The sequence below is a fragment of the Leucopleurus acutus genome (assembly GCF_964270905.1).
Source record: "Leucopleurus acutus genome assembly, chromosome: 5".
Classification (NCBI taxonomy): domain Eukaryota; kingdom Metazoa; phylum Chordata; class Mammalia; order Artiodactyla; family Delphinidae; genus Leucopleurus; species Leucopleurus acutus.
Genome location: NC_139147.1, coordinates 86,277,947 through 86,422,125, shown reverse-complemented (window position 1 = coordinate 86,422,125; position 144,179 = coordinate 86,277,947). Strand labels below are relative to the sequence as shown.

The window sequence follows — 144,179 nt, the reverse complement described above, 5'->3', positions numbered from 1 at the left end:
CAGGAAGTCTGCAAGGCCTAAAATACTTTAATAATAAAACTAAGATGTTATTAGGAATTCCCTGGTGGTCCAGTGGTTAGGATTCTGGGTTTTCACTACTTGGGGCCCAGGTTCAATCCCTGGTCGGGGAACTAAGATCTCTCAAGTGGTGTGGCTAAATAAATAAAAAAAACTAAGATGTTATTTTTCTTCTTCATTAGGTTAATATTTACTAGTGGTGCAAAAGCAATGGTGGGTAAAACCGTTGGTCTCTTAGGAAGAATCAAAACAATGACACAAAACTACACTGGTAGTTACATCCTTCATCATCATGCACTCTCAATAAAAATAAAATGCCAGGTTCACTTAAGAATGTCCTTTACAGGGCTTCCCTGGTGGCGCAGTGGTTGAGAGTCCACCTGTCGATGCAGGGTACACGGGTTCGTGCCCCGGTCCGGGAAGATCCCACATGCCACGGAGCGGCTGGGCCTGTGAGCCATGGCCGCTGAGCCTGCGCGTCCAGAGCTTTTGCTCTGCAACGGGAGAGGCCACAACAGTGAGAGGGCCGCATACCACAAAAAATAAAAACGAATGTCCTTTACAGAGAATTCCCTGGTGGTCCAGTGGTTAGGACTCTGCACTTTCACGGCCCAGGTTCAATTCCTGGTCGGGGAACTAAGATTCCACAAACTAAGTTCCATGGCCAAAACCAAAACAGAACAAAAAATTGTTTGAAACCTGAAAAGAATGTCCTTTATAAATCAATAAAATGATTACTTTATTAAATCTATACATCTTATTAATGTTCTGTATAATGAAATGGGAAGTACACATAAAGCCCTTCGGCTGCATTCTGAAATAAGAAGTTGTCTCTAGGAAAAGAAATTCATGCAATTGAGTAACAAATAGAACCAGCTTATGTTTTCATGGAACATCATTTTTACTTGAAAAAAAGACTGGCAGACAAATGATGGATTATCAGATTGGGTATTTGGTACACTTTTCAATTTTTTTAATTAACAGGTAAGCCTGTCACTTAAAGGAAAACAACAGATGGTATTTTTGCCTCATAAAATTTGAGAGAAAATTAAAATTGGAAAACTTGAGTCCACCATGGTGAACTTTACAACTTCTCAACAGTTAAAATCTTTTCTAATGAGATTCATGATGGTATTACCAGAAAATTTTTTTGGTATTGTATAATGAAATGGGTCAACATTCATAAGATCTGAATAAGCCAGGGAACAAATATTTTCCCAATGACCAATGAATAATGTTACAAAATCATGCATTAGTGAAAGATCCATTCCAAGTTTGAGATAGATCTGTAGATTTTAACACAACCAAGTACACAAAGTTAATTTATATGGTTTCAGATTCCACATTGCTACTAACCTTTAAGAAACTACTACTCATAACGGTTTGGTATAGTATAAAAGATAAAACAGGGACAGATAGAACAAGTAAATTGCCCAATATCAGAAATAAATTGCTGAAGGCCTGAGATTAGAAACTTGGCTCCTAAATCCATACCTCCCAAGTAAAAGCTTCTAATAATATTATCCTTGTCTTAGTGGTAGTTAGATCCTCAGTGGTAGTTATTAAGATCCTGAAGAAAGACATGGTTCCAACTTGATCTTTAATCAGAACATAAAAATTTAGAAAGAATTGTCCTACAAAATAATTTCCAACTTTTTAACGCTAAAATATGTTGAGGACTTCTACATTTAGTTCTTGTGTTTTGAGCATCCATTGACAAAACACTATAAAGAATTATATTCAGCCTATGGGCAATGTGCCTATACATTTTGATTCAAGAAAACCGCTTTCAATGATCTAAATCCCACAAATTGGAACTCAAAGATCTTTATCTAAACCTTTGAAAGAGCTAATAACAGGGGTAGCCCTCAGATAAAGGCTAACACAGCAGGCAATAATTTGTCCCGTCAGCTGTGGAGAAATCTGAATTATGTGTGTGTGTGTGTGTACTTTATATTTTCTAACTCCTTGTTTAAAACTTCTTGTAACTTCTTGCTCTATGCCTCCATTCTTTTCCTGAGTTCTTGGATCATCTTTACAGTCATTACTCTGAACTCTTTCTTGGGTAGATTGCCTATATCCACGTCACTTAGTTGTTCTTCTGGAGTTTTATTTTGTTCCTTTGTCTGGAATATATTCCTCTGTCATCTCATTTTATCTAAGTTTCTGGCTGTATTTTTATGTATGTGGAAGGTTAGTTATGTTTCTTGACCTTGGAGAAGTGGCCCTCTGTAGCGGATGTCCTATGTGTCCCAACAGTACACCCCCCCCTCGTCACCCAAGGACCAGGGACCAGCTGGTTCCAAGAGTAGGTTCTGACCTGTATTTGCAGACTTGGTTACCCAGGCGACCAGATCATAGTTTTTTTGCTTCTGGTGTCTGCCTCCCTGGTGGGTGAGGTTGGTGTAGAGGTTTACGCAGGCTTCCCGGTGGGAGGGGCCAGTGCCTGCTCGCTGGTGAGTGGGCAGGGCCAAGTCAAGGGGCGTGTCTAGAGGTGGCTGTGGGCTTAGGAAGTCTTTAGACAGCTTGTCTGCTGAGGGTGGTGTTGTGTTCACACCTGTTGGTTGTTTGGCCTGAGGTTTCCCAGCACTGGAGCCTACAAGCTGTTGGGTGGGGCTAGGTCTTGGAGCTAATTATCCAAGCAAGATGTCTGCCTCCAGCAGGAGTTCAGGTCGATGAACACTCCCCGATATTTCCACCACCATCTTTTATGACCCCAGAGAGAGCCACAGCAGCCCCCTGCCTTTTCAGGAGACCCTAGACCCTCTAAGACCAGCAGGTAGGTCTGGCTCAGGCTCCTATGAAGTCTGTCACTACTTTTGCCCTGGATCCTGGTGTGCAGGAGACTTTGTGTGCACCCTCCAAGAGTGGAGTCTCTGTTTCCCTCATTCCTGTGGAGCTCCTGCATTCAAACCCCACTGGCCTTCAAAGCCAAACGCTCTGGGGGCTCCTCCTCCCGATGCCAGATCCCAAGCTGAGGAGCCTGATGTGGGGCTCAGAACTCTCACTCCTGTGGAAGAACCTCTGCGATATAAGTATTTTCGTTTGTGGGTCGCCCACCCAGCAGGTATGAGATTCGATTATATCGCGAGTGCGCCCCTCCTACCATCTCTTTGGGCTTCTTCTTTATGTCTTTGGATGTAGAATATCTTTTTTGGTAGGTTCCAGTCTTTTTTATGGATGGCTGTTCAGCAGTTAGTTGTGATTTGGGCATTTTCGTGAGAGGAGGTGAGCTGGAGGTCCTTCTACTCTGCCATCTGTCTCAAAACTTTGGCCAAAATGCATGATGCATGCACAAAAGATGAGTGCAGGCTATCTTTCTCTGCCATCAGCTCAGGCAAGTATTTCTCCTCTTCCATAGTGCAGACTTCGGACCGTCCCCGGGAAGGCACAGGGTTCCCCACGGTCGGATACAGGTTGCTGGGCAGCCCTCTCCCGCCCTGCACTGTGCACCTGCTGCAACCTCACGCCACCTGGCTGTCTAGCCGCTGTCCTTCCTGTATGTGTGTGTAGAAGAAGCAATTTTCCCAAGAGGAGTCTGTGTGATGACTTTCCAAAGTTATAGCTGCTTGGGATTGGTGGGAGAAATGGGACTCAATCTAATCTCCTTTGTGAAGACAGTATGACTCCAGCTTTAACCTGTGTTCCAGATACATCTCATTTCAACTTGAAAGATAAAAATGTACTGCATTATTCCATTGCCAAACCAAACCTGAAATCAAAACAAACAGAGATGCAGAATACAAATGGCTGTGCACAAATATGAGTTGTCAGTGTCTGGTCACATCCTGCCCAACATTTAGATTCAGAGAATTTCAGATTCAGCAGAAATCTTACACATCATCTTGCCAATCCTGTTTTGAAAGATGAGGAAACTGTGGCCCAGAAAATCTAAGTGTCTTGCTCAAGTTTTTACAGGGAGTTAAGGCCAGAGACAGGACTGAAAATCACAGGCTTTTTTCTGTACCACAACTTAATCATCTAATTGCTTTTTTTCCTTGATTGTCAGTTCCCTATCTCTAAACCTAGACTGAGGGTTTCCTAACCACAACAAAAGGGACACAGTGTGCTAAAGAATTATTTAAGTAGAATCAAGGAATGCTATTTACTTAAGAAAAAAAAAAGATTTGTTAAATGCTACAAAGTTCATAATAGTCTAGTCATTTGTCACAGGTTCTTAGGTTTCAATTACAGGAGAACATTATTGCCACAGTCCACAAGTGCTATCCTAATTTTTCAGATTACTTCCTTAGAAAGTGTGCTTTTGATCTGCTCTTCCATAGAAGAATAAATGTGCAGACTTCAATGCTTAATAAAGTTGAAAGCTTCTCCCTGGGGTAACTGAAATTCTTATCAAAGGGGCGATAGACCTGGTTGCAGCTGCAACAAAGAAGTGCCATATAAAGCCAAGTGCAAAGCAGTTAAACATTATTGGTGGTATAGGGCCATTGAACACGGTCGTATTAATTGGAATCTATTGCACAGGACATTCCACTACATGCTGGGCAAATGACCCTGAAAGTTTTGAGTTTCTCTGGTGTATAAAAAAAGTTCAGATGTAAAAATAATCATACAGATGGTGGATTCTCTATCCTTGAATGGGCATAGATACCCTGAGATCTAGGTGGCTGAAAATTTTCTTTTTTAAATAATGTCCTTTGAATGAGTCACCATATATGCATCTTCTTTTACAACCATTTGAAAACTTGTCCTCTAATAATTTCACACAGAGCTTTCAGCATAGCAACATTCAAAAGAATGAAACACAGCAACTTTTACATTTTTACTTTTGTGCTTTGGGAAAATTCCAATTAAAAGATACAAGGCAGTTCAAGTGGGAATTTCTTTATTGCTTCCAAAATGAATAATCTCTAATCTAATAGAAAAATTAGAGAGATTTAAAACCAAGGTAGTATGGAACATGTTTCAGGTACACCAGTATGCAACCCTCTGCACTTATGATTTAAATTTTTGTATCCTTAGATGCTCCTATAGTTCCTGATTGCAGGTTGTATGTAAAGAACAATCACTGTATTTGTCTTTTAGGCAGAAGCCATACCTGAGCTTCATTACAGGCTCTTTATCTTACTCTTTAAACTAAGTATTAAAAGAAAACACCACAAGATATAATACTATCAATGGGTAATCTTGAAATGTCAGAATTCTCATTAAGATATAGCTACCTGATAAGAATAATCCCTTACTCAGCTTCCCAAAGTTTGCCCAATTTTATAAATAAATGGTCTATAATACAAATCAGTGGAAACATAAGCCCTAGCTAGATGATGACCAGAGGGTGAATGTCCTTTAAAAGTATTGTGCTTTGGGCTTCCCTGGTGGCGCAGTGGTTGAGAGTCCGCCTGCTGATGCAGGGGACGTGGGTTCTGTGCCCCGGTGTGGGAAGATCCCACATGCCGCGGAGCGGCTGGGCCTGTGAGCCATGGCCATGAAGCCTGCGTGTCCAGAGCCTGTGCTCCGCAGCGGTAGAGGCCACGACAGTGAGGGGCCCACGTACCGCAAAAAAAAAAAAAAAAAAAAGTATTGTGCTTCAAGCCAACTTTCATTTAGTCAAAACTGGAAGCCCCAAATTCTTATGAACATCAATCTTTTTATCAAGCTATATAACACATACTAAAAAGATGCTGAGTTTATAATACATCCAAGTTCTTGCCTCTCCCAGGGATCAACACATAATGTTGACTGGATTTTTGATTAACATATTTATCTAAAACATAACATTCACGAGAAGTCCAAGCACAGAAATCAACTCATTTGCAAGAATCTTTTCTTAAACTAATTAAAGCAAACAGAATAACTGTGCCTTTTTTTCTTCCATAACCATGACTAGTATCTTCTTTACATTTACCTTTCTACAAACAGGTAAAATTTCGATGATTTCTACCTTTCACAAGATGATTACTTCAGAATCAGTTGGAGCCCCCAACAGGTGGTCATTATTATTGCCAAGGAGATATTTACAACAAGAGCTCATTAGAGAAGAGTATCTATGGAAAACCTACCTCTTTGCCAAGTGTCAAATATCAATGAATATAGTATTTAGGTAGCAGCAACATGACCTCTTGAGTCACACTCCATTGGGTAGAATGGAACTGATAAAGGATAAATGACATACGAAAGAGTATGAAATTCTACTCTGGGCCTTGCTTCCCCCTGGGTAATGTCTTGTATTGAGTGAGAGCCAGAACAAGATTTAAAGGAGATTACAAGATAGACATATTAGACCCTGCCAAATTCTCTCCTGATAATGAATAACTCTGGCTGTCACTGGTTTCACTAATGATTACAGTAATAATCCAATGTGACTATCACTGAAAAAATGGTTAGCAGGACATTAAATGAATCATTTTCCTACCGAGTCATTATATTGTTCATAAAGCTTTCTCTCACAGCCCTCTACTAAAATTGCTGTGGCCATAATATTCTGTGAGAGATGTGAACAAGCACTATTCTATAAGCGGTCTCACCATAAAACACAACAGTAGATAGAAATCTGTAATAGAAATAAGCTTTTCCTAGATTATCTTTCATAAATGTATATCACCTATTATTACCCCAACACTTTATCTGTATGCATATTGGGTAATCAAAGTAGAGAATTTTCATCCCCAGAGTACAAAGGTTTTCAAACAATCATGTTATTGTTGTATTATTTTTTTTAGTTACTGGTAAACTGTGATAATTTTACCTGCCTAAAAGACCTACCAGAAACCTTTGAGGAACGTTTGATGGTCCACTTAACTAAAAATCAATCATTGCCAATATAACATAGTAGGTTTGGAACCAGACAAATCTAATTTGAATTCAAACTACAATACATACAAATTCTGCAACTTAGATCACATATATAAATTCTCTACTCCTCAGTTTTTTCATTTCTAAAATGAAAATGACAACACTTTCAATACAAGGTTGTTATGAGGACTAAATGTGATAATAAATTAAAAACCCTTAGCACAGTGTCAGACACATAGTAATTACAGGGATAAGCTATCAGGGCCACCAACAGACTTTACAGGCCTTTTGAATTAGAAAAAGCCCTGTGGAGACTCATTTTGGAAAGCAGAGCATGAAATGGATTTTAGCCTCCCCTGGCCACCCCAGCCAGGTGCTTCTGTACAGTGTACAAACTGCACAGCTGTACTTAGAGGATTTGGGTGGTACTATCAACTACAGCACATGAAAGTTCTATCACTTAAATAATTCCTTGTGAATAAGTTTTCTCCTCTCTCTAGGAAGCCCCTGCTATTTTGATATGCAATGAAAATCAGAAGATGATGAGACAGATAATTTCACACACCACTGGTGGGAGTATAAATGGTGTAATATTTCTGGAGGAAAAAATAGTAAGAGTCTTAAAGAGGCTTATATCTTTTGGTTTAGTAATTCCATTTTGAGACCTTATTCTAGAAATAATCAAAGATACAGAAAAATATTTATATAGTGTTTATATAATAGTGAACATTGTAAACTATCTAAACATCTGATTATAATTTAATGGAACACTCTGCATCATGTAAATTGCTTCTCAGAGAAGCTTTGATAAAATAGAGCAAAAAGCTTACTAAAATGTTGAGTGGAAAAAGCAGGATGCAGAATTGCATATTTATATGATTCCATTAAAAAATATATTGAAAAAATCCTGGGATAAATGACAACAAAATATTCATGTCATTTCTCTCTGAAGAGCAATCACAGGTGATTTGTGTGTGTGTGTGTGCCGCATGTCACGCGGGATCGTAGTTCCCTGACCAGGGATCAAACCCATGCCCCCTGCAGTGGAAGCGGAGTCTTACCACTGGACTGCCAGGGAAGTCCCTTCAAGTTCTTCTTGACACATTCTCCTTAGATTGAGCATTTTTATTATTATAAGCAGAAAAGGAGTTATTTTTTTAATTTTTGAAAAATTAAATTGCTTAGAATAGGAGCTACATTAGCTCATTAGCATGGTCCGTTAATGGGTTAACTAATATAAAGCACAATAAAGGTTTAATGTGGTGGGAAGGAAGATAACAGGAATTCCTAGAACTGAGACTATTTTGAGTACTCTGAATTACAAAGGAGAGGATAGCTGAGGCTTTAACTTGGTTGGGCAAATGGACAGTTAAACAGTATGAAGGATGTCTGCTTCTGGTCAAGGTGGAATAACTAGGACCAGATATACCCTCCTGAAATAACTAAAAGCCTGACAAAATATATCAAATGATAGTTTTAAAGACATTGAGCCTTACGCAGGAAAGGATAGTGACCTCTGAGTCAGAAAACAATAAAATGAGTTTTACAATTGTGCAGCTTACTGCCTTGAGAAAGTTTCCAGGCTGTGACACAGGGAGAAATACCCAAGTGGTCCTTCCTGACTTGGAGAATTAAAACTGGACTTTTGAGGGACCCAAAGAGCTAGAATTCACAAAGTAGAGTCCTAGAGAGGAGAAATCTGCATTGAGAGAGAATTTCAGAGGTCTGCACAGATTCCCCCTAGAGTACTTAGCTGAGTACTGATCAGTACATACATTAAGGAAACTACTGGAGACCAGGGAAAAACATTCAAAAGATTAGAGGTATAATCCTCAGACCTCACACAAGGCTGGAGAGAAAAAACAATTAATATAAACTGATCTAGAAATGACATAGATGATAGAATTAGTAGATAAGGACATTAAAATATGTATTACACACATTGTAATGTTCAACATTCCATATATTCAACAAATTAGAGGAAAGGTTGAACATGTAGAGATATGAAAGATATATATATATATATATTTTTTTTTTTTTTGCGGTACACAGGCCTCTCACTGTTGTGGCCTCTCACATTGCAGAGCACAGGCTCTGGACGCACAGGCTCAGCAGCCATGGCTCACGGGCCTAGCCACTCCGCAGCATGCGGGATCCTCCCGGACCGGGGCATGAACCCATGTTCCCTACATCGGCAGGTGGACTCTCAACCACTGCGCCACCAGGGAAGCCCTGAAAGATATTTTTTGAAAGACACAACTTGAATTTCTATAGATGAAAACTACAATATCTGAGATGAAAAATACACTGGATGGAATTAACTAGAGGAATACATTGCAGAAAAAAAAGTTAGTGAATGAAATAATGTGGAAATAGAAACTATCCAAAAGAAAAATGCCAAGGGGAATGGGGGAGACTAAAAAAAGTAGAAGAACATCTATAAGCCGCAGAAGAATTTCAAGCAGCCTAATATAAGTGTAACTGAGGTCCCCAAAGGAAAGGCTAGATTGGAGGACAGAAAAAAATTAGAAGAAATATGGTGAAAAATTTCCCTATTTTGATAAATACTGTAAACCCATGAATCCAAGATTCTCAGTAAACCACAAGAACAAGACACACAAGAAAACTAGAGTGAGGCACACCATAAACAAATTGCTTAAAATTATTGGTAAAGAGAAAATCTTAAAAGCAGCCAGAGGAAAAAAGACACATTATGTACAGGGGAACAAACACTACAGATTTCTCACTGGAAACAATGCTGTAACACTTTTAAAATACTGAAAGGAATAAACTGTTTACCTAGGTTTCTATACTCAGCAAAAATATCTGCCAAAAACGAAGGTAAAATAAAAACTATTTCAGATATACAAAAGCTGAAAGAATTCATCACCAGCAAGCAGAACTGCACTATAAAAAACGTTTAACGAAGTCCTTCAATCAAAAGGAAAATGATAACAGACCGAAATGTAGAACTACACAAAGGAACGAAGGACACCAGAAATGGTGACTATGTAGGTAATTATAAAGATATTTTCTCTTATTATTTAAATCTCTTTGAAAGATAATTGACTGTTTAAAGCAAAATAATAATATGTTTCAGGGCTTATAAACTATGCAGAAGTAAAATGTATTACAATCATAGTTCAAACCCTGGGGGGAAACAAATGTAAGTGTACTGTTATTAAGTTATTATACTATATAAGAAGTGATTTAATATCACTTGAAGACAGATTACGTTCACTTAAAGATGTATACTGTAAACTGTAAAGCAAACACTATATAACCATCAAAGAGTTACAGCTAATAAACCAACAAAAGAAATAAAATGGAATTATAAAAATGTTCAATTAATCTAAAATAAGGCAGAAAAAAAGTAAACAAAGAACAGTCGGCACTAATAGAAAACAAATAACAAGGTGACAGATTTAAACACAAACATTTCAATACTCACATTTAATGTAGATGGTTTAAACACTCCAACTAAAAGACAGAGATTGTCAGATTGGATAAAATAACAAGACTCACCAATATTCTAAACCTACTTAAAAAGAAAGTTGAATAGGTTCAATATTAAAGAACAGGAAAGATACACAATGTTAACACTAATGAAAATAAAATAAAATATTAATATCAGACAAAGTAAATTTCAGAGCAAAGAATGTTTCCAGGGATAAAGAGGGTCATTTTGTAAGGATAAAAGGATCAATTAATCAAGATGACATAGTAATTCTAAATATTTATGTACCTAGTACCAGAGCTTTAAAATACATGAAGCAAAAATTGATGAACTTCAAGGTGAAAAAACTTACCATTAGAGTCAGAGATTTCAATTTCCCTCTCTCAAAAATTGACACGTAGACAAGAAATCAGTAAGCGTATAGAAGAGTTGAACAACACTATTAACCAACTTGACCTATTTGACATTTATAGATCAAACCACATAACGACAGCAGAATACACATTCTCTTTAACAAATCTGGAACATTAACAAAGCTAGACCATATATCCTGGGTCATAAAACAAAACTTAAAATGTTGAATTAATTAAAATCATTTTAAGTATGTTATCTGAATATTCATATAATAACAGAAAGATATCTGGAAAACGATGTAAAATTTGGAAACTAAAAAACACACTTCTAAGTAACTAATGGGTCAAGGAAATCAATAGGGAAACTATAAAGTCTTTGCAACTGACATAATATGAGTATAGTATTGTGAAATTTATGAAATACACCTTAAGCAGTATTTAGAGGGGAATTTATAGCATTAAACACCTACTGTAGAAGAGAGGTTTCAAATAAATGATCTTAGCTTCAATCATTAGGAACTAGGAAAACAAGATCAAATGAAATCCAAAGTAAGCAGAATAAAGGAAATAATAAGACCATAGCAGAAATCAATAAAATAGGAAACAGAAAAACATTAGAGAACAAGCAATAAAAAAAAGCTGGTTATGTGAGAAAAATCAATAAAATTGACAAACCTATAGTAAGACTGATCAGGAAAAATGAGAAAGACACAAATGAAAGATCAAGAATGAGAGATGCGAATTAACTTCAGATTCCACTAAAAGGAGATACTAAAAGTATAATAATGAAGTATTATGAACAACTTTATGCCATTAAATTCAACAATTTAGATGAATATTAAACTCCTTGAAAGACACAAACTACCAATTTCCTTTGGAAATTCCAACTCTGCTCAGTTAGGCAAAAGCAGGTTAGTATATAATTGAAAGAGAACAGAAGCAAGCATGGAAAATTACAGGGCATAGTTATAATGATAGTTTTTAACACCCAGAAATTTTTAGTTCCTTTATGATAAGTTCTTTAGCAAAAAGACATCAGTAGAATCTGAGAATATAATTTTAAATGTGTCAAAGATATCATGGAAAGCATTTGTCTTTCTTAAGGCATAAAAAAAAGGAGTCACTGTTTTACATACTTTTAATATAAGATCTTATGCAAAAAGTAATGTTAATGCAGTGATTAAGGCAAAATTAATGATTCTTGTATTCACCAGAATTATCTTTTTATGAACTTGGATAAAATATCTATAATATTCATAAATGACATGAAATGAGTATCTATAACATATAAGGGGCTTCCACAAATTAACAAGAAAAATAAATGAGGCTATATAAAAATGATCAAAGGATATTGATACTGTGACAATTCACAAGAAAAAATTACAAACACCCATAAATTTAAAAATATTAGGGAGGGTGGGAGGGAGACGCAAGAGGGAGGAGATATGGAGATATGTGTATATGTATAGCTGATTCACTTTGTTATAAAGCAGAAATTAACACACCATTGTAAAGCAATTATACTACAATAAAGATGTTAAAAACAATATTAAAGCATCTTCAACTTTACGAGTTATCAGAAACACGCAAATTAAAATGATGAGATAGAATTTTTCACCCACTAGATTGACAAAAAATAGAAGACCACAATAATAATCATTGCTGACAATGAAGAAATGGGAAGTTTCATAATTTCTTTTGGGAATATAAATTGCTATAGCTTGAGAAGAGCAGTTTAGCATTATCTATCAAAGTCTAAAATGCACATATGATGAAGAAAGGATGTACCTCAATGATGCAGAAAAAAGCATTTGACAAAATCAAACACGCTTTTGTGTCAAAAATACTCAACAAACTAGAAACAGAAGGGAACTTCCTCAACCAGATAAAGGACCTCTACAGAAACACCTGCAGCTAATATCAGCTTGATGGTGAAAGGCTGGATGCTTTTCCCTAAGATCAGGAATAAGCAATATATCTGCTCTCACACTTCTATTCAACATCGTACGTACTGGAGTTCTAAGCATGGCAATTAGGCAAGAAAAAGAATAAAAGATGTCCAGATTAGAAAGGAAGAGCAAAACTCTCTCTATTTGAAAATGATATACTCTTGTATGTAAAAAATTTTAAGAAATATACCAAAAAACTACAAGAATTAATAAAGTTCTGCAAGTTTGCAAGGATCAAGATCAATATACAAAACTCAATTACATGCACTAGCAATGAACAATCCAAAGCAAAATTAATAAAACAATTCCATTTATAGTAGCATCAAAAATAATAAAATACTGGGAATTCCCGAGCAGTCCAGTGGTTAGGACTCTATGCTTCCACTGCAGGGGGCACAGGTTCAATCCCTGGTTGGGAAACTAAGATCCCACATGCCATGGTGCAGCCCCCCCCAAAAAAATTAAAAATTAAAATAATAATAAATATGAATAATAAATTTAACCCCCAAAAAAGTCAAAGATTTGTATGCTGAAATTGCAAAACATTATTGAAAGAGATTAAAGAAGATATAAATTAATGGAGACACATCCCATGTTCATGGATTAGAAAACTTAATATAATTAAGATGGCAATATTCCCCAAATTGATCTATAGATTCAACACGATCCATATCAAAATACCAACTGGAGTTTTTATAGAAATTGACAAGCTGATCTTAAAATTAATGTGGAAATTCAAGTGACCCAGTATAACCAAAACAACCTTGGAAAAAAAGAACAAAGTTGAAGGACTCACTCTTTCTGATTTTGAAATTTACTACAAAGCTACAGTAATAAAAATGGTGTGATACTGGAACAAGGATAGACATATAGATTAATGGAATATAAGTGAGAGTACAGAAATAAACCATTACATGTACAGTTAGTTGATTTTTTACTAGGTTGCCAAGATCATTCAATGAATGAAACAATAGTCTATTCTTAGATAAATCACTGTTTTCATAGAGATGGACCACTATGATTTTTGGGGGTCAGAATCAAGTGCCCACTGTTGAGGTCAGGAATTCAGGGGCCCTGGGACTGACACCTCTGACATAGTGTGGGTGAAGAGCAATTCCCATACACACACATCCCCAATGCTAGGCAGATGCAAATAACAGATGTCAACTATACCAAACACAAATTTTTTTTTCTGACAGTTTGAACTTGAAAGGAAGTAGAGAGGTCAGTATAGCTAAAGTGGAATGTGGAGATGAGGAAGCTTATTAGAACAGAAGAGACAAGTACATTTAAGTGCGTGTGCATAGTAACAAATAGTGAGCATTTAAAGATACAAAAGAAGTGGAAGCTAATCAATGAATCTAAAGAGTAATTATTCCCAACTCTCCCTTAGAAAGTGTATTCAATAAAAAAATTCCTTCCTTAATCCTTGGAAGATGACCCAGGCTCTTCCTGAACTTTCTTTTTTTTCTCATAGATTGATTCTATATTTTACAGGTATTACAGAGAGATTAAATATACAAATATTGTTCATGCCTTTACCACCTTTACATACATATGAACATTTCAAACATATTTTGCTCTAGGGAAATTAACTTCTTCTTCTTGCTAAAGTAATACAATGTTGAATCACCACTTTAAATCACGTTGTACAGTCTATAGAGTCATTGGAACCTGAAATTCCAGTACCCAGGATTATATTAATCAGCACTTCAATCTTCATTAATGATAGGATTCTCTCCACTCACCCTTTTACCCAGAAAGAGCAAAATTGCAGGCAAGCCGCAGGTGGCCTTGGCAAAAGGGAACGTGGTAGGCTTCTTTCTCTTGTTTGTTCACCTCCTCCCACATTCTCGGCTGCTACTGCTGACCCCTCTAAGTGGGAGTACTAGGGGGAAGGAGAGGAAAGGGAGGCAGAAAATTTCTTCCAGGATTGGTACTATTTTAAGATGTCGGGACTTCCCTGGTGGTCCAGTGGTTCTGACTCCCCGCTTTCACTACTGAGGGTGCGGGTTCAGTCCCTGGTCAGGGAACTAAGATCCCCGGTCAAAAAAAAACAATCTGCATTCTCTGGCTTGGCAGATATTTAAAGCCGAGTCCTCTCTCTCTCTCTCTCTCTCTTTTTTTAATGTGAGCCTTGCAGGATCTCAGTTCCCTGACCAGGGATTGAACCCAGACCACTTCAGTGACAGCACTGAATCCCAACCGCTAGGCCACCAGGGAACTCCTTAGAGCTTGAGTTATTCTTCAATATGGCTTCACGGATCCTTTGGCGACTAACCTGATAAACCCTTCCAACTGCAACGCCCATGACATAGTCTTTATTTCTGTACTTACAGCTACTGATCCACCCTTAGGTGCTACTAGAAACAACAGCCCATTTATCAGATTCTCTGCTGAAGACCAATCACCTTCCCAGGCAATCTTCTGGGATAAATTTCTTGCTTTGTGAAATTATAAATTTTCCTTATTGTTTAAGTTAATTGAGTCATAGTTTTAGGTTATCTGCAACCAAAGGCACTTTTACTGATAATAGTGTTACATTAACTTTTATTTTTCTCTTCCTGGTATTGTTTATTTTATGGGAAGGGAGTTGCTGATTGTGTGTTTGATTTCTCTTTAGGGAATTTCAGTGGTCCTGTTTTGGAAGCTTGAAACTTATGGCCTTCAAGGCCTCAGAGAATATTGAGAAAGCTAATAAATTGATTATGATTATGAATAAAAATTATAATAACGAATTATTTTAAAAAGTCTTTAGAATCTTATCCCCAAATAAACTAAGGGCAGGGTTCCCAGATTTTTCTTCTTAAACCTCCCTAAGTGAGTTTTTTCCGAGATTGACAGATTTTATTTTCACTGTATTTTGAAAATTAGATGCAATGCCCATGTGTTTTAAGCAGTAACTGTAGTATATTTGCCTTAAAAACTGACAAGAAACCAAAAGAACTAGAACAAAGAGCACTAATTTTGTACCCAGCTGCATGCTAAACACACAATGAACCAATTTGAACACAAATATAACTGCTATTTTCAGATGTTTGTTTAATTTCATAAGTAACACATGAATATATTCTATTATGAAAGATTCAATCTCCAAGTTCCTTTCCTTTTTATAAGTATTTGCATACATACACGCATATAACTTTAAATATTTTATATAAATGTAGTCATCATAAATATACTGTTCTGTGGTTTGCATTTTTACTTAATAATTTATTTTGAAAAATTTTCCAAGTCAGTATACAGAGCTCATTTTAACAACAACATAATATTCAATAATGGAGTGCATATAATTTATTTAACCATATCTAGTAACTGATATTTAGGTTCCTTCCAATTTTCAGTTATTACAATGTTGCAATAAACTACAGACATTTCTTTATTCATATTTTTCTGTAGTATTTTAAAAAATTGAGACAATATATACCTGGAACAATAAAATATCCTTTAAATCACTCCCAGATGCTTGCTTAAAGTTCTTGCTTCAACTATATGTAGAGAATTATCTAAAGCAGGTTATAATAATATATCATTGGAACAAATAGATTACTGCCTGCATGGACATTACCTAAAGTAGTATACCTAAAAAATGTCTCATGTCTCAAAATGGAACTGCAACAGACAAGTTCATGACTAATGAACTTGACTAATCTAATTGAGAATGCAAGCTGACTTTAGTCATGGCCTATTAAACCAAATTTCCTTTTTCTCCTTTTCTTCCCTCCCTTCCTTCTTCTCACACTTATAGATATCACCAACAATTTATTAAATATATTCGAATACACCTTTCAAGTCTTGGTACTTCCATTACCAACTGAGGTTCATTTGTGTAATAATTATGACATGTGGACAGCTACTAAGAGGTGTTTCTAATTTTCACAATCAGTTAGAAGACTAAAAGATCAGCTTTTGAAAAGTGGTCCTCTTTTAAGCAGTTACAGAATTAACACTTGTCAAGCTGTTTGTTTTTCATTATAAGGGAAGACTTGCATTATATTTTTATTGCCTGAAACAAACCTTGGCCATGCTTTTCATGTTATCATGTAGTCTATAAATAGATTTTCTCATTCAGCAGAAAGGAAGCAGAAATTTGATAAGTTCTACATAAGGTATCAGATATTCCTGTGGTTCATGGGTCAACAAACCGAACGATGACACCTCACATATTACAGTCTGCATTAGCAGTAATTCTTAGTTTGGAAACCTAAGAAGAATATTGTAACAGAATCAAGGTCAGAAGGCATCAGAGGGTATTTTTAGACTTCTGTGGGGTCATGATCCGCTCTTTTCAGGTGTGGATTTCATGTATTAAAATTCAATAACTAGTTTTCCCAACTTCATAAAGCCCTTAAGGCAAAATGCATAATGAAAAATTCCTTGGGGTCCTAAACAGTAACAAAGGATACATTTTCATTTTAATCCCAATATTGTTTTCAGCAGTTCTTCAACTTGTTTACTGTTGTGTCCTAGGTCTTCCCAGGCAGCAGGTTGTAAAAGGCTTCTGTGATTTGACAGTACAAGAGCCCATAATGGAATGAACAAGTTATTCCAGTTAGCACAAAGGCCAGGTTAGATATCAGTCTAGGGCAGATGTAGGTAACATTCCTTGTACACGTAAGGAACTTTTGTTAAACAAAACTTCCAGTCAGGTTGAATTAAATTTAACCATACTAGAGAAAGAAAACGTTCAGAGACTTTGTAAATAGCTTTCTTAGAAGGCTATAAATCTGGCTTAAGTCTCTCAGTTGAGTCTTTTTGAAAATCTTAATTATACTCTCTCAGCATTTTTGTGCTAACATCCAGAGCAGTCTCTTCAAACTCTGACCAAAGATTGTTTTGAAATGTAATGAGTTAGAATCAAGTTTGCATTTCTATCTGCAAAGTTAATTAAAAAAAAAACCAGAGGCGATTTTCATTCTAATTCTGATTCTACTCTCAATAATCTTAGGTAATTGTCACAAGTATTTCATATCATTTGTGATTTATAAATCATAAATGCTTTCTCAAATTTTGATTGTATGCTGACAGTGTTCCAATATTATTCAAATTTTTGAAGTGCGAATTTAACATGGTTTTATTAATCACATAGGAAAAGAATAAGTGACTACCATTGGCTCTTAATTTTGCAGCATATCCAGTTTATTTGATTCCTGGTCAGTGGTGGCATGAGATTGGACTGTGAGAAGTGGAAGTTCCATTCATTATTCATTTTCCATGACCAAGGTTTGCCAAATTTCACCACGAACCCCTTGGCCACTGCCATTTTATAGAAAAAAAGCAAAAGGCATAGAGATGTTGAATAACTTTCCCAAGCTCACATAGCATTTTAGTAACAAATCAAAATTAGCTTTCTGGAAATTTCAAGATGTGACTTAACCTACCAAATGATCTTAAAATACCAATGTAGTGACTGAAAATAGGAATGCATTGTAGCTGATGCAATAGAGCAGTAGTGTAGAAGCTTGTCATTTTTATCATTTTTCCTAAGAGGGAAAAAAAAGAACAATGCATATAAACAGAATAAGAAATATAAATAGCCAATTAACATATAAAAATAGGTACCATTACTAAGAACTAAAAACAAGTAGATATACATGGAAAAAAGTCTGCCAAAACACACACCACTTAATAGTAGTTACCTTTGGGAATCAGGATTGTGGAAGGAAAGACTTTTTTTAATTTAAACATTTTTGTATTGTTTATATTTGTTACAACCAAAATATATGATAGTCAACAAATATTTATTGAACTTCTATAGCACTGTATTTGGAATATATCAGTGAACAAAATAAAATTTCCTGTCTCCATGAAGCTTATATTCAGCTTCTGTTACACTGTAGTTCAAAAAACAGCTGAGGCATCTTTAATTTAAATTTAATTCAAATAACTGCAGCAGAAAAAAACAGAGGGAACTGCTTTCTCAAGCAGCATAAGTTACACTGAGCCGGATTTGTTTGTTTTTAAAGACTATGAGGACAAAAGACCCATGTGAAGGTGGAAAAAGGAATAAAACAAAAAAATTAAAACAGACTTTGGAGATAGATAATATTGCAATATGTAAACTATATTTATTTCCAATATAGCCATGTTTTATGATTTCAAGAAAATATCTAAAGCATGAATCACAAAACTTAAAAGTAAAGCAAGAATAGGGGTTAGTGTTTTTTTTGTGTGTGTGTGGTACGTGGGCCTCTCACTGTTGTGGCCTCTCCCATTGCGAAGCACAGGCTCCGGACACGCAGGCTCAGCGGCCATGGCTCACGGGCCCAGCCGCTCTGCGGCATGCGGGATCCTCCCGGACCGGGGCAGAAACCCGCGTCCCCTGCAGTGGCAGGCGGACTCTCAACCATTGCGCCACCAGGGAAGCCCGGGTTAGTGTTTTTATTTGTACTAGAACATGGTTTCTGTAGCACATTTGAGAGACTTTTTATTTTTATAACTTGAGTGTCAGATGACAGAAGGAGGAAGAAACCTATGAAGGAAATGAGAGTATAACAAAATACAATCTGAATCGGGGCTTTGAATCTTAGGCCAAACGGTTCAGCTAATGTTGAACAAAGTATTGTACATATTCCAGAGCAGGGGCATTTACTGCACTGCAGCTGAATAAACCAGGTGGCCAAGTGATTGCTTCAAAATCTCCCTTTAATTAAAAATTGATTTGCTTCTTACAAGGCTGACTCATATTTCTGACTTTTTTATTAATGAATACATATAAATGTTTCAAATGTTTCCAGGCATATACATGAACACTACACTATTCATGGTGTGGTTTCAATCAGGTTTAATTTTTAGATGTTTGTAAGTTTATACTTGAAGATTTTCTTTGCTACATGATACATTTTTTCTGAATTTGATTTTGGATGCTGCAACAAAGTTTTCAAAATGCTATGTATACATTGTACTTGTTCAGTCATACTGAAGAGAACACTAGTTTCCAAGTACTCACCCAAAACAATTATAGCTACATTCCTATTGAATACAATAAATTATGCTATAAAGAGCTACTGTACTTATGAAGGTAAATTCTGTATCATATAGTCATTCAACTTTCATTCTGTTAATCTTAGATTCTGAAATATATACATATATATATTATATTCATATATAATATATTACATATACTAGATATCACATATGTTCTTTATATATTGTATGTATATGCTTTTTCTTCATTTATTTAACTAGTGAATAAGAAACAACCAAAATAACACCAGTGGAGAAGGATTTCTTAATAATATGCTTAGTGTATTTAATATTGCTATTTTTCAAATGTTAATACTTACCAGTTAAGCTTTCCACATTTTTCAAATCACATTTTCCTGGGAATGAGGTGAATTTTGTATTATAAAATGAATCAAAATACTCTTGATTCTTTTATACATGATTCTTCTAAAAGTTTCTTGGTGAAATCAAATAGTCATCCAAGAATCGGTAGACTTTTTAAAAAAAATTCTCTACGATCTTTTGTTGTTAAGTTATATTTTTGTTTTTACCTCCTCAAAGCAGAAGCTCTATTTTATGGAATATGAACTAAATTGATATTGAAAATCCTGAACCCATTCCTAAAACTCTGAATTTATGAAACTCAAATTAATTGGACAAGTTGGAATGATTAATTTTGCTGAGGTGTTAGGAATCAGAAAGAGTAGGTGTTGATTCTCTTTCAATACTAAATTAATTCCATGTCAATGAAAAGACACACAAAATAGTTGCCTGTTGTTTAGTAGCCTTCAATAAAGGCTACCACGGGAAAGGAAAAGAGAAATAAGTAACAATTACTGAAGACCTAAATTTTCCAAGAATTGATACAAATGTTTTTCCTTAATTCTTACAGCAGTATTATGACAAAGGAAATGTTATTTAACCATTTAGAGGTGAGGGAAAGTAACTTTTTCAATGTCACACGATTAGTAAGTGGCTGTGTGGTTCAGCCAGGATTCGTGACTTCAGAACTCAGTTCTTAATGACTGTACTCTGCTGCCCATTTGATTGGTCTTAACTTCCTTTTGTCTCCTTGATTACTGTTAATTTCCTATTTTCATGTTTCTTTTTCTTTTCCCCCCATTTCCCTTCTTTCTTTCCTTTTCCAATACGAATGGAGAAAGGCAAGTAAACAACAAATATTCCTTCACTGCATTGGGAAAAAATACATCAAGGATATCCTAGATATTTTGCCTTATTTATTTTCAAATTCCTTACGGTAAGGGAGGAATCCTAAAACAGCAATCCTAAAAGGTTTTATCATTTAGGTACTTGCAGGAAATAGATGGCATACTCAAATTGGATAATTTGAGGAGATTTTTTTCAAAAGAGACTATTTTAGAAGTATCATCAGGATATAGGGAAACTACATGAGATAGTGCAGTAAGAGTTGGGCTCCCTTGCCAGTGCTAGGCCTGCAAGGGGTGGAAGGCTATGGGGGTGAGGCTGGGTTTGTGGCTTCCTGAACCTAGGGACTCAGAAAGCTTTGTGAAGAGGGCCATCTGACAGGTACTCTGATCTTCAGTCAATGGATGCAAATAGATGCAGGATGGTGGAACCAGTTCCCATAGCCCTCTACCTTCTTACCATTTCCTACTAGGGCTCTCTTGGCAGCCTCCACCCAAAGCTGACAGGGAAAGAAGCCTGTGATGCAGTCAGTGCAGATCAGACTCCTAAGGCATAGAGCTGGCTGAAGAAGAGTGGAGAGAGAGCCTAGAGAGGCAAACAGAAGGCATCCAGCACAAGGTCCAAATTGTGATGAGAAGAAGCAGTGCAGCTACTTAAGCTAAGGGGTATTTCCTTGTTTTCCAAAAGCTTTCATTTTTGCTAATATTAGAAATAGCTTTCCCTGATTAATCCCATCAGTATCATGTAATTTCTTTGTACAAATTGCAATGACATTAAATATTTTAATGTGTTCCTGATTAATTTATCATTTCTTTCATGCGTATCATTATTTCTAAGTTTTTGCAGTGTGTATATGTTATGTATGCTACTACTGAATCAGAAATGGGCAGCCTGGGGCCTCTTAGGTCAGATGGCTAGGCCCTGGTACTACAAAACACAATGTTTAGAGTAGCTATGGCCCCGAGACCATACTAGCCTCAGGCAGCCTGTATCACACAAAGCTTACGAATAAGGGCACTGGGGCTCCCCTGGTGGCGCAGTGGTTGAGCGTCCGCCTGCCGATGCAGGCGACGAGGGTTCGTGCCCCAGTTCGGGAGGATCCCACCTGCCGCGGAGCGGCTGGGCCCGTGAGCCATGGCCTCTGAGCCTGCGTGTCCGGAGCCTGTGCTCCGCAACGGGAGAGGCCACAACAGTGAGAGGCCCGTGTACCGCAAAAAAAAAAAAAAAAAAAAAAAAAGAATATGAGATTCAAGGAAACTGACCATGTCTTTTCTTGCTCTTTACATACTTAGCACTTAGTAAATGCTTGTCATGTTGTATATATTCCAGAAATGTTTAATTGATAAATGAATGAAAAATTGTTTTTATAAGAATCAGTTATACTTAATATTACACTAGAATTTTCAAAAATCCTGTCTTAGACTCCATGCAAATGTATATTTGGTTACATTGATTATGTTAACCAATATATCTAATAATGCCTGGCAGAGGAAAAAGAAAACCTTATTTATGGATAAAAACTAGCTTTATTCAGTGGACTGAATCCAATACACCCTCTACATCTGCTGTTCTTTTTTTTTTTTTTTTTTAATTTATTTATTTTATTTTTGGCTGCTTTGGGTCTTCATTGCTGCACGTGGGCTTTCTTTAGTTGTGACGAGCAGGGGCCACTCTTCCTTGTGGTGCATGGGTTTCTCATTGCGGTGGCCTTTCCTGTTGCAGAGCATGGGCTCTAGGCACACGGGCTTCAGTAGTTGTGACTCGTGGGCTCTAGAGCGCACGCTCAGCAGTCGTGGCTCACGGGCCTAGTTGCTCTGCAGCATGTAGGATCTTCCCGAACCAGAGCTCGAACCTGTGTCCCCTGCATTGGCAGGTGGATTCTTAACCACTGTGCCACCAGGGAAGCCCCATCCCCTGTTCTTAAGACTTCTTAATAGCAGTGTGTCATTAGTATTACTGCAACTCCTTTTTAAAAATCATTAACTTATTCACAGGGAACACAATGAAAAACTCACAGAAGAAAAAAAAAAAACGAAACAGTTAAACCAGGTTAAAAGATTCATCAAACCTAAGAAAACCAAAAATGTTTCTACCTATCCTCAACTAAAGCAGATATCTTCTTTCCCATTTTTGCCCACTGCATCTACCTGATTTAATGTTTATTTAGGAGTATCTTCCTCTTAACATTACCAAGGATAGATTTAAAGCAAAACAATTTTAATCAAATTCACGTACAGATTATATGGGCTCCAGTCAATTCCTCTTATCATAATTGACCAGAACTGTGGTACTGCCGTGCTTTATAGAATTTTAGAATAATTTTCTCTGATGCACATTTCATATCATTATGAAATAATATGGCCTATTTAAAAATATGTTTTATAAAACCAATACCCTCTCCTGTCTTATTAACTCTTGAGAGACTGGACAGTAAAAATTTTTAAAAGATATGTATTTCCATCTTTTGGGCTTTGAAATTTCCTTCATATTGGAAATTGGAGAAAATGTTATTAAATTTCACATGTGTTTGAATGTAGTTTTACTTATCCAAAATCTTTTTAAAGTAATGCAAATCATATATATCATCTGCAGTTATCTTTCAAAATGCCTCATTAGAAAAGTTATAGTCAAAATTAGCAAAAGTGGTTAAGTTCAAACTACAAGGAATTTTATAGCAAAACTGAAAATGTCTATCATGTTTTAAGTTTGCAAATCATCTTTAAAAATTTTAGATGTATCATACATCATAAAAGCATGTAAAATCAGTCCAGAGAATAAAAATAACAATAGAATGAATGTTGATAAAGCCATTAGCCTAAAATATAAAACATTGCTAGTATTTTAGAAGGTCTTTTCATGTCCCTCCCAGATTGAAAATCTTTCTTTCACCCATCCGAAGAGGTAACTGCTATCCTGACCTCTCGGCTAAATATTCTCTAACTTTTCTTTATAGTTTGTATCACCCATCCCTGAGCAATTTCATGCTTCTTGTTTAGTTTTGAAAACCTGAGTAACAAACCTGAACCTAGATGTATACAAAAAGGGCTATATTGCCACTGTTACATATACCTTCCAAGGAGAATAGCAACTGAACTGCGTTTGTATGTTATAATCTTGCTTCAGCTTCCCTGAGAGTGTAAATGAGTCCTTTTTTAAGAAGTCGGTGACCAAGGCCATAAGTGAATAGGCAAAACATCTGTCAGGACAGTAATGTAGGTCAACTTGGAAGATACAGACAATGCAAGGCAGACAAACTTACAAAAGATCATTACTTAATAATATCATCAATATAGCCAAAACATAACAGGAATATTTATATGTTTAAATATATATATGTATATTTCTCTGAAGTATATAAAAATATATACACACTATATTGCATCATTGCATACATGCAATGGGAAGTGATTAGGTCCTGAGAATTAAACCCTTATGAATGGGACTAGTGCCCTTATAACAGAGGCCCCAGAGAGATTCCATGCCCCTCCCACCACGTGAGGTTATAGTGAAAAACAGTTATCTATGAGGAGGTGGGCTCTCACCAGACACCGAATTCACCAGCACCATGATTTTGGACATCCTAGCCTCCAGAACAGTGAGAAATAAATTTCTGTTGCTTATAAACCACACAGCCTGTGGTATTTTGTTATAGCAGCTCAAATGGACTAAGACAAATATATATTTATTTGTTTTAGAAAATTAGAAAGAGCCTCTGGAATTTAAAAATATGACAGCAAAAATGAAAAACTCGATAGAGGAGTTAAGGAAATCTTCCGGAAAATAGAGCAAAAACATTAAGAAATGAACCCTAGGAGAGAAAAGATTAAAAAATTAGAATATCAGTTTAGGAAATACTGCATCCAAATAGTAGGCATTCTAAAAAGCAAAAACAGAGAAAAAGGAGAAAGAGAAAGTGTAAATGAAATAATTCAGGAACATAACCCAAAAAGAAAGACATGAGGTATCTTGTGTCCAACACATATATATATATAAATACAGTCACACCAAGGCACATTATCATGAAATTCCAGAATACCTGAGACAAAAATAAGATATTATAAACTTCCATAAATAAAAGAATGATCATACAAAAAGATAGGGGATTAAGGTTTCTTCAGATTTTTCAGTAGCAACATTGGAAACAAAAAGACACTTGAGCAACGCACTTCAAATGTCTGAAGGAATATGATTTCCAATTTAGAATTTCAGAGCCAGCCAAACTATCATCGGCTATGAAGTAGAATAAAAATACTTTAAGACACAGAAAAATGCAAAAATTTTCTTCCCCACATTCTTTCTGAGGAAGCAACTGAAGTAAACAAGGGCCACTAACACAGAAGAGAGGTGAACTGAATCCCCAGGATGTTGGTGAAGCGAGATCTCAAGATGATATCTGTGTATCTGGTGAAGAGTATAACAAGTCCAATTTAAAGAAGGTAAAAACATCTCTGGGAGAGACTTTGGAATTGAATTGTTGATAAGTAGTTAGAACATTAAGTTAAAAAAAAGTTTAAACTCTAGGAAAATATAAAGTCATCCCTGAAAAGTAATCCTCATTTATCTTATGGCTCAGATATGAATATATGAATATATATATATATAAAATTGATATAACCTAAATTTCTATAAGACTAAATTGGAGGAAAACAATAGAAAGTGTACATGTTGTAGGGGAGGCAGGAGAAAGAAGAGACCTAAGGTCTCCTCTTCCATAGCAAGAAGTCAATAGATAATGTCCACATATGATTTAGAAATATAAAAGATAGCAAAATAGTAAGCTAAAAAATTAAAAGTGTTGTCTCTGGGAAAGGGGAAATAATTATAGATGGGAGTGGGGCACAACAGTTTCTAAAATTCATTGAGAACTAATTGATTCTTTAAATTACGTATAATTTTGGCAAAAAGAAAAGCTCAAGAGGAGATATATAATTTTTAAAAAGAAAGAAAGTGTATCCTGTGTGCTCTACAGAGAATCCAGGACTGAAAGTCTGAGGTCTGGTAGCACCAGAGGTGACTGAGAGAAGTGGAAGGATGTTCAGAAGGTCAATATACAATATATCTATCGTTCTCAAGTTTAGATTCCTATTTTAACCTCAAGTTATCAAATCATTTTTTCCGCTCTTAAGCTGACTTCCTTCACCATCTTCTTTAGGCAACTCTTATCATCTAATTCTTATGCCCATTCCACCTTAATTAGGTTGCTAATGGTATTAAGATGTAATATAGCAGTTAAGGGCATAAACTTTAGAATCAGAAAAACTGACTTTAAATTCTAACTTGATCCTTTATTTGTTATATGGTCTTTGGTGAGTTAATTAACATCTCTGAGCTTTAGTTTTCTCTTTTGTGAAATGAATAATAATGGCCACCTCTAAGGGCTAATGAGAGGATTAAATGAAGCAATATATGTAAAGATGCTGAGTACACTGGCATGTAATGAGTGCTCAGTTATTATCAATAAACTCTAGAAGAGTATTACTGTTAGAATCAATATTTTAATTTAAGTATGAGACAATTATTTGAAATCATTATGGGCATTTTGTGCTTCCTTTTAAACTACTCATCACGATTCATTGTTGGATCATGGAATCAATTCAGTGGATCATCATTAACATTTTAAAAACTATAAAACAGAGTAATAAGGAATAGACCAAGGTACTTTGTAGTAAGAAGGATTTATTTAAATGTTTGAGAAAGATTGGCCTAAATGTTGATGGGAGGGAAGCATGCTATTTGAAGTTTCATAGTGTTTCTCTCCTTTTAAGTAAAAGAACAGTTATGGAAAAATAAAGATGATATAAATAATTGTATATGTTTCTCAAATTCTTTGCTACAATAATAAATTACAATGAAAGTCTAGGGTCAAGTCCATATTTACAATAGGTTAACTCCTACTTTTCAGGACTACCAAAGTCCAAAAAGGAACTTTTTGGAGTTCATTGCATCCTAGCTCATCTTTTATACCTAGGAATAAAATTCTGAAGTATTAAAAACAAGTTTAGTTTATAAAAATGTCTTTAACAAAATTTTTATATTTTAAAAGAATCAGGGAATTCCCTGGCTGTCCAGTTGTTAGGACTCCGTGCTTCCACTGCCTGGGACCTGGGTTTGATCCCTGATCGGGGAACTAAGATCCCACAAGCCCTGCAGTTGGCTAAAAATTAAAAATTAAAAAAATAATAAATGAAAGAATTAGATATATTTTTATTACCCGGACCTTGGTTTTTAAATACAATTCCCTAGTGAAAGGAACCAGGTTTCCTTGGAGAAATAGCTGGTTTTCCACAACCATCTGGGGGAATGGAAAGTATAAGAAGAACCTAGAAAAATTTGTGCAAGAAAATATAGATTGCTCAAATATTGATGAGCCACATTAAAAGAACTCACAAGCCAGTTTGAAGAGGTTCCCATTGGTTAAATCTAGGACAAATTATGAATCAAAAACATATTGGAAAAATATTATCCTTAGGCTGGGATACAGAAAATATAAAATAAGCGTGAAACATCTTATAGTAATATATTTTGATAAAACTATGTGCTCTCCAGCCTGAGTTTCTGGTCTTACGAGAGCCACATCTTTGTTTATTCTACCTTTAATGGATTCCCATTGTCCTTAATATAAAATTTACAGCTCGGTGCTCTGTGACCGCCTGGAGGGGTGGGATAGGGAGGGTGGGAGGGAGGGAGACGCAAGAGGGAAGAGATATGGGAACATATGTATATGTATAACTGATTCACTTTGTTATAAAGCAGAAACTAACACACCATTGTAAAGCAATTATACCCCAATAAAGATGTTAAAAAAAAATTTAAATCCCTTGGTTGTTTGCCAGGGATCTCTAGCCAAGTTCATCTTTTGCCACATCTCCCCTGTGCTCTGTGCTCTAGTCATTCTCCCCTTTAGAAGCCTTCACACAATCTTTTTTTCTCTGACTAGTATACTGTCCCCTTTACTACTGTCCCCCTTCTACCTAGTTAAATCTGGAAAAAACTTTTTCAGATTTCAGCACAGTGGTGCTCCCTCAGGGAGGTGAATTGACTATATAGGGTAGCCACAATAGAATTGGGCCTGCCATAGAGAGTTCGCTTGCCTTCTGGTCCAATATGCTTTCACAGTTTTCTTTCGTATTAAATTACTTTATGAATTTAACTCCAAATAAATGCAGGAAAAAAAAGCAACATTCCAATAGCCCTAACAAATTAAACTTTTTTCATTTGTTTACGCTCGTCTTATTCTTATCTATTTGTGCATGTACATTTTACATAGTTGTCATAATTGTGCAGATCAACTTTTATATTCTGCTTTAGTTTTTATTCACATATTTTAAGCATTTTCCATGATGTTTCATAGATTAGGTATTTATTTTTATTATTCTTATCTCCTGCATTCATTCATCATTAGAACCCACAATATTTTGAGTACTAGGCATGCTAATGTGCAGAAGCAGAAGTAAATCATTGCTCTAGGGGAGTTTATGTCTAGTTTACATTAGTCAGACATTTTGCTTTCTATCTTTTATTAATATTATTATTATTAGTCTATATTAATAAGATAATATATTCTCCCGTGCTTTGTGAATTAGGCTAAGTAGCCTCTTTTCCCAAATAGTCCCATTGATAAATTACACTGACTGTTACTCTAATTTCTCCTCATAAACTTTCCCTAGGAAATCTCATCTGCTTTCCTGACCTTAAATGCTAAATATTCACCAGAGTCTCCCCAAACTTAATCTCTACTCTATACTTCTACTAAAATCTTCACTGAATGTTTTGAAGACACCTCAAATGCAATTATTTCTCCAACAGAACTCCTTATCTCCCTCCACAAATCTTCCATTATGTTCTAAATTAATGGTATCATTAGGTACCCAATTGTCCAAGTAAAAACTTAAATTTATCCTTGAGTCTCTCCTCATTTCTCATCATATATCTAGCTACTAGCTCCCATTTCTTCAACATTTTAAACATCTCAATTTTATCTCTTTTTCTCCACTCTCATCACTTTAGTTCATGTTCTACTTATCTCTCCTCTATGCTTACAATAGACTTTTAAATGGTTTCTGCTTTCTCTGCTGCAGTTTTTAAATCTTTCTTCCTCTTTACTGATAAAAATTCTCTTTCTAAACCCCAAATGTGGTCAAGTGATCTCCCTACTTCTAAACTTGCAATGGTTTGTTCATTATCTGACACCATCACCATAATTTGTTGAGTACCTGGTATATCCTAGGCCTTCTTCTAAGTACTTTATATATATTATTTCATTTAATCCTCACATCAGCCTTTTTGGAGTGGTCACTATTTTCATCCCAATTTTATGAATGAGAAGACCAGGGCACAGAGAATTTAAATAATTTTCCCAAGTTTATAGCAGTAAGTGGCAAAGCCAGCAGTTTGAATCTGGAGTCATTACTCTTAATATTACATTACAGCTGCCTTTCAGAAATACAATAATCCCAAACCTCTTAATGTGGCTTACATTATTCTTCCCAGTTGGATCCAAAACCCATCCATCCATTCATTAATATTTATTAAGTACCAAATGTAATTGGAAATTAAAAAAAAAAACTTCCTTCAAAGAGTTTATGTGTTGGTGGAAAATAATATGAGAAAAATATTAAAGGGAAAATTTTGCAATTAAGTAGTATAACTCAATGAAATAGAAATAGTCTTAATTCTATGTGAACAGAGTGAAAAGCTTCAACTGGGCTGAATTTTCCTTCTTCATACTTTGGTCATTATTCTTGGTTTTGGGGTTTGGAATGAGTCCTTGGGTTTGGAATGAGTCCTTCCTTGACTATATGACAAACTATAGTTTCTTCAAGATGCCATTAAATTGGGCTTCCCTGGTGGTCCAGTGGTTGGGACTCCGTGCTTCCAATGCAGGGGGCACGGGTTCAATCCCTGGTGGGGGAAGTTCTGCATGCCGTGAGGTATGGCCAAAAAAAAAAAAAAAAAGATGCCACTAAATTGTCTCTGCCCTATTGGAACATACTGGATTCTCAGCACAGAATTGGCATTCCTCCTTCGTCCATCTTACATGGTACAGAGTAATACTAGATAGTCTGTTGAATTCTCATTGCTTATTTATGGGGCTGTCCCCCACCTCAACCCCAGACTCTAAACAAAGATCAGTCTTATTTTTCTTTGTATTCCTTTTTATTACATCTAGCACTGGGTATATACTATCAATAATTGTTTAAACCATAAAACAAAATGACAGCAGTCAATACTGTTTACTACGTGCCTGGTTTTCTTTTAACATGGCTAAATGGATAGATGAATGAATGAGTAAATGAGAGAAATAGTCTGGAGAGAGGCTGACTGGCTAAAGCCGTGCTTCACCGATTCTCAGAGTCACCGCTAGGTTCTGCTCTCTTTGCATTGTAGTAGGCAGAATTCCAAGATGGCCTTCATGATTCTTGCTCCCTGGTTATTCATGTTCTGTGTAGCTTGAACCTGTAACTTGCTGCTAACCAGTAGAATATGGCAAAGGTATAGATTTGCAGATGCAATTAAGGTTTTGTATAAATTGACTTCAATTAATCAAGAGATATTATCCTGGGTGGGCCTAACCTAATCAGGTGAGCCCTTTAAAAGAGAGTCTGAGACTATGAGGGTTAATTTTATGTGTCAACTTGGCTAACCTATGGTGCCCAGTTGTTCAGTCAAACACCAGTCTAGATGTGGCTGTGAACGTTTTTTAAAGATGTGATTAACATTTAAATGTTAGTAGATTTTGAGTAAAGCAGATTACTCTCTGAGATGTGTTTTTTCCAACACGAACAATTCTCCAGTTCTCAGTGGACAGTGACTGGGTGTCCTACGAATTTAACTCAGTTCTGACACTACCTGGAGATAGCATCGGATCCCATAGGTTAAAGGTTCAGTCCCACAAGTCTGCCCTCACTTCAGATGCCAATCTCAAAGTCCAGGTTGTCACCTGTGCTTCTGACCAACCTATAAATTGGAGAGTCCCACAACCCCCTCCTCAAGTTTGATTAATTCACTAGAGCAGCTCACAGAAACATTTACTTATGTTTACTAGTTTATTATAAAGGATATTAAAAAGGGTACAGATGAATAGTCATGTGAAGAGGTACAAAGCGTAAGGTCTGGAAAGGTCCCAATTGCAGGAGCTTCTGTCCTTAGGGAACTAGGATTCTCCACACTCCCAGTGATTTCAGACACACGCAACAGTAAGTGGCAGCTTGCAGCAAGCAGCCGTGAGCAGTAGCTGGAAGCAAGATCTTAGTTCCCAGTCTGGGAGTCCTAACTGCTAGACCACAGAGGTCAGCGGCTAGGGCCTAAACCCCCAGTTCTTGCCTGCCTTGTCGGGAAAGAATTCAGGTGAGAAGGCAGAAGCTAAAGAGAAAAGTAAAAAGTTTATTGGAAAAGCAGAGTACATGCAGAAAGAGGTACAGGCGAACTCAGAGAGAGAGTCTCGCCTTTGGAAAGTTTCAATCCTTCATAAGGGGGCAGTTTTCCAGGTCTTTGTCTTCCTTCTGGGCAATCATCTTGCTTTGTCCCCCCTGGCTAATTTGTCTCAGGACCCTCCCCTTAGGTGCACACACACCTCTCAGCCAAGATGGATCTCGATGCAAAGGAGTCTGGGGGAGTCAAGACTCATGGCCTGGTGTTGTTCCCTGACTTTTGAGCCCCAAGGAGCCTTTCTGTGCACGTGTAGTGTTTCCCTTGCCCCAAGGAGGGGAGAAGCGGAGATCCCTTGATCCTTTACTCAAACAAGGTTTTTCCCCTCTTTGTTCTTGCCATGACTGTTACCTTAAGGCATCCACAATAGATGAAGTTTGGCTATTTACCCCTGTCCCTGTGGTAGCTTCCATTTCACAGAGTAAACAGGAGGCTGATTTTAAATGTCTTAACCTGGAGCCCATCTAACTCCTGTCTCAGGAAATGTAAATAGACTAGTTTTTAAGTGTCTGGCCTGAAGCCCCCTTTTTCCTGCCCTATGAAATGTAAACAGGAGGCCAGGTGTAAATGCTTAAACTGCAGCCCATCTATCTCCTGCCTCACCAGCAGGCAGATGTGTTCACCAACCAGGATAACCATCAAATGTCTCTGTTCAAAAATTTTTACAGTTTTAATTTCCAGCCTCCCTGTTCCTCCTTTCTCCTTCCCAGAGGTCAGGGGTGGGGCTGAAAATTCCAACCCTCTGTTCAGATCCCTTGGTCTTTCTGGCAACCAGCCCCATCCTGAGGCTATCTAGGAGCCCCACCCTAAGTCAACTCATTAGCAAATACTCTGGTGTTACATCTCCTTAATGAATAACCAAAGACATTCAAACCACTCGAGTTGATGTGGCAGTCTTGAGTCTGAGGGCAGCCTGGAGACAGAATTCCTTCCTTTTGGGGAAACCTCAGTCTTTTAAGGCCTCAACTGATTGGAGGGGATCCACCCACAGGAGGGAGGGTGTGGTATAATACATATTGTGAAAGAAATTATGCTGTTTTAAGCCTCTAAATCTGTGGTAATTTGTTTTTTATGAAGCAAGAGAAAAATAATACAAATTTTAAATAACTTACCATGCCCAAGTAAGGATCCTGGTGATTGATATTTTGATTATTGTGGTTTTTTTTTTTGGAGGGACATGTCATTTCATTTCAAAAATTACAGTTTTTAAAAAATTATAAAAGGAAATACAGGTACTTGAAAAAATATATATAAAAGAAACCAATTCCCCCTCCTCTCACAAATAAACAGTTCTGCAGCTTATTTCTCTTAATGATATATGTGGAAGAGTTTTCCATCTTTGCACATATAGATGTACTACTTACTTCAAAGGTTCCCAAACATTCTTGGTTCATTGCATTCTCAGTAACTCAGTAGTCACTACACTGCCCAAATAAATACCTAATGATTCTGCTTATTAAGTAGTTAGATCTAAAAACTTAAGAAGCATTTATGTCATAACAACTCAACATATATGTGAAAAATAAATAAGTATAAGCTAGTAGAAAGAATACTTTAATCTCATTCTTAAATAATCCAATTTCTAGCTAATGGGATGTGCCTATCCATTGGTCACTACACACCTCTCTTGGAATCACAGAGAACATTACCACCCTCATTTCCTGTTTCATATTGATTTTTGCTTTATTGTTACATTAATTGCTAAAAGCCCATGCTTGCAAAGATGCGAAATCACCAAATGGAATGTAGCATGACTTAATGTTGAAACTGAAGTACCTTGAAATAGCAGTGTGCACAATGTCCAACAGGTGTCAAGCATCACTGTGTTTACCTAAAAACTATAAAATATCTTCAGGCACTCCTGTGAATTCACTGCCATGTCCTGGTGCCTTTTGTTGCTCAATTTGGGAACTCTGGCTGTATCCCATTCCTTTTAATGGGTGCATGTTAATCAATTTTATGGATTAAGTTGTTTTAATTACTGTTCTATTAAGGGTTAACTAAGGTTTTGCTGGCTTTTATTTCTTTTCCTCTTTCATTTATTTTTTTCTTAATTGTTTTTGTGAGTTCCTTCCATCTATGAAAATTCCTTTATGAACAATCCTGTAACCTTATTGAGTACATCTGTAGAATAAATTCCTATAAATTGAATTGCTGGCTTAAATGTTATGATTAATTTAAATATTAATACCATTAAAAATATGTTTCTGAAGAGGTTTAACCAATTTACATATTTGTGTATCGACATGGCATTTTCCAAATTTTTTCTAACACTTGTTTCATGAAACTTTTAAACCTTTATCATTCAAAGAGGGAAAAAGTGGTATCTAAATGACTTTTTTTCCTTTGCCCACGCTGTAGGCTTGTGGGATCTTACTTCCCCAACCAGGGATTGAACCTGGGCCCTCAGCAGTGAAAGCACAGAGCCCTAACCACTGGACCGCCAGGGAATTCCCAAATGATGTTTCAATATGTATTTCTCTGTTGGGAGTTTTAGTTGTGAGCATTTTTACTATGTTTTTATTTATATTTAGTTTTATGTCAACTGCTCATGTTCTTTGTCCATTTTTCTGTGGGATTATTTATGTTTCCTTATGACTTATAAGAGATCTTGGGAATTCGCTGGCAGTCAAGTGGTCAGGACTCCACGCTTTCACCACCGAGGGCCTGGGTTCAATCCCTGGTGGGGGAACTAAGATCCCGCAAGCGGCGTGGCCAAAAAAGAAAAAAAAAATCTTTAATAAAGAACTTAGTCATTTTTACTCCTGGCTAACTTTGACTCTGTTTTCGGTAACTTTTTTTTCCTTTGAGAAGTTTTAAGTGTTTATGTACTCAAATTTACAGTTTTTCCCCATTGGCTTCTGGGCATTTTGTAATGGCAGAAGCAATTAAACAATAGTTTAAAATTTATCTATATTTACTTGTACTATTTTCATGACTATTTTGCACTTAATTCTTTGTTTCAACTGGAATTAATTTTGATGTAAGTAGTAAAGTAGGGAACTGCATTTGTCAGATTAATTAATGCTACCTGCTATATTAAATAACCTTAAAATCTTTGTGGCATAACATTAATAAAAATTTCTTTCTTGCTCACACAGAGTCCAAACCAGAAAATGACAGTCTTCATTTGAACTTCAAATGGGCAATCCATGCTCTTATCTCTTATTAATTATTTTTCAAGTGGGTATGTAATCTAGTCTTTTTTGCTCTAAGTTCAATTTCACATTAGTTTAGGGCCTAGGGTGGAACGAGGTTCAGTTTCTGAGCAAAATAAAACCAGAATGGTCCCTTCCTTTCTTTTTCTCTTTTTCTTTCTTTTCTTAAATATTTATTTATTTATTTATTTATTTGGTTGTGCCGGGTCTTTGTTGTGGCAGGTGGGCTCCTTAGTTGTGGCTTGCTGGCTCTTTAGTTGTGGCATGGGAACTTTTACTTGCAGCATGCATGTGGGATCTAGTTCCCTGACCAGGGATTGAACCCGGGCCCCCTGCATTGGGAGCACAGAGTCTTCATCACTGTGTCACCAGAGAAGTCCCTGGTATGGTTTCCTTCTTCCTTCATCCTGGGTTGCCTATCTCATAGGGACTCTACAATATCAAGACAACTAAACTCAACAGTTTGGTTTAATGTAATTTTCTTTTATATTAATTCTTATACTCAAAGTCTGATAATATATTGTGACAGGGCGAGAGAGAGTCATGGACATGTACACACTAACACGTAAGGTAGATAGCTAGTTGGAAGCAGCCGCATGGCACAGGGATATTGGCTTGGTGCTTTGTGACAGCCTGGAGGGGTGGGATAGGGAGGGTGGGAGGGAGGGAGACGCAAGAGGGAAGAGATATGGGAACATATGTATATGTATAACTGATTCACTTTGTTATAAAGCAGAAACTAACACACCATTGTAAAGCAATTATACCCCAATAAAGATGTTAAAAAAAGAAAAAATCAAAGATACCTATAGAACAAAAGTTGAAATATTTTAAATTATGATTCCAGAGTTTTTTATCAGCTATTTATAAAACAGGGCACAATTTGTTTTGGAAACTGTTGGTTAAAATATTAAGAGTTATTTTTATGGGCTTCCTTGGTGGCGCAGTGGTTGAGAGTCCGCCTGCCGATGCAGGGGACATGGGTTCGTGCCCTGATCCGCGAAGATCCCACATGCCGCGGAGCGGCTGGGCCCGTGAGCCATGGCCGCTGAGCCTGCGCGTCCGGAGCCTGTGCTCCGCAATGGGAGAGGCCACAACAGTGAGAGGCCCGTGTACCGCAAAAAATAAAAATAAATAAATAAATAAAAATTAAAAGTTATTTTAGCCTTTCTAAATCTCCGTTTCTTGAGGAAGAAAAACTCCTATAGTCTCTATTTAGTCAAGTTAAAATTATTTTCAAGTGAACAACTTCGAGAAGATGTAAAATGATGATAGCATGTTTCCATATCACATTTCATGAAGACAACTCAAACTAAATATAGTGCCACAAAATTGATCGAAATCTTAAGTTCTTAGTGTTCCAGTAGCTGTGTGTACAAAGTTTCATTATGTGTGTATTTAATTATATTTTTAAGGAACATTTTCCTATTTAATTTATAATTTTAAAAATAAGAAATACTTTTCAACGTAGAAAATTTGTAAAACATAGAAAACATGAAGAAAAATAATCATTCATAATGCAACTGCCTGAAGATAACCACTGTTAACATTTTGGTAAACATCTTTATATTTTCATGCAATATATGTATATATTTTCTGTACAAAATTGATTCCATATACAGTATTTGACAGTCTTCCTTTTATAGTTACATTATAGACATTTACTCATATAATATTGCTCTAAAACTTTATCTCTAACAGCTGTGGAATATCCATGGTATAGTTTTTAAAAAATGAAAATACTTTTTTTTCCTGAGAATCAAGTGATATGTTCATTCCAAAAAATTTAGACAGTGCAAAAAAATAATAAAATTCATGTCAACCATAAGTCCACCTTCTAGAAATATACAACTATTAATATGAATTTCCAAGCCATATATATATGTATTGAATCTGTGCCTTCCCGCAGTGGAAGCGCAGAGTCCTAACCACTGAACCGCTAGGGAAGTCCTGCAGACACATTATTTTAAAGGTGATTACATTTGCTGTTTTGTGACTTTTCCTTTCTTTAAAAGTTTTACTTATTTCCCAGTTTTATTGAGATATAATTGACATTCTTTTCCTTTTAATAATGAATGTCTTTTCAAGATGATGAATATAGATCTATAACAAAATTTTAAAATTTGTGTAATATTCTATTATGAGTATAACATGGGGGCAGCAAACAGGGTCGGGAGGTAGGCTTTGAAAATGGAAATGTGGGGGACATAAATCTAGTTCTGCTAACTTAAAACTTATGAGGTCTTAGGTAAATGACTGGTTGTGAGACAGGCTGGGTCCTGGGCCCCTTTGCTGGGACCTGGGCCCCTTTGCTGCAGTGCTTGCACCTGGACACACTGCTCCTCGAGCAACAAAATACAAAGAAAGTCTATGGGACTAAAAATAACTGCAGGCATGCACAGTTAGGGCAAATCCTGGACAAAAGATACAGAGACCAACATCCCAACTAACACTTTTGAAGAGCTTGGAGCAAAAGCAGGGTACTGAGCATGCCCCATGCACCACCTAAGGGGTGGGCAAACCAACTAAGGCACCCCTCTGGCCTGAGCCCTGGACACACCCCTACCCTCACCCCATATAAAGAACAAGCTTGCCTCCCCCGCCCCTCAGGGAATGAGCAAAAAAGGGAACGTGTTGTTTGTTCTCTATCCCCCTTGCTGCAGCAGGGGCCCCAATAAAGCCTTGCCTGGGTTTCTTTTCTGACCTCATCAATTTCTGTTGATTAAGGAGGCCAAGAACCCTGGTCGGTAACAGTTGCTGCAAATCTCAATTGCTTAATGGAAATCATAAGGTCTACCTAGCAGGAGTAGTAAAGTGTTGGTGGGAAGGGATTTGGTGGGGGGAGAGGGGGTTGTCCAAACTCAAAATGTTTTTAGCATGCAAGACCTGAAGAGGACCAATCTTTATTCTTCAAAGTTAAGATAATTTGGCCTTGGTCCAAACGGAACTATCACAGCCCTACCCAAAGTCACTCACATTGAGAAACAAATGCGAAGGCCAAGGAAGGAAGAAGAAAGGAAGGAAGAGAAGGGAAGAAGGAAGGAAGATCTGTAAAACAAAGTAGGACACTCATACATTGCTGGTGGGAATGCAAATGGTGTGGCTGCTCTGGAAAAGAGTCTGGCAATTCTTCAAAAGCTTAAACATGGAGTTGCCATGAGTCAGCAATTCCAATTCCAAGTGTATACCCAAGAGCAGTTAAAAGATCTGTCTATACAATAACTTGTGTTGGAATCTTCATATCGGCATTATTCCTAACAGCTAAAAAAGTGGAAACGAACCAACTGGCCATCAACAGATGAATGAATAAGTAAAATGATGTGGTATATCATACAATGGTATTTTTGATAATAAAAAGGAATGAATAGTGGTATATGCTACAACATGGCTGACTCTTGAAAATACTATGTTAACTGAAAGAAGCTAGTCATAAAAGACCACATATTATATGATTCCATTTGTATGAAATGTCTAGACTAGGCAAATCTATAGAGACAAAAAGCAGACTAGCGGTTGCCTAGGGCTTTGGGAGTTGGGCTGAAATGGGGAGTGACTATCAACAGGTGAAAGGGTTTTTTGCGGGAGTGGTGAAAATGTTCTCAAATTGATTGTGGAGATGATTGCACAACTGTGTGAATATACTAAAAATCATTGAACTGTATGCCTTAAATGGATGAATTGTATGGTGCGTGAATTATATCTCAATAAAGCTGTTGGAAAAAAAGCAAACTAGGGCATTGTAGTTCTGAAGGATCATAATAAGATGGTATATAAAGTGTTGGACACGTGAAGCCCTTAGTAAATGGTGGCTATTACTCATTGATGGGTTAGTGTGTTTGCGTTTTCCTCACAGTGATGAACATTTTATAAAGAACATTCTGTACATAGCAATATGGTGCACTTTTGAAGCCTCCATTTCCTTTCCTAACCTTTGAAGATGTAGAAGTGCTGATGGAACGTTATGTACATTTTTAAAGGACACCCCCCCCCCGCCCCCTTTCCCCAGAAAGGCTAGGGCTAGGCCAGTGGGCATTTCCTTGAGGCGGTAGAGTGCCAGCAAAGCATCCTTTTCCAGAGTTTTTCTGTCAAAACGGTAAGACAACACACAGAAAAGAATACTTCCACTATTATTTCCAAATGGCTTGCTTTGGGAAAAACTTTTATTGTTAAAACAAATATTCAAAGTATCTCAATCATAACGCTTACGGTATTGCTGCAGGTTCTGGTAGAAAAGCCAAATTGGTTCTGCTCTTATCCTGTTTCTGGAAGTTCGCGTGCACTGCAGCAGGGGAAAACTTGCTCTCCCTCTCTCTCGTTTCCCTGATTACCTTCTAACAATGATATTACCCCCTACATTTTGCTGCGGCTTGGAAACACAGCTAAGTTGAACTGGACGTAATTAGTTTGACTTTTTAAACAGCTAAAGTGGTAACAGGTGAGGAGAGAGCTGGGCCGAACAGTGTGGAGTCAGGTGGAGGCCACCGATTTTTTTTTAAGACCGAGGCGAGAGAATTTAGAGCCCACTGTACACCCATTTTTAGGCTCCCTCTTTCCCCCAAAGTTTGTGCCAGTGGGCGTCTGAAGCCCCCTGAGTGGGGGCTTCTCTGGGTGGGGAAGCTACTTCAGGGTTACCAGAACCTCAAGGAAGTTTCAGGGCAGGATGCCCGAAACCGGCAGAACGCAGAAGCGTGGGATACGCGGCGCCCGCCGGGCCAGTTTAGTCCCGGCTGGCTGGAGGCCCGCACAGGCTGGGGCTGGTAAGCTGCGGGCACTGGGGGGCGGGAACGTAGGGGCGGGTCAACAAGGTCGGGCGATTGTGTCGGGAGGCCAACAGAACGTTGCGGCGGCGGGCGGAGCCGGGGGCTAGCGATGTAAGGAGCGGGGGGATCCCACTGGGAGAATCAGGACTGCGCGGTGAGACCCCAAGGGTGTGGGGCGGGGGATCCCAGTCCCCGCCCCGTTTTCCCCGTCCCTCCCCCTGCCTCCTTCACGCCCCTCCCCCTCCTCCTCTCTGGTTGGAAAGTTTCTAGAATCTCTTCCCAGCGGCCTTTGCGGTTCCAACATGGCGGAGCTGACGGTGGAGGTTCGCGGCTCCAACGGGGCTTTCTACAAGGTACCGACCCTTTTGCCGCTTTGTCGGGTCTTCTGGGGCCTGGGGCCGGTTTGAGGGAGGGTTGGTGGTCCTGGAGAGTGAGGTTTGGGGTCGAAAATGGCGGCTAGGCCAAAGCCCGAGGCCGCTAGGTTCATCGCTTCTCCCCCCTCCACCCGCGGTTTAACGGTCTCGGGGGCCCGGGCTCCGTTATGTTTTGAAACAACACGTCGGATATCTTTTGCGTATTCCTATTTATTAATCTTCTTCTTGGATGCTCGTGTGGCCCTTGGCGGGCCGGTGAGGAGAAGCCGAATGGCGGCAGGGAGCTCCCTGGGAGCAGGCCCGAGCTCCGGGAGGTTGGGGGCAGTCGTGAAAGGAGGTGGTGGGATTGTGTGGTCACAGCCGCTCCCCCGCCCCTCGGACTGGGCCGAGCGGGAGCGCCTCGGCCCGCTGCTCCGACCCCTCCCCACCCCCTTGGGGGGGGCGCCTCGCGGAATCTTAGGAATTCACCTTTGTACTAGGGTTTCGGGCTAATAAACTTCTGTGTCTGAAGGGGGAGCGGGTGCCGGATTGAGGGTTAGGATCGAAGAGAAAACTAGAAAATCTTGAAATGTGGCGGGTAGAAATATTTTTTGCGGCCTGGGAAATTGGGCGGCGCCTTAGCTCCTCTATTAGGGAAGAAAAGGCGAGAGTTCTAGGCTTTAAGATTTAAAATGTGAAATGGATTAAGGAGACACAGGTGGGGAGGTGACTAGTTTCTTTATCAGTTAGTACCCAGTGTTTGGGGAAGGTGTTGACCCCCACCTCGAGGTTTTTTGTTTCCATCGGATGGAAGGAGGTGCATTACTGTGGGATCGGATCTGGAAAACGGAAGAGGAATTCGAGAGTAGAGGAATTTAGTAGGGGCTTCCAGTGTAGGGGTGACATAGATGAAAATGAAATCCTTACAGTTTAGTTTTGCCATTATAACGGTCCTTTCTCCCGATTCTCCCTTTCTCCCAAAGTATGCCACGAGGTTACAAGATCAATACAAAATCTCCCCAGCTGTTGTCTGTCAGTCAGTGTCACTAAGCCAGCATCTCAAATGTTTGAGAGTCCTGGCTATTTTTATGAAGGGCCTTCTCCTAATACAGGAGTAGTATTGTGAGTACGCAGAATGTATTCTCACTGGGTTTCGTTTCAGCGTGCCTTTTATCCCGCACAGAATTTTTTTTACTACGTGGTCATAATTCCTAGTTTCAGCGTTGCTTTTCCTTTCCTAGTTTGCTAATTAGCTATGTGGAATTGGTTTAGTTATCACTTGGTAATAGCATGGTGGGGAATCACAGTTGGCTCTGAAGGATCTCCGTAAGTATTTACAAGTTTAAATCTTAAGGTGGTTAGCATGAAGTAAAAACTGGGACTGCTTGGTGGAAAGGAGTCCTTTAATCCTTTAATGTGTGACTGGTTACATTATCAGTCTAGGTTTACAACTAGGTGTCAGAGAAAAGACTTGAGTAAAATTTGAGTAGATACTTAATTAACTTCTGTTCTTTATTTAAGATTTTCTTTGATGTGGACCATATTTTAAAAGTCTTTATTGAATTTGTTACAACTCTTGCTTCTGTTTTATGCTTTGGTTTTTTTGGCTGAGAGGCATGTGGGATCTTAGTTCCCCTACCAGGGATCCGGCCCATACCGCCTGCATGGAAGGCGAAGTCTTAACCACTGCACTTCCACGGAAGTCCCCTTCTGTTCTTAAACCTAATGGCTGCCTTCTCTGAACGACAGCAGATACAATTGTGGCACAATGCACAAAGAATGGGCTTATACTTTTTCTTGTCAAGGGTAGATAAGGTTCATCATATTTGTATCATTTTTACTATTTGGCTATTCAGTTCTTGTGTAATGGAGGTATGCATTTTTTCCTGGCATATCGAAATACAGAAAAGATTATTTTGCCTTAAATTATTTTCAGCATGTTGATGGTAGATACAACACCATTTCTTTTTATCCAAGTATATTTTATTTATGTTGTTCACCTGCTATACATTTATTATTTTTTTTAATTCATAAGGTTGAATAAGATCGTCAGTTTGAATGTTTTAGTAAAGATTGTTTACCATCTTACTTCGGTTTCCCAAAGTTTTTTTGTTGTTTTATTTTGCTTTTGGCAATTCACGAATCAAATGCCGCCATTTTGGAACTCCAAAGTATTTTGTTGTTGATACCTATCCATACTCTACAAAATCTGCTTGATTCTTAGACTTTGATTCCATTACCCATTTTTGTCTAACAAAGTAAAGTAAGGTGGTTTTTTGGCAGAGGTTGGGAAGGACCCTAGTCACGTTGTCTCTACTGAGATAGCACTTGAACGTTTGGAATTTTATGTCCTGCCATATTCCATTTGTACATGCACTATGTGTAAACTACGGTCTTCGAACTCTGAAATAGTGAGCATGATGAAGTGGAAGGAGCCGTGCATTTGAAGTTAAACACATGGGAATTCTAGGTCTGTACATACTTAAGCTTACTTAACATTGTCTAGCAATGCACCCTTGACCAAATATCCCTGGGCTATAGTCTTTCGTATAAAATGAGGCTTTTGAAGTAGTTAAGTAGTCTACAGTATTTTTTTTTTTTTTTTTTTTTTGCGTTACGCGGGCCTCTCACTGTTGTGGCCTCTCCCGTTACGGAGCACAGGCTCTGGACGCGCAGACTCAGCGGCCATGGCTCATGGGCCCAGCCGCTCCGCGGCATGTGGGATCCTCCCGGACCGGGGCACGAACCCGCGTCCCCTGCATCGGCAGGCGGACTCTCAACCAATGCGCCACCAGAGAAGCCCTACAGTATTTTTTATCCCATGAGACTGTCCACTTGGAAAAAATATTGGGTCACCGCAGAAGCAGTTTTATTAATTTAATTACATGAATTTTTTGAGATTAATTTGCATATGGTAAAGTGCATCTTTTTTGTCATACAGTTATGTGAGCTTTGATAAATGCTAACAGTTGTGTAACCACTACCACTAGCATGGAGGGATAGAATAGTTCCACCATCCCCTTAATTTCTATCCTGCCCCTTTGCAGTCATCCTCTCTCCACACCCTCAGAACCTGGGGTGGTTTCTGTCCCCATAGTTTTGCCTTGTCCAGAATGTCCTAAACATAATCATACAGATACTGTGTACAGTTTTCAGTTTGGCTTTTGTTTAGTGTGGAAGTAATTTTATTTTAAGTAATTTTTTTTTTAATTTAAAAAATAATACATAGTCAGTGAGGGATTTTAGAAACTATCAGAAAAAACCAGAAGTTGCCTTGAGATAACAGCAGGTAACATTTTGGTGTATTCTTTTCTTTCAGTGGTGGTTTTCAATATACAGGTGATTGTGATTTTCCTCCTCATTTTCTCCCCTTTTCTCTGCCCTGCCTACCCCCAACACACTTGGCTGTAAATGCGAATTGCCATTGAAGAATTTCAAAGTCATGGGATTAGTAGCCAGTATCATCATGCTTGAGGCAGTGCGCTGTAGATATTGATTAAAGATTTTTAGTGGAACTGAAACTTAATTGCACAAAATAATTGGAACCGGTGAAGAAGATTCAACCCCAAAATAGGATAGTTTCTTTTTTCCCCCCAAATATTTACACAAATGATTGCATACTAAATACTTTGTTCTGCATCCTGCACTTTTTACTTAACAGTGGATCTATGGTAGTTAAAGACATAAAAACTTGATATACTCTTGTTTGAAGCCAGATAACTCTATAGGGGTTGGGAAGAATGGGAAATATGGTAATTAAGCACTTGATGGGGGATGTAATTTTATATAAAAATTCGCTTTTATAGCCTTTTTTATCTGGAGTGAGGCATCATAGGGTTTATACTACTGGTCATTTAAGATGCCTTTTTTCTTTTTGTTTCCTTTTTAAAGCTTTCAGATGGAATTTACATTCTCTGGTAGTGTATTTACAGAGTTGTGTAACCATTACCACAATCTTATTTTAGAACATTTTCGTTAACCCCAAAAAAGCCTTGTGCCCATTTGGGGTCATTAAAGTGCTTTTTAACTGATGTATATGATTTTAAGCTTTGTAATAGCATTGCAGATTGCATAGCCATGAGCAGAATATAATTTTAAATAGAAGTTGAAAGTAAGTCACTCAATTTCTGGCTCTTGGAGAGGAAAGTTTCCATGGTGTTCCAGGGAAATGTGTGATCTCTAAGATGGCTGAATGAATTTTCAGGCCTTCTCTGTAGAAGATAGAATTACTTTTAGAGCTCCGTGATTTCTGGTTTTGACTGTGTAATTGATCAACTATAGAACATTTTAAAGTGCTATAATATTTGCAAAATTTCCTTTTTGCTTTAGTTTAATATTTAAATGAAATTTGAGAGTAAATTATGTAATAGGTTTATTATTGCTAATGATGATGGTCTGTAGAGTTACAGTAAAGGAGTTGTGTTTTGAAAATGTACTGACTTCAGGTTAGTGTAGAATATTGTTGATTTCTTTGTGGAGATTAGTAATTGAGGAAAAGATGGTTGCTCTCTTACTGGGGACACTATTAAGTTAAGAACATACAGTTCCAGATGTTACGAAGCTGTTTTTGTACATGTTTTAAAATGCAGTTTTTTAAATATGTAAAAGAACTAGGATTTAACTAAGTGAAAAGGCCACTTAATTTTTTTTTTTTTTTTTTTTTGCGGTACGCGGGCCTCTCACTGCTGTGGCCTCTCCCGTTGCGGAGCACAGGCTCCGGACGCGCAGGCTCAGCGGCCATGGCTCATGGGCCCAGCCGCTCCACGGCATGTGGGATTTTCCCGGACCGGGGCACGAACCCGCGTCCCCTGCATCGGCAGGCAGACTCTCAACCACTGCGCCACCAGGGAAGCCCTAATTTTTAAAAATTAAATTTAAATACTTTTCCTGTGAAGTTTTGTTTCTGTATTACAAGAACAATGTGTAATTAATGAAAAATCTGAAAACACAAAAGCAAAGAAAGAAAACTGTAATCTCGGCACTTTCCTGGTGGCGCAGTGGTTAAGAATCCACCTGCCAATGCAGGGGACGCGAGTTTGAGCCCTGGTCCAGGAAGATCCCACATGCCGCGACACAACTATTGAGCCTGCACTCTAGAGCCCGTGAGCCATAACTACTGAGCCCATGTGCCACAACTACTGAAGCCCACGCCTGTGCTCCGCAACAAGAGAAGCCACTGCAATGAGAAGCCTGTGCGCTGCAACTAGAGAAAGCCCGCGTGCAGCAACGAAGACCCAACACAACCCAAAATAAATAAATTTATTTAAAAAAACAAACAAACCGTAATCTTACCTATCTAGAGAATTTGTTGTCAAGGCCTTGGCTTTACTTACAGAAAACATACTTTTTCCATATTTTTCTTTCTATGCACCTTTATATTTTTTATATCTTCAGATATTTGTGTGTATTCTGTGAGTAAAATAATAGTTTACTATTATCTGTTTACTGTGTATTCTTTGAGGCTTGTACATGTATTTCCTGATTTTGTTCTCTCAGGGACTGCATGAGGTATGTGTTTTTATCCTCATTTTACATATTAGGAAACTGACAATAATGATTAAATAACGTCCCAATTACACTGTAGCTGAAATGAGATTTAACGCCAGGGCTTCTCACTTCCAGTTGCCTAGTTCAGCATAGCATGAGAGGTTCGCCAAAGGAAGTCTCACGGCAGTAAGCTTATGTTTTAGCTAGGAAGACAAGGCAGACACTTGACAGGATAATAACAACTCAAGAACTGAATTCTCTACCACAGTGTTAAGGATGTAGCAGACTTGCTTTTTTGTAGTTGAAGAGCAGTATGCATTCTATGATTGACCCCTAATTCTCGTACTAGCTAGTTTGTGAGGGCCTAGGTTTTTCATCCGCAGTATGAGGCACTTGGATTTCTTTTGACAGTTTATCAAGTGGTGGAATCTGCTAGGTTGTTAGTTCACTAAGGTCCTATCTAGCTCTAACAACAATAACAGCTATTATCTACTGAGCACTCAGACTATCAGACTGTGTAGGTACTTTACATGAATTTATCTTACTTAGTCCTCTCAGTCACAGTGAAAGAGATAATGTTACCCCAGTTGAGGAAAGTGAGGCTAAGCGAATCTATCCATAAAATTAATAGGCTGATTCAAGATTCATAATGATGTTTTGGACTTCAGAGAGCCTGATCTCTAACCATTATGTGATTTTTTTCCCCAAGTACGAATATATGGCTTATCAAATTATTAATTATAAATTCTGATCAATACAGTGGGAGTCAAGAGGACTGAATTGGGAGGATTCCTGGAGAAATGATTTGAGCTTTGCTTCACATTACAGAAATCTGCCCTTTCCGATGGTAGCCACTCATCATGGGGCTGAAATATACTAGCCTGAATTGAGATGTGCTTTAATTGTAAAAGTTATACTAGATTTCAAAGACTTAGTATGAAAAAAGGAATGTAAGACTGCAGTTTTAAATTTTTGATTACATGTTGAAATAATATTTTGGATATATAGGGTTAAAATTATTAAAATTAACTTCACCTGTTTCTTTTTACTTATTTTAATATACTTAGAAATTTTAAAACTAGACATATGGCTCAAATTATAATTTGTGCTGGATAGTTGTGATTTATACCATCCTTAATTGCTAGCTTTATAGTGTTTGTTATATGTAAGGTATTTTGGGAAATGTTTGAAATGCTTTTTTATATGTGTATATGTATGAAACGTCCTGTTCAAATTTTAAGGTGTGACACAGTAGTTATCAAAAGGCTTGAGAATATTCTTTGGCAGATGTTTAGCTAATAGTAGTAAATTCTATTGTGACGCTGGTGTAAAATTTTCTAGGACCAAATCTAAATTTTCTAGGACCAAATATAGAATAGCTTGAGCAAAACAAAATTAAGTAATGCAAAGCATTACTTTTGTTATTTAATCTGTACGTGTAATATCTATTTACATGGACAACAATCTCTTCAATTTATTTTTCCTTACATTAAAGAGGCTGATAGCCATGGCAAAGTTGAACCAAAGTTAAATCTAAGTTAAATGTTAGTTGTTATAACTTGTCTTCCATACTCTAGCCTCAGCATTTTTTGCTTAGCTTTTTTGGGAGCATGAGTAGAGGTCTCCCCAGTAATAACTATGAAATTTATAGTTGTTGTTGGCAAAGCAACATGGCATTTCCCTGTTAGTATTTCTTCAGAATCAGGAATCTCATTTTTCGGGTTCCTATCTCCATGCCTTTCTTATTCTGGCTAATTAATAATAGTAAAACTTCTTGGGACTTCTTGGCGGTACAGCGGTTAAGACTCTGTGCTCCCAATGCAGGGGGCAGGGGTTCAGTCCGTGGTCGGGGAACTAAGATCCTGATGCTGCACAGCGTGGCCAAAAAAAAAAAAAAAAAAAGTAGAACTTTTCTTGCTTCATAGCTTTTTGCTTTAATAGTTTTCCAGGTTATTTTCAAGTCTTAAGTTTTCCAGTGACTTGATATGTATAGTTCATTAGTAGACCTTCAGTACATATTTGTTGAATGAACAAATGGATCAGTCATTCTTGGTTTCTAGACACTCTTTTGACTTGTTAATATTTGTATAAATGCATATATACAAAACTAAATTATTTGTGATTTTGATTCAAGCTGAACTTAAATTTTTTTTTGAGGGGTTATACATTGATCCTGGTCAAGCTCAGATATGTCCCAGAACTTAATGCATATATAGAATTATAGAGAACTTCAACTCAGCTCTTGGCAACAGGAAAGTCATTATAGTTTTGTGTGGCCATTTGAAACCTCTGAGTCTTTCTATTTCAGGAACTGTTGGATATTATAAACTTGTGAAATTAATAAGCCAAGAACATTACTAGTATGTAAGCATTAGTAGATATTTATGTATTCTTATGAAATCCTCACATTTTCATTGTCATTTTTTATTCAGAACAGTTAAATGTTCAGTACTAAGGGATGCTGAAGGCTTGCCTTGAGTAACTTTTTTCCTTAAAAGAACATACTCCGTAATGATGCAATAATTTCTGTAATACATAATGTAATTAGTAAATTTGTGGATTTTATTTGTAGAACATGTGTCCATTGATTGGAAATAATTTCTGGACATAGATGTAGGTCCTTTAAAATAAAAGTGTGTATTGTTTGAAGTTAAGAAAATTTTTGATTGCAGCAGTCTTTTTTGGGGTACGCAGGCCTCTCCCTGCCTCTCCTGTTGTGGAGCACAGGCTCAGGACGCGCAGGCTCAGCGGCCATGGCTCATGGGCCCAGTCGCTCTGCGGCATGTGGGATCTTCCCGGAGCGGGGCACGAACCCATGTCCGCTGCATCGGCAGGCGGACTCTCAACCACTGCGCCACCAAGGAAGCCCGATTGCAGCAGTCTTGAATGTGCTCGTTACTGGAATCAAATAACAACCCAGATCTTTTAGATGTTGTATGTAAACATCAAACAAACGAGTTTATTACTTAGAATGTGGATTTGAGGTCACTAGAGATGGAAAAATTAAAAAGATGTGGGGAGTGGTAATGTCTGTATATATGTGCGGTATGGAAATAGTGCAGATTGACAGAGTATTAAGGATAATCTCAACTCTTTAAAAATATTTATACATGCATATGCAAGTGTGTAATTTTATACATATGTATAAGCATATACAGACTTGCTTTATTGTAAATTTTTTTCTTTTTCCCTTGGTTTCCCTTTTCCACATGATCTCTCATTCACAATCCATTTAGGTAGCCTGTTTATAGCCAAGTATACATTGTGCCACATTTTTCTTCATACTCATGGAATGTACATAGATGCACATTCAGATACAAACGTAGGTGTTTTTCAGTATTGCTCTATAGAAATAAGATAATCTACATCTTGGCCATTTTCTGTTGGAGTGTAATTTATTTCTTAATGGTTACATATTTCACCATAAGAATTACTGTGAAATCCAGCCATTCCCTAGTTAATAGACATTTTGTTTTCAGTTTTTTTTCTGCTCCATGTGTGTTTCCATTGGATAGGTTTCAAAGAGCGAGATAGCTTGGTGGAAGGGAACTTTTACCTGTTAATAAATGTTAACAGATTGCATTCTGAAAGGCTTAACACTTTGTATTTTCTCAATTGATGAATGTCAGCTGTTTTTTTTATTACATCCTTGCCAGAAATAGGCATTATAATCTTTGATTTCTGTGAATCTCTTGGATGTAAAGGTTGCAACTTTGATTTGCAAATCCCCACATGGGAATTTTAATGTTTGTTGGCCATTTGGATTTGCTTTTCCATAAATTACTTGTTTATCCCCATTTTCCTTCTGGGATGTCCTTTTTTGCTTTTTGAGATTTCTTAGGACTCATTATATGAATACCCCCTCCCCATCTATAATTTAACTCTCTGGTATCCCGGGCCATAGAGAAGTTCTGTTTTTTACATACTGAAGTACTTTTTCCCTGTTAAGGGTTCAGGGTTTCCAGCCTGGTTAAGACAGCCTGTGTCCAGATTATACATACAGTTCCTTAGGTTTTCTTAAAGTGTTTTATTTGTTTATTTCATATTTACTACATCAAGTCTTATTTTGAATATCATAGGCAGTTGTGCTAGCACCATGTATTAAATAATAATTCTCTGTTTTAAAGTTTTTTTTGGTTTCGTTTTTGTTTGCACATGGGGAAATTAGATACTGTACTCATCAGCCAGATCTTCCTCACTTCTAAGATTGGGATGGGAGGAAGTCCACCATCTAGGAGAGCTGGGTCCCATTCAGGATTGATAGAACCTTCTGAGAATTGCTCCAGAAAGTCTCTGGGGTGCTCTGGGAAGACCATAAAGAGTTCCTAAAGGAGGATATTGTGACTTGCTTTTGGGCAAGTAAAGCCAGTTAAAAGAGTCTTATTTTCCTTACCTTACTGCTCTGGGCCCTCTCTTCTTTTACCTACTGCATAGTAAGTAGTGGATCTGAGACCAGTCTTAACAGTAAAACCAGTATATTGTATTGCTCAGTAAGTGTTTTTTTCCGTTTCCCTAATAAGGAGTTCTTTCTGTATCTGTTAAATGTATACACAGTCCAGAAACATAAAGTGTTTATTAAATTCTTTAAATTACTTGACATAAAAGTTCCAGGAAGATTAACCGTAGTATTTTGGGGGGAGGAGTGGCTTTAAGTATTCTTGGCACACCTTTGAGTGCCTAGGAATTACCTTAGTTTAAGAAGCTTCAACTCCTTCAGTTTGCAGACTGAGACTCGTGTAAAATTGCTTAGGTCTGGGAGTCCCTAAGTCAGTTTTCTCAACCTTATAGTTTCTCATCTGAACTATAAAGCTGAGGAACACCGTTTTCTCAATTCTTCCAAGGATTGTGCATGGCTAGTACTATTCTAGATGCATGGGGGAGAAGTTCATTACACACAATGAATGACTTAGTGATTGGGCTGTATTCTCATAGAACCCTGATTAAGAAATAGTTTGCTGTATTCACTTTTTTTTTTTAATCCTGTAAAATGGATCATACATGTGTAGAGTGCAAAAGCAGGACAGCAGATGATACTGACTATTGACATGTTGATTGATTTTAGGTATAAAAGTAAGCCATGGGTAGAGATGTGTAATTGGAAGTTGGGTTTTAGAGTCCAGGGAACAGGTTATTTTTCCATATGTAGATTTGGGAAATCAGTGGAAGAGCCATACAATTTCATTGTATTTAAAATGGCATCCAAAAAAAAATAAAAAAATAAAATGGCATCAGTTGTAAGAGGCACTAAAAAAGAAGAAATGTTGCCAATTGATTTATGAGTGGTAGTTTTATCTTTTAAAATTCTTTTCTATATCACCTGAAAGATTATTTTTAAACATTTGCATACATAAGGAAAATAGAAGCAAAATAAATTGGCTAAAACATTTTCAGGTTCAGATGATTGTGTTTCTTCTCACAATATCTTCCTCAGTGCCATGGAGAGCATTGATGTTGCAAGCATACTTTAAAAGAGCTCTCCTCTATTATCTCCAGGATTTTCTTCCAAGAATTTTCACCCACTCTGCAAGTTTTGATGCTGGTGCTTTCTTGATTTTATCAGAAGGTGTCAACAGAACAACCTTCTGGTAAGAAACCTAAATCCTTCCTAAAATGTTACTTCATTGGTTTGCTGAATGAACTATTGAGGGGTTGCAATCAAGTGCCACAGAAAATTGCAAGCAAACCAAGTTTGAGCATGCTTAACAGTGACATTTATATCCTGGCAGCCATTCAGCTATTGGCTATTCTAAGATGCCATCAATTGTAGGAAGCATCCTGATTGCAGGGATGCAAAATTGTTAGAATTGATGGGCTGGGAAAGTAGACTGGGGCCAGAGAATGAAACACTAAACAAACTGATAATTGATCAAAGGATAACAAGTCATCATCCATTTTGTCAGTTCTTGAAAAACAAAAACCTGAGGCGAATTTTGCATAAATTATGCTATTAACTTTTCTTTTCTCATGGGTTATAGTTTTGTAATTACATTTATCCACAGCAGCAAATTTTAACTGTGGAGTTTGGGAAAATGGAGAGTTTACCCAGTCAGAGGAAAGGCCCTACAGGATCTAACAAACTGATTCCAGTGCCTTTTAATGTTCTGAGAATTTATTTTAAACAGTTTATTTTTATTTATTTTTTAAAATTTTTATTTTATTGAAGTAGAGTTGATTTACAATGCGTTTCTGCTGTACAGCAGAGTGATTTGGTTATGCGTATATATATTTTTCATATTCTTTTCCATTATGGTTTATCACAGGACATTGGATGTAGTTCCCTGTGCTATACAGTAGGACCTTGTTGTTTATCCATTCTGTATAAAATAGTTTGCATCTGCTAATGTCAAACTCCCAATCCATCCCTCCCCCACCCCCCCTCCCCCTTGGCAACCACAAGTCTGTTCTCTATGTCAGTCAGTTTATTTTTAGAAATACAGCATTTTATCACAAATTTGCTTCAATAATTGATCCATCAACTGTAATGTCTTAATACATTGGAAAAGGGGACTAAAATATAGTTATTTGACTGTTGTGCCAAATAAATATAAAATTTTTAAATGTCATACCAGTGATCCTGAGAAAGACTTTAAAGAGAAAAACTGGAGTAGATCTTAAATTATATAAGAATACTTGATCAGGTTTGAAGGAGGCAGTAATGTGACTGTGAGAACTTTTTGCTTGCTTAGGAGAATAAATGTGAACTAGAGGTTTGATTCCTAATGAATCCTTGCTTTTACCACTTGAGATAAGAGTCATTGAAAACATAGCCTCCATTTAGGAAGCTTGTTCTGTGTCTTGCTGGCCTTTTTTGCTCAGTCTATTGGCAATCAGTAAACTCTTCTAACAAGAATTTTGAGGTTTAAGAGTTACAGCTTTAGGGTGTAAGTGTTGGGTTTTTGGGTATGGGCTTCCACTTTAAACCTCATTTTGAGGATTCAGGCTGTCTGACTTCTGGTAGTAGTTTGCTGAGTATTAAGGTTTTTTTTATATAAATTTATTTATTTTTGGCTGTGTTCCGTATTCGTTGCTTGCACAGGCTTTCTCTAGTTGCGGCGAGCAGGGGCTACTCTTCGTTGAGGTGTGTGGGCCTCTCATTGCGGTGGCTTCTCTTTTTGCAGAGCACAGGCTCTAGGCACATGGACTTCATTAGTTGTGGCGTGCGGGCTCAATAGCTGCGGCTCATGGGCTTAGTTGCTCCGCGGCATGTGGGATCTTCCCGGACCAGGGCTCGAACCCACGTCCCCTGCATTGGCAGGCGGATTCTTAACCACTGCGCCACCAGGGAAGTCCCAGTATTAAGTTTTTTTAAGTTTCTACTTCCCCCTTTGTAAGGTATGTGAATTTAGTGTTGTAATGAATTGTAATAATGGGAGGTCATTAGTGGATTTTTGAAAAATCTGAAGTAGCAGATGAATTTGAAATGATACTTTTCAAAGGAATTTTTTTAGACTAGGATGATATGTTCCTAATGAGTTTAGTGGGAATGTTCTCAAAGGGATTCATGGATCTCTGTAGATTGCTCAGCCATCACTTAAGCAAAGCCTCTGATAAATTGATTAGTATATTAAACAAGGTAGCTGCCTTTCCAGTTGTAAATTAGATTTTGATATTTTGTTCTGGGACTTTGCCTTAAATAGGCTTTTTAGGAATGGTGCCTTATTTCTTCGTAATAGTGTTGCTGCCAGACGTAACCTTTTAGAGTTTAAAACTGTGAATTAGCAAAAGCATTTTGTCATTTAATTGATAATGATTTAATTGAAAAGAGTTCCAGACAGAAGATGAGGTTTTATTTATTTTTTTAAAACATACATTCATTTATTTTTTGGCTGTGTCGGGTCTTCGTTGTGGTCCCTGGGCTTCTCTCTAGTTGTGGTGCTCAGTAGTTGCCTGGTGTGGGCTTAGTTGCCCCGAGGCATGTGGGCTTTTAGTTCCCAGACCAGGGATTGAACCATCATCCCCTGCATTGCAAGACCGATTCTTAACCACTGGACTACCAGGAAACTCCCAGAAGATGAGGTTTTAAATTCAGTGTTTACAACCTCCTAGGGAGTAAAACTTTGGGGCTATAATAGATGTATATAGTTTCAGCTTCTCTTTCTCTAAAATGAGGGATCTGGAAGGTCTGTAGAAGAAATAATGTTTCTCTTCGGAGTGGTTTTCCCACAGCCATCTGCTCTGACTTTTGACTGTATTTATAATCTCATTCTTTCAATTCTTGAAGTTCATTCATACCATGTGTATTATTGCTTATCAATAGGATTTTTTCTCCCTGTGACTACCCTCATCGAGTTGAAAAACATTCTTTTCAGCTGTAGTGTTCTGTAACTTCAAAAATGTGTGTTTAAGTTAGGCAGATATCTGGAATGCACCTTGTTCTTTCCACAGGCCATTGAAGCTCCCACCTCAAAATTGCCAAGCACCTTGTCTTTTTTGTCCTGATTATTGTAGCTTTAAAATAACTTTCAGTGTTTGGTACGGATAATGTTTTCTCATTATTCTCTACCCCCATTTAAAAGTTGCCTTACTGAATGCCTTCTTATTTGTTTTTAAGATAGGCTTTGATGTAATTTTATTAAGGTTAACTCCTATTCCCTCAACAGAATTACACATTCCTTTGTGTTTTAGTAGGATCCCATTTAGGGGCATGTTGAAAATTTTAAAATATCAAGAGTGCTTTACATTTCCCTAAATAGTCTATTTCTATTCATTAGTCAAGTTTCAGATGTCTGCACGTAGGTCGTGTACATTTTTTTGTTGTTGAGGGCATTTCTAGGACCTTGCTGTTAGTAGAATATTTTTTTGTCTGTTTTATTTTCCAGTGCTTATTTTTAGCTAGAAAAGCTAATTTGGTTAACTTGCCACCTTACTGAATCTTTGAGTTTTCTTTTTAAAGTTTTATTTTAGGCTAGATTGGTTTTGGAAAAAAAAAAAATTCTTCAGTTAGTGCTTCCAGGGCTCAGAGATTCCTGCTATTCCCTCTGTTCTTCCCTTACTCCTAGTTTACACATCATTTTTGGCATTCCTGGGTTTTTATTGTATGATGCTGTTTGTTATTTTGTCAGGGATAGCATTCTAAGATACTTTGATTACACTTTAAATATGTTAAAGTGCCTTGTTACTTATCTATAATTTTAAATTATAGTTAAGAGTTTCAAGTGTAAACATGTACCAGGCTTTGTGAATGAACAAATTAAGGGACCATTTTATGATGGCTTGGGCTTCCATGTTTGTAGGTGTATGGGGAGAAGAAAAAGAAATGTCAGAGTATTCTAAGAAATACGGGTTCTGGACCAGATGAGTATGAATAGGAAAAGAGACCAACTCCCCGAAGGTTGGACTAACAAGAAAGACAGAAGTTATGGAGACTTAGTGATAAAGCCACCCCCTCTCCCGCCCTCCACCCACACCATGTGCAGGAAAATGCTGCCATTGTTATTTGGTGTCTCCTGACTCAAACATTTTGGCAAAGACATAACCCTGCCGTTTGCCATCTCTTGAGTATATAGGGACCTGCCATTATTCTGGTGAATTGAAAAGTGTTGACTGTGTCCTGTATCAAATGCATCAATTTTATAGCAATCTGGCCATTAGAAACCTCTTATCCCTAGAATCTAGGGTTTGGGGATTAGAACATGTTTTCTGATTATTCACTACAGTCCAAATAATTTATTTGGGTGTCAAGTTTTTAGCTTGTTTAATCTGATGCCTGAAGATACTAGCAATAAGAGTAGGTTCCAGAGCTGTATTTTTTCTTAAAGTGTGTGAACAGTGTGTGCACCCAGACAAAGATGATGCTGATGTTTGTGGTGGATGTAAAGTGGGGGTGGGGAGCAGTATAAGCACTGATTTTTAGATAGGAAAAAACCTTTTTATTATAATGAGGAGTAGAATTTCCCAGTGATTTGGAGCTCTCATTTGCACTTACGCTGTATAAATTATACAGAAATGATAAAGATTAATGAAACATTTCAAACTATGAAAATTGTTTGTGAAGGACTAGAAAATGTTAGTGAAAGTATAAATAATGACTAATCTGTGATGGAAAGATGTTTTACTCTGATATTCATGAATTTGGTAATTCTCAGGTTATGAAAATAGTCCTTACAAATGGCAAGGGTATAATAGAGATGGATTTGCTGGTAGCATAACTATGAAAGTGCTGACCAAAATGATTGCTGAAAGTAGATGTGCGGATGAACTAGTAGAAATAGAGAAACTGGCCAGGAAGTCATTGTTGTAGCATGATCAGATAATCACAACTTGAACTAGTTGGCAGCTCTTAGTTTTTAGCTTTGGGAGGAGAAAGAAGAACAAAAAATGTCTTCAGAATTGCAAGGCAAGAGCTACTTTAAATTTTCTGGCAGCCACTATATTTCTTTCATAAGTTTATTTTCGGCTGCTTTGGGTCTTCGTTGCTGCACACGGGCTTTCCTCTAGTTGCGGTGAGCGGGGGCTGCTCTTCCTTGCGGTGCACAGGCTTCTCATTGCGGTGGCTTCTCTTGTTGTGGAGCACAGACTCTAGGCACACGGGCTCAGTAGTTGTGGTGCACAGGCTTAGCTGTTCTGGCATGTGGGATCTTGCCAGACCAGGGAACGAACCCGCATCCCCTGCATTGGCAGGCAGGTGGATTCTTAACCGCTGCGCCACCAGGGAAACCCCAACTATAGCATTCTTGAAAGTATCTTGAGTTTTAGACCTCACATGAAGATATATGCATTGAAATTTCCCATAATACACAAGTTGATCACAGGTATTTCTAGCTGGAGAGAGATCAAGGCCAAATTACAGAATCATAAAATTTAGTAGCAAATGTGGGAGGAGGGTACTGAGAGACTGGATACATGACATATACATTCTGTGATTGGTGATTGAAAATAAAATGATTTTATTTTCAGCTTCATTGGTTACCTTTTCCTCTATAAGACTTTGTATATTCAGTTCCAAAGATTTTCTGGGGTGGCAGTGCTGATCTGTTTGCTTTTTGGTTTTTCCACCGTCAGTTTGTTTCTTAGTCTTTGGTTTGTTAATTTGCTTAAAATAATATCTGACACATAGTGTTTAAATATTTGGGGAGGTAGATGAGGTAAACAGATGTACTCATTTTTGCCATGTTTTAACCAAGTACTGCAAGTATGTGTATTTAATTAGTTTATAGTGTACATTATGGAGTGTAGTATGATAAAGACGTTTCAGAAAAGTTTTTGCTGAGTACCAAGTGGTTCAGAGTGTGTAAGCATTTGGCTAAGGTTGAGAACATTGCTCTTCTGATTGACAGTAGTACAGTGTCATTTAATGTCATTTGTAATCATGAAAGAGAGAGGTTAAGTAATTGCCAAGGTCAAACAGCTCATGAATAATGGAGATGGAAATCAAACCCAGATTAGCCTATTCCAAGCTCTGGGTTATTATTAGTACTCCATGTCATTTTTGTAGCTCTAATATAGTGGTTTAGAGTTAATGTAACATTTAATTGAATATTTATTTCCTTTTAATTTCTTTATAGGGATTTATCAAAGATGTTCATGAAGACTCTCTCACAGTTGTTTTTGAGAACAAGTAAGTTATTTTTTTATTGATAGAGATCCTAATTTTGAAGATTGGTAGTGCCAAACTGTTTGCTTTTGGCTGTTTCTATTGCCAGTGGAAAATGAGTGTGCTTTTGGGTGGGGGTCTTTGGTTTGATTATCTTTTTGAGTTCAAATAATTTTAGTTTTTGGTGACTTCACCTGGTTTTCTGCTCACAATTCACTTGGCGCTTCTTCCATGACCCCTTTCTTTGTCAAATCACATGTGGACGTGAATCAGTAAGTAGTTTTTGCAAAAATAGATGGCACGAATGGGATTATAATATGCTTCTTAAAAACGCAGAATTTTGAAATTATGCTGTAGATAAGTATTAGGCTGTCTTTAATTGCTTGATTATTCATAAGGAATAATAAAAAGTTGTATAGATATTGTAAAGGTTAGGTAAGTTGTGCTAAAAACGTTAAAGACTGTGTTCTGGGCTTGGTTAGGAAGGGTTATAAAGGAGCACTATATAATTGAACGTCAGAAAAGAAAACTGGTTAACTTTCACTTTTATGCTGCTTCTGTAACTGCCTGAATAGATATCGGCCCAACAGCTGTTTCTTGTAGAAACAAGTGTTGAGATGATTTCTGTCTTTTAGCAGCTGCCATTAGACAGTAAAGATGAAAGAAAGCACTCAAATGTCTTACTTGTCTCCTTTTTTGCCCAGCGTTGGCACAGGGGAGCCATAGGAGTATTTTACGTGCTGCTCTACCTCCCAGGCATGTGAATGACCTATTAGAACTTAAAGTAGGAAAGCATTTTAGCTTTATCAACTTAGTTATAAAATACAACCCACAAAAAATTAAGCAACAGCTCAAGTAGTAGTTTTAACACATTCGTATTTGCTACAAAGATTAAAAGTAAGTTTTTTCTAGGTTTTAATTACAATGTATGTGTTCATTGTAGAAAAGAAATTCTATCTGTGTAAGAAAATTAAATCCTTTCATAATTTAGCTATTCAGAATAATTGAGTAGTTTTCTATATTTCTGTGAACATGTACACTAAGAAATTATGCAGCTTATATTTTATAATCTCTGAAATTGTGTTCCTTAATAAATCATTGAGTGGTAAAAGTGTTTGTAATAAGTTGATCCCACTATAGCAGTTCGTTACTCTGAACTTAGCCTACTTCATTTGCAGAATAATGTATGTACTGTTACCTTAGGATGAGTAATTTGGAAGCAATGTATAATTGTCAATGATGTTAACTATTTATAAACTTCACCAAGAGCCATGCAAAATCTGTTCTACCTCAGCAAACTACTTGGAAAAAGATTTAATACAGAGGTTGTTTTTCTTTGGGGACAGCTAAATGATTGATTTGAAAAATATACAGTACTAAGCATAGACTACATAGCTTCTGTATTAGGGGTATTAGAATAATGTATTTTAAAATTGTTAATTCCTTTTCTAATCCTTCAGTTGGCAACCGGAACGCCAGGTTCCATTTAATGAAGTTAGATTACCACCACCACCTGATATAAAAAAAGAAATTAGTGAAGGAGATGAAGTAGAGGTATGTATTTACAAGTTTATTTTCTTGTGTGCATATTTTTTTGTTTCAAATAAATATTCTTGTTGGAAAATCTGTTTAGCTGTTAGAGAATAAATCTAATTCCTTTTCTCCATTCTTTCTATTGGTAATGGCTGTGTAATGTAGCAATGCTTGAGTTTTGGAGCCAGAACTGGGATTAATGTCTCAATGCTACCATTTTTAGGTTTGTAGCCTTGGTCAAGTTTTTTTGTTTTTAATGACTAAAGTGAAAATAATGTGAGAACTAAAGACGATAGTGCATTTGAGTTTTGCACAGATTCTGGCGGAGACAACTATATGACGTTGGTCATTATTTTCCTTTTTTTTTTTTTTTTTTTTTTTGCTGTTTTGCCTTGTGCTTTTTCCTCAGTATCTTTGTACAGTATTAGTAGCTATCCTTTATTGTAGTGATCATTAATATAGTTCCTGTGTAACAATATGAAATATTAGCATACTACCTTTTTGAATATTCTAGAAATATTCAGAAAAATTTAAAAGGAAAAAACCAAAATCACTGTCCAGAGATAAAAACCACATTTCATGGTTTACATATTCTCAGGCTCTTCCTTTTTTCTCTTTTAAAAAAATAAAAATTTTACTGCTTCTTTGTATCTTGCTTTTTTCACACTTAGTAGGTCTTGAATGTCTGTCTTTTATATTTGTTTTTCATTAACATGCCTGCTGTTATGTAAAAAGAAACTTGGAAATAATTGTCAAATAGAAGCATAATGAGTTTGTTGGAGATAGAAAATTTGATTTTCGATTTTTAAGAAACTCATACCTCCAAGGAGCTCAAATATGCTAAAATGTATTTCTCACAAGGAGTTGTCTTGATAGTGTTGAAAGAGATTTTCAAATCTCATTTGTACCTAATTTATGTAGGCTGGGGTAGGAGAACTGGGAACATGGGTCAATCTTTAATGATGAAACAGCTATCTAAAAACACTTAACAGTATGTACTTTGTGCCATACACTGTTCTGAGTGCTTTGCACATGAACTCATTTAGTTACTTGCCATTTTTATTCTTCATAATTTTTTTAATGGTAAATTTTCTTTTGAGTTAATTGTAGATGTTAGGCTAGAAAGTCAAATTGTAGGACTTTAACTCCTAACAACTTGAACTCACTTTCTAAAATTTTGCCTAGATTTTAATTCTTGCTCTAGGTAATTAGAGCAAGCATCCTTCTGCTTTTGCTAAATCAAAGCATGTTATAAACTTAATTGTGTCAGGGTGCCACATGTGTGGCGGTCATTTCTGTGAGTAGTGCTTTTCATATTTTAAAAATTGTTGTTCAGACAGTTATTGTTAATGTAAAGGCTCAGTTTAAAGGAAAAACTTGGAGCGCTGAGGGTGTTGTTACAGTGTGCTTTTCCTCAGTCTCAATCTGGGAAGATCCTGTCCAGTTCCTGGACCATCTTTATGGCTCGCCTCCCCAGTTGTATACAAAACTTTATTGAATGATTTGGAAATTGATGATTACAGAGTGTTTTATTTCACTTTCTGTTTTATGGTTCAGTCTTGGTGAAATTTGTTCCTTAAAATTAATGAGAATCATGGTCTGGAATTAAGATATTACTGTTACTTTGTAATTTTTTTGTGCTTTTGAAAATTTATATAGGGAAGAAGTTTAAAATTAATCTTGCCACCTGTGGATTTCTTTTTTTGTTTTGCTTTTTTGCCAGCGTTAGGAATTTATTCTTATGCCATGGAATGAATGCTTAGGAATTATGGTTGTTAGTGCTTTATATTTTGAGCCAAATAACTTTATGTAAGCTCCCCACCCCCCAAATTCAAAGTAACAAAGCTTAATATAAAAAGTGAAATGATACAGAGTTACATAAAGTAAAAAGTGAACCTTTCCTCTTAGTGTAGGTATCTAGGTGTGCTTATCTGCCCACCCCAGCTTAAGTCTCATTTAAGAGATGTCTCTTTAGATTTTTTTTCTTTGAACTTATAAAGAATATGTGTGCTTTTTTAAGTTACAAAAATTGGGAATACATTTTATTTGTGATTTTTGTAGTCAGTTAATTAAGATACCATAGACATTTTCAAGTCTGCACATACAGATTTAACCTCATTTTTTCTCACCACCCCATGATACCTCTCCGTATAGGTGTATCATAATTAGAAGTTGTTGAAATTATTGAAAGTTGTTTTTTGCTTTTACCACCGCCCCCCAAAAAAAGCAAGAGTTAATGTCCTTATGTAAATCATTTTCTGTTAGTATAAATCTTGGTGGTTCAATTGCTGAATCAAAGGCATGTATATTGAAAATTTTGATAATAGCAAAATATACCATTTTGTCCTCCCAAAATGCTTTTTGAATGACCACTTCATAGTTTTGCTAATACATTAAGGTGTTTGTTTCCTCATAGATTGACTGGCTGGATTATTATTAATCTCATCTGTAAGTTTTCATAAACATGATAGAAGGAAGCTGTTGTCTTCTCTGTTTTCTGAACCTTGATTACTAGTGATATGGAGTGTCTTTTAAATTAGTTTATTGGCTGTTAGCCCCTTGTTCTGTTTATTATCTATTTTATTTTTTGCCCATGTAGTTTTTGATGTTGGAAATGTGTACATTTTATGGGTAAGTTCCTGTTACATATTGTGTTTTCTCCCAGGCATTCTTTAAAAAGCTGTGCTTTAGTGGCTTTTGCCATTAAGAATTTATATTTTTACTTATTCAGATCTGCCAATTTTCCCAGATTCAGATCTGCCAGTTTTCCCAGTGTGGCCTCCAAGATAACCCATTTTAGTACTTCTACAGAGATGCCCCCCCTTTTTTAAAGAGTATTTAGGTTTTTAATATAACTTGATTCTTTTTAGGGTAATTTATTGCATAGTATATTGATTTTTTTTAATTAAGTCATTGGCTACTGTTCTTTTTGCTAGTCGTAAATACTATAATAGCAGTGATAACAGCTGACACTAACCCATATAATATATATATAACTAACTGGCTTTTTAAACACATTCTATCAGTTTGACATAATAGTCTCTTGAGGGCCTCTTCTAAACTCTATGACTACTTTAATTAACCTTTCCAAGGTTCATGTAGCCTGAAGGTTAGGAAGTTGAATAACCAGTGTAAGTTTTTGTCCTGAATGTTATTCTTTCTAATATGTCATGCTGTATTACAGGGTGTTGTCAATTTTGTGCCACATTCCCAACTCTTGTTCTTTTGCAACTTCTAGGAACCCTTCCTCTTTGAAGAATGGAAAGGTGACTATGATTTGGCCATTAGTAATTGATTTAGAACAGAAATGATCCAGAAGGGAGCTTTTCATTAAGCTGTCCAGGCATTTATCTAAAGCTCAGCCATACAACAGAAGACCTAAATAGACATTTTTCCAGAAGACATACAGATGGCCAACGTACAGATGTTCAACATGTCTAATTATTAGAGAAATGCAAATCAAAACTACAATGAGATACCACCTCACACCAGTCAGAATGGCCATTATCAAAAAGTCTACAAATAATAAATGCTAGAGAGGGTGTGGAGAAAAGGAACCCTCCTACACTGTTGGTGGGAATGTAAATTGGTGCAGCCACTATGGAAAACAGTATAGAGGCTCCTTTAAAAACTAAAAATAGAATTACCATATGATCCAACAATCCCATTCCTGGGCATATATCTGGAGAAAACTGATTTGAAAAGATATAGGCACCCCAGTGTTCACAGCAGCACTATTTACAATAGCCAAGACGTGGAAGCAACCTAAATGTCCATTGGCAGATGAGTAGATAAAGAAGATATGGTGTGCACACACACACACACACACACACACACACACACACACACACAATGGGATATTACTAAGCCATAAAAAAGAATGAAAGAATGCTATTTGCAGCAACATGGATGGAGCTAGAGATAATCATACTGAGTGAAGTAAGCCAAAGACAAATGTTTTATGATATGACTTATTTTTTTAATATTTTGGCTGTGCCAGGTGGCATGTGGGATCTTAGTTCCCCGACCAGGGATTGAACCCATGCCCTCTGAATTGGAAATGTGGAGTCTTAACCACTGGACCGCCAGGAAGTCCCCATATGATCTCACTTATATGTGGAATCTAAAATATGACATAAGTGAACTTATTTACTAAACAGACTCACAGACATACAAAACAAAGTTGGGTTACCAAAGGGGAAGGGGTGGGGGATAAATTAGGAATTTGGGATTAACAGATACACACTACTATATATAAAATAAACAACAAGGACTTACTGTATAGCACAGAACTATATTCAATATTTTGTAATAGCCTATAATGGAAAAGAATCTGAAAAAGAACATATACACATATATATATGTATATATACACACACAGAGATATACACATATATATATACAAAACTGAATCACTTTGCTGTATACCTGAAACTAACATAATATTGTAAGTCAGCTATGCTTCTATTAAAAAATAATAACTAAAAAATTCAGCCATATGAACTTCCCATTCTTGTAGGTCAGGTATGGTTAAATATTGGCGATTTCACATGGCTTACTCTAAAATTTTATTACTTTACAAACATGTTTGGCTACTTCAGGCTTGCCCTTTCCAGCCAATTTATGAGACTTAGATGAAATTATAAAACATAAATTAGAGTCTGGTAGTGACCTCAAGAAGACATTATATGGCTTATAATAGAAAGTTGGTTTTGAAAAGTCTAAGACTCAAAGGTTTATTTTTAAACCTAATTGGTGGCTTTGTGTTGATAAAAACTGGCATATATTTTCAAATCTTTAAAGTATTTAATATAATTAATTTTTTTTGATAAGTGTCTGCTTAATAGTTGATTTTGTTAACTAAAGATTGCTAAGAAAATTGGTAATTCCCTGGTGGTCCAGTGGTTAAGACTCTGTGCTTTCACTGCTGAGGGCCTGGGTTCGATCTCTGGTCAGGGAAATAAGATCCCACAGGCTAGCTGTGTGGCATGACCAAAAAAGAAAGATTGCTAAGAAAATAATTCTCAGCTTGTAAAGTTGGAGATGATGGGAAAATGAAGAGTTCTTTAGATTCTCTTAAGCTGGATATATAGTATAATGTTCTGGGATATTGGAAGGGCAGTAGAAAGAGTTTTTACCCAGTGATTTCACATGTGAGGTGCCTTATTTTTTATTATAAGATGCCTACCTTATTCAGCAAGTTAGTAACACACACAAACGTGTTACATAGGAAGCCTGATATCTCAAGCTAATAGATAATTTTATAAGACTTTTTACGTTTTTCCTCTTGGGCTTAACATATTTGATATATAAAAACTTTTTTTTTGAATTGTGAAGTCTTCTGGTTGAAATACGGATAGGCAAGTTTTTGTTCTTGTGACATACGCCTTTTCTTCCATCTTTTATGGCAGATAGACATTATGGTTCTACATCTTTATAATTTAGTTATAATCTTGGGATAGGTCCCTTGAGAGAAATTTAATAAAGGGATTAAGAATAATTTGATGTAGAACACTCCCTTACCTGACAATTTCTTTTTTTAATTTGGCCATGCCGCATGGCATGCAGGATCTTAGTTCCCTGACCAGGGATCAAACCCGAGTCCCCCTGCAGTGGAAGCACAGGGTCTTAAACCACTGGACTGCCAGGGAAGCCCCCTTACCGTACAGTTTTTTAATTTAGTATTTTACTTATAAGATAAATACAATATGTATGTATAATTTACATCTTACCTTTAAAAATGTATCAGTTTGATTCTTGCAACCAGTCTGAAAATTTTAGCTGTCTGTAGTTAGTCTTTCTCATAATACGAAGTCAGCATTGTTAGTCTTAGTGCTTGGGAATGCTCATACGTTAAAGAATAGGTGAACATATTCTTTATTACTTGTATCTTTTTCTTTTGGGGAATGGGCAGTTTCCAAGACTTATGAAACCCATTTGTTAAAGTATCAGCCACAAATACTAATGAGATAATAACTGTTGTGTAAGTAGATAAATCACATTAGTGTTTTCTAGATGTTAAGCTTGCTTTCCTAATGTACATTTTCTATTTCTTCATAGATTGTAATGAGATAAAATAGATATGAATAGTACTCAATAAATGTCTTTCATGTAGTTGTAAAACAGGTCATTATGATTAAGCATTCAGTTTAATGCTTAACATTATTTAGAATTAGGTAAAAACTGGTAGAAATTGTCTACTGGTGGTGTTCACATTATTTCTATTTGGTTATAACTTTGAAAGGCATCGTTGAACATTATTAACTTGAATGAAAAGCTGATAACATTAGGATCCAGACTGGAATTCCATTTAAGTCATAATTTGGTTGTGTGCTGGAATTTGGAGGCCAGTAAGGTTTGACTTGGATTCATTTGGTAGAAAGAATACTGAAATAGGCTTTTGGAATTTAATTCTTCCATGAAACTGTAGCCTTCTTCAATCTGGGTACTGTTGTGTTTTTAGGTCTCTCATGGGCACTCCTTAGTCTTTTTTTAAAGCTCTTTCTTGGATTTGAAGAAACTTAGAATGTTAGAGAAATGAGGGCCATTGCCTTAGAGTGTGAATTGCTTTCTTGGAATAGTTTGGGGATTTAAGTGAATTGAAATCTGAAGTAAAGGAATTTCTGTGAGGTGCTTTTACTCCAATGATGTAGTCATAAATAAATTCAGTAATCTACATCTTGGACGTAGTATGCTAGGGCGCGGTTTTAACACTTGGTTATTAAAACGACTTTTTATTGTGTTGAGTACACTGTTCACTTTGTAAAGGATGTTATTTGACCCACAACACAAAAGTGGAGGCAAATTCATAGCATTTTGATTTGAGCCAGGAGCTTAGATTAATTTGGCTTTATGAGAGAGGCTTTGTCTTTCAGGGATCAGTTATTAATGAAGTTTACAGAGATGGATGTAAGTATAAAATGGAATCCAGCATTTTAATGTTCAGTGAGAACTAAAGCTGCAAGACAGTCCACAATGTTTTATTCTTTTTTGTAGGTAAACTTACATAGAAAGCCAGATTCCTAGACGGGTATTCTTTGGTGAAACAGAACAGGTAGTTTAAGACGCATTTTTCAGCATTCAAGCTTGAGGCACCCATCCACTGTAGATCAACAAGAGATATACCAGTCTGTTTAGCTGAACTGCCTTTCTAAGATAGTGCTTGGAAAGGGCACTTTCCTTCTTGTTCTCAGGGTTTTCTTTTTGTTTTTTTAATTCTCAGTATACTAGGGAAAATAGTCAGCACTTACCATTTGAGTCTAATGGGCCATTTTTATTGTTTTTTTATATTTTTAAGTCATTTTACATATAAATTTACAGAAGTAAAAGGATGGTGAAGATAAACATTATTAGATATTTTAATAAGCATTTAAACAAAGAAATCCAAGTTTTTATTTCATGTTTTCCTGGTTTTTGACGATACATGTACCTAAAATGAGCAAAGTTTTCTGAATATTAACTTATTGCTCATCAGCTATCATGCATAAACCCAGAACATACCCATCTTGTAAATGCTGATATCAGATTTAAAGTCCATCTCTGGTATGTTCTAGTTTATCATTTCTTCTGTTTCATCTTACACACTTGAATTATCAGAATGCAGTGGTTTAAGAATACAGTTGACTCTTGAACAACATGGGTTTGAACTGCATGGGTCCATGTATACTCGGATCCCCCCCGTGCGGCTTGTGGAAGTCTTAGTTCCCTGACCAGAGATTGAACCTGGGCCCTCAGCAGTGAAAGTGTAGAGTCTTGACCACTGGACCACCAGGGAATTCCCACTCAGATTATTTTCAATGGAAAGTGCTACAGTACTGCGTGATCAGTGGTTGGTTGAGTTTGCAGATGTGGAACTGCATATACAGAAGGCCGTCTGTGTTACACTCAGCTTTCAACTGCATGGAGGGTTGATACCCTTAACCCCTTTGTTGTTCAAGGGTCGATTGTATTTTGGAACTTCTGATGGCTTCTAATTTTATCGAATAGAATGTTAGCATCTTTGCCCTATAATTACACCACTCTCATATTTAACCAATTGGATTGACTAATGTGCATTTCTTCGTCATCTGTTTCTTTCTAGTCACAGAAGATGGCAGAGTATTTTAGGATGTAGGAAAAATAAGGTTCCTGGATTCTGTCTTAGATTTATGTAAGGGTTCATTGGATGCTTAATAACAATTGCAAGACAGAATGAGTTTTATTCTATTCTAAAAAAAAAAGGTAAAAATTTCTTTTATTTTGGAAGATTTGAAGAAAGGATAGAGTCAAGAAATAGTTAGATTTACTCATATAAGAAATGCAGAAGCTAAAATTGAGTTCACTGGAGCTTCATTGGTATATAGGCGCTTTTTTTCCCTCAGCTTTTCTCTAATCATGGTATGCAGTAAAGTTGATCATGAAGTTTTGGCTTATTTATTTTTAGTTCCAGTATTCCACCACTTCGAAGATTACTCATTATCATCTTGATAGAAGCTTCAGGCTTTCCAAAACTGTTTGCCTATCAGTAGTTGTTTACATAATTTCACAAATGGCTGTTAACATGTATTGATTGGTAGATTTCTCTGTCCACCTGTGTAGGGGCAACCTTAGTTTAATCAAGATTTTTGTGAGTGTTTCTTAGTCATCTCTTCCCAGCCCCCCCCCCCACTTTCTCATGTATTGAAAATATATCAAACAAACTGCTGTGTCGTAAGAAATAACTCTAATTCTCAATGGAAACTTTTCTAATGTATTATATTTCAAAATACTTGATAATTATAGAATACGTAAGATACAGGGTTTGTTTTGCATAGGAGGTTTTGTAAGGTATGTACTCTGCTAGATGGACTAAATGTGTGTATAATTTTTTTGTTAGACTTTTAGTACATTTAAGTTCCTCAGCAAGGGATTTAAATGTCATACCTTGAAGGAATTTTAAAATAGGAAGAAATCTTAAAAACTTTCTAAAAACAGTTCTTAATTTCAGCATTTTATAAATACTGATAACAGATTTAAAATACATCTTATTAAGGTTCTAGCTTATCCTTACTTCTGATACTTGAATCATCAGAATGCCATGCTCGAAGATGAACAGTGCTGACAGAAACGGAAAGACCTATGTTTTACACTATATAAAACTGTCTTGTAAGAAGCATTTCTTTAAAATAATACTTATTGGGACTTCCCTGGTGGCACAGTGGTTAAGAATCCGCCTGCCAATGCAGAGGACACGGGTTCCATCCCTGGTCCAGGAAGATCCCACATGCTACGGAGCAACTAAGCCCGTGCGCCACAACTACTGAGCCTGCGCTCTAGAGCCCGCGAGCCACAGCTACCAAGCCTCCGCGCCTAGAGCCCGTGCTCCGCAGCAAGAGAAGCCATTGCAATGAGAAGCCTGCGTACCGCAATGAAGAGTAGCTCCTGCTCGCCACAACTACAGAAAGCCTGTGCAGCAACGAAGACCCAATGCAGCCAAAATAAATAAATAAATAAATAAATAAATAAATAAATAAATAAATAAATCTCTTTAAAAAATAATAATATTTATGTTTAGTAAACCCTCTTGAATTTGGAATTCGATTTCCAAGGAGCCAAATTGCCCAAAGAGGGTTCAGTTTTATTTTTCAGTAGTAAAATTTAAGCGTATATAACTTTTATTAAATCATGTTTAGTACATCAGTTTCATTTTGTTCACAATATTTTTTTTTGATTAATTTATTTTGGGCTGTGTTGGGTCTTTGTTGCTGTGCGCGGGCTTTCTCTAGTTGCGGTGAGCAGGGGCTATTCTTTGTATTATTCTTCACAATAAAATTTTTGATTCTTGATTTTAATGGAAGTTTGCACTTCATTGTCTATAGTGTTGAAATCTTTTTGGATGAAGGAATAAGGGCATTTTTTTCTTGTCAGGTGTATTCAAGAGCAAATGATCAAGAACCATGTGGATGGTGGTTGGCTAAAGTTCGAATGATGAAAGGAGAAGTAAGTGATGTTGAAACTTGCTTTGTGACTGATTTTCAAGGAAATACCTCCACTCTTGGTTCTGTAAATGTTACTCTAACTCTTAGTTGTTAAAAGCCTACTTCAGAAATAGTTAATCATGCCTTTCAAAAACTCATGAGACCAGTAATTTATATTTGTGTTCTGGATTTGCAAACACCAAAGCTGCTCTCCAGAGGTATAAATAACGCAGGTGTGTGAGGACCACCATAGTTCATGCTTGTAAGAATGTATAATCTAGTTTAGGCAAATCAGATTGATGTAACTAAGCTGTGCTTTAGTATTTGTGCCACAAGGGGGAGGGTCTACTGGTTAAGCTGAGCAAGGTAATTAGAACTTGATTTAAAGCTCATTATTTTTGTTCAGATGGGATTTTTAAAATATTTTGATGTCTTTTAGTTTTATGTCATTGAATATGCTGCTTGTGATGCCACTTACAATGAAATAGTCACATTTGAACGACTTCGGCCTGTCAATCAAAATAAAACTGTCAAAAAAAATACCTTCTTTAAATGCACAGTGGATGTTCCTGAGGATTTGAGAGAGGCGTGAGTAATTTTGTTTACTGTTGAATTGATTTGTGAATCAAGAGGATTTTTCAGTGCTACAAAGAACTTTTTTCCCCCGGACGCCCAGTCAAAAACTGTGATAGAAAATCTTTTTAACAAACAAAAGTTTTAATGGGTGGTGTTAAAATGAAATACTGAGTTTTCATTATAATTGCCTTCTAAATTTAACCTATTATTTAGGTCTTACCCATGAATTACTTTCTCCCTAGGTGTGCTAATGAAAATGCACATAAAGATTTTAAGAAAGCAGTAGGAGCATGCAGAATTTTTTACCATCCAGAAACCACACAGCTAATGATACTGGTAAGGTAACTCCATATTTTAAGGTAGATAATGAATATTGTACAGATTTTATAAATATTTCAAAAGATAAAAGCTAACTTGTTTTATAGTGACCTTATTAAAATACAGTGTGGGAGAAATTTTTTTGCAGTTATAAAGTTAATTTGTAAATTTCTCCTGGAGTAAGGAGGAAAAATCAATATAATATTCTTTACATCATAAAATCCTTAATATATGGGATCCTGGATTCTACCTGCGCCCCCCAATCATAATTTGAAGAGCAGATCTAAGTAATATGGAAATTAAGAAGGCAAAGTAAGATTAACTTGTGGCGAGGGGCGGTGCATGTTAGGTGAGGAGAGAAGTATAGTAGACGAAAATCAAGAGAGGCCTTATGTGGAAGGTTGTGTTTGTATTACCTTGAAAAACGATTTAAGTTTTTGAGTGATTAACTTGTGTGTTTATAGTCTGCCAGTGAAGCAACTGTTAAGAGAGTAAATATTTTGAGTGACATGCATTTGCGAAGTATTCGTACGAAGTTGATGCTTATGTCCAGAAATGAAGAGGCCACTAAGCATTTAGAAGTAAGTGGGTTTACTTGTAAAAGGTTTTTTGCGTGTCCCATTTAGTTTCATGAGTATATTATTCAAGTTCCATGGCTGAAACTACTTGACTGTTAGGTAAGGCAACTTGGGACCTGTTTTATGGCTAATAACTGGAGTCATTGTGTCCTTAGAAGAATTACTTTTTTCTATTACTTTTGTCAAACATAGCCTTTTGTCTGTTAAATTCCTGTTATTTGTTAGAACTTGGATGACAGGTGCCAAAGAGCTTAAAAACTCACTAGGGATTTCCAGTAGAACTTTATTGCTGGTTTTTACTGTCCTGTATCAGTCACAATGCATTTCCTTAGTAACTGGTTCACTATAACAACTCCTGGGTAAGAAGAGAGGAGGATACGTGGCTTATAGTTTTAAAAAAGAGCCTGTCATTGCTTCTCTCCATCCTAAGGTATTCCTGTTTTCTCCTCTTCTTCTCTGCCATACTATTAGGAGATGTGTTCCCCCCACCCCCTCCCACATGCACTTGTGCACACACGCTGTCTTAGAGAAATTGGGGTACGTTTATCTTTAGGATAAGTACACGAATGCCCTTATTACTTTAAAAGTTCCAAACAAGGGATATGTGAATGAGTTTTGAAACATAAATCATCTGAATTGGAGAGCTTCCTGTATCAGTAATTCTGGAAAATTGTTTTAGAATTACTGTTTTCTGTGACCATGATTAAATAGATGGGTCGACCTTTTTTCCCCTTCCATTATATGACCCCAAATGAATTTCCTTTATTCCTTTTTTTCTTAGTTCTTTTTCTTTTTTAAAAAAATTTATAGTGAAATAAACATAAGATTTACCATCCTAACCATTTTTAAGTGTGCAGTTGATAGTGTTGAGAAGTGTATTCACATTGTTGATCAACCGATCTTCAGAACCTTTTCATCTTGCAAAAGTGAAACTCTGTGTCCATTAAACAACTTCCCATTTCCCCTTCCTCCCAGCCCCAGCTCACCACCGTTCTACTTTGTTTCCATAAATTTGAGTACTCTAAATACCTTTCGTAAGTGGAATCATGTAGTATTTGTCTTTTTGTGACTGGCTTATTTCACTAAGCATAATGTCCTCAATGTTCGTCCATGTCATAGCATGTATCAGAATTTCCTTTTTAAGGCTGAATAATTCTGGTTTTACTCACATAATCACATTTTGTTTATCATTCATCATTCAGTGGACAGGTGGGTTGCTTTTTCCTCTTGACTGTTGTGAATAATACTATGAACATGGGTGTACAAAAATTTTTTTTGATCTTTTATAATAAAGTATAATTTGCCTCTTTTACTAGTGCACAAAGCAACTTGCAGCAGCTTTTCATGAGGAATTTGTTGTGAGAGAAGATTTGATGGGCCTGGCAATAGGAACACATGGTAGTAACATACAACAAGCTAGAAAGGTTCCTGGAGTTACAGCTATTGAGCTAGATGAAGATACTGGAACATTTAGAATCTACGGCGAGGTAAGCTGTTTGCCCCCCACCTTGGGTAACTTTCCTATAACATATTACCTATTGTCTGGAATTTCAGTTTCCGAAGGGTGAAACGCTTTAAATTAATCAGCCTGGCAATCGTTGCATGTATGTAGGTGGATTAAAGGTTGTGTTTAATGTGTACTCTTCTCAAAAGTTACTTAATCAACTGCTTCTGAATTTTACTGTTTTATGTGCATTACAGATAATTTATTCAAATATTTTTTGAGTGCTTACTGTCGGGCACTGGCAGTTATAAATAGCATATAATAGAATAGCTTTTGTAGAACTTGAATTTGAATAATATTTTGTCACTGGTTAATTGTGACATCTGTGTGGACAGGAAAATAATTGGAAAAATAAATCAGACTTTTCTTCATTGAGACCATCCTTCACATTAGAGAAAATGAGTTTTTGGGGGGTGATAATTTCAAGTCTTGACTTTTCATTTGAGTCATATAGTAAATCTTACTAGAGGCCTGATTTTTACTTCCGAAACTGTTAGAAGTGGGCAGTATAACAAAGTAATTGAGATGAAAGGCTTTGGAGCCATATCTGCCTGAATTGGAATTTTGTCTCTACCACTTTGAGGGGGCTTGGAGAAAGTTACTCAGCTTCCCTGCGCAATTTTCTGAATTGTAAAATGAGAATATTAATAGTGCTTACCTTACAGTTTATGAGGATTAAATATGGTTTAAAATTTTTTGCTGTGTATAATACAGGGAGCACACAACATACTTGACCTGTGGTTATTAAAGGACAAACATTAGAAGTGGAAGTTAACGGTTACTAGACTATAAATTCCTTTTGGTGAAGACACCCCTGCCCCCATCTTCTGGTCTTTTAAAATCATAACCATTAGCGATTAGGAATTTTAATGATGTTATCAGTAGGTAATTTTTTTTAAAATGCATCTGCAGAAACAACCTTTTAAATCATTTCTTACGTTGAGAATGAAAAAACAATGCAGATAGTACAGACAACATGAACAATTTTTTTTTTTTTTTTTTGCGGTGTGTGGGCCTCTCACTGTTGTGGCCTCTCCCATTGCGGAGCACAGGCTCCGGACGCACAGGCCCAGTGGCCATGGCTCACAGGTCCAGCTGCTCCGCGGCATGTGGGATCCTCCCGGACTGGGGCGCGAACCCGCGCCCCCTACATCAGCAGGCGGACTCTCAACCACTGCGCCACCAGGGAAGCCCTGAACAATTTTTTTTTTTAACATTCACCTGGAGAATTCAGCATAGGAGTGTGGGCCAGATGTATTTAGGATTGGGTTAAATTTGGCTAATGTAAGTAAGTTAAACTCTCTTAATTTTCTCAGGAGCTTAAAAGGGACCTTAGAGATGTCTAACATATTTTGGTTGTAAAAGACTCTTTCCTAGCTGTTCAGTGATTACTGTGACTTTTTTTGGAAAAATACTTCATGAATTATTTGACTTGAAATGTCACTCTGGTGGTCTGAGCAGAATCTTGTACTAGAGTGTAATAATTCAGTTTTTCTTATTTTATTTTTGTTGTGGATTGTGGGTTTCTTCAAGGTTGAATTTCATGTTTGTTTCCCCTCTCTCCCCACCAGAGTGCTGATGCTGTAAAAAAGGCTAGAGGTTTTTTGGAATTTGTGGAGGATTTTATTCAGGTTCCTAGGAATCTTGTTGGTAAGTACTTCTGCTAAATGTTAAATAAGTTAAATGTTACTTAATTACGTACAGTGACTTAATTGAAAATTAGAGTTTTCTGATATCTTAAAGTTATGTAGAGTATTTTTTTTATAAGTTTGTCATTATAGTTTTTCTTAAGCCTTTTCATCCTTTGGCCTCTTTCTTAATATTTTCATTTGCTTGATGTCTTTATCATTCATATATCCATCAAAATTGTCATAGTACTTTTTGAGAAGGTATTTGTGGTAATTTTTTTCTTCTGTTTAATGTAGAAGAAAAAGTAAGAATGGACTAACAATAGAGTAATAAACTTCTACACAGTAGGCCTCGAGTAAGTAATAGTTGTTGAAAAGGCATAGAATAAAGTTTAAGAAGTCATAGGCAGGAGAGAAGGATGGTGATGATGATATGAGGGGAGGTTTCACTATTAAGTTTTTGACACTTAGTGAAAACTGCTGCGCCCATGGGTTATTAAGTTAAGTGGCGATTTTTGAACTTGAAGGTGCAGTTAAATGAGAATTGTAGCTTGGGATTAGTTGTTTAACAGCTTTGTTATTATCCTCTACATCTGTGCTGTCTTTTAAAATGCTGTTTGAGACATATGGGAGAAGCTTTGGTCACATGTTAAATACTTAGTGATTATCCTAAAAGTTTGACATAAATAAAGCATCAACATGATGTAGCAAAATTTACTAGGGGAATGGTTTTTTATGATTTTTTTGGTCATCTATTGAATCTCATTAGTTTTTTGACCTTAAATAGTTAGAGCCCCTTGGGCTCCATTTATATATAGTTACGCCTATAGGAAGATTCTATACATGTTTTACTTGTCAAATTCCGTAAAACATTAGTAGGTGAAAATTAAAAAAAAAAATACTTCCACTATTAAAAAAGATGTTTGTTTTGGCCAGTAAAAAGTAGTGCACTTGGGATAATAGTGTACAACACAAGAATTTGGACAGTTTCATGGTGTTCAACTATATAAAAATCTTTTCACTTCTGCCCAAACGTTTGGATGGGTATGATATATACTACCAGTTAAGAAAGCTCCACTTAATCTGTTCTTAGAAACCACTGTTCACTGTACACTGAATTGCTGGAGATTATGAGTTGAGAGGTTACAATTAAATGTAAGTCTCAGGAATTGTACATAATTTTAATAAATGTTAAGATAACAAAAAGTTACCAAATGTTTATTGTTGCCTAATGAAATTGCCTTTGACAAGAAAGCTGCTTTTGAAAATGATCCCCTTTGTTGTTTATATAATACTCTATTATTGACAGCTATCAGTACTAACATTTTGGTTGCTGCTTTTACAGAACATAATTTAACTTAAGATTTCTTCACTTGTAAAAATGATTTGGAGGTGAGTGTGTCCAAGGGAGTCAGGGTTCTTTCCAGCCCAACAATTCTATAGAAGATAGCCTTGGTCTTGTAGAATTTGTGGTAGTGTTAATTTTAAGTAAAAATTCCTGATACTTCAGAAATAAGGAAATTGGGTGTATTTGTAGCTCTCAGATTTTTCTCTTTATTCATTTATCTGTGCAGTGATGTGAGTACCTGTCATGTCTCTTTTTTTCCTCCACCCTGGCTTGGTTGGCTTTGGTGATTTGGGTTGTTTGTTTACTGTTTAGAAAATAAATATTAGCAACTATTATGCGTTGGTGAAATACTCAGAAGTAAGGACTTCAGTTGGTTGGTGTGTATAATAGTAGTACTACATCTTCCTCCAAAATGTTTTCTGGTTGAAGCAGTGTTTTGAAAAATAGTACCTTCTTAGTCCAAGTGAAAGAGAAAAAAAAGAGGACTGAGACATAAATGGGAATGAGGACTACTTGGTAGGTAAGTTTCAGAGAGGATTTCTGCACATATTCAGGTTCCAAGGGTTCTAGACTTGTTGACCATTCCCACCCTTCCCAAATCGAAAGTATTACATGAACATTGATTTGAAAATTAATTGAAACTTTTCACCTCCTGGAAGCCTTCCTTAATCACTTCTCTACTCTGTCCCTTCAGCATTTATGCTCAGTGCTCAAATTATACTACAGGTCTGCTTCAGTTTGTCAATATGCTTTGGAATTTAAACTGTGGAAATGATCAGTTAAAATACTGAAGGTCTCTGGTGGGACTAAATAAAACTTGCAGGTAGGTCCTTGCCACAGACCCCAGAAGGGTGATGGATATTCACTCACCACTGGTATAGTTCACAAGAAGGAAGGGGTAAAGATTTGGGGGAGGGGGTATGATATATCAATCTGATTTTTGTTTTTTCGAAAAGATATTTGCTTATTTTTAGCAGGGTCAAGGATGGAGTTGCTGCTTGAGCTTCACTGTTAACATGAAGGTTGCTTTTATATGCTGCTGCTAGGGCTGCTCAGAGAAGACATACATCATGTGACTTCCCTGTCCTACTCCTTTGTTTTTTCTTTTTACCTGTTCAATTGCTGGTGCTTTTAAATTTAGGGTTATTGGGCAAGGAGGTTTGAAAATCCTATAATAGTGTCTGCTGTATTGACCGGCTTATTGTTGCCATTGTTTCCTTATTTATCTCCTTCCCCCCTTATTTATTCTTTATTGAGAACTGTTCTCTCAAGCATGCAATAGGAGAAACTTACATTTTAACCTCTTTCAACCAAAATGAATTTATTGTGGAAATAGATTGCTGATATAGTATAAAATTTTAATTAATCGAGGATTTGGACTTAACAAATAAGATGTTGCTGTTAACTTAGGATACATCTATTCCATATACTGGTAGTTACTTGAACATTTACTTCTGTTACCAGGTAACACTACCCAGTATTGCTTTGTTACTTTATGGGTGTATGTTAGCTTTATAACAAGTGAGTTCCTAAGGGGAAGAGCATCTTCGTGTCCTCCTTTTAGTTTCTCCTCTAATTATTGGATACTCAATAACTGCTATGTGACAGACTTACAAGTTAAGTGTGGAGAAGGTAAATAATTTGAATTTATGTCATTTTACAGTATTTCGTATCTAGGAAGACAGCAAACCATATACATGTTGTATGTAGTTGTACACTTCTGCAGTACTTTAAAAACTTACAGGTGTAAAATGTAATACTTGTTAAATGTCAACATTTTATTTTGGTGAAGAGAATATTCATTTTAAAAGAATCTTGAAGTCACAGGTGTCTTTTGAACAAGTAGGAACTTAAAAGCCAGATTGATGACTTTGTTAGTTGTTTGAATAATCATATATGTAATATGTCATAAATGTAAACAAATTGATGTGATTAATGCCAAAATAAAAGTTTTCTTTTTGCCTTCATTTATATATCCAAGTTTTTGAAATAAATGGATATGACTTGATATTTTAAAAATAATATAGAACATATTAAAAAATACTTAGACATTGAAAATGGCTTACATTGTGAGTGGCACTGTCAATCTCAGTTAACAGTAGTTGCCTTGGGAGTACTGAAGTGAAGGTTTCATACCAAGGATAAAGTTCCTCAGTGGTCTTTAGGGTGAGTTAATTGAGAGTAAGAAGATGAAGTTTTGCTTGGTTTTTATAATTTGATAGTAAGTCAAATTATTTGGGCTGGTGTTGAAATGATAAGCAGTGTTGGTTTTTAACTTACCATTATATATGTTTTCTCTTATTAAAGGAAAAGTAATTGGGAAGAATGGCAAAGTTATTCAAGAAATAGTAGACAAATCTGGTGTGGTTCGGGTGAGAATTGAAGGAGACAATGAAAATAAACTACCTAGAGAAGATGTAAGTATTTAAAACATAATTTGCTTGTGTCGTGTGTCTCCCTCCTCCCCCCCCCCCGCCCCCCATTCTTTTTCTGGTTACTTACAGGACTATTTTTTATATTTTGAAAATTGTTTTAGGAAAGTTATATCCGGTGAACTGCTTATGCTCTGCAGCAGATTTCTCTTTTTTAAAAAGTTCTGTTCCTTACAATGTTGCTTAACACACTTAGAAAACAAGTCATCTTTCAGTTGTTGGCCTTGGGCTCTTGGTTGGTTTCTCAGTATGTCAGTAAAAAAGCCAGTTTTGGGGGGAGAAATAAAAAAGACTGATAATCCTAACAGTTCTTTTTGTACTTAGAGTGTAAAGAATTTGATATTCTAAACAAAACAGTCGGCTGTGAAGGAATTCTTGATATGTAACACTTCCTTGGACTTTTTTTGTAGAATTTGTAAGCCCTAACCATTTTTTAATTGAAATCTTTAAGCTTTATGTTGCTAGTAATTCTGATACCAACTTTCTGAAATTTCTTTTTCAGTCTTTTTCTTACATGTTGATGTCTTGTCCACAGTGCTGTATTTTTCCTTCTCATCCACCACTGTAAGCATCTCTCACCTTTGTGGCTCCAGTGGTCAACTCTGTATAAGTTGCATGTCTGAACATAAGGCAAGGATTTTCCCCCATATTATCTCCCAGAAAGCAGTACATTCACACCTTCCTCAGTTTTGCACGATAACTAGAGAGTTTGTTTGCCTATCGGGCAGAGTAAGTTTTTTTTTTTAAATAAATAAATAAATAGAGACACACACACACACACACACACACACACACACACACACACAGAAAGTTGTAGATTTTGGCTCAGATAAACAGCCTCACAGCTGGTATTTGATGTTGTAAAGATGCCTATGAAAGATACCATTTTCTTTATTCCTTTTAATTAGTTAGAATGTGGAGGTAAAATACACACTTAAAAACAAATGAGAGAAAAGAAATGTCTTACTATTATACAAATGAGTACTTGTGGATTGATTTCATCCTACACTGCTTCAAAAACTGCTGTGAACCTCAAGTAATTTTCACTTATTCTTAAGCAAACACCATGCACCAAATGGGGGGGAAACCTCATTTTTTATTGAATTTAAGATGAGGATTAAAATTGAGGGTGTCATACTGTTATAATTGGCACTGTCCCCATTTATACTTACTATATAAAATAATGGTGATCCATTTGGCATACAACCACTGCCTAAAATTGATCTGAAGATCAAGGTGTTTACTGGGCAGGGTCATTAATGACTCAATTATTAATTTCTTAGCTTGATACTAATATCTAGTCTTCCCTTAGCTTGACTTATTCCCAGTTGCTTTCTAGTATTTACTATCTTGTTGCAAGCTAATTCTTCTAGGCCCTCCTTCATAAATTAAGAAGTTATTGTACTTTCCTTTGTTTGTAGTTTTGGTCATTGTTACCTCCATTTCTGTGCCAGAGTTAAGAAATTTAAATGCTAAATGATACCAAGCACATTATGTAAATTATGAAGCAAGTTGGGATGTACAAGATAGGAAAGGGAGGGCACACTGTGCCTTTCTATAAAAGAAACATGCTGCTCACGTTTAATCTGGTTGCTGTGTAGGAATGCATGTATTATGTGTTGCTGTTTCTTCCAATATTTTAAAGAAAAGCTGGAAACCTAAACAGTACACAAAATTTTTCAATTTTCCAAACATTGCATGTGAAAACAAATCTGAAGGTTGATATTGGCTTATTTGGGGCCACCATTTCACAATTTAAGCTGCCTAGGGGCATTCCCTGGCGGTCCAGTGTTTAGGACTCTGCACTTTCACTGCTGTGGGCCTGGGTTCTATCCCTCATTGGGGAACTAAGATCTCGCAAGCTGTGTGTCGTGGCCAAAAAGAAAGAAAGAAAAAAAAGCTGTCTAAATCCCCTGGAGACTCAGTTTATAACTTGTTTACTCTGAAGTCTTCGGTGACTCACCTCTAGCCCAATATGACCTTTCCACCTGTATACCATAGCTTTTATTGTCTATATAATTGTGTATTTAATGATTTTCTTTAAGTCTTTTATTTTGTTTTCTGGTTTATCTTATGTCTCTAAGCCAGGTTATGGAGCTCCTTGAAGTCAAGAAATCAAATCTGAATTCTCATATTCTCCCTTCTTCCCTAGCATAATGAACTGTATAGAGTAGGCACCTGGTAAATATTTAAAGTCAGTTGATTAAGGTTTTTTAAGATTAGATTTGAGTTTTTAATTGTAAAAGAAACACGGTTTATGTAAAGGTTAGAATAGCACAGAAAGGTATGGTGTAAAAAATAAATTATATTTATGTCCTGTCCATGTCTTTCTCTTTCCATCATGTCTAATAGATTTTAGACTTGTCAGGTTGCCTTTTTGTGTCTTCTGCTCTTAAAAATAATGTTGCAGCAAAGATCCCTTGTGACTGAAGAGTAAATTCCTGGAAGTGCATTTGTTAGATCAAAGGCTATATGGCATTTAAATTTTTAGATCTTGTTAGTTTTCCCACACATTCCTCCACCAGTATAGAAAATGTCTGTATTCCACATATTTGCCAATACTGAGTTTTATCACAGTTTAATTAGTGCCATTCCAGAAGATGTACATATTATCTTTCCATTTGCTTGAAAGACATTTTCTATAAACAGATTGTCCTTTGCATATTTTTTGTCATTTTTTATTACTGAAGTGTGTAAGCTTTTGCATTTTGAGTAAGTTAGTCTCTTTATGTATGTGGCAAATATTTTTGCCTTCTGACTTCTGCAGTTTTGTGTCATGTTTGGCAGGTCATAGATTGTTCAGAAGTGCATTTCTAGTTTTTTCCCTCCAGTTTTTTGTTTTTTTTTTTTTGGTGTAATGTTATCAGGAGCAGGATCAGCGTTATTTTTTTCTGAGTGCTAGTTTATCTCAGTGTCACCTGTTAACTATAAATAATCAGTTTAAAAAATATTTTTAAATCTAGAAATTTCACTGAAATAACTTAGATGTAAACTCATATATTCAGTAATAATCATTTACTCTTTACTCCAGTTTTTTTGTTTTAATGGGTTACCGACTATTAAAATAGTCGGTAAAATACGTGCAGTTAAGGATGCCTTTTTACTGCTCCTTTTCTTTGGAGGTAACTATTGGTTACTATCTCCAGTTGGGGGTCAAGGCATTCTATTTCTCTTAATCCTTGCAGATCAGCTGTTCGGAAAGACTTTACCGTTTTTATCTACTTGTAAAATTCTATTTATTTTTAATATTGGCTTTAAATGACAATAATACTCCTATGAATTCCCCAAAATTTCCACATCTGGGATGGCATAATTCACATTCTACCTAATATTCCTGTGCTTTTAAAGTTCATATCATTAATGCTGTACAATGAGATTATTACAGGAAGGTTTATTGTCTTTTCTGAGATTGTGATTACCTTTAGAACAGGGACTTTATTTATCCTATTCCTTAGCATAGGTTCTGGCAGTTAACACGTGGATGTTGTTTAGAATTAAGTAACTGGATATGAAATTGGCTGGGAGCAAATAGTTTTCTCAGCTGTAGAATTGGGATATTTCTTAAAGTGAATTTTTAATGAACACTAAATAATGAACGTAAATAATATAGTCCCAGAAATACAGTATGTGATTAAAACTTTTTAGATCTCTTTTTTTCCCCTCCCCTGTGTCTTTTATTCACTTTATATCCTCTGTTTTCTGCATGTGAATTTTTGAGGACACTGTCAAGACTTTCTCACTTCCTAATAAGCTTAAGTTAGAGTCCCTTGTTTCATGCCTTCCTAGTTGTAATTACTTCCTTATAGTCACTCGCTTTAAGCTCCATGATAGCTGTGCTCTGTACTGTAGCCTTAGCACCTGCCCTGGTCCATTTCTTCTTTTTGATCTCCCATACTAAAATTCAATTAAATTTTTAAAAAATTATTTTGGGGCTTCCCTGGTGGCGCAGTGGTTGGGAGTCCGCCTGCCGATGCAGGGGACACGGGTTCGTGCCCCGGTCCGGGAAGATCCCACACACTGCAGAGCGGCTGGGCCCCGTGAGCCATGGCAGCTGAGCCTGCGCGTCCGGAGCCTGTGCTCCGCAACGGGAGAGGCCACAACAGTGAGGGGCCCGCGTACCACAAAAAAAAAAAAAAAAAATTATTTTGAAAATAAGTCATATAGTAGTTCCTTACATAGAATAAAAAGTTAAGCCACACTTAATTCCATATTTAGAATCCAAAGTTAAGCCAGTTTGTTTAGATAACTGTTAGGAACTATTCTGTAAAATTAAGAAAATGAGGAAAGACACTGTGATTGGGTGTTTACTTAGGATCTGTTCATTGCCCTTAGCCAGTAGGAAGCTGGAAGTTTACTTCTATAAAGGAAAAAAAAATTATCTTACTCTCCTCCTCACTTTTTTAAACCTTCCTCTTTTGAAATTCAGCTAAGTAAACCAGGTCTGGGTTAATCCTTTCATTTGTTTTAATAACTGGTGACTACTTGCCCATATCAGTAATTTCTTTACATTGCGTAAATATTGAGAGTCTGTAGATGATGCTTCTATTAATGATCACGAAGTACTCCTTCCATTACACACATGTTGAAAGTTTTGCTATCTGAGCACATAATATAGGGATAACCTGGCTAATGGGTTTTATTACGTTTTTAAGGAAAGCACTACTAAAGTGATATATCTAGTCTGAAAATTCATGCCAGTTTGATGGTAAATTTCTTTAAAAGTTGGTTTATATACTTAAAAGATTAGATTGAATTAGAAATTAGAAAACATAAATATTAAATACTGAGGATGTTGTGTTTTCTTACAGGGGATGGTTCCATTTGTATTTGTTGGCACTAAAGAAAGCATTGGAAATGTGCAAGTTCTTTTAGAGTATCATATTGCTTATCTAAAGGTTTGTATAGTGTTCATATCATGTTGCTCCACACGTTTAACTTTATATTTGTAATAAATTTTAAGTCTTTAAATATTTTTGTTAATTCAGCTTCATATTTGCCCTTTCTTTCTGCGTGAGAATATTAAAAGTCCTTTGCTGTAGTAAAATGATTGGCCTCGTGTACATTTTTTCTCTTTCCCTCTGTACTTTTACATTTCTTTCCGTACTGTTTAAGACATGGTCACTCTTGTGTTTGATGCAGATAGGACACAGAACCAGGAATGAAGGTGGGCTTTCTTGGTAACTGATATTCTCTGAATCATGTGTACTACCCCCATAGATATCAGTTGATAATTCTTAACCATTGTTTTTAATATAGTCTGTCTGGGTTGATGAATAAAGAGAAAAGGTTTTAGAAAAGAAATTCCCTATAAGTTGGAATTGTCATTTTCTACTCTTCTTATTCCTGCTGTTTTTTTCTTGTTTATAGTATCTCAACTGCTCTGTCTCTAGTTATGTTTTCCTTTTAGTCACTCATATCGTTGGCTGCTGTGTTAATATTTTGAAAGCACCCCTGATAATGTCATTCCTTTTTTTAAAACTCATCTTTCCAATACTCTGCCTTTTAGCCAAGAGCTTTCTCTAGACACCTTACCTTCACATCCTGTAATGACCTCATTCTCTGAATGACCAAGTCTGCCAGTTCATCTAGGTCACAACTCAAGTGTCATTATTTTGATAGGAAAGTAGGTTATTAATAGTACCTGTCATAAATGGTACCTTACCTCATTTAGCAGAGTTTTTACTCCTGGAAGGCTAGATCTGGTAATTTTATGTAATTATTAGCTGTTTAACTAGGTTATTTCAGCACTTGTCTGTTGAACATCCCCTAGGTTATTCTAATGCTTGTGTGTAAACATTCCCTTGAAGGAGAAGAGTCATTGTCTTTTTATTTTGCATACCTGTAGCACTTAGCATGGTTGGCACATGATGCTAAGGCATTTGTAAATGCTTGGTGAATTGAATTAGCAAATGACCTTGTAAATTGTGTTCACTAGGAATACAGTTATACTTTGCTGAATAACTGCCCAAGATCACAAGCTTCTTTCATTTGTAGGACTGGAATATAGCTCAAGCTCTGGGCTTTAAGAAGACAAAAAAACACATGTAAGATTTATCCTTTTTTGTTTTGGTTATAGGAAGTAGAACAGCTAAGAATGGAACGCCTGCAGATTGATGAACAGCTACGACAGATTGGTATGGGTTTCAGACCTTCTTCCACCAGAGGGCCTGAAAAAGAGAAAGGATATGCCACTGATGAAAGTACCGTCTCTTCTGTACAAGGTTCTAGGTCTTATAGTGGAAGAGGCAGAGGTCGTCGGGGCCCTAATTACACCTCCGGTTATGGTAAAAAAAAAATTTTTTTTTTTTGGTAGTGGTTTCGGTGGTCCAATACATTTTGCTTATTATTGTTTTTGGGTTGTTTTTAGGATTTATTTTTTATTTCATTTTATTTATTTATTTATTTATATGGCTGCGTTGGGTCTTCATTGCTGTGCGTGGGCTTTTTTCTAGTTGCAGCGAGCGGGGACTGCTTTTCATTGCGGTGCGCAGGCTTCTCATTGTGGTGGCTTCTCTAGTTGCGGAGCATGGGCTCTAGGCGTGTGGGCTTCAGTAGTTGTGGCGCACGGGCTCAGTACTTGTGGCTTGTGGGCTCTAGAGCGCAGCAGGCTCAGTAGTTTTGGTGCGTGGGATTAGTTGCTCCGTGGCATGTGGGGTCTTCCCAGACCAGGGTTCGTACCCGTGTCCCTGCATTGACAGGCGGATTCTTAACCACTGTGCCACCGGGGAAGTCCTGCTTATTATTGTTTAGTTCATCACTTTATCTTGGCTTTGAGGGCAGGAGATAGTTCCGAGGTACATGTTTTGATAGTGACAGCATGCTTTATATTAATGACAGTAAAAGGTTTATAGTGTTCAAGTAAAAGGTTTGTGTGTAATGAAATGAAACATGTTTTTGTTAAGTTTATAGCTGATGATCATGTTTGTTCTAAATATTTAGAATAAATATATATGCAACTTGTTTTCTCAGGTATTTTCCCTGTACAATTATATACATTTTCCAATAAAAACCTAGTGATGGTGGTGATATTACTAGGATTTATCTTTTGCCTACCCTCTAGGAAAAGTAAAAATGAAAAAATATGCTAATCACTGTGCCATGATTACATATAGCAAATCTGTACTGGTTTTTAAAATATACTATATTGGTTCATTTGGCAGTTTTGAATATTAATATCTCACATCTGGAATTATTTTGTGAAATACAGCATTTCAATAATATGAGAGCTTTAAAAGTTAGAACCTAGTTAACATTTTATAAATGAACATTTTTTAAAATGTGTTTCACTGAGAGGATGGGGCTTAACCTATCTATATAGGAAGGAACCAGTGGATGGTGATTGTCAGCAATTCTCTAATCCTAAATTTCTCAGTTTGTCTTCAGCTTTGGAGTTGTTCCATTTTTCTGCATTTGGACTTGGATCTTAGCAGTGACCTGATTTTTTTCTTCCCTTCTCTCTTTCCTTCTCTCTTCTCTTCTCTCTTCTCTACTCCCCTATGCTCATCCTAACTGCTTTGGGAAAAAGTTTCATAAACCTTTTCCAGAATAGAAGGCATTTAGGGAAAACAAATACATGAAAGCTTTACAGTGTGCAGATTCCACTTCCACATTTCATGTTTAACCAAAGGATCATCTGATGATGTCAGAGTTATATTAGATTTGTACTGTTTTTCATTTGTTGTAGAGTTGGATGGTCAAGTTTCCCTTCCCCTTTTTTCATTATTTTAAAGTTAACCCTGTATTGAAGCCTGAAAAGAAGAATTCCAGTTACTGTGTTCAGTATGTGAAGGACTGAGAATTGAGAACTATTAAAATCCTGAAAGCACATTTAATACAAAAGACAATCAGTAGTTAAATAGAAATTAAGTACATATTGAATGATTTTAGAGGTACAAATTACTAGTACAAATAATCAGATTTGGTTTTTTGGTTGATGAATTCATTGAACAATTTTATAAGCCTCTGGGAAGTCCACTTATTGATGAGAGGTCACTCTTTGGCAAAATGCTTTTGTTGACAGAAATAAATGAGAATGGTGGAGGAATATCATTTGGATTGAAGAAAGCTATGCAGATTGTTCAGTAGATGGCACTCTTACCTCTGAATCTTTGCCAACTAGTAACATTGTATTTCTTGAAATAGCTGTTGAACTTAAAGTAGGCTCCAGAGAAATAAAAATTATTTGAATTTGGTTGTAGATGTTCTTGTTCAGTTAATAGCAGAAGGATTTTTAGGTGATGAATATATATATATATAAGCTGTATAAGAATTTAACATCTCTGAAGTTATATGTGTTACAATGGATGATGTCTTACAACTTTAATTGGCAGCATTTTCTTTAAATGGCACACAAAATATGACTTAATGTTGGATTTGATAAAATGTGGGGCTTTAGCTGTTAATATTAAGTTCAGCATATGTGTTCATTTAAAAGGTTGTGAACAGGGGCTTCCCTGGTGGCGCAGTGGTTAAGAGTCCGCCTGCAGATGCAGGGGACATGGGTTCGTGCCCCGGTCCGGGAAGATCCCACATGCCACGGAGCGGCTAGGCCCATGAGCCATGACCGCTGAGCCTGCGCGTCCGGAGCCTGTGCTCCACAACGGGAGAGGCCACAACAGTGAGAGGCCCGCTTACCGCAAAAAAAAAAAAATCTATAGTTTAAAAGGATGTGAACCATCTTCATAAGGTGATTTGAGAAGTTTTAGGGGAAAATATGAGTTAAAATTCTGTTAAAAACAGGTCTTTTTATTTGTTGGAGCCATTACAAATTGAACTGGTTTCATGGATCATTTATAAAGCCTCCCCCCACCCTGACTTTTTGGATTCATGAAATTATATTTTACAGAATTGAGATTGGAATGATTGCAATGATTTTAACAGAGTATTTTTCTGTTGATTATGCAACAAATCATAATTTCAGAGGCTTTTACAATACTATTATCTCATAGTTCTGTAGGTCAGAAATCTGACATGAGTGTCATTGGGCTAAAATCTAAGTGTTGGCATGTCTGTATTTCCTTTTGGAGGCTCTAGGGAAAAATTTGTTCCTTTGACACTTCCAGCTTATAGAGACAGTCTCTGTTCCTTGGCTTATTGACAGCTTCCTCCGTCTGATAAAGCCAGTAATTACAGAGAGTCCTTATGCTGCCATCTCTGGTTCTCTGTAGTTGAGAATGGTTCTCTACTTTTTAAAGATCCATGTGATTAATTTGGCCTTACCTGGATGATCTAGGATAATCCTCCCACCTCAATATCCTTAACCTTAATTACATCTGCAGAGTTCCTTATGCCATCTCAGAAATGTTTAATATGAAGGAAGTGGAACACTAGCCAGTTCATTAGCTTTTTTTGTTTTTGACCTTAATAGCTGTCTTTATCTACTGAAATCTATTTATGATTTAGACACCCTCTTTGAGTATCTTATTAGATTTAGGTTAAACCTAAGAAAATTTTTTTGCTTATGATACTGAGTTAAATACTACACTGTATTTCTAAAGGTAATTTGAAAGGAACTTCTGTTAAAAAATGAGATACTCATCTAACTTCAAATTTTGGTAATGTTTTCAGGCAGGATATATAGCTTTGTAAATAAATCCCAAAGTTCTGATACATTCCAAGGTTTTTTTTGATTGTTTTGTTTTGTTTTTTTAGCTACTCATGAAATGATAAACTACCCTTATTCCACCAGACCATGACATCAGTTAACAAAGTTCTTTTTTGTCATTTGGAAAAATAAGTGTTTTAATTCATTCTCTACTATGAGACTCATTTCTTAACAAAGACTCGAATGTCACTACTAGAAGCGTGCTATATTTTTCTTAAAATGTATGTCTGACGTATCCATTCTTATATAATGACTAGCTATATCTATATTTAATGGCATATGGAGAAAAAAAGATGATAGAAGACTTATCTTTAAAGGAGAAAGGAAGTTGGTAGGCTTGTTTTTAAACTTTACGTTTTAATCCCTGTACTTTAGTGTGTAGCATTTTGTGTATCTGAAGAGCTCTTGTGTTTTGCTTTTATCATTAAATGACTATGGAGTTAATATAGTGTATTTCTAGTTTATCTTTCTTATTTGGGAGTTCAGCATAGGAACTTCAAAATCGTGCAGCAAATTCACATCTCAAGAGAAAATTGATATGCCTGTTGCTAGGCTTCTAGGGGCATTTAGAGATATAAGACAGAGCTCTCCCCTTTATTATATTGTAGACCAAGTGGGAAGTAAATCCACACTGGAGAAAATAGAAAACAACACATGACAATACTTCATGATAGATACACATTAAGGAAATAAGGGGAGAGGTCTGTTTTTAGTTATATTGGTTGGAAGCTACAGACATTGAACTGGGCCCTTAAGGAGATAGATTTGCATGTATAGGTTTCCCACACTATCAGAAAGTAGAGTTTTCCTGTGAAACCTTTTGTAAGCTGAAATGGCATAAAGTGAAGAAGCAATTACCTTAGGACACATCTTGCTAATAGATGCACAAAATAACGTGAGATAAAGCACAGATGCTCACCGACACAGTTCAAAACTATGTTGGCTTGATGCTGAGTTTAGTTCCTGAGGAAGGAGCTGGGGTGTGCTGCTGTCACTGTTTGGGGTGCTTGCTGCCTCTATAATGGCTTGCTGCAAAGCAAATGCCGAAGGCTATTTTCTCTTCGTGCCTTTTTTTCCTAAAGCAGAAATCCTCTTTGATTTCTTTTGGTTAGCGAAAACAGGTATTTGTGGAGGTCTTTTGTAAAAGCAAAACGGTGTAAAATGGGCTTCCCTGGTGGCGCAGTGGTTAAGAATCCGCCTGCCAATGCAGGGGACATGGGTTTGAGCCCTGGTCCAGAGACATCCCACATGCCGCGGAGCAAAGAAGCCCGTGCGCCACAACTACTGAGCCTGCGCTCTAGAGCTCACGTGCCACAACTGCTGAAGCCCACGTGCCTAGAGCCCGTGCTCCACAACAGGAGAAGCCACTGTAATGAGAAGTCCACGCACTGCAATGAAGAGTAGCCCCTGCTCGCTGCAACCAGAGAAAGCCCGTGCACAGCAACAAAGACCCAATGCAGCCAGGGAAAAAAAAAAGGTGTAAAATGAACTTTTGAAAAGCATAGGATACCTCTATGCTAAGAGGAAAGGATGAAAAAAATGCCATCCCAGAACTAACAAAGAATAGAAGTGGGAATGAGTATGATAGTGATTGGGTCATATAAATCTGACACATTAATTGTGTTATAATAATAATGATGTAAGCTTTCATAGAATCTTTGCAGTGTTTACATTTTTAAAAGGTCACTATTGAATTTGGCCATTGGGATGTTAGAAAAAGTCCACAAACTTTTAAAGTCATGCTGAAGTTTTGTTTCACTGATAATGGCTTCAACTCCATTGATTGTCAGGTTGAAGCTGTCTTTTCTTAGAGTAACCTAAAATTTGTTCAGTGATTTCAAACGCTGTATTCTTCAAACTTAAGACATTATTGTGCGAAAAACATAATTTTATGTAGAGCTACTAAAAATACACTCCCAGTTCATGAGACCATCAATTATAAGAAATATTCTTATTTCAGAGATGTTAAATGTGAAAAAAAGGTGCTGCCTAGAATCAGTGAAATAATGGTAGAATACAGTATGCAGATAAAGTACTCATTCTTCTAAATATGATTAAATTTGCTTTTAAATATTGGATAGTGGTTATTTCTTATTATATTGGGTTGGCCAAACAGTTCGTTTGGTTAATGAATGCATTGTGCAATAAAATTCTTGGTGAAAATGAAAAATGTGTCTTTTATTTTTACTTAAAACCAAATGAACTGTTTGGCCAACCCAATATTAACAATTTGTTAAAAACCTAAAAATGGGCAAAATTTAAAAAATATTTCCCTATATTAAGTGCATTTTCATATTGTATATGTGTAACATTTTGTATGTTCTTTGCAAAATTCTATTGGCCATGTTTCTGCGCATCCAAACAGTTCAATTTTTAATCTATCTGACTAGGTAAATACTTTATTACTAGTATACAATATTAACATTCAATTATTTCTTAGTTAATAAATTTCAAATTCATTAACATTTTTATTTCTCTTTCTTTGGAGCAGCCAATCAGTAGGGTTAAACAGTGATTAGCAGGAAATAATGTTGAAAAATTTCACTTTTTTCTTTAATAGAAATATAGTTGGCTTATGTTTTCTTCTTTCCCAAGGTACAAACTCTGAGCTGTCTAACCCATCTGAAACTGAATCTGAGCGTAAAGACGAGCTAAGTGATTGGTCATTGGCGGGAGAAGATGACCGAGAGAGCCGGCATCAGCGTGACAGCAGGAGACGCCCAGGAGGAAGAGGCAGAAGTGTTTCAGGGGGTCGAGGTCGTGGTGGACCACGTGGTGGCAAATCTTCCATCAGTTCTGGTAGTCTTTTATATACTATGTCAGAATCCTTTCTTTGTAAACAGTATAATTTCATATACGTTAATTCATTTACCAGGGCCACTCATTTTTGGAAGTTTCTCTTTTAACTGTCTGAGGAAAATAGTAGAATATATATATATACACACATACACATAGCAACATAAGGAAAAGCACTATAGAGTGTTTCTCAGTGAAAGTTTAGCTAGAATATTCAGAATGTTCTTGCTTAGTATAATGGGCTGGGGGGAGAATTGAGAATTGTCAGGGATCCATGGACTAGATCCGTAGCATATTATTGTATGGCAACTTTTAATAAAACCACTCTTAATAAATTTTTAAAAAAGGCTGGATCAAATCACACCTTTTACGGGACTTTAAAGTACTCTCTAGTTCTAGTGATATTCTTCAAGTCCTAAAGTTCAGTTTACAGACTTCCAGGGAAATAGTTTTTTATATTTTAGTATATTGTTCACTCTTATCAAGGTTTATAAAATTATAGTATGCTGAATTACAAAGTAAATGTACTTTACCTAGTGTTTATGATTAATGGATAAACTTAGTGTCTTTTGCAAAGATGCTAGCTTGCTAGCTGTTACCAAAGGAAACTTAGAAAGGAAAAATCGTGATTAGGTGAATTTCTTCTATAATTTGATTGGTGGAAGCAATAAATGCACATAGGTAAGATGGGTATTTTTTTTTCTTATAAATTATATCTTAAAACCTTTCCTTTCCCACCCTCACCCCACCTTACTCCACCTTCACTCTTTCTTTCTGGAGATGGGAGTACTACTCAACATTCATTTCCACATTTTCCTATAACCAGTTAGAATTTCAAATTTTTTAGTATGCTTTTTTGTGTAGACTTGTTTTGCTTGCTTCAGTTCATAGTAAGAGATTTCTATTATGTCATGGAGTGCAGGTGTTGAGTATTATTTGGAAATAGTTCATTAACATTGGCACAAAGAAGCAGCAACCACATTGAACTCAGTTATGGAGACAAAAAGCTGTTTCGTGGAATTGATTCATTTTAGCTGAATATTTGTTTTCATTTTTATTTCTCTAGCCTCTGGGCAGGATTAGCTAGGAATGTGAATGTAAAAAGTAGCATGTAATAATATACTAGTTCCTAATACGTTTTCAAAACAAGTCAAAGAGAAATGGTAGAAAGCCAAGTTGTCTGCCCTTCTTCTGTTTTAATATTTCATTGCCATTTAAAGGTTTTTATATTTGTTGTTTTTCAGGTAAAATAGTGATACAGAAAACATTTTATCTGAAGACAGAGAGGGTATATTTTTACCTGGGGAAAATTGAAGTTTCTTATCATTAATTGATATAGTTCAATATAGGTCGGAGTATTCCTAATAACTGCAGCTCTCTTAAACAAATATTTCTTGCCTCTGACATGCATATAGTGCTCAAAGATCCAGACAGCAATCCATACAGCTTACTTGATAATACAGAATCAGATCAGACTGCAGACACTGATGCCAGCGAATCTCATCACAGTACTAACCGTCGTAGGCGGTCTCGTAGACGAAGGACTGATGAAGATGCTGTTCTGATGGATGGGATGACTGAATCTGATACAGCTTCAGTTAATGAAAATGGGCTAGGTATGTAAGCACTTAGGGAAAAGATATATATTATTGTATAATATTGTTAATGTATGAAGCTTTTTTTAAAAAAAAAATCCCAAACATACGCAATTCACAAGTTGAATTTTTCCTAGTGTTTACTTCAGACGAGGTAGATGGCTTTGTGTCTGTCTTAAATGTCTAGTTCTCAGATTTGTATAGCCAAATAATTTGAAACTGGGAGGGTTTATTAAAGTGCCCTTCAATACAAATATTCAAACTGCAAGGCACTTAATACTCTTACTGTTCTAAACCAAAATTGGGCTTTCAGTTTGCCTCTTTAAATGTTATAAATGACACTAATGAAGGTGTGTATACTGAGTAGGAATTGATTTCCAGAGGGCTAAAATGTCATTAACTTTGGTAAAAAAAAGGAAAACTTTATTCCTGAATGATGGTAATTAAGTCTTAGAGTTTGTTTAATCAAGAGTTAAAACCCTCTTAATTTCTGGATGATAATTCCATATTTAATGTAGTAGGAATGTTTTAAACTACAAAAGTATTTTTCCTGTGAGTAATGTGTATTGTTTTATTTTTCCTGTTTAATTAAAAGGTTCTTTTCCCTTCTTTAAATCTTTGAAGGAAAGAAGTTTTTTGTTTTTTTATTTTTTTTGCTTTGTTTTTTGCTTTGTTTTTGTCAGAATAGTTCATGGTGAACTTTGCAATTACAGATGATAGTGAAAAAAAACCCCAGCGACGCAATCGTAGCCGCAGGCGTCGTTTCAGGGGTCAGGCAGAAGATAGACAGCCAGGTAACTTGCGTGGACCTGTTGCCAACACCAGGTTACAAGCATGAAAAAAAAATGTCATGTGTCTGCTTTCTAAATATATTATACTTACATGTACACCTGTGCATATACATTCAAGATGTGCATTGCATAAATTGTTTACTCAACTAATATGACTACTACTCTTAAGAAAATGCATTCTTCCTTCACACCGTAAATGTGTAGTAAACCCGTCTAATTGAACTAATGTTGTGTCTCAATTTTTTTACATGGAAATACTGTTGAGAATACCGTTATTTTGTCCACTTGGCAGATTCTGCATTCTTGAGTTGGGGCCTGCCATCTCAGGAACTATGTTGTAGATTGTGACTGAGGTTGATTGGCAAAACTGGGCAGCTTTTGCATGGTGCCTGCTTGCTATATCTGGGTTCAGCACCTCATTTTTGTGGGGTTTCTCATACCCACAGTTTAAAAAAAAAGTATAAATGAAAAAAATACTTGAAAGTGTCTTTTTCCTAGTAAGAGGAATGCATGTTATGTTTTTGTTTATTGTAGTGTGATGCCTTTTCCCTTACACCTACTAACTATTCAAATTAATAGTACTTACTTAGTTTTAGAATGTTAATTTAAGTAGATATAATTTTTAGTAACTTCAAAGAAACTTGTTTGCTGTGTCTATACTATCTTGAACATAATTCCATTTCCTTTGTATGGAGAATCACATGTATATTTACAATGAAGAAACTGTGCACCAGAAATAAACCCCTTTTAAACTAATCAATTTTGCATTCTTTCCAAAGCAAATTCTTGTGTTTTCCCCAAATAAAGAATGTAAATTCCAGTATCTTTATTTAGAATTTTAAGTTTAGTGGTTGTGGAGACATTTGAGAAAACTGGTTAAGGGTATTAGTTTCCATTCTTGGGGAAAAAAAAGTTGATGTTTTAAAGATAGTTGTAAATTTAAAAGGAATTAAATATTGTCAAAATAGGTTCCAGGAAATGTTACTGTTTTCTCTTCTTTTCTCTCTCTTTAGTGTTAGAAATATCTTTTAGATGAAGAGATTGTATTTATTTTGTTTTTTGAAGCTGGCATAGCAGTGTGTACACTTTTTGGCTGTACTTTACAAATAAGGAAATTTAAGCTGTTAGTAGGTTGGGCTTGAGATAGAATAAATTACAACATAATTTATTAACTAGGTGGATGGTGGTTCATTACTAAGTCAAAGGACATAAAGGGAATAACGTAAAACCTTTGATAAAGAAGAGGAAGAGATTTCTGCATGGTATTAATTGAAACTTGAGTAATTTAGAGTTTTAAATAATTAAGCAATGATTTGTGTTCTTTACTGCATTTATTCCTATTTTACTCTGTTCTTTGGAAGTACTAATTTCCTCTTTAGAACTCATTGCCTTTCTCAGCGTGCCCCCTGCCCCCCAAACCAACACACACACGCGTACACACACACACACACACACAATAGGTGGAAAAAGCACATCATTTTCTCCTTTGCCCCTGGAAGGAGTTCTATGAAGGCAGCTTCTATCCAAAGTTAATGTCAACATTCTCTGAAATAAACAAATATTTGCTCAGAATTTCTTGTTGCCCTTAGTATAAATTAAGCAGTGAGTATTCTTTACTAAGAAAAGAATGACAGTATACTGGTGTCCAGTGGATTAACTTTGGAGCCCTTAAATTCTAGAGTCCAAATTATGCTGCACAAATTGCCTCAGTTTTTTTCTAGATATTGTAAATACTTATTAATCTGTTTTGAACTTTTAAGTGGCTTTTATTTTAAAGACTGGCTATAAACAGGTTTTTCTTTGAATTAACTGAGGTTATTTTTAGTTTTACCTCCCTTTGGTAGGGGAGGGGCACTGATAAATTTTTACCTTTCCAGCTAAGTGCCTATTAATTGATAAACTGTATCAGAGTATACTATTCTCTGTACATAGTGGATGAAGAGTTCTAAGAATTGTCACGTGTTCAAATTTAGCAGTATGCATGTCTATGCATCAGGGTTTCCAGGTAGCTGAGTTCTTCCAGGTGTCACTGAGGGCTCAACCATGGAAACAGAATGAATTCATTAAGGTGCTCTCCAAACTAGAATAGGATGCTTTTGCTTCTGTGTATGTAGATATAATGATGAAGTGGATTTGATAGTATCCCTCTCCCCAATTTTGGAAACTATTATTAAATGTATTTATAAATTTATTTACAGTGAATTTAAATGACCATTTATAAAGCTCCAAAATGAGTACATTGAGTTTCTTATAATTTGGAGGGAAAGAGACAGTTTTAGACATGAAACATCTTTATTTAGCGGTGTTTCTAAAGATGTGTATTAGTTCTGAATTAAGTTGTTTCCTTGGGATTTAAAAAGATTCATTTTAATAGTTCTATCTATGTCAGAATCCTTTCTTGGTAAACAGTATAATTTTAGAAAGTTCTTGAAAGTTCTAGAAAGTTCTTGGATCTTATAAAGAAAGGTGTTAGCATGTTAATTCATGATTAAGAAAAATGAATTGTAAATACAATCCAGCTTTTTATTATATTAAAATGATTTATTTTCATATAATTTGAACCTGATGGACTAGCTCTTCCTGTACATAGTGACTTTAAATTTTAAATTTACCCGAGTTTTAATTCTTTCGTAATTTACCTGCTTCCATAATTTAAAGTACACCGTATTCCACATAATCAGGGATTTTCCTTCATCAGTTTCTGAGGGAAAGTAAATACTTTGAAAGGAAGAGGGTGATTATTTTGATATTTCTTCAATTCAGTGAATTCTAAGTTGCAGGTCCTTGAAGAGAAAGTTCTGCAGTGTGAGGCCAGTCCAGTGTACTAGCAGACCAGAGGTAGTTTGTTGCAGTTGGGTTGGCAGTAGGGTGTTAGTGTGGATTAGTCTTTTCGCCTTTGCGTTAGTCTTTTCCCTGTATCCCTACTGCCATTGTAAACACAAACACCTTTTCAGTCAGTCGCTTGAAAGATTGGCAAGATGGGGAAAGGGAGTGGTTACTGAATTAATGGTGGACCTTTTCCCACCATGATCAATGGCCACATTTTTAGGTTGGTGTTCTGTCATCTTTAGTTTGCTTGCAGTTTTTTTAGATTACTCAGAATGGTTTCTAGTGTGAAATGTGAAAAAGGAACCATAAAATACACTTGGATATCTTACTGTGCTTTTAAAGAAAATGTTAAAAAAAAAAAAAACCAGAACAACTAATTTCTGAGTAAATCTTTTACATCTTTGATGAAAATTTCAAATTGAAGCATGCTACACCACGATTTGACCCAGTTTGCCCCATTTTTTCCCCCACTGATAAGTGCAAACACTGGGCTTACAATGCTGCATTCTCTATTCTTGGTTGTGGATTTCTATGTCAGACTTACCCCACAACTGTAGACTAACCAGAAGCAAATGGCTGGACTCTTGTTGAAGAGGACTTTAATCTAGGCTTCCTTGCCTCTCCAGCTTGAAATCTTCTGTAGTCAGCACTAAACCACAGGCACATTTTTCAGGGTTAGTTTTTGGTTGGAGGTGGTACCCAGCTTAAGAAAATTTTGAATTGGGTAACCCACCATTAATTTATTTTAGAAGTAAAATTACTCTTTATCCATAAATAAACTTTAGAAGTACTTTTTCAACACCTGTAATTTTTTTCTCATCTTCAACAGTCACAGTTGCAGATTATATTTCTAGAGCTGAGTCTCAGAGCAGACAAAGAAACCTCCCAAGGGAAACTTTGGCTAAAAACAAGAAAGAAATGGTAAGGAGAATTTAACCTGTAGGTTTTGGTGTTTTTGTTTTTGTTTTCGGTATGGTTTAGTTTTATTTTCACTTCTTAACTTACTTGTATGATCACTTGTTTCCCCAATTAGACCAGTAATATTTTAGTTAAAGACTACTCTTGATTTTGTTTTTGGCCCCAGGTAACTGAAGATATGCATGCTTGAGCCTGAAATACTTTTCATTTAGAACTCTAAATAGCATTCGTAAAATTCAGTCTGCCCAAAGATACTGGGCATAGAGACTGTTGCCTTAATTTGGGGAACAATAGGCTGAATATACCTCTTCTCAGTGGTGGATAAAGACCTTTAAGTTTCAATTCTTTTAAATATTTTAAGGGATTTGATATGTAAATGTGAGTTCCAAAAAAAAGGTGAGTAAGTAGGTGGTTATTTGCGTTACTTAGGGTATTAATGTTTATATCTTTTATATGGTGAGCTTTCCAGTGGTTAAAATGAAATTAGGTGCAAGTTTTCAGTAAACAGGTACAGATTCTTCCTGTGGTTTATGCACCGCTAGATACTAGAGATAAAGAGTTGAAAAGCCCAGAGAGGTGGAGTACATTGGTATTTGTTTTGAATTTTAAGAATGTTTTAATTCTTTGATCCATTGTGGTATGTGAAAACTAAAATTATTTATTAGCTAATTAATGTTTATGTAGCTATTGTCCTCCTCAGCTATAGATTTCATTTATAAAGAAGTTGAAAAAGTTGTCTCCCTTTGGCAGGCAAAAGATGTGATTGAAGAGCATGGTCCTTCAGAAAAGGCAATAAATGGCCCAACTAGTGCTTCTGGCGATGAAATTTCTAAGCTACAGCGTACTCCAGGAGAAGAAAAGATTAATACCTTAAAAGAAGAAAATACTCAAGAAGCAGCAGTCCTGAATGGTGTTTCATAAACTGAAGAAGTTCCTAGTTTACAGTTCTTTTACATTACATTTTACAATAGTGCTTGTACAAGCTTGCCAAAGATAGAATATGGATCGCCAGTCTTTACATCGCACTTTCAGTTCCTCCATTTGGAATTCAGAAAGGGGAGGGATCCTGAAGAAATCATATGTTAAACATACTTTGACACCTACTGTGTTATAAAATATATCATCAGATGTGCCTTGAGAATAGTATATGTAACATTAAAAAAAGTTGCTGGCTATAGGAAATGTTATTTTGTTTTCAAAATATGGCAGAGATGGGGGGAGGTGGGTGGGGGGTGGGATCCCTAAGGGAATATTCTTTATGAAAGCATTAGCTGCTTTTGTTACATTTTTAATAATATGCAACCACTTCTTCACCTGAGGAAAACTAGAGTGAAATGCAGTCTAAGATATTTTGCACTGAATTGTAATTTCTTCATTAGTTTAGTCTGGAAACTGGTCTGTTTTAATGTGTTTTTAAAATGCTGTATGTAGAGGAAAATCTGCAGGCCACTGGAATACATTTGTTAAATTCTCATCTGCAGGGACACTGGGTGATATTGGCAGTGACTGTTCTACATTGAGGCTTTGTTTGGTTTATTTATTAAAGTGTACAGTATTTAAAAAATCAAACATAGCTTTAGTTAAAACACTAAGCTGAATTAGTCATGTCCATTCAGACATAACCTGAACTACTGAAAAGATCAATTTCCAGAAGGTTTATTCTGTATAAACTACATGTTAGTCTTCAGTAGAGTATCTTTTCCTTTTCTTTTTTCCCCCTTTTTCTTTTTTTTCCCCCTTTTTTTTTTTTTTTGATTTTGGTTGTTTGATGTGCAATATGTTTTTGTATGCAGGTAGTAAATAAACTTTGATCTTCCATTTGCTGATTTTTAACTTTCTACTTTTTATACCAACTGTTGAAAAGTAGTTGGACCTACTTAAAGGCCTAGAGTAGTATTCTGATTGCTTTTTAAGATGCATTTATACTTGCTCATAAGTAGTAGTAAAATATTAGCTGGTCAATTTATCATTTTGTAATGAATCCTCTGAAATCTTAGTACTTAAAAAAATTTAGTGTGTTAGAATAGAATGGTTTAGGGAATTGATCAGAGATTTGATATTAGGAAAGTCTTTGTAACAAAATTCTAATCATAGGCAACTTTTGGAAGGCATTGGGGTAAAATCCAGAATTTTACTTTTGCCTTTGATTCTTTATTAAAGTTATTTTTATAAAGAAGTATAATGAGCAGTTTTTAAATAAGGAATGTCACGAATTTGATTTTTGGTTCTCAAGGAAATAATTTTAAAGGTTCTTATACTAATGAATGGATTTTTGGTAAATATTTTAGCCAGATGTCTTAATTTTAGGAAGATACAAACTTAAACGAAGTGTGTTGCAAGGTGATATCAAGTAGTTGTGGGTTTATGGGAGTTGCTCTACAATATTATATAAAGACTACTGAGCAAGAAGAAAGCTCTTTCACTTGGCATCTGAAAAGTATTTTATGTGCATAATTTATGTTAATTTACGTGCATAAAAAAGCTAAGTGATTTTAATTTATGGCTGAAGGACAATTCAGGTTATAGTTAAAAATATTTGCCAGGTCAGTGTATGTAAAACCCTAGCCCTGAAATTTATTACTGTTGAGGTTAAAGTTGTGATGATATTACATGCTTTTTCCTAAAACCCTGATAACTGAAAATTTTAAGGTGTAGTGTGAATAGTGCAGTCCTTGAACATTGAATAAATAATATCAAGTAATTTCATATCTTAATAAAATTACCCACAAATGTCTTTTTTTTAATCCACCAAAGTCAGAAACATGTAAAATTGTTGGCCTTTTTATTCTTCTCTTCAGTAGTAGAGTTACAAATTAATTATAAGGTATGAGAAGAATTTTCATTAATCCCCAAATCGGTAAATATGGTATAAAGAAAATACAATTTTTCATTTTCTTCCAGGTAGAATATTCAGTAAAATCCTCCTGTAAAGACTGTTTCAGTGGGAACGGAAGAAGCACAAAATCATCTTAAGTGGGTTTAGCCCAGGGAGTTTTTTTAGAATAACCTGATTCTAGGAAATAAGTATTAAGATTTCATTATTTACAAATGACTAATCCCAATGTCCTTTAGAAATATGTGCTGCAGAATCATGATAGGCCTTTTATCTTTTTTTTTTTTAATAGCACATGCTCAGATTCAGAACTGAAAAGCCTGCTCCCAAAGGTAACTATTCCTGATAGAGGTAGCCTTCCAAACTTAGTTTGAGAGGAGTGCATCTTTTTTGGCTACAAGTTACATGGAATGTTGCTATGGGAAAACTTGCCAGCCCCCCAGCCCCGCCCCCCCCAAAGGTTTTGTGCAGCTTAAGTATTGTTTCAGCATACATATATGAAATCGTGTATGATATCTGAACTAAATCATGAATTAAGAACTGAGATTACATGGGGGTAAAAATGGTCTTTTCCTGAAGACTTGGGAAGCCTAGGATTCTTGGGTTTGGCATCACTCTTTTAAGCCTTCCACGGGCCTAAAACTTTCACAAAATGGTATGGGTTTCTGTTGACAGGTCAGTCACCACTGTTAAAATTATAATAGGGATACATAAAAGTATTAATTTTAAGTAACTATTTTAATGTGGAGGTAACAGCATATCAAACCAGTGAGTTCATGAAAACTGAGACGTTGCTTAGGACAAGGCTGAGGGAGGTAGTAGCTTAAGTAAATATTCTTTAAAAAGCAAGTCCAGGTATATACAGACAAGCAAAATAACCAAAGAACAGGAAAACACTAAGCTGGTGTTTTACTATTTGTCCTGGATCTCCATTCATGTCAGCCGTTCTTCTGTGGCTGGGATCCATCACCTTTGGAAGTATTTTTGTAGCTACTGTTTGCTATGAGTCTAGTGTTTAACCTCAGAAGGGTCTCTGCAAAGTTGGTATGTTAACTGAATGTTGCTGGTAGATTGGGAAATAGTACCTGCCATTTGTGTCCTCTGCAAACAGATCGACTCTTTTCAGGTTGAAACCAACTAGTTAATATTCTTATAGGCTGTGCCTACAATGAGCTTATGCCGTAAGCAGATGATTGGCGGTTACTGGAAATGAATAAAGGAAAATTACTTTTATATTTAGATTTTCTAAGGCTTCAAGGAACTTGAATTGGATCTATGGGTTTGGCAAAATTCCAAAAGGCAACAAGTAGGGTGTTCATTGTAAAGCCTCAGTCTCCCTATCTTTGCTATTTACAACTTGGATCCCCTGTACCCTTTATAAGGATATCTGATATGGTGAATTTGCAGGTCCCTTATTTTAAAATTTTAGTTTTTTACTAGGATGCTTGAATGGATAATATTCACTTATAACCCATGATTAACCTATGACAGCATTTGGGTTTTATTTCAGGGAACTGTTGCAATAAAGCAATAATTGCAATCTGCTATAGTAAAACTTTTGGCAAGTGGTGGTAATTTGAAACTGCACTCAACTGCTGGTTGAAAACGTCAGTTATGTTGAACCACAGGAAATTGCTGGGAGCTGACCAGTTTTGACCCACAGAAGAGACAACCTAATAATACGTTTTAAGGTATAATCATTTACTCCAGAAATCCAAGCAAGGGTCTAATCATCCAGAAAAGCCCTAATTATTGGATGAGGGAGGTGTATATAATGAAAATATTAATTTTGTTTTTTAAAATGGTTTATCAGTGGGTCACTTTAGATTCAGATTCATCTGCATCTTCTATATTACTGTTTCAGGGTACTGAAGCACAGAATTGGGAGTTACTATCTTAGTTGTACAAACTTTTTCTATATTCCGTTTCATCCAACTAGAGAGGCCTAGACTAGGTGATCCCATAAAGGCCTTTCCAATATAATATAACTAGAGTGTAATCATATGTTAGACCCTGTGTGATACTTAACCATGTACTCTTAAGGAGTATGCTGAATTAAAATGGTGTTTGTTTTCTATTTATATCTGTCCCAGACATTTCCAGCTATATTGTATGCAATCTAAAGATAAAAGAAGGGCAGAATTATTTTTCACTAACATTCTCAATTTCAAAGTCCCACTATTAAGTATACTAGTTAGCAGTTTCTCAAATTAGGGTGAAACCACAGGGATATTTTCTGAATGTTTCGTACCCTTTTGACTTGATGGATTGTCAAATGTAGCTACTCATTTTCTAGGTTAGAGACTATTTTCATTACAGAAATTTTCCCATAGTTTTTCTAGATGAACTAATCTATGCTTAATTGTTCCCTGGAGCTCATACCTCAACCTCTTTGAACTTCATTTTTCACCTTGCTGTTTTCAGGTTGTAAAGAAAAATACGTAAATACTTCACTTGAAATTCCATTAACTGAAACAGCACTAAGGTCACAGCAAGTGTTAACTTGTTCCAGATTATACCCTAACACTGGACTACGACCTTGTCATTGGGTCAGGAATAACAGGTTAACACTGGATAGCTCTTTCTATATCCTGTTGCTAAAGCAACAATTGGCTCTAAGCAGATACACAACACTGAACAGCAGTGCCAGCAACAAAAAGCAGAGCTTAAGTCATTTAAGTTTCCTGGTACTCAAGGTTACTCTCAGTCCAGGGTTCTTTAACCAAAAACCTATTCTAGCATTCTAAGTAAGTGCTTTTTACTTTACCTCAGATTTATAGATTTCTTTCTACCATATTCTGGCCTTTTAAGTTTTGGAGCCAACTTCTAAATTTTCATTGTAATTAACGTTTGGGGGATCATTTATGCTGAACAAAATAATGACCCCATCACACACTTCTGAAATGCAAAACAACTTTTATAGGTTGTTAACAACAGAAAGGTGCCTTATAAATTCTCATTGAAACAGTAGAACTCATTATTTTAGCCTGAAGTGTTTAAACTTAAGCTTAGTTAACTCTTAAATGAAGCATTCTGCCTGGATTAATTTAAATTACTTCTGATACAAGGTTTTCTTTTAAGGTAGAAAATAAATTTTCAGTGTGCCGAATACTACATAGCTTTTTAGTGTGGCATGGTCCAACATGTTTAGGTTTTTACCCTGCGTTAAGATACTAGTTATCCAGTTTCTTCCACTTCTCATTTTACATCTAGCTGCCTTTTACCCTTCTTGCTTCTGTTTGTTGTGATTTAGAGCACAGGAAATTAAGGATAGCAGAGAAAACTATATAACCAAGCTTCTAGAATCAGAAAATGGGCTTGTGTTCCATTTTCATACATGTTCTCAATTATTTCTTGAATGGTTTGGGTCTGTATGACTTGTTAAATGCTTCTATAGATATTCCCATCATTTGTAAAACAGCTGAAGGCAAGAGAATTTGCTTAAAAATAAGGGTGGGAAAAGATTCGACTTCAGGACCACCCATTACAGCCTACTTTCATCACCAGCAAAGCAGGTTTATAAAGTTTATTAAGTAGCATAGGACTCATCTGTTGTCAACCTAGAGGCCCAGTGAAGGCAAAAGGAAAGAGGCTAAGTAAGGAAACTAAAGCTCTGGTATGCCAGTTCTAAACATTAAGGCTGTGAATAGGCATGTATTAAGGACTAATATATAGAGAACCAAATTATAAATGAAGCTAGTAAATTGGAGAAGATATTCAGGGCTTATAGTTTCAGTAGCTGTGCAACTTCAGAAAGCATTTGCTCTAGTTTTTCAATTTCCTATCCATAAAGTGGAGAAATCTTAACAATTTAAGTTGGCTGTTATTTTTTTTTCCCCCTCTTAACAGATGAGGAAGCAGAGCCGTAAGTGCATAGATACCTTGCTCAAAGTTGCCTGGCTATTATAGCAGAAGTTTCACTTGAAACCTGTACCTCCTATTCCTAGTCCTATATTCAACCATTATCTTCCTCCCTTTTAAAGAAGTCTATATCTGAAAGGACCCGTGGATAAAAAGGGCCCAAGGTAGAAGTGTAATGACAAGTACAAGACACACATTTCAGTACCACCAAGGAAAACATCCCTGGGTTATCAGATTTGTGAAAGGTACCACAGTGTGGAGGTTAACAGCGTAGAACTTCAGGTTTGAGAAAGATCAGTTTTCTCAGCCAGCATGTTGCTTTGGGCAAGTATCTTAACCTCACTGAACTTCAATTTCATTACTTGTAAAATGTACTTTAATAGTAACTACTACTGGGTAAGGGGGAAATGCTTAGCACAACGCTAGCACACTGTAAACAGTCAATAAATGTTAATAATACACAAGCATTTTGTAAGAAAATACCATTAAAAGATGAAGGCTCTCTTACAGATCATCATACTTGCATCAATTACCATGATCTAGAGCCCTCATAAAAAAGATGACTTTTTTACCCAAGAAAAATGGTAGGTTTGCCTAACGGCTTTCAGTGAAATATGGATTCTTCTACTTGAAAAAGGTAAGCCTAGAGAAAATAAAACATTACTATGAAACAAAAATGTGGTCTGCTGTGCTCCTTAGTATTATTGTAAAGTGGTATCTTAGAAACAGGTATGCTGTGTTTGCATTAAACACTCAAAAGTGTACCTTCAACATGAAGTTTTCCTTTTTAAAGTTAATGCTTGATTGCCTTTGGGCATATCTTCTATTCGTCTGAAAAATTTGCTTTTTAGTTGATAATATCTCTTTTCCTTAATTAAAGCTCTTGTTCATAAACATTTTTTTTTGACTAGTCCAAAGGACTGAAATAAAAGGCTAGTAAGCCAAAATACAATTGATCCTCATTATTAGCGGATTCCTTATTTTCAAGTTCATACCTCCAAAGTCAACAATCACGGCGATTTCCTGGTTGGTTGTGGACATGCAAAGTGTGAATGAGTCACCCGGTACCTACAAAGTTATGCTCTGCCTTGTTTCAGTTTTCCTACTGTAAATAAGCATCCTTTTCATGGTCCATTTAATGCCAAGTTTTTTGCATTTTTGTCCTTTTTATTGGTGATTTCACTGTTTAAGATGGCCCCCAAGTGTAGTGAAGTGCTGCTGCCTAAGGTTCCTAAATGCAAGAAGGCTGTGATGGATTGGCATGAGTTATGATGTTATTGGCTGTGAATTTAATGTTAATGAATCAACAATATATATTAAATAAGATGTCTTAAACAGAAACACTTGTAAACAAGGTTATATATTCACTGGTTAACAAAAATATTGTGACCAGAGGCTCACAGGAAACCCCTATGAACAGTGGTTCAGGATTCACTAATTTAGTATTCTCAGTGTCTTTATACAACACAACTACTTTGAATAACATGAATCAGCCGTACCTTCATACCCCCTTGTCCCTGGAAATAGCCAAGTGCTTCGTCATACTCTAAATCATGGCAAATGAACTTGATCAGATTTTGAATGAGGAAATGGGATGGAAAATAAAAGCAGATACACCTCCATTTTGAAATGTCCCTAAACACATTCCAGTGCTAAATATGACCACCTCCATTATTTTGACCTTGAAAGTCTTTGTGTTCCCCATTAACAATTAACTTTAGGAAGATTTAAGAAAGTTTAGATTGTAGGTAGTAGTATTTATCATCTTAGAACTGAAAATTAAGTATTCTGGCTGACCACAAAGTAGCTATCTTAACCTCACATGTTTTAGGTAGGTCCTCTGGTTATCCTTAGATATTTTTTGTTAGACCAATAGCTATTTACCCTGAAATGTCATTTAAATATATCAGTGTATGAATTATCGAGTCCTTCGTTATATTTTGATAACTGAGAGCTTTTCAGTTTCACTAATTGTGTTTTAACAGATGTGAAACTTGATTATGTAAAAAAATAACCAATTAAAGTAGTTTATAAATGGTCAGTCTCTTTAAGGGGTTAGCTAAATAAAATATACATACTTTCTTGATTAAAAACAGGACTTGTATTCTCAAATCTTTATCATATTGTTACAGTTTTTACTGTATGAAATCGGAAACAATTCAGATTTATCACTGACAAAGTGATAAATACATACCTAGATCAATTTCTCAGGTTAAGTTGTGGCTAAATTCACTTTTTTTTTTTTTTGCGCGGTACTCGGGCCTCTCACTGTTGTGGCCTCTCCCGTTGCGAAGCACAGGCTCTGGACGCGCAGGCTCACCAGCCATGGCTCACGGGCCCAGCCACTCCACGGCATGTGGGATCTTCCTGGACCGGGGCACGGACCCGTGTTCCCTGCATCGGCAGATGGACTCTCAACCACTGCGCCACCAAGGAAGCACTAAATTCACTTTTAAGTTCAAGGTTCTAAGTGGCTGGGGGAGTCCTCTGTACCTTGAACAGCCACCTGTCTTAATGAGATGAGCCCCTACTACAACAACTTGTGCTAATTCCATCATATTTATCACATTGTATTTTAATTATTTTCACATTGTATTTTAATTATCAGTTTATCAATCTCCCATCAGATTGGGGATTCCTTCAGAGAGAGACTATCTTGTTCACTTTGTCTTGACATAGGTGCCAAATTACTTGACAAATGAGTAACAAACACTTCAAATGGCATGCACTTATCCATAATCATTGAGTATTAACCTACAAATATTCTATAATCCGATTTTAAATCCTCAAATTTATACCAAGGCTTTCATTTAGCTTATGTTAATTTTTAAAATGTGTAGCTTTGAGGCATTTTATTATAAAAAGCTGGTACTCATATACATAAATGAATAGGAACTTAAAATTCATCATACATTTACTTCATTTTTTAGCTTGACCTTCTAGTAAATCTTTAGCTTCATTGATTTTGGCTGCTATATAAGGAGATCCTCCTACAGGAAGGAAAAAAAGGAATAGTTATAATATGGACTCTCCAATTTCTGCTTGGTGAAAAGCTATTCTCTTGCTTCAAGAATTCCTATGCTTATCTAAGAGGTGAAATGAGCAGAAATGAAATTTTGACTTTTTAAAATAACTATGACACTGGAACTGGATGACCAAAAACATGGTTAATATATTTGACCAATGGGAGGGAGATTTCCACAAAAAATGGCACCTTCTGAAAAAGCTTAAACTGATAGAAATAAAATTTTAAAAAATTCTCATACTTATGTGACTTTGAAATAGTGTAAGTTACCTTTTCATGACGATCACAAGTCATAAACGCCAATTTATTGTACTGTGTTATTTTAAAACCATGAAATTTTCAGAGGTGCTGAGCTTAGTTGGGAAGACCCCACTTTGCTTTATATCCTTTTCCTGTTACCAACAGTCCCTTCACGATGTCACCTACATCTCCTTTCCTACTGAACTGCAGCAGTGATTTGAGTGATTCTCAAAAAAGTGTGGCCCTCAGACCAGCAAGCACCAGCAATCAGTAAAAAGCTTAGTTAGGATGCAAATTTATGGGCTCCACCCTAGACCTACAGAATCAAGAGCCTTCCAGTTAGTATAAGCTAAGTTTTGTAAAAGGTTATGCAGTCAGATACCAAACAATTACAACCCTGTTTAAACTCAAAACACTCTTTCTTAAAGAGAGGCTTCTCCTGTAAAGTAAAAGGACTTAAACACTGGAATGTGGATTTTGTGGTCTACATTTTGGTATTCCATTTGATCTTTCAACTCAGCCTAGGCTGCTTAGAAGTGTATCAGAAACTAATACATCCTATAGGTTTCTAACTAGGTAACCACTAGTTAAAAGGTCTAAATGTATAGGAAAAAAGTTAAAAGTTTTATTAGTTTCATTAACTGAAATTCAACATTTTCCTTAGGTAAGAATGTAGACACCCCCCACCCCAAACAGTAGTAGTAGCAGTATTTGAGACTCACTACTGTAAGTCACATCACAACTGCAGATCTCAAAACACAGTTAATGCTTATCACTACTTCCAAATTATAGTAGTTACTAGATCTGCTCATTAGTCTATAAATTTTTCACTCAGAACTTACTCTTTTAAGATACCTAAACAAATGGATCCAGCCTGGGAGACAGTGCTCACAAACAGATCTAGGCATTTCCCTTATAATAGCCAAGAATTAGATACAAAATTATCCCACTAATAACAGTTACTCCAACAAAATGTGTTAACAATAGTTTAATGATACTTACCCTTGTCTGGGTGATTTAAAAGCATAATTCGTCGATGAGCATCTCTTATTTTTCCCTTATTGGCAGTAGGGCTAATTTAAAAAGGAAAAGGTATACTTCAGAGTAGATCTGGGTCACATTAAAAAACTATATAAAGGTCGATTAAAAATCGTGAAACTGAAAAAAAACTGAAACTGGAGTAAGTCAACACAACAGTATGAAAAGCTATTTGGGAACCTCTAACACACTAGGAAGATTAATATTCTGAATCACAGAACTAAACAGAGCTCCTTAGAAAAATAAGGCATTCTTAAAAATTTAGTTGAACTTTTAACCATTACAACAATCCTTTTATCGAAAAGTATGTTTAAGTATTTGGAAATGAAGGCAGAATTTCATCACAAAAAAACTGTTACTCCGTTATAGAGAACAATATTGAGCACTGTGATTATCTGTTGAAAAATCTACCTTCAATGAGTTAAAAAGTACTCATGTGTCATTAGACCTTCTCATTGGACTTTTGTAGGGAATGTTTAGATCTTAAAAATGTAATAGATGGAACGTCCCTGGCAGTCCAGTGGTTAAAACTCCATGCTTCTACTGCAGGGGGTGTGGATTAGATCCCTGGTCAGGGACCTAATATCCCGCATGCCACACAGTGCAGCCAAAAAAATAATAAAAATTAAAAAAAAATGTACACAGTAGAATAACTCTCCTAATAAAAGAGAGAAGGTCTTTCTTACACTTGCTTATAGCTCTAAATTTGGAAGAAAAATACTAAAAATGTGAGAAATTATTTTACCTTACACCTAGTATTAATGCTGCTTCCCGTTTTGTCATTTTGGGTTCAAACCCACCTCTGTAATAGCCACCACTGAAGGCCTGAAAGTGGAAATACATTTGTAAGAAAAGATTATCAAAATAAACTGAAAGCTGCTAAAAAATGTCTATAAATGTTCATAGAACCAGCGGAAAAACTAAGACACTTCAGAAAACTAAGTGCAATTCCTATGGTATTTTTTTTTTTTTTTTTGCAGTACGTGGGCCTCTCACTGCTGTGGCCTCTCCCGTTGTGGAGCACAGGCTCCGGACGCGCAGGCTCAGCGGCCATGGCTCACGGGCCCAGCCGCTCCGCGGCATGTGGGATTTTCCCGGACCAGGGCACGAACCCGCGTCCCCTGCATCGGCAGGCGGACTCTCAACCACTGCGCCACTAGGGAAGCCCCCTATGGTATTTTAACTCTATAAATAGCAACAAATATTTTATTGATCATTAAATATCCATTCCCCCCCCCCCAACCCCCGGACCATCTAAACTGTCTTGAAGATACAAGACAAAATAACAGTGCCTTAAAGCCAGTTCTTCTGGGAGTGAAGGGAAGAGTATTCCAAGCTAGCCATGTTCTAGACAAAAATTTGATCTCAGAATATGACTACATGTTTTAGAACAAGTGCTTTAGAGGATTCAGAGACCTTTTGAGACAAGTGGTTCAAGGACATTTTGAGGTTCAAGGCAACTACTAAAACAAGCCTTTAAGATATATATTGAGAAAATCAGGCTATTAGATCCACTGACCTTGGTATGTCAGAAATTATACTGGTAAAACCTACCATTACTCTACTACTCTGTCACATTCAATCATAACAATAAAAAGCAATACTCTACAGGTTGTCAAAATCATATTCATTCTGAATTTTGACCACAGAATGTATGATCACATTCAGTCATACTCTAGAGCCCAATTAACTGAAGTGTTACCCAAGTAATCTCTGTTAGGGAGTGCCAGAGCCACACAGTAAAAATGGATCACTTCAGACCCCTAGATCCCTCTGTGTTTGTGATGCAGAGCAAATGATGCTGAAGGTAATGGTGTATGAACACTAAAGTGATATTAACTTTCATGATACTAAAACTGTTAACACCTCTTCCCCAAATCTGTCACACGTAACATTTGATTCTTTAGGGTAGCACCATTACAAAGCTCAGAACTTCTAAACCTTCTTTGCGGGAAGCAAGAGAAGGGGTCCAAAGCAATCACTTAGAACTTCATGGATGTCTGGCTCTAGGCTTCATACACAGACAATAAAGAATTAGCAAAAATGGTGAATAAGAAGCCTTACAGATTTTGGTAGACTTTGAAAAACTTGTTTTACTTGAGGCTCCATATGCTTCATGGCTTGCAAAGCGTAACGGCCTAAAAACAAAAGCAATAAAATCAAAAGTCCGCAACCTCCTCTACTTCAGTTCTACCCCCAAACCATAAACAAACCTGCAAATCCTGCAGCAGCAATGGTCAGTCCAACTGCTACCACTGTACTGGCCTGGTAAAGGGAAGCAGAGTAAATATTCATTTCTCCCATTCTCACCCTTCCCTATCATGCCCATTCTCCCATTCCAACTTATTACAAGTTTTATTTCAACGGGAGAAATAACTTTTAGGATGAAAATTTTCTGCCCAATGATCCTGCAAATTTTATATCCAATGCATTTAAAAGGTATGGGATTTTTCACTAAGGAAAAAAAAAGCAAGTCGATTTGCTTACTTACTTATACAACAGTGAAAAAGATAATTCCCCTCCCCTTGAAAACTTCTTTCACCTCCGGGCAAGTGAAGTCACATTAAAATTCAATCAAGAGCAACGGAAATAAAGTTTCTGCCAGAGAAGGGAGAACTGTTTACAGAGGATTCCTGTAAATTCTGATTCACCGTTAAACGTAGGCTTAACTAAGAGACTAGCTTCTCAGAGCACCTTCGGCCAAATATGTTCAGGAATCGAGAAGAGGTGTGTCAGCAAGAGAAAAGGGGAAAGACAGAGCGATGTAGAGAAAGGGCTGCGAGGATGTGTTAGGGGACCAGCAGGTATAATCAAATGCGTTTCCACTAACCTCCGAGCCCCATGGACGGCAGGCACAAAGGCCCGAGAGGGGTGAGGCAACAGCTCTGTGTCCCAGAGGGTGACTCTCCGGGGCGCTACACCCCCAGCTCTGAGTCGCATTAGGGAGACATCTGCGGCTCCTCTCCTCCCAGACCTTGAGCAGAGGTTAAGGCCTGGGCCTGAGATCGCCCAAGAGGCCGGAAGGCGGAACTCACCATGGTTCCCGCTCGGCTCCTCTGCTTCCACCGGGAGCGCGGTACATCCCAGCCCACCAGCTCTACGCCTCTACCACAAAGCGACGCGGTCACCACCAGCATGTGCAAACCGCCCAGACACGGGCGCCCCAGGAAATACGGCAGTGGCGGCCGTAAACTAGGCCGGAAAACTGTCGTAAAAGGGGACAGCGGACGGGAATGAAAAGGTCGCTCAAGCCGTGGGCAGGTGGAGAACACGACTTCGGATTGGTTGGTGGGTGGGCGGATCACCTCCGTACTGGGCTCAAAGGTGGGGCTTCTTGTTTTATCCTTTGCGCCTGGGCCTGGAGTATTTGGAAATTCTTTCGGAGAACGGTATTGATATCGAGGGGCATGAGCAAATACTGTGTAGCTACACTCTGAACGTTTTTTTTTTTTTTTTTGTCTGCATCTTAGCATCTCCATTTGGCATTTATTTTGTTTATAACTGCCAAGAGTAATGAATATTCTTAAACATGCCGTAACAAGTCCACCATGAAGCCAAATAAGTATGTAGCGGCACAGTATAGCAAAAAGATGTTCCAGAAAATCAAAGGAGCAAACCACATTGTTTCGGGGGTTCTGTAGCATTCATTTATTTAGAATAATTTGTTTAAATATGTGACTTGACAGGAACTTGTGTGAATGTTTGGGATTTGGTTTTGTGGAATGGAATTACTACTTAAAGGACAGTTAATACTCTGATCATGGGATCTCAAAATCACCACAACTGAAAAATGCTATTTAAAATTTCTCCCCTTCTCAAAGTAAAAAGTAGGGTTTGGTTTTGCCTTTACAGAGTATCAGTTTCATATATCCCTACATAAAAGGAGAAGAGAAAAATAATGGAGACAGTAATGGAAATTTTACAATGTGATGTTTGGATGATCAAAATAAATTTGGAGTTAATTCCCACTTCGAACTTACAAAGTATTAGGAGTCTGTTTACATTGCAATGATATTCTGCTTTGATGAGGTCGTTGGTTATTAGACAAATATGTGAATTTGTTGGCTTTCTTTTCCTCATGTAAAAAAAGATTCTGCGTTTGGATCTCCAAGATAGCCATGAGATTTTTGTAATGAAATTTATTGTCAACAAACGATCCAGCACTAAGACCCTAGTGTTAAGTGTACATCTTCCTCTTTTGCCCCCTTTTATCTAGTTTTTAACCCAACAACTACAAAAGAAATAATCAAGTGGGACATAAGACCTTGGGACCAAAATGGCCAGAAAAAACTAGACTGCTACATTCAAAACTTCCCGTTATGTATAGTTTTGATATATACAAACTATGATATGCAGCTTGCTTGAGGAACACAAACCTAGCCTCAGGAAACCAGTGGTGGACAACACAGGGAGACACTTGAAGTGGAGATGGCTCTGTTTTTGGAAGCAAATCAAGCTAAATGCACAACCTGTCTCTGTCACTTACTAGTTGTGTGAGTTTGGACAAACTTGTCCAAAAGGAGTAACTATTCCTGACTCTGAGTTTTCTCATTTGTAAAAGAAGGGTAATGCTGGCTACCTTGCTAAATTTTTGTAAGGATAGAGATGTACATTGTGTGTTCTATACATAATTATCACTCAGTGTAGCTGTTATTATTATGAGGGAAGTCAGAGTGCATATTGGTGTGCAAAGGCCTTCCCAATTCTCATGACACTTCACTCATGGTGGCAAGCCTAGTAATCCCTTCCCTACCAACTAAGGGCATGGAAAGAACCCTTAAAAGCAATTTTTAAAAATATCTATTAACTGGGACTTCCCTGGTGGCACAATGGATAAGAATCCACCTGCCAATGCAGGGGACACGGGTTTGATCCCTGGTCCGGGAAGGTCCCACATGCCTCAGAGCAACTAAGCCCGTGCATCACAACTACTGAAGCCCGCACACCTAGAGCCTGTGCTCCACAAGAGAAACCACTGCAAGGAGAAGCCACTGCAAGAAAAAGCCCGTGCACCCCAACGAAGTGTAGCCCCCACTCGCCACAACTAAAAAAAGCCCGCGCGCAGCAACGAAGACCCAATGCAGCCAAAAATAAGTAAAAAATTAAAATCTTAAAAAAAAAAGTCTACTGACTGATGAATGGATAAGTAATCACTCCTTATTTCTTCTAGCTTATGGTGTCTGCTAGCATACCTTGACTTGTGACAGCATACCTTCAATATTCAAGGAGGGCCAGTGTCTTGAAATCCCTTTCTACTCTGTTTTCACGTTGCCTTTCTCCTCTGTGTGTAGAATCTCCACTGCCTCCCTCTTAAAGGATACATATAATTGCATTTAGGGCCCACCCTTATAATCCAGGATAATATCCCCATTTCAAGATCCTTAACTTAATCATAGCTGCAAAGACTTTGTCATATAAGGTAATATTCATGGGTTCTAGGTTTTAGGACTCGGTATCTTTGGGGGCTATTATTTCATCTACCATAGAGAATAAGAGAAGGCAGAAGAGGAGACTAGCAGGGACAAGAGAATGAGAAAAGACTCAAGCACGTATGCTCAATTTCTCCTCCCACATTTGTCAACCAGGCAAATCACTTCTTGGGGAGGAATAAGTGAGAGATGAGAGGAAGTAGCTAGAAGTACTCTTGGATTGTGGCTTTCAAACATTTTCTGACCATAATTCTTAGTAAGAAATATTGGGTTGGCCAAAAGGTTCATTCATTTTTTTCCTGTCAAATGGCTCTAGTAGTGCTTCGTTGTCTTTCTTTTTAAAAAAATTTTATTTATTTATATATTTATTTTTGGCTGCATTGGGTTTTGTTGCTGCGCTTGGGCTTTCACTAGTTGTGGCGAGTGGGGCTACTCCTCATTGCGGTGTGTGGGCTTCTCCTTGCCGTGGCTTCTCTTGTTGTGGAGCACGGGCTCTAGGTGCTCAGGCTTCAGTAGTTGTGGCATGCAGGCTTAGCAGTTGTGGCTCGCAGGCTCTAGAGCACAGGCTCAATAGTTGTAGTGCACAGGCTTAGTTGCTCCGTGGCATGTGGGATCTTCCTGGACCAGGGCTCGAACCCGTGTCCCCTGCTTTGGCAGACGGATTCTTAACCACTGCTCCACCAGGGAGGCCCTGCTTAGTTGTCTTTAGCTTCATTTGAAACAATTTTTTTAGATTGTATTGTGACAGCTGTCATATCAGTATGCATTGTAAAAAAAAACTTACCAAAATTGGTGAATTTTTTTTTTTTTTTTTTTTTTTTTGCGGTATGCGGGCCTCTCACTGTTGTGGCCTCTCCCGTTGCCGAGCACAGGCTCCGGACCCGCAGGCTCAGCAGCCATGGCCCATGGGCCCAGCTGCTCCGCGGCATGTGGGATCCTTCCGGACTGGGGCACGAACCCGTGTCCCCTGCATCGGCAGGCAGACTGTCAACCACTGCGCCACCAGGGAAGCCCCAAATCGGTGAATTTTTCTGTAGCCATTTTAATATTGAAGATGGAAGAAAAAAGCAACATTTTTGGCATATTATGCTTTATTATTTCAAGAAAGGTAAAAACAACTGAAACACAAAGAAGGATTTGTGCAGTGTATGGAGAAGGTGCTATGACTGATCGAATGTGTCAAAAGTGGTTTGCGACATTTTGTGCTGGAGATTTCTCGCTGGACAATGCTCCACATTCGGGTAGACCAGCTGAAGTTGATAGCGATCAAATTGAAACATTAATTGAGAGCAATCAATGTTATACCATGGGGGAGATAGCCAACATACTCAAAATCTCCAAATCAAGAGTTGAAAATCATTTACACCAGCTTGGTTATGTTAATTGCTTTGATGTTTGGGTTCCACATAAGTTAAGCCGGGGTGGAGGGGTGAGACCTTCTTGACTGTATTTCCACATGCGATTCTCTACGTAAACATAAAGAAAATGTTCCGTTTTTAAAACAAATTGTGATGGGTGATGAAAAGTGGATACTGTACAATAGTGTGGAACAGAAGAGATTGTGGGGCAAGCTAAATGAACCACCACCAACCACACCAAAGGCCAGTCTTCAACCAAAGAAGGTGATGTTGTGTATATGGTGGGATTGGAAGGGAGTCCTCTATTATGAGCTCCTTCTGGAAAACCAAATGATTAATTCCAACAAGTACTGCTCCAATTAGACCAATGGAAAGCAACACTCGATGAAAAGCGTCCAGAATTAGTCAACAGAAAACGCATAATCTTCCATCAGGATAACTCAAAACCACATGTTTCTTTGATGACCAGGCAAAAACTGTTACAGCTTGGCTGGGAAGTTCTGATGCATCCACCGTATTCGCCAGACATTGCACCTTCGGATTTCCATTTATTTCGGTCTTTACAAAATTCTCCTAATGGAAAAAATTTCAATTCCCTGAAAGACTGTAAAAGGCACCTGGAACAGTCCTTTGCTCAAAAAGATAAAAAGTTTTGGGAAGATGAAATTTTGAAGTTGCCTGAAAAATGGCAGAAGTAGTGGAACAAAAGGGTGAATACGTTGTTCAATAAAGTTCTTGGTGAAAATGAAAAATGTGTCTTTTATTTTTACTTAAAAACTGAAGGAACTTTTTGGCCAACCCAATATATTTTACCTTCTGACCCTAGGAAACAAATACACAGTTAAATGCGTGTGCACACGTACACACGCACACACACACACACACACATGCATTGAATTTAATGTGAATTTAAAGGAAATTAATGTTTTTGAGACAATACTTGCACTTGCTTCATGAGATGCGTGCTGGTCTTTTCTAATTCTTAAAAAAAATGGTGGGAAACCCATTAAGTTCACAGCCCACTAATTGGTCATGATCTGAAGTTTGGAAAACATCACTCCATAAAAATCCACCTTTGGAAATATGATGCCAGGCATATAAAAGGTTTTTTTTCCCCCTAAAAACTATGTGCCAGGCATTGTGCTAAATGCTTTATGTTGATTATTTCACTTCACTCCACGACAGTAATATTTATTTGTTTTGCAAATGAGGATATTTTGCCAAATACATTTGTTTTCCCCTCCAGATCCCTTCTCTACTGTTTTCCATTCTGCTCTGTGTCCCAGAGGAGCACAGGAGGCTAGGAGGATGACCTTAATGGACTGCATCAATGGGCCCCCTTGTCTTCTGGCTTGGGGTTCAGTTATGCCTGTGATCAGAAGATTGGAAGGCAGGAGGACAGTGAGTTCATGGTCTTCATTTCTCCATTTTCCTTTCTGATGGTTGCCAAAGGCTGGCTGAGTTTTTCCACTGAAGAATGCATTTCCTGTTGTGTATCTTCAGGTAATTACTCCCACTCTTTTTTTTTTCATGTATGTCTAAGGATAGTAATGACTCCATTGGCCTCCAAAGCCATGCTAGACACTGGACACTTGACCATCATTTGCTAATTTCCCTTAGTCCTGTCCACACCTTCATAAAGGGTCCTTAATTAAAATTTCTTCAGTTACTCTATTGGGGGATGCCATCTGTTTCCAACGTGGATGGTGACTGTTATAAGAGGCTACTGCAATCAAGTAGGAGATGATGGTAGCTGTGGAAGTGGAAAGAAGTGTCTGGATTCCTGCTTATATTTTGAAGGAAGAGCTGAGAGAAGTTGTTGATGGATGAGATATAGTATGTGTGTGAGAGAGAAAGGATTCAAGAGTGACTCCCAAGCAGTAGGCTTGAGTAGCTGGAAGTCTGGAGTTGCCACTTAATGGGACTGGAGAGACTTCAGGAAGAGCAAGCTGGTGGTGGGAGCTTTTGTTGTGTTGAGTTTGAAATAGCAACTAGATATCTAAGGAGTTTCAAATAGGCATTTGGATATTCAAGTCTGGTGTCAGGACAGAGGTCTGAGAGTCATCAGCCCATAGATAGTCTTCAAGGCCATGGAACAGATGAAATCATCCATTGTATGAGTGGAGAGAGAAGAAGAGGAATAAGGGCTGTGCTTTTGTACCGTTCATTTTTGGAATTTGGGGAGATAATGAAAAGCCAGAAAATTAGATTGAAAAAGCGTTGCCAGAAACTAGGTGACTGTGGTGTCCTGGAAGCCAAATGAAGAAAGTGTTCAATGGAGGAATTGTATAAAATACTGCTAATAGTAAAATAAAAGAACAATTGAGCATTGGCTACTAGAGATCTTTGGTGATATTTATGAGAAAAGTTTCTGCAACACAATTGGGACAAAAGTCTGATTGGAGTGGATTCATGAGAGAATGGGAAGAGAAAAAGTGGAGATATGGATTATAAGACATCTCTTTCAAGGAATTTTGCTGAAAAGGGAATTAGAGAAATAAGAAATCAGATAGAGAAGCAGTATAAGGAGAGTTTTTTTGCTTTTTTTTTTTAAGATGGAAGAAATAAAAGCATGTTTATCTGCTATAGGAATGAACTTACAGAGGGAAAAATTAGACAAAATTCATTGAATTATATAATTTAAGAATGAGAAGGAAATGTAGAGACCCTTTCACCCTCAACAGCTTTGTTTTATAAGTGAGGAAACTGAGCCTCAAAATGGTTGACTGACTTTTCTAAAGCCCTGACAGAGTCTAGTAATTGCTCACCTTTATTGTCCACTTTCCAGCTGTATATAATGTTTGGGTCATGAGAGGGTCATAGAATTGCCTTTCTCTATATTTCCTTACGACCCTTAAGGAATTTGCTCACATCTGGGTCAATGGAGTCTACGTTCCTGACTAGCAGCCACTTAGCCCATAGAATCTCTTGTAGGCAGCTGCTCACACAATGCTATATGTAAAACTAAATGTCACTCAGTACCTATTTAGTTCCCTTCCCTTCTCCTTCATTCCACCCCTTTTTATCTTCTTCTTTTCCTCCTTACCTTCAGTGATCCTACCATGACCTGACAATCTACCAATGGGAATTCATCCTATTTTTCCCTGTTTGGAAGTGAATATTCTCAGTAAATTATCATACTGAGCTATGATCAACAGACTCTTTCATGAAGTGCTTTAAGAGATCCTTTTGCTATTATAGCTAATAAAAGGAATGCTCTAATTCTGGTGCAGAATGGAAGGAAGAAAGGAGATATTTAGAGCAAGTGGGATGGAGGACAGGCCTGGGTAGGAATATGAGGGCCTAGGGCAGTGGGGAAGTGGAGGGGATGTTGGAAAGTCAGAAGGGAAGGCTGAGGTTCAGCCACCCTTTCCTCCTGTCAGCCTTATCTGCATCCAAGTCAGGTGATCCCACCCTGCCTTGTGGCTATTGTAAAATAATTTATAACTATTTCTCCTGTGATTTTCTTTCCTTTTTCTTCAACTTGTTTTATTTTTTCCTTGCTGCGTCTGTTTTAGTCTGACTTCCTACTTTCCTTTCTAATTACAAGAACTGTTGTCCTTATAAAAGTCCAGAGCATGTGAGTGGAGGGCCAATCAGAGAATTGCAATGTGTCTGACCAGAGTGACAGCACCCAGAAGGCTGTATTTCTGGATAAAGGCTCTGCTATCTTCTCAACCTGTGAGGGAGGAAAACAGGCATTCAGGATTTCAGCGGAAAGTTGGACATTGGGGTGGACTAGATGTGTCTTTTCCCAAATGGAGATTTCCCAACCAACTGCCATTTCACTCCACATCGCACGTCTTTTTCCATTGCTTTCTCAGTCATTTCCCCCCTTCCCTAGCCCGAGTTCCACTTGTATGCAGCAGCTTTATGCATTGAATAAATCGATCCCTCCCTGCTGAGCTGTCAGCAAATGGAACTGACCAACAGAACAGTCTGTGTAAGTGTGTCTTGTGCCTGGGCTAGACAGACAAGTGCAATTATTTGATTGCTGGAGATTGCCACTAAATGAGGGTGAAATAGTGGGTCTGAGACTTGTTGGTGAATATTATTAATAATATAGTGTCATGAATTAATAACATAGTGTCATGTGAAACAAAGCTACACTAGAAAGTCTGTCTGAAGTCCCATTTTTTTTTTTTTTTTTTTTTTTTTGTGGTACGCGGGCCTCTCACTGCTGTGGCCTCTCCCGTTGCGGAGCACAGGCTCCGGACGCGCAGGCTGAGCGGCCATGGCTCACGGGCCCAGCCGCTCCGCGGCATGTGGGATCTTCCCGGATCGGGGCACGAACCCGCGTCCCCTGCATCGGCAGGCGGACTCCCAACCACTGCGCCACCAGGGAAGCCCTGAAGTCCCATTTTAAATCACATTTTCAGGGAGCTAGCTGATGGAGGAGATGGGAAATAATAAAGCAAGGTGTCTTTAAGCAGCTGGTTGGGAGTTTCAGTCTGACCTAGGCTGAAGTTAAGAGAATCTGCATTGCTGTCATGAGTTTTTTGGTGGCTGGAGTGAAGCATGGGATTCACCTCTGGCTAATTGTCATAAAAATTACACTACTATAGTGCTCCACTATGAAAAATCATCTTCATTCTCATCATTAGAATCCTTGAAGGGAGGCCACTGCAAAAACTGCATGAAATTCTTTCTGGCAACTGTGATGTCCTCAGTTACTGCATAGTCCATTTCCTTAGCCCACCTACCACAGACAACCCTTCCAGACTCCTCCACTTCTCCCTTCATAAAACTCCTAGTCATGCCAAATGGGATCTGTCACCATTATTCTCAGATGTGTCCTGAAGTCCACTGCCCCTGGGCTTGAGTAAAAGTAATTCCCTTCATTCCAAGTGCCCTTCCCCAACCCCAGCTCTGTCCATCAATTGAAGGCCTAGATCAAATGTGACTTCTATGAAGACTTCTTTGTTCATTTGTCTGGAACAGGTGTCCACAAACTTTTTATGTAAAGTAACAGTAAAATTTTAGGCTTTGCCACATGCAGCCTCTACATTCTTCTTTGTTTTATCAAAATGTAAAGACTATCCTTAGCTCATGGTCCATTCAAAAACAGGCCACAATGAATCTGGCTCATGGACCATAGTTAGCCAATCCACGGTCTAAGGTGATCTCTTCTTTCTCTGAAGTCCTATACAATTTTGTTTTGTGTTATACGTGCCACTTATCACATCTAGCCTTGTATATAAATTATTGATATACAAGTATTTTCTCTATTGGACTGAAGATCCTTGAGAGTAGAAATTAAATCTTGTATACTTTATTTAACCCCTACAACATCTATTATGGTATCTGAACACAGAAAGTGCTCAAAGGATATTTTTAAATGAATGCATAAATTACTTATAATATCTTCCAGCAAAAACATAATTTATTTCCCAACTCTTCCAAGCCCTTAATTTTCTGATAGGTAGGTCTTCCACCTTTATCCTGATCCTGGACCCCTTAATAAGGCTATAAGCACCATAAATGGAACTGGTAATTAGACACAGAATATTGTTTTCATTTATTAAATGTTGTGTTCATTCAACACTTATTACATGCAAATCTCTGAGAAAACATCAGTGGCTAGACAGAAACTTCAGCTGCTGTGGTGCTTTACAGTCTAGGCTGAGAAGCATGAGCTTAATATCAGCTCTCCTCCTGATATGTCTCAATTTCACTTTCCTAGTTTTACATGTCATTTACATAATAATACATTTTGCCAGTTGGTTTGCCAGGGTGTAGGAAATTTTAAAACTATAATAGTAGGGCTCTCCTGGTGGCGCAGTGGTTGAGAGTCCTCCTGACGATGCAGGGTACACGGGTTTGTGCCCCGGTCCAGGAAGATCCCACATACCGCGGAGCGGCTGGGCCCGTGAGTCATGGCCGCTGAGCCTGCGCGTCCGGAGCCTGTGCTCCGCAACGGGAGAGGCCGCAACAGTGAGAGGCCCGCGTACCGAAAACAAAACAAAACAAAACTATAATAGTAGAAGCTGATATTTATTGTACACCTTAGATAGTTATAGATATTCTTTTTTAATATGTACCACCACTTAAGGAATTTAATGAAGTAATTCACTGCATTTATTTATTTTGTTGTCAATCTGGATAAACTGGTGATCACAGCTGTCACTTAACCAGATAACAGGAGATAAATCAGTCAACTGGAGGCAATATCTTGATCACAAGCTAAATTAAGCAACATCATTTAGAATAGGCATATTGTGCTTAATAATTGGTGGAGGTTTATAAAAATAACGGACTTAGTAAATGAAGGCGTGGAGATTTGATTTCAGGTCTGTTTGAATCCTAAGCCTCATCTTTACAATGTAATCAAAAATTGTTGGATCACATTGAGTTTCATTCTGAGCACAGATTTGCACTGAAATGAATGACAGTGAAGCAAAAAATAAAAATAAGAAAGAAAAACAACTACACATACAATTAGCTGAAAGAAATTAAGATATTTTATGGCAGTCTCTAAAGAAAATATCAAAAAAGGGAGTAAGTTCTTAGTAGTCAGAAGAATTTCCTTCAAGTCCTCCTTCCTTATTGTATCTTTCTGTCTGCCTCACGTAAAGTCCATTGCCAGACAAAACTCTTAACTCTCCCGATTCTCCCCCAAGCCTGTCTGCCCAGCTCTTTCTCCTCTTGCCACCACTCCTCAATCACTCTGATTCTCTTCTCCAGTTACTCTCTGCCCATCCAAGGTTTTCCCATTCTTTTATATTCTTTCCCTTTCTGCAGTGCACACTGTGGTAGGTCAGAAGCTAAGATAGCAGCCAGGATTCCCAGCCACTGGTGTACACCCCCTGTATGATCCTGTACCCTTGGGTGTGGGCTGGACCTGTGAATATGGTGGGAACATGGCCCCCTTGATTGATTACATCAAAGTGGCAAAGGTGATGTGATAGTTCACTTCTGTAATTTCACTTTATGTAAGACCGTTGTAACAGACTGGAGTGAGATTCTCCTGCTTGCTTTGAGGAAGTAAGCTATCATGTTTTAAAAGGCCTTATGGCTAGGACCTGAAGGTGGCCTCTAGGAGCTGAGATCAATCTCTACAAGCTGTTAACAGTAACAGCTATGACTGCAAGAACTGAATTCTGCCAACAATTTCAGTGAGCTTGGAAGACACCTCCAACCCTCAGATGAGATGGCAGCCCTAGCTGACACCTTGATTTCAGCCTTGTAAGACCCTGAGCAGAGAATTTAGATACAGTGTGCCTAGACTTCTGACCTAGTGAGAAAATAAATGTCATTGTAAGCCGATACATTTGTGGTAATTTATTATACAACAATAGAAAATGAATACATGTACATTAATTTGGTTTGTGTGATAAAGTCCAAAAATATCAGGGGAAAAGGAGTGTATTTATGTTTCATACATTTCTATTTTTGTGTTTGTTACGTCATTATTCCAATGATGTTCCATCATTATTCTACTCTGTTTTCCCCACTATAATACGCAAACAATACACCTGAAGAATGTGATACATTTCCATCACAATAGTGGCTCCCTATACCTGTAAATCACCAAGGGTGGAGCTAAGGCTTGTGTAGTTTGTCAAAGTCCCCTGGTGGCTGGGATATGCTTTGGGTTGAGAACTACGGCACTATAATATTTTAGGGACTGCTAAAACTGGGTCTACTACCCATCTCTGGACTAGATCATACATTGACTTTATTTGATTTCAATGAGCTGGCAATTTTAAGTTATCAAAGTCAGAGACCAGTGAGAACATTTTCACATGCCCCATCTTCATGATAAAACAAAGTGCTAGACGTTACCTAGATATAATCTGCCTTTCTCCTGCTCCCTACCTAAAGAAGGTATTCTTCAATCATCAAATCAGTTCTGGGCTTCCAGGAAAGTTGTTATGGCTCTCTGGATAATTACAGGTAGCTGGTAGGGGGGATACCTGCAAGCATCCACAGACCAAAAGGTGTCCTATTTGAGAGAGGTGCTGGTAGAAGTGGTGAAGGCATTATGGCTCCTTTCATTTAGTTTGTTCAGGGAAAATATTGTAGATTAAAATGACATCTAACAACTCCTCTTTCTGGTTGAGGATGTAAAGAGCTGTGTTTCTCCCTATTTTTTTCGGTCAATGTTCATGTGGAGAATTAAATTGATTTCTTAAAGTTAGGACAGTTTTGCATTCCTCAGCTGGATCATGGTATATTTATTCTTTTTATGTATTGCTGGATGGGGTTTGCTAATATTTTATTTAAGGTTTGCACATACGTTTACTGAAGATATTGGCCTATAATTTGCCTTTCTTGTACTGTCATTTCAGGTATTGATGTCAAAGTTCAGCTGGCCTCATAAAATGAATTGGGGTGGGTGGTAGGCTAGAAGAATGGCCCCCAAATGACATTCATGACCTAGTCCCTGGAATCCATTAATACCTTATTTGGAAAAAGAGTCTTTGCAGATATGATAAAGTTAAGGATCTTGTGAAGAGATTATCCCCACAAGAGAGAGGCAGAGGGAGATTACACACAGAGTAGGAGAAGGCAGTGTAAGATGGAGACAGAGATTGGACAAGCCAAGGAATATCAACAGCTTCCAGAAGCTGGAATAGGCAAAGAAGGAATTCTCTCCTAGAAGCTCCAGAGGGAGTGTGGCCCTGCTGACACCTTGATCCAGTGAAACTGATGTTAGAATTCTGGCCTCCAGAACTGTGAGAGAATAAATTTCTGTTGTTTCAGGCCAGTTTGTGGTAATCTGTTACAGCAGCCATAGGAAACGAATATATGCAATGTTCTTTATTTATTATATTTTAAAATTCTCTAGAAGAATGTGAAAAATTGATATAATTTCTTCCTAAAATGTTTGGTAGAAGTCACCAGTAAATACTTCTGAATTGAGGTTTTCTTTTTGGGAAGGTTTTAATTATAGATTTAATTCCTTTTATAGTTATAGAAATGTTGACATTTTCTGTTTCTCCTTGGTAAGTTATGTATTTTTTAGGAATTTTCCCCTTTAATCTAAATTTCCAAATTTTATGGCATAAAGTTATTTAAAATATTCTCTTATCTGAATTATCCATAATGATGTCTTCTTGGGATAGCTATGCCGTCTTTCTTATTTCTTGATCAGTCTTGTTAGACATTTATCAATTTAAATAGTTTTGTAGAGAATCCAAATTTAGCTTTATCTTCATTATTATATTTTTGGTTTTGATTTTATTAATTTCTACTCATATTTTTGGTATTTCCTTTCTTTTATTTGAGTTTATTTTGCTCTTCATATTCTAACTTCTTGTGATGTTTGCTTAAATTATTACTTTTAAGCCTTTCCTCTTTTCTAATGCATGCATTTAAGACTACAAATTCCCCTCTAAGCAGTGCTTCAGCTATATTCCACAAATTTTGATATGTAGTATTTTTATTTTCATTCAATTCCAAATTTTCCTAATTTATATTGAGATTTTGTCTTCTTTGATACATTGGTTGTATAGAGTGGATTTATTCATTTTCAAACTTACGGAGTCTTAAAGTTACTTTAAAATTTGACTTCTTGCTTAATTGCAGTGGGTCAGAAAATATTCTATATTGTTGATTTGTTTGAAATTTCCTGAGACTTGCTTTATGGACCAGAATATGGTCACTTTTAATAAATATTTCATGTGTATTTGAAAAAGATATGTATTCTGCCATTGTTCAACATACATCATTAATTTGTTAGCTAATAATGTTCAAATCTTCTATGTCTTATTTATTATTTGTCTGTTTGTTCTAGCACATTCTAAAAGAGGTAGATTAAAATATTCTACTGTAGTTGGGGATTTTTCCATTTCAGCTTTTAGTTTTTTTGATTTCTGCTTTATGTGTTTGGAGGCTATGTTAGCATGCATAGAAATTTGGAATTATTATATCTTCCTGTTGGATTGACCTTTTATCCTTATGAAATATATTTTTTATCTCCAGTAATATTTCTTGCTTTAAAGTTTTATTTTCTAATTTTAGTGTGGCTATACCAATTTTCTTTTGGTTACCCATTGCATGCTGTATCTTTTCATATAATTTCACTTGCAACCCTATTTTTTCTTTCTTCCAGTTTTATTGAGCTATAATTTACATACAGCACTGTATAAGTTTAAGGTATACAGTGTAATGATTTGATTTACATACATCATGAAATGATTACCACAATAAGTTTAGTGAGCATCCATCATCTCATATAGATAAAAAATAAAAGAAAGGCAAATTTTTTTTCATTGTGATGAGAACTCTTAGGATTTACTCTCTTAACAGCTTTCATATATAATGTAGAGCAGTGTTCATTATATTTATCATGTTGTATAACATATCCCTAGTACTTATTTATCTTATAACTGGAAGTTTGTACCTTTTTGACTGCCTTCATCCAATTCCCCATCTCCCCAACTCCACCTCAGGAATCTCAAATTTGATCTCTTTTTCTATGAATTTGTTTGTTTGTTTGTTTTTGAAGTATAATTGATATGCAACACTATGTTAGCTCCTGGTGCACAACATAGTGATTTGATATGTCTGTACCTTACAAAATGATCACCACAATAGGTCTACTTACCGTGTCACCATACAAAGATATTACATTATTATTGACTAAATTCCCCACACTGTACATTTCATACTCGTAACTCATTAACTGGAAGTTTATACCTCTTAATCTCCCTCGCCTATTTCTGTCATTCCTATTTCTTTAATGTAGTCTTGTAAGCAGCATATAATTGAAGATTTAAAAAATTCCAATCTGATAATTTTAGTCTTTTTCTATTTAGCCTACTTATATTTAATATAATTAATGGTATATCATTTGTTTTCTACTTGACGCTCCTATTCTATATTATCGTCCTCTTTTCTTGTCTTCTTTTATATTAGTCAAGTGTTTTGTTTTTAAAATTCCATTTCTGCTCCTCCATTACTTGTTGGTTACACACTCTTTTACAATTCTTCTAGTGTCAACTCTGATAGTACAGCATGAATCTTCGACTTATTAAAATCTAATACAAATTAATACTTTTGCTATTTCCTAAAAGACTTTTCCCTTTTCTGCTTTTGTGTTTTTGTTGTTATGCATTTCAATTATACATGTATTTTAAATACCAGAAACTTTATTTTTATTTTATACAGTCAATATTCGTTGAGATTTACTCAGATATTTACCTTTCTATTGCTATTTATTCTTCTTCTTTCTTTTCTTCATTTCCATGCCTCTGTCTGTGATCATATTCCTTCAACCTGAAGAAATATTTTTAGTATTTCCTTAATTGCGGGTCTATTAGTGACCTGCAGTTTTTGTTTGCTTGGAAATATCTTTATTTTATTTTGTTAGTTAAAGGATATATTCACTATATATACAATTGTAGATTAATAGCTAATTTCTTTCACCACATTAGATAGATCATTTCATTGTCTCTGGCTCCCATTGTATTCTGGTGAGAAGTAAGATCTCAGTCTAATTTTTCACCTTCATCATTTTTCTTTGGGTGCTTTTAAGTTTTTTTATCTTTATTTTTCAGTAATTTAAATATAAGGTACCTATAAGTGTTCTTTTCCTTAGTATGTCATTTAGATATATATCTGTCACTGGAAGACACTGTTCTTTAGGGGCTATCCTGGCCTCCACCCCTGCTTTATTGCATAGTCTCCTGATTTATCTAGGTTTGTCTTCTTTTTTCTAAGAGCTTCTACTGTCAGCTGTGCCAGAAGAACACATCTATGATTAGGTGGTTTAATGAGAACTGTGCCCCCTCCTATCTACCTACCATGAGTTTTGAACTTCATATTCTCATTTGAACACATGGTACTTTTACCTCTTCCTTATTTTGACTTTATGGTGTTAATTTTTTGATACCTAGTCTCTCTGGTCTAAACAGAGTCTCAGTGCTACTCAGCTCCTGGTCTTCTCTGTCTTGTTATCTTTGCCCTCAGTTCTCACATTGAATTGGTCACTACATTTTGCTAACTGTAGGTTTGAATTCTCTTCCCTTTTCTTCTTCTTTGCTGGTACTGCCTTAGTTTAGACTCTCATCAACTCTTGGGTGGATTATTAGGGTAGCTTCCTAATTGATCACTTAGGCCAATCTGTGTGTTTGTGTGTATTGTGTTTGAAAAAAAATCACAATTCTCTGGGCTAGTGTTTGAATGATACACATTCAACACAGCAGTGGAAAGAGTATTGGGATGGAAGTAGGAGACCTGGGTACTAGCTAAAAAAGTACATGACCTATGGAAATGATATGGTGGAGTAAATGGGATTTTCCTGAAGGAAATAGACTTTTTCCACTTGAAGGGGAGAAAGGACAATTTTTTTCCTATTTTCCTTTTCTCCTTTTATTAGGAGTAAAGGGGTATTAAACACAAAGTCAGAGGTACAGGATTACATGGAGATTCCACTGATGTGAGTTGAATGGCTTTTGCTTCACAAGCTGTTCTTGCAGGAGCCAAGCATGGATTCAAAGTCAGATGGTACCTTAAGACGTCTATGAGCTATTCTAGTATAAGCCACGTTCTGTGTTGAACTTCCTATCTTCAGGTCTTCCATAAAGTCTTTTAAAAGTGCTACTCTAAAAATAAAAAGTGTTACTCTACTGTGGAATTTAGGGGAAGCACCTTTTCCTCTCCAAGGCTAGGGCGGGGACATCAACAGGCTTTCTAGTGAAATTATCCTCAGCAGAGCAGCAGTCTCCAAAGGAGCAGTCCTGGAAGAGGCCGTGTACTATAGTGATGAGATGAGAGGGCAGAGCAGAAGATACAGGGGAAACTATTCGGGAGCATGCTTGTGGCAACTCATTAGGGAACTCCCAGAAATTATTCTGGGGGTGACAGGACCAAGAGAAACACTTTTAACTTCCAGGTAGTAGGCCAGTGGGGATCATATCGTAATAACTTGAGTATTAACAAAGTAATTTCTGATGGTATGCACAGGCTGGTGACTTACGGGTTCTTCTTTAGTGAATAATTTGGAATTACTCTGGATCTCTTAAAAATGGTTGTAGATTCACTATGGCTTATAATCAGAGATGTGCAAACTGTCCAAGCCTAAGATGTAGAAGAAATACAGTTCTATATTGCTCAGAAGGCTCTGAGAGTTTCACCATTGTACACTACTGTATTTCCTATAACTGGTTGATCATCAGCACCTGGGGAGAAAACATACAGGTTCCTGGGCCCCACCTCACACTTCCTGAATCAGCAGACTGTTTTGACTTAGAAAAAATACTCCTTTAGGGAGTTCTTCAAGTTGAAATGAAAGGACACTAATTAGTAACATGAAAATATATTAAAGTATAAAACACATTGGTAAAGGTAAGTATACTCTCAAACTCACAATACTTTAATATTATATTGATGGTGTGTAAATCACTTAACTCTAGTACAAAGGTCAAAAAATGAAAAATATAGCTAAAATAATTTTTTAATGGATATATAATTTTAAAAAATGTAAAGTGTGATATCAAAATCATAAAGGGGGGGAGTAAAAGGGTAGAGTTTTTGTATGTGACTAAAGTTAAGTTGTTATCAGCTTAAAAGAGGCTGTTATAAGTTTTTTTTTTTGTAAGCCTCATGGTAACCACAAAGCAAAAGCATATAGTAGATACACAAAACATAAAGAGAAAGGAATCAAAGACTATCAATATGGAAAATCATCAAATCACAGAAGAAGACAGCAAAAGAGGAAGAAAGGAACAAAGGAACTACAAAACAGCCAGAAAACAATTTAAAAAATGCTAATAGTAAGTCTATACCTATCAATAATTACTTTAAGTGTACATGGATTAAATTCTCCATTGAAAAGACACAGAGTGGCTGAATGGACAAAAATCAAGATGTGTATATATGCTGCCTGCAAGAGCCTCACTTCAGCTTTAAAGATATATACATAGGTTGAAAGTGAAGGGATGGAAAAAGATAGTCCATGAAAATGGAACCCAAAAGAGACCAAGGGTAGCTATGTGCATAACAGACAAAATAGACATTTAGTAAAAATCTGTAACAAGGGCTTCCCTGGTGGCGCAGTGGTTGAGAGTCCGCCTGCCGACGCAGGGGACATGGCTTTGTGCCCCGGTCTGAGAAGATCCCACATGCTGCAGAGCAGCTAGGCCTGTGAGCCATGGCCGCTGAGCCTGCACGTCCAGAGCCTGTGCTCTGCAATGGGAGAGGCCACAACAGTGAGAGGGCCACGTACGGCAAAAAAAAAAAAAAAAAAAAAAAAAAAAAATCTGTAACAAGAGACAAAAAGGTCATTATATAATGATAAAAGAGTCAATTAATCAAGAGGATAAAACAATTGTAAATATATATACACCCAACATCAGAACACCTAAATATATTAAGTAAATATTACCAGATCTGAAGGCAGAAATAGGTAACAAAGCAATAATACTAAGGGACTTCAGTAACCCACTTTCAACAATGGATAGATCATCCAGATAGAAAATCAATAGGGAAAGATTGGACTTGAACTATACTTTAGACCCAATAGACATAACAGACGTATACAGAATATTCATCCAACAGTAGAAAAATGTGAGAATATACGTTTTTCTCAAATGCACACATAACATTCTCCAGGATCGGTATATTTTTGGTCACAAGTCTCAAGAAATTTAAGAAGATTGAAATCATATCAAGTATCATTCCAAACCATAAGGATATGCAACTAGAAATCAATAACAGGAGGAAAGCTGGAAAATTCACAAATATGTGAAAATTAAACAACACCCTCCTGAACAATTAATGAGTCAAAGATGAAATCAAAAAGGAAATTTAAAAATATCTTGAGAGGGACTTCCCTGGTGGCGCAGTGGTTAAGAATCCACCTGCCAGGGCTTCCCTGGTGACACAGTGGTTGAGAATCTGCCTGCCAATGCAGGGGACATGAATTCAAGCCCTGGTCTGGGAAGATCCCACATGCCGTGGAGCAAGTGGGCCCGTGAGCCACAACTACTGAGCCTGTGCATCTGGAGCTTGTGCTCCACAACAAGAGAGGCCACAATAGTGAGAGGCCCACACACCACAATGAAGAGTGGCCCCCGCTTGCTGCAACTAGAGAAAGCCCTTGCACAGAAAATGAAGACCCAACACAGCCAAAAATAAATAAATTAAAAAAAAAAAGAATCCGCCTGCCAATGCAGGGGACATGGGTTCAAGCCCTGGTCCGGGAAGATCCCACATGCCGTGGAGCAAATAAGCCAGTGTGCCACAACTACTGAAGCCCGTGCCTAGAGCCCAGGCTCTGCAAAAAGAGAAGCTGCCACAGTGAGAAGCCCACCCACCAAAACGAAAAGTAGCCCTATTTGCTGCAACTAGAGAAAGCCCGCATGCAGCAACGAAGACCCAACACAGCCAAAAAAAAAAAAAAATCTTGAGACAAATGAAAATGGAAATATACCAAAACTTATGGGATGCAGCAAAAGCAGTTCTAAGAGGGAAATTCTTGGTAATAAACACTTACATTAGGAAAAATGAAAGATCTCAAGTAAAAAAACCTTGCTTTACACCTCAAGGGACTAGAAAAAGAAGAACAAACTAAGCCCAAAGTTAGTAGAAGGAAGGAAATAATAAAGATCAGAGTAGAGATAAATGAAATAGAGACTAGAAAAACAATAGAAAAATCAATTAAATTAAGAACTATTTTTTGAAAAACTAAGCAAAATTGACAAAACTTTAGCTAGGCTATGAAAAAAAGAGAAGACAAATAAAATCAGAAATGAAAGACGAGATATTACAACTGATAGCACAGAAATTCAAAAGATCATAGGAGATTACTATAAACAATTATATGCCAACAAATTGGATAACCTAGAAAAAATAGATAATTCCTAGAAACATACAGTGTACCAAGACTGAATCATGAAGAAATAAAATATCTGAATATATGTATAACTAGGAAGATTGAATCAGTAATCACAAATCTCTCAGCAAAGAAATGCCCAGTACCAGGTGGCTTCACTAATGAATTCTTCCGAACATTTAAAGAAGAATTAATGCCAATTCTTCTGAAACTCTTATAGAAAATTGAAGAGGTGGGAACAGTCCCAAACTCATCATGAGGTTAACCTACCAAAGCCAGACAAGGACACTTTAAGAAAAGAAAATTTAATCAAAGAGGTGAAAGATCTGTACACTGAAAACTGTAAGATATTGATAAAAGAAATTGAAGAAGACACAAATAAATGAAAAAATACCTTGTGTTCATGGACCAGAAGAAATAATATTGTTAAAATGTCCATATTATCCAAAGCAATCTACCAATTCAGCATAATCTTTATCAAAATTCCAATGTTATTTTTCACAGAAACAGAAAAAACAATCCTAAAATTCATATGGAACCACAAAAGACCCCAGATAGCTAAGGCAATCTTGAGGAAGAGGAACAAGCTGATTTCAAGCTGTATTACAAGGCTATAGTAATCAAAACAGTATGGCACTGACATTAAAAACAGATACATGTATCACTGGAAAAAAATAGACAGCCCAGAAATAAAGCTGCATATATACTGCCAACTAATCTTTGACAAAGGTGCCAAGAACACACAATGAGGAGAGTCTCTTCAATAAATGGTGTTGGGAAAATTGGAATGAAATTGGACCCCTATCTTACACCACTTACAAAATTAACTTGAAATGGATTAAAAACTTCAATATAAGACCTGAAACCATAAAAAGCTTCTGCACAGAAAAGGAAAGAGTCAAGAAATGAAAAGGCAACCTGTGGGAGAAGATATTTTTAATCTGTATATCTGATAAGGGATTAATATCTAAAATATATAAAGAACTCATACAACTCAGTAGCAAAAACAAAAACAAGGAACAAATAATCCTATTTAAAGTGTGCAAAGGGGGACTTCCCTGGTGGTCCGGTGGTTAAGACTCTGTGCTTCCAATGCAGGGGGTGCAGGTTTGATTCCTAGTTGGGAACTAATATCCCACATGGCATGCAGTGTGGCCAAAAAAATTAATTAATTAAATAAAACTTTTTTAAAAAGTGCAAAGGATCTGAAAAGACATTTTTCTGAAGAAGACATACAGATGTCCAACACGTGTATGAAAAAGTGCTTAACGTCACTAATCATCAGGGAAATGGAAATCAAACTCACAATGAGATATCACTTCACACCTGTTAGGATGTCTATGATTAAAAAGAAGAGATAACAAATGTTGGTGAGAATGTGGAGAAAAGGGAACCCCTGTACCATGTTGGTGGGAATGTAAATTGGTATAAGCATTATGAAAAACAGTGTGGAAGTTCCTCAAAAAATTAAAAATTTAACTATCATGTGATCCAGTAATTCCACTTCTGGGTATACATCCAAAGAAAATGAAATCAAGATCTTGAATAGGTATCTGAATGCCCATGTTTATTATAGCATTATTTACAATAGCCAAGATATTTTCCATATACCCTGTGTCCCCACACATGCATAGCCTCCCCTATTATTAACATCCCCTACCAGAGTGGTACATTTGTTACAATTGCTGAACCTACAAATGACACATCATAATCACCCAAAGTCCATAATTTATATAATGGCTCACTCTTGGTGTTATACATTGTATGGGTTTGGTCAAATGTTTAGTGATATGTGTCCATCATCATGGTATCATACAGAGTATTTTTTACTGCTCTAAAAAATTCTCTGCGCTCCATGTATTAATCCCACTCTGCCAACCCCACCGACCTCTGGCAACCACTGCCCTTTTTACTGTCTCCATAACTTTCCTTCTCCAGAATGTCAAATATTGGAATGGCACAGTGTGTAGCCTTTTCATATTGAATTATTTCACTTAGTAATATGCATTTAAGATTCCTCAATGTCTTTTTTTTTTTTTTTTTTTTGCGGTACGCGGGCCTCTCACTGTTGTGTCCTCTCCTGTTGCGGAGCACAGGCTCCGGACGCTCAGGCTCAGCGGCCATGGCTCACGGGCCCAGCCACTCTGCGGCATGTGGGATCTTCCCGGACCGGAGCACGAACCTGTGTCCCCTGCATCAGCAGGCGGACTCTCAACCACTGCGCCACCAGGGAAGCCCCTCTTTTCATGTCTTGATAGTCCGTTTCTTTTAAGGACTGAATAATATTCCATTGTTTGGATGTTTACTAATCCATTCACTCACTGAAGGACATCTTGGTTGCTTCCAAGTTTTGGCAGCTATAAAAAAGTTGCTATAAACATCTGTGTGCAGGTTTTTGTGTGGACAGAAGTTTTTTATTCATCTGGGTAAATACCAAGAAGCATGCTTGTTGGATCATTGGATAAGAGTATGTTTAGTTCTGTAAGAAACTGCCAAACTGGCTTCCAAATTGTCTTCCAAAGTGTCCCTTACATTTCCATCAGCAATTAGTGAGTTCCTGTTGCTCCACATCCTAGCCAGTATTTGGTTTTATCAGTATTCTGGATTTTGGCCATTCTAATAGGTGTGTAGTGGTATCTCATTGTTGTTTTAATTTGCATTTCTCTGATGACTTATTATGTAAACCATCTTTTCATATGCTTAGTTGACATCTGTATATCTTGTTTAGTAAAGTGTTCAGATAGTTTGCCCATTTTTAATCAGATGTTTGTTTTCTTACTGTTGAGTTTTAAGAGTTCTTTTTATACATTGGATAAAAGTCTTAGATATGTGTTTTGCTAATATTTTCTCTGAGTCTGGGGCTTGTCTTTTCACTCTCTTAACAGTGTCTTTCACAGAGCAGAAGTTTTAAACTTTAATGACATCATTTTTTTCTTTCATGAATTGTCCTTTTGGTTTCATATCTAAAAACTCAGTCAAACCCATGGTCACCTAAACTTTACCTGTAATATATTCTCCTATATTGTATTTTATATATAGCTTTGTGTTTTACATTTTTGTCTATGATCCATTTTGAATTAATTTTTTGAAAGGTGTAAGATCTGTGTCTAATTTTTTGTTTGCATATGGACGTATAATTATTCTAACACCATTTGTTGAAAAGACTATCCTTTCTCCATTAAATGGCCTTTGCTCCTTTGTTAAAGATCAATTGACTGTATAAGGGTGGATCTATTTATGGGCTCTTTAATCTGTTTCTTTAATCTACTTGTCTATTCTCTCACCAATACAATACAGTCTTAATTACTGTAACTTCATAGTAAGTCTTGAAGTCAGGTAGTGTCAGTTCTCTGACTCTGCTTTTCTATTTCAGTATTGTGTAAGGGTATTCTTTGTCTTTTGTGTTTCCATGTGAACTTTCATATCAGTTTGTCAATATCCACAAAATAATTTTCTGGTAGTTTGATTGTGAGAGCATTGGAGTTATAGATCAAATTTGGAAGAGTTAACACCTTATTCATATTGAATTTTCCTATTTGTGAACATGTAATATCTATCCAGATATTTTATTTTTCAGCTCAATGTTTTCCATTTGTTTCTTTTGTGTAGTTTTTATTTCTGTACTGTGATATATATTTGCATTTATTACAAACATATTTTCCTTTATATCCTTAAGTATAGTTTTGTAACTCCTTTAAAATCATTGTCAACTAATTCCAACATCTGGGTCATCCTGAGGTCACATTTCATTTACTGCCTTTTCTCTTGAGAAAACAGATTTCTCTTTCTTCATATGTTAACTAACTTTGGATTATATCCTGGACATTGTGAAAAATATGTTGTGAAGACTCTGGATTCCATTATTTATTTATTTATTTTTTTGCCCTACGCGGGCCTCTCACTGTTGTGGCCTCTCCCGTTGCGGAGCACAGCCTCTGGACACGCAGGCTCAGCGGCCATGGCTCACGGGCTCAGCCGCTCCACGGCATGTGGGATCTTCCTGGACCGGGGCACAAACCCATGTCCCCTGCATTGGCAGGCGGACTCTCAACCACTGCGCCACCAGGGAAGCCCTCTATTATGTTTTAAAAATATTTTTTACCTTTTGACTCCTTCACTCATTTCTCTCACCCCCAAACTCCCGCCTCTGGTAACCACCAATCTATTCTCAGTATCTATGAGCTTGAGTTAATTAATTAATTTATGGATTCTATGTATAAGAGAGATCATACAGTATTTGCCTTTCTCTGTCTATTTCATTTACCATAATGCACTTGTGCTCCATCCATGTTGTCACAAATTGCAAGATTTCATTCTTTTTTTTTGCTTGTTTTCTAATAACAGCTTTATTGAGATATAATTCACATACCATAAATTTCACAATTTTAAAGTCTACAATTCAGTGATTTTTAGTATATTCAGAGTTATACACCCATTACCACTAATTCTAGAATATTTCTATCACCCCAAAATGAAACCTTGTACTCATTAGCAGTCCCTTCCATTTCCTCCAGCCTCTGTATACCACTCTTTCTATCTCTATGATTTAGCCCATTCTAGACATTTTATATAAATGGAATCATATGAGGAAGCCATTCTTTAGTAGAAGTGACTAAAGCTGACACATAAAAAAGAAAGAGAGAGACAGGGACAAAGGGAGGGAGAGAGCAAAAGATTAACTCATTTAACTTATTTTGTCCATTAAGTAATTCACATATCTTCCCTAGACTCTCACCCACTAATCAAGAGGAAAAAACTGTTCAATGTATTTTAAAGATTAGTCCAATACAATAATATAAAGCAGCAGTGCAGCTAAAACTCAGATTCTTTTGAAGAAATAGGCAAATCCTTGGTAATATGAATCCTCCCTTTGTTCAGTGGACAGAGAATGTGCTTTGGAATCAGACTACTAGATTTAAATTCATGTTCTATCATTTACCAACTACATCACATTGGGCTACTCATTTCCTACCTTGGAGTCTCAACTTCTTTTTCTGATAAGTCAGGATAATAATTCACAGAGCTTTTGGAAAGATTAAGTGAGATAACGTATGAGAAGAATATAATACAGTTCCTGGAATGGATGATAAGTTCCATTCTTCCTTGGGAGTTTAGGCATAAGTGGAGAATGAAGGAATGGCAGAGTCTACCAGAAAGGAGTATTTTCCCTTTTATAATGTGGAGTTGTTGTTGGGAGGCAATTGTTCCACCAGGGACTATATATATATATATATTTTTTTAAATTTAATTTATTTATTTTTGGCTGCGTTGGATCTTCATTGCTGTGTACAGGCTTTCTCTAGTTGCGGTGAGTGGGGGCTACTCTTCCTTGTGGTGCACAGGCTTCTCATTGCAGTGGCTTCTCTTGTTGCAGAGCACAGGCTCTAGGAGCACGGGCTTCAGTAGTTGTGGCATGCGGGCTCACTAGTTGTGGCTTGCGGGCTCTATAGTGCAGGCTCAGTAGTTGTGGCGAACGGGCTTGGTTGCTCCGTGGCATGTGGGATCTTCCTGGACCAGGACTCGAACCCCTGTCCCCTGCATTGACAGGTGGATTCTTAACCACTGCATCACCAGGGAAGCCTGGGACTATATTTTTTGACTTCACTTGTGTAAACTGGCTGTGAGTTACATCTCTCTAGTGATATGTGTGTGTAAGGAATATGTGTTGCTCTGGGCCAGGGTTTTATTTTATTAAAAAAATTTTTTTAATTGAAGTATAGTTGATTTATAATGTTGTGTTAGTTTCATATATATATATATATATATATATATATATATATATATATATATATATATATACACACACACACACATATATTCTTTTTCATAGTCTTTTCCATTATGGTTTATCACAAGACACTGGATATAGTTCCCTGTGTGCTACAGTAGGACCTTGTTTATCAATCCTGTATATAATAGTTTGCATCTGCTAATCCCAAACTCCCAATCCTTCCCTCCCCCACCCCCTCCCCTTTGGCAACCACAGTCTGTTCTCTATATCTGTGAGTCTGTTTCTGTTTCATAGATATGTTCATTTGTGTTGTATTTTAGATTCCACATATAAGTGATATCATGTGGTATTTGTCTTTCTCTTTCTGACTTACTTCACTTAGTATGGTAATCTCTAGGTCCATCCATGTTGCTGCAGATGGCATTATTTCATTCTTTTTTATGGCTGAGTAATATTTCATTGTGTGTGTATGTATATATACACACACATGTATACACACACACACACACACATATATATATATATATACACACACATACACACACACATCACATCTTCTTTATCCATTCATCTGTCGATGGACATTTATGTTGTTTCCATGTCTTGGCTATTGTAAATAGTGCTGCTATGAATGTGCTATGCATGTGTCTTTTCAAATTATAGTTTTGTCTGGATATATGCCCATGAGTGGGACTGCTGGATTGTATGGCAACTCTATTTTTAGTTTTTTGAGGAACCTTCATACTGTTTTCCATAGTGACTGTACCAGTTTACATTCCCACCAACAGTGTAAGAGGGTTCCCTTTTCTCCATACTCTCTCCAACATTTATTATTTGTAGACTTCTTTTTTTTTTTTGCCACACTGCACGGCTTGTGGGATATTAGTTCTCCAACCAGGGATTGAACCTGGGCCCCGGCAGTGAAAGCACTGAGTCCTAACCACTGGACCTCCAGGGAATTCCCTATTTGTAGACTTTCTGATGATGACCATTCTGACTGGTGTGAGGTGATACCTCATTGTAGTTTTGATTTCCATTTCTCTAATAATTAGCAATGGTGAGCATCTTTTCATGAGCCTTTTGGCCATCTGTATGTCTTCTTTGGCAAAATAATCAGTTCAGAAATTATTAAATAATTTTAAAATGTGTAGAAGTACCCATTTTTAAATCAGATTATTATTATTTTCTATTGAGTTGTATGAGTTCTTTGTATATTTTGGATATTAAACCCTTATTGGATATTCCATTTGCAAATATAATATCTTCTTCCATTTGGTAGGTTGGTTTTTCATTTTGTTGATGGTTTCCTTTACTGTGCAGAAGCTTTTTAGTGTTATGTGGTCCCACTTGTTTATTTTTGGTTTTGTTCCTTTTACTTTCGGTGTCAGATTTAAAAAATCATTGCCAAGAACTGTGTAAAGGAGTTTACTGCCTATGTTTTCTTCTAGGGATTTTTATGGTTTCGGGCCTTAAGTTCAAATTCTTAATACATTTCAAATTAGTTTTTGTGTATGGTATAAGATAGTGCTACAATTTCATTCTTTTGTGGGTGTCTGTCCAGGTTTCCTAACACCACTTATTGAATAGACTGTTCTCTACTCATTGTATATTCTTTGCTCCTTTGTTGTAAATTAGTTGACCATACATATGTGGGTTTATTTTGGGGCTCTCTATTCTGTTCCATTGATCTATGTCTGTTTTTATGCCAATAGTATACTGTTTTAATTATTATAGCTTTGTAATATAGCTTGAAATCATATCAGTGAATGTGATGCTTCCAACTTTGTTCTTCTCAAGATTGTTTTGGGCCATTCATGATCTTTTGTGATTTCATACAAATTTTAAGATTGTTTGTTCTATTTCTGTTAAAAATGCCATTGGAATTTTGATAGGTGTTGTATTGAATCTGTGGGTTGCTTTGAGTAGTGTGGAAATTTTAACAATATTAATTCTTCTGATCCATGAACATGGCATATTTTAAATTTTATTTGTGTCTTCCTCAATTTCTTCCCTTAATGTCTACTAGTTTTCAGTGTATAGATCTTTCAGTTCCTTGGTTAAATTTATTCCTAGGTATTATTCTTTTTGATGCAATTGTAAGTGGGATTTTTAAAAAGTTTTCTTTCTGACAGTTCGTTATTGGTGTATAGAAACACAACAGATTTTTGTGTATTGATTTTATATCCTGCAAGATTACTTAATTCATTTATTAGTTCTAATAAACAAATTGTGGTAAAATTCATAAAACATAAAATTCACCATTTTAACCATTTTAAAGTATACAATTCATTGGCATTTAGTACATTCACAATATTGTGTAATTATTACCACTATTTTTTTTTTTTGGTCCCACCGTGTGACATGCAGGATCTTAGTTCCCCCAACCAGGGATCGAACCTGCACCCCCTGCAGTGGAAGCAGGGAGTCTCAACCACTGGACTGCCAGGGAAGTCCCTATCACCACTATCTTGTTCCAGAACATTTTCACTGCCCCAAAAGAAAACCAGCACTAGTTGATCACTCACTTCCCATTCCTCCCTGCCTTCATCCCCTGGAAATCACTAATTTGCATTCTTTCTCCATGGATGTTTTATATAAATATATGAATAATATAATATGTGGCCTTTTGTGTCTGCCTTCTTTCAAGTAGCATTATGTTTTTAAGGTTAATCCATGTTGTAGCATGTATTCTTTCCTTTTTTTGTCTGAATAATATTCCTCTATATCGATATGCCACATTTTGTTTATCCCTTCATTAGTTGGTGGATGTTTGGATTGTTTCTACCTTTGGGTACTATGAATAGTGGTGCTAGAGACATTCATATATAAATATTTGTTTGAATAACTGTTTTGGGGGGATATATACCTAGGAGTACAATTGTTTTGTTACGTGTTAATTCTTTATTTAATTTTTCGAGCAACTCCCAAACTGTTTTCCAAAGGAGATGCATAATTTTATATTCCCATCACTCTTTAGCACTGAGAAAGCTCCAAAATGTACAGGGGTAGAGAGGGAGTAGATAAACCCCTGAGCTGATCTCTCCAGGAGCCACCGGATAGGTCAAAACACACAACCACAATCCTTTGAGAACGATGTCCATATTGTTCCCTCTGGCACTGTCAAGAGTCTGGGCCACCATCTTCATGGTTGCCACCTGAGCTAGCAGGTGGGAGATTTTAGGTGAAAAATGCCACAACCTTCTCTTAACAGAATTCAGTAGTTTCTTTCCTCATAAGTGTTCTCTTGGATGTTGCAAGGTTTTGATTAGATTCCAGAGTTTTGAAAAAGTTGATTCTGACATTTTTTTAAGCTTAATCATTGCTTTAATGGTGGGGTGACGTTTTGGAGTTCTCTACTCTGCCATTTTTGGTAATATCACTCCTGTTATTTATTTTTTGAATATATTTATGTCTTTTGTTTTATCAGTTTGGCTCAGCTCAGACTGAAAGTTTAGTCTTCTCTGTAGAGAGCAATAGCTGAAATTTAAGTTCAGTTCTTCTAGCCTTATCTTGACCGATTGGAATTTGTCCTGTGCAAACATTGTTCAAGAGTTGGCCAGAGATTTGGGCAGAGTTTATACACAGAATTTTGGACACTCATTTCTGGTTCTTTTCTTTCTGGGATGTCTTTTCTTTCTAGATGTTGTGGTTAACCTGGAACCTTTACTTAACACGTCAAGCCAGTAAGACTGTATGCTTCTATCTAGTTTTTAATGTCCCAAATATCATGTACTTGTGCCTCAGTTCTTTGCTTTTTAAAAAAATTTCAGAGAAGTACTTAAAGAGAGGTTTCAGGCATCATCTAGCTGGTATTGAGTATTTGGCATCTATATAAATCTTCTAGATCTGCCATAACAAAATACCACAGAATGGGTAACTTCAACAACAGAAATTTATTTCTCACAGTTCTGAAGTCTGGAAGTCCAAGAGCAGGATGTTGGCATGTTTGACTTCTCCTGAGGCCTTGCTCCTTGGATTGCAAATGGACACCTTCTTGCTGTATCCTCACATGGCCTTTTCTCTGTGCATGCATAGCAGACCCCTGGTGTTTCTTCCTCTTCTTATAAGGACACCAGTCATATTGGATTAGGACCCCACCCTTATGACCTCATTTATCCTTACTTACCTCTTTAAAGGCCCTGTCTCCAAATGCAGTCACTTTGGGGGTTAGGACTATAACATATGAATTTGGGGGGGACACAATTCATCCCAGGACAGCATCTTTTTAGTCTCATGACATAACTGAGATGTAGGAGAGCTGTGCTTATTCCTCCTAGTCAGGGATGTAAAATTTAAAAATAAAAAAGAAAGAAAAATTCAGAATCAGCTTCCCAAAGAAAATACCTGAATTATGAGTGTCAAGGCCATCCTTAGCTGGCTGAGTGACAGTTGTATACCAGAGCTCTCCTTGGTTTTGCTTTTCTGTTAGTGAAAACAAAATTTGTCATATGGAAGCAATCAACTGAATATTTTCAAATAATTGTTAGTTCCCTTTAAAAGCAAAGAAGTGATAACAAAAGTTAAAGTTTATAGATATATTTTCTCTCACTAAATATAGGTGCTGTTAGCAATGAGAAAACCAGAATGCCAGAATTATTTTACAGGGAGAAATGAAATTGTTCTATAAATATCATAGTTTCATTTTAGATGGTGTTGCTGGATACACATAGTGCCTCAGTTAGAGAATGTTCTTTGAACACAAATATTGCAGACATTGGTAGCAGATACATATAGTTATGGCAAAACTAGCTAAGTGCAATGTCTTCAGAATGGGAGTGTACTCATGACTCACCAGTTGCTGGTTGCTAAATTAGTAGTAGCATGCTACCTCACTGTGCACTGGTCCTCTTTCTATGAAACTGGCTTCTACATGATGTTAACCAGGAACTCATCTTTAATGCCAAATTCTAGGCCTGCTTCAAATATTTGGGAGCCCCCTAAGGGGGCCTTGTTGGTTCACTTTTGTGCCATGTCGTAGAGATCATGTTTCCCTAGCCAAAATATTGTGACTTATGATTCTGATAATGAGATAGAAAAACTGAGATTGAGACCATTCCAGCTCATCTAGGGTATACGATATAGTGTAAGGTACCTATAAAGACAGGCCTAAGATGCTTGGCAAAGAAAGCCATTATATCATCTACTGGCCGAACTGTTTCTAGAGAGGAACTCCTATGGGAATGGGTTGACATGGGTATTCTGTAAGTCTTCAGAGTAACTTCAGCAAGAAATGAGAAGATTCTGGTTCAATTGGGACCTTAATTAAATTGAATTGATTAGAATATCCATGGGAAGTCCACAGCTTCCAGTGTACTTTTTGAAACCCATGACCAGTATGAACTTTGTTTTTTAACCTGTTTGCTAAAACATTTTAAGCAAACTAAATGAATCTTTCTTTTGACTGTGTTTCTAACTGAATTACCATCTGCTATTTGGAAATCATAATTAGTTTTGAAATTTACATTTAAATATAAATTGTGCACTATCACACTGATTGGTCTAAGATAAGGAGAAGAGAACTATTCTTATAGTTTGGTCTTATTATTCACTCCAATGCTTCATCTATTACATGGAATCCCAAATGTATCTTAAAAACCCTGATTGGTATATAGAGGCTTCAGCTGCTTATTATTCTTTCCTCAGCTCCTCATTTTTGCAGCATCTCTCATTCATTTAGAACACGGTTTTAATTTCCATGGCCACCGTGGCTTTTCTGTGTTCTCTTAAAGGAAAACTGCCAAGGTTGATAGGTTCAAATTTGACTTTTCTTCCTAAGTGCATTTATACATTGCCAAGATCTTCCTGCTTCCTTACATGCTTTTGATTTTAATCGTTGATGCATTGCCAGTTGACTCAAGGACCAAGCAATTACAATAATGTCAGCCCTCAAATCTGATTGTGTAAATCCAGAACAGTACGCTGCTTTTCTTTGTACTTAAAGAATGTAACAAGAACAGTGCCCAGGAATCAATTTAAGAACAATAGGCTGTTGAGTTAAAGTATGATTATCATTAAGAGGTATTTTTACAATGCTTGGCATTTTTCAGTGGATGCAATGATTAGATCTATGTTCTCAGTCCACTCCTACCATGGCTTATTAGGTCACCTTGGACAAGTCACCCTAATGCCTCTGAGCTTCCTCATTTGTAAAATGATGGGTTGGATTCGATGTTTTTCCAGGTTATTTCAGAGTCTTAACTTTATGATTAATAAAACTACTCTGCTGAATACTTTTCAAGTTAATCCCATTTTTACGAATAAAAATGGAACCCCAGTGGTATTGAAACTCTGGGTTATACAGTAAGTGTTACAAAACTGATATGAATTCCCAATTCTTGATTCATGCTAACACTACTTTATTGGTTTTAAAACTTAAATAATACAGGGACTTCCCTGGTGGTCCAGTGAGTAAGACTCCGTGCTCCCAATGCTGGGGGCCTGGCTTCAATCCTTGGCTGGGGAACTAGATCCCACATGCATGCTGCAACTAAGTGTCTGCATGACGCCCCTAAGATCCTACATGTCCCAGCGAAGATCCCGTGTGCCACAACTAAGACCTGGTGCAGTCAAAATAAATAAATGTTTTTTAAAAAGCTTGAATAATATAAAGACAACTTTTAGAGGAAATGATATTTTAGACGCCTGATGTGGTCAAATTATTTATTGTGAATTATGTAAATATTTAAGAACATAAAATTAAGCATACATGTCTTATGCTTGTAGCTTCTACAAAATAGAAGGACATCAATAAATTAAACATAAAAGACCTAAAAATTTAATTTAACTTAATAAGCTGGAAGATGTTGTTTTACTGAAACCAAATCATCTATTACTTGATCCTGTCTTATGGGATGGGTTTCTTTGAATTTGGCACACTTAATTAATAGTGCCGTGTCATGACTCAACTGTTTAACCAGTTTCCTTTATTTATTTGCACAGTAAACTGGGATGTTATCTGGCCTCGACCTAGTGCAGCCATATCATTTACTTACTTAATCTATCTTTCCCTTTTCTTTTTAGTTTTTAATAATTAAAGCTTACAATTTAGTGCCAGTGTAAATGTAACACAGACATGAGCACTGAAGTTATGTGGCAGAAATGAGTTATTTATTTGTTCATTAGTAATTCATATACCAGATACTTGTATGTGCCAGGCCTTGTTCTAGACACTGTGGATACAGCAGTGATTAAAAATGAAAAAGGCTCTGCCCTTACAGAGCTTATATTCTACTAGGAATCATCAGATGATTTAGAATATTAATTTTAGATTATTATAAAATGAAAATAGAAATAAAAATATTCCTGTAAGGAACTTGTTGACCCTTGGGAATAGGTCCATGGCACATTCTAAGAGATCCATGGATCCAAATTTGAGAAAGCTTGCTCTCTTTAGTTTCTTTCTTTTGCATTATGAACTTCCTAACTTTTGCAATACATTTAAAAATAGAATAGTTTATCTAGTTCACAACTTTCAGTAGAATTTTAATTTGCAAGGAGTTGCAACCTGGGACATAATGCCCAGTGAGCTAAGTTAAGGCATCATGGCAAAATGGAAAGAGCATCTGTTCAGGGATTTGAAGACTGGGACTCTTACCTTGGTCTGTCATTTAGCAGACTGTTGTGACCTTGAGGAGGGCATTTAATCTCTCTGAACCCCAGTTTTCTCAACTTCAAAATTGCAAGGGTGCCCTAATCATTTATTCTTATCCTTTTTTGGGGAACTATATAACTCTTTGAGAACCAGATGAATCCTATGAAACCTATCCATACTAAATGGCTTTTACACACAAAATTTTGTTTATCAGTTCAGAGGATTTGTGAACTCCCACTACTCAGAGATAACCACTATTAATATTTTGTTGTAAATGTTTTCTATTCTTTTAGGTAGTGCTTGTTGTCTGTCTTAATACATTATGGCAATGTTTCCATGGAAAAATATTCTTCTTCAACATAATTTTAATGTAATTGTAATATATTTAAGCATTGTAATGTAATATATTTAAGCATTGGCTTATCACTAGACATGATAGTAAATCCCTGTCTTTTGCATAGTGTCAATTCTCCCTGTTAGTGGTAATTGTATCCCACATTTCTTTTGTAAATTCCTACTACCCAAATTTTAGCCATATGTTTTGGGTGAGATTGCTTTAGCAAACCCGTATGATCAGGATCAGGGTGGATATGTAACCAAGTTAGAGCTAGCATGACGCAAGAACACATTTGACAGAACTTCTGGGAAAAAGAAGATTTTCATGCTCTGAATTTGGTGGTGTTCAAATGATGACCATTAAGTGGACCAATTAGAAGATGAAGCTGATCCTCAGAATAAGCAGACTCAAAAGATTCATTCCGGTGACATTGTAGGAACCTGAATACAGCCTTAAAGCCTGCCTCTCTTGGTTTTGTTTTTTTGCCTTTTTTTTTTCTTTAGTTACAAGAGCCAACACATTTTCTTTTTGTTTAAACCCTTATAAATTGAGTTCTTGATCACTTGCAACCTAAAGAACCTTAAATATAGGCATTTAGGTTACTTTTGAAATTTTGGCTATCATAAATAGTTACAATGAATATCCTCACACTGTTAACTCTTTGGAGTATCTTTAATTATTTCTTCAGTGTTAATTCCTAGAATTCTTGAACATGATTGTCTGGCTCTGTTTTCTGCATCATGTATGGCAGAGCTCATTCAGTTACAAATGGATGTAGATTGAATGGTTTATTAGAGTGAACCAATGGTAATATAATATTTTTTCTTTCCAAACCAGTATTCAGTCCACAATTATGCATTGCACTTAGTAGTTATGCTTCTGTAGTGTCCTTTAACTTGTAGTAGTTCCTTGATCTTTTTTTTTCTTTCATGCCGTAGATACTTTTGGAAAATATCTGCCAGTTGTTTTACAGAATGTCTCTCAGTTGGGTTTGCCTGTTTCCTTATGAGTAAATCCAGGCTAGGAATTTTTGATAGGAAAATTATATAAGTGATGTTGTGTCCTTCTCAGTACATCATATTAGAGGGTATGTGATGTCAATTGTCCCATTATTGGTGACATTAACCATTTTCCCTTAGAAATTAGTAATATGTGGGAAGATTCTCTGACACTGTGTGAGTATCCTTTTCTCCTTAAAGTATCACCCAATAGTTATAACATCTTTTTCTGATTATTGCTTGAATTATTTCTGTGATGGTTGTAAAATGGAATTTTCTAACTCTATCAGTCCTTTTACATTTATCAATTGATATTCTACAGTTAGAATGAGCTTTTCCTTCTTTCTTATTCATTCACTCATTCATTCATTTATGTTTACTATCCGTATGTACTCTTGCATTCCTGTTTTCTTAAATGTATTATAGTTCTTTGTTATTGTCAGTCTTTGTTAAAATAAACTTTTAATTTTGGAATAATTTAGATATAAAGAAGAATTGTAAAGATAGTAGAGAGAGAGTTCCTGTATACTCCTCACCCAGTTTCCCCTAATGTTAGCATCTTACATTAATATAATTGTCAGAACTAATACACTAACGTTGGAACATTGCTGTTAACTAAATTAGAGACTTTATTTGCCTTTCACAAGTTTTTCTAGGATCCAATACAGGATACATTCATTTAGACAATATATTTCCTTAGTTTCCTCTGATCTATAGTGGTTTCTCAGTCTTTCCTTGTTTTCATGCCCTTGACAGTTTTGAAGATTACTGGTCTGGTATTTTGTAGATAGTCCTTCACTTTGGATTTGTCCGATATTTTCTCATTATTAGACTGGGGTTATGGGTTTGGGGGAAGGATACCACAGAGGTAAGGTGCTTTTTTCATCGCCTTATATTTAGTTGGTGCATGATATTAACCTGATTCATCACTGATGACATTAACTTTGATCACTTGCTTAAGGCAGTGTTTGCTAGATTTCTCTACTGAAGTCTTCTATTTTCCCCTTTCCTTTCTCTATTCTTTGGAAGCTAGACACTCTTTTTGGAAAGAAGCCCACACTCAAGTGGATTTAAATTAAGCTCCACTTCTTGAAGGAGGGAATATCTGCATATATTATTTGAAATATTTTATCTTCTCTAAGGTATATTTGTCCCTTCAATTTGTTCCCATTTATTTATTTATTAAGTCATTTGTTTATATAGGTATTGAC

General features: G+C 36.6%; 2 protein-coding genes across 6 annotated transcripts; one reads left to right on the top strand and one right to left on the bottom strand.

Moving 5' to 3' along the window:
* Positions 1–39,159: 39,159 nt before the first annotated feature.
* FXR1 (FMR1 autosomal homolog 1) lies at positions 39,160–103,880 on the top strand. Of its 4 annotated transcripts, none has more exons than XM_082838994.1 (17): positions 39,160–39,341; positions 56,333–56,385; positions 57,822–57,915; positions 67,780–67,851; positions 68,269–68,417; positions 68,648–68,741; positions 69,188–69,304; positions 70,618–70,788; positions 72,377–72,455; positions 76,089–76,198; positions 81,022–81,108; positions 82,290–82,497; positions 88,413–88,616; positions 90,029–90,229; positions 90,922–91,002; positions 94,658–94,749; positions 95,497–103,880. In XM_082838994.1, exons 1-17 carry the CDS (start codon positions 39,291–39,293, stop codon positions 95,665–95,667), a joined length of 2,034 nt encoding a protein of 677 aa, XP_082695120.1. In that variant the 5' UTR covers positions 39,160–39,290; the 3' UTR covers positions 95,668–103,880. The 4 variants fall into 4 exon arrangements, with proteins under 4 accessions (XP_082695120.1, XP_082695117.1, XP_082695118.1 ...); XM_082838992.1 differs by lacking the exon at positions 90,922–91,002 and having other exon boundaries at positions 39,163–39,341; positions 82,290–82,347; positions 82,435–82,497; XM_082838991.1 differs by lacking the exon at positions 90,922–91,002 and having other exon boundaries at positions 39,162–39,341.
* A 117-nt stretch (positions 103,881–103,997) lies between these two features.
* DNAJC19 (DnaJ heat shock protein family (Hsp40) member C19) lies at positions 103,998–108,898 on the bottom strand. Of its 2 annotated transcripts, none has more exons than XM_082838996.1 (6): positions 108,779–108,898; positions 107,957–108,008; positions 107,808–107,881; positions 106,489–106,568; positions 105,708–105,778; positions 103,998–104,430 (listed from the first exon to the last, which is right to left on the bottom strand). In XM_082838996.1, the coding sequence occupies exons 1-6, from the start codon at positions 108,878–108,880 to the stop codon at positions 104,360–104,362; spliced, it is 450 nt and encodes a 149-aa protein (XP_082695122.1). In that variant the 5' UTR covers positions 108,881–108,898; the 3' UTR covers positions 103,998–104,359. The 2 variants fall into 2 exon arrangements, with proteins under 2 accessions (XP_082695122.1, XP_082695123.1); XM_082838997.1 differs by having other exon boundaries at positions 108,574–108,887.
* Positions 108,899–144,179: the final 35,281 nt, after the last annotated feature.

What these genes read in the sequence shown, in the direction of transcription:
- FXR1 (XM_082838994.1), top strand. Translation starts at nt 39,291, where the DNA reads ATGGCGGAGCTGACGGTGGAGGTTCGCGGCTCCAACGGGGCTTTCTAC. An exon ending in ACAGTTGTTTTTGAGAACAA is followed by an intron (nt 56,386 to 57,821) that starts GTAAGTTATTTT and finishes CTAATCCTTCAG; the next exon opens with TTGGCAACCGGAACGCCAGG. An exon ending in CTAAAAACAAGAAAGAAATG is followed by an intron (nt 94,750 to 95,496) that starts GTAAGGAGAATT and finishes TCCCTTTGGCAG; the next exon opens with GCAAAAGATGTGATTGAAGA.
- DNAJC19 (XM_082838996.1), bottom strand. Translation starts at nt 108,880, where the DNA reads ATGCTGGTGGTGACCGCGTCGCTTTGTGGTAGAGGCGTAGAGCTGGTG. An exon ending in GGAGCCGAGCGGGAACCATG is followed by an intron (nt 108,009 to 108,778) that starts GTGAGTTCCGCC and finishes TCCCTTTACCAG; the next exon opens with GCCAGTACAGTGGTAGCAGT. An exon ending in TTCAAAGTCTACCAAAATCT is followed by an intron (nt 106,569 to 107,807) that starts GTAAGGCTTCTT and finishes TTCCACTTTCAG; the next exon opens with GCCTTCAGTGGTGGCTATTA.